Consider the following 101,361-nt stretch of genomic DNA (forward strand, 5'->3'; position numbering starts at 1 on the left):
TCCTTCAGTACTCTGGGGTGTAATTCATCTGGACCTGGAGACTTGAATACATTTAGGTTAGCTAAGTGTTTCCTCACTATCTTTCTGTTTATAGATATCCTGGATTCTTCTATTCCCTTAATAGGACAGTGAATAACAGTTGATGTTACATTTCCTTTCTGAGAGAAAACAGATGCAAAATAGGAATTTAAAAGTTCAGCCTTCTCAACATCCTGTCTTACCATCGTGTCGGTGCTCCTAGATGGAGGCTGCGTGTCGGTGATCTGAGCAGAAGATCTGGCTGGACCCCGAGGAGAAGAATTGGTGGCGGTGCTCCTTTGATGAGGAGTGCTGGCGGTGCTCCTTTGATGAGGAGTGCTGGCGGTGCTCCTTTGATGAGGAGTGCTGGCGGTGCTCCTTTGATGAGGAGTGCTGGCGGTGCTCCTTTGATGAGGAGTGCTGGCGGTGCTCCTTTGATGAGGAGTGCTGGCGGTGCTCCTTTGATGAGGAGTGCTGGCGGTGCCCTTTGATGTTGACTGGTGGTGTCGGTGGCCCAAGCAGGTTCTGTGGTGGTTTTGCTCCAAGCAGGTGGTGCTGTGGCGGTGCTCCATACAGGAGCAGCGCTTGCCATAGTGGTGGTGGCGGAGGAGTGTCCAGCAGCACTCAAACTTGGGGTGGTGTACTGGTGTCCGGCTTAGCTGGGAATGCAGGTGGCCGTGCTGTGGTATGCAGCAGAAGTCGGTAGGGAGGTGTAGCGAGTCAGTGGTGGAACTGTTGGAAATGACACCACTGACTGCTGCACATACCGACTCTGCTGCATAGCCTGCAAGTAAGCAGTGTTGCAGGCCTGTAACACACTCAGCCCTGTTCAATGTTACTGAAAAAATGGTGCGCTGGTCTGTTGAGGTCGGCCTCCAGACGGTCAAGGCGCTGGTCAACAGAGTGGAAGCGGTGTTCCATGTGGTTAAAACCACGTTCCATCAGGGAAAAACCGCTTTCCATTCTGGCGGACAGCGCCTTGAGGCTGGCCTGAAAGGCCTCGCTCAAGTACATGAACTCGAGCATGACAGGCCTGTCCGAGGCCCTCTGCCGCTGGCGGGTAGTGCCCGCATAACCAGTGACAGAGACCTGGGACAGGGGAACACCTGATGGACCAGCTTCCTGGTCACGAGCTGTCTGTATTGCTGACCTGCAAGATGCTTCCTGGCTGTCGGATGGCTGGGACGGGTCCAAGGTCGATCGATGAAGAACCGCTCCCGGGACAGGTTGCAGGGTGCTGCTCCAAGTCCTATGGAAAGAAAGGGAAAACATTATTATCATGCATTAACAAAAAGCATCAGCTGTGGAATAGAAAAGCACATAGTAATCAAAAAAAAATACTTACGCTCTGCTGGCAAGGACCGGTCTCAGGAAAGCCAACTCGCGATGATAGCGGTACTTTCTTCTGCGCCTTGCCGCTGAACCACTGCGAACCTGTCCCTCAGCACGAAAATCAGTGTTGAAGCGGTCCTTCATCGAGTGCCAACGGGTGCGGATTTTGTTCACTGTTGGGGAAAAAAAATAAAAAAAGATGAAAAAACGTTAGACAATGCACTGAAGGCAAGATATTTATCAGCACACACACCTGATAGAACTTTGCAAACAGTCAGTGCTGCAGCACAAAAAAGTTCTATACATAATGCAGTCACTGTTGAACCTGAGGACACTTATGTTTCGTGCTAGAATATATGTAGCAGCCAAAACAACAGTATCATCAGGAGCAAGAGTGAAAACAGGATCAAGACAGCAGTTGAATACACAAAGCAATCACTGTTTTCCAGAAGGCATTGGTGTGTTTGATGGAAGAATATATCTTGCCACAAACACACCAGCACCATCAGGACCATAAATCAATGCAGCTTCAAGACAGCAGTTCAATACACAAAGCAATCACTGTTTTCCAGAAGGCATTGGTGTGTTTGATGCAAGAATATATCTTGCCACAAACACACCAGCACCATCAGGACCATAAATCAATGCAGCTTCAAGACAGCAGTTCAATACACAAAGCAATCACTGTTTTCCAGAAGGCATTGGTGTGTTTGATGCAAGAATATATCTTGCCACAAACACACCAGCACCATCAGGACAAAAAATCAATGCAGTATCACAGAGCATCTTTATACTTACTGAACGCCCTTTTGGAAGCTGCAGAGGCACTGTCCCAGCCATCCATCATCGCTGCGGCCACCTCATTCCAGAGCTGCCGGGTCACCACTGTGTCTTTGTACTGCTGGTCACGGCTGTCCCACAACGGGATACGCTCCTCAACAAGGCAGATCAGGTGCTCGTTGTCGATGTACACTTCATCGTCATCCCGTTGTGGAGCCTAGAAAAAAAAAAAATTAGAATCTTTGTAATTTTGGAGAATGAAAAAGATAGAAAAATAAAACAGAGAAGAAGCAAGAATAAAGACAGAAAAAAAAAAAAAAAAAAAAAGACTATATACTAACATTGCGTCTCCTCGCCACGACTTGGATACGCTGCTCCCGCTCAGACCGCTCCCGCACTTCACCTTCACTGGTCGTGTCCGATGTCTGTACAAGAGAAAAAAAAAATTAAAACACATTTCTAGAGGCAGCTAAACTTACCCAAAGGCAGCAATATCCTCACCTCACGATCAGCTTGGGCCAGTTCTTGCCAAGATGGCGAATACACCAATCCAGAAGAAGACATGCTGAAATTTAAACAAAAAATACATTAGTACATAATAAAATCGTACAGGACACACAGACATTATGTTGAAGAATACTCACATTTTGGCTTCTGAAGCTTGAATCCACAGTTGGAAAGCTGTCTTGTCTCTTCAAGGCTGTCTGTAGAGTATTGGTCTGACCCTGAAGACACCTTCTTTTATCTGTTTAGGGGGAGGTTTAGACAAGTGTCTAGACATTGTTTACTGAAATTGCGTGCGCCCACAAAGCGCTGACGTGCGCGTCTAAGCGCATGTCAGCAACCCCATAGACTTTAATGCTATTTTTGGGCGCACACTGTGCGCGCAAAAATTTTTTAACGATGTAGGCGGAACAAAAAATGCAACATGTAGCGTACGGCGCGTCTGGGCGCACACCTGTAAAATGCGCAGCGCACACTAAACGCTGATGAGCGCGTGCAATCGCAAGACCCTGCGACCACCATGTTAAAGATAGGGGAACATTGTTCTTGAGCCCAATAGCGCACAATGCGCTGTGTGATAAAATGCTAGTCTGAAACCAGCCTAAGCATCAGCTCGAACGGTGAAAAGTAAGGTTTCTCAATTGCTCTTCTTCTGAGGTCTCATCAGGCAGACCAAAAAAAAAGGCCCGGACCTCACAAGACAGTCTAAGATGATGTTTGGACCTCACCATCTGTAGCAGAAGTCAATGAACGAATGCACCCAATAAAAGATTACAGTAAGTCTGAAATTGGTAAATTGAGTGGCCGAGCCAAGTATTGATGCAGCCATACAGTGTGTTCAAAAACACGAGTTAATCACAAAATCTTTATACTAGTTTTTATTTCCAGCATTGGGAACATTGCACACTGTTTTCTAATTCAAAACATGAAGAGAAATGTAGATAATTTGTAACCACTTTACAGAAAATATAAAAAAATGAACATTGGGATGTTCTAAAAAATAGCAGTGTCTGCATTTGTCTTTACAACCTCACAATATGTACTATTTTTCTGGATTTAGCATTCCTGTGAATCACAAACCTAGCATTCAGTTTTTTAGAACTGCTTCACATCTGTTGCATAGAGTCACCCAGCTTCTGGCCACATCACCTGTTATTCCAGCCCAGGATGTGTAGACTACATACCACAATTTTTTTTGCATTTGTTGGCTATGCCTCAGAAACGGGATTTTCTAAGTCACCCCACAAATGTTCCATCGGATTAAGGTCCGAGGATTGGGCTGGCTACTCCATAAACTCAATTTTGTTGGGTTGGAACCAAGATTTTGCTTGTTTACTGGTGTGTTTAGGGTTGCCTTGTTGAACCCCCCATTTCAAGGGCACATCTTCTTCAGCGTAAGGCAACTTGACCTCTTCAAGTATTTTAATATATGTAAACTGGTCCATGATCCCTGGTGTGTGATAAATAAGTCCGGCACCATAGTAAGAGAAACATGCCCATATCATGATGCTTGCACCACCATGCTTCACTGTCTTCAGAGTGTACTGTGGCTTGTATGCAGACTTTGGGGGTCGTCTGACGAACTTTCTGCAGCCCTTGGACCCAAAAAGAACAATTTTACTTTCATCAGTCCACAATTTTTTTTTTTTCAACAGTGGGACTTTGCATGGACTTAGATTAGCTTCACACAGGTGTCCTCTAACTGTCACAGTCCTAACAGGTACTGTAACTTGAGACTGTCTTTGATCACCCTGGAGCTGATCATTGGCTGAGCCTTTGCCATTCTGGCTATTCTTCCATTGCTAATTATGCAGAGCAGCCTAGACACACCCCAGAGAATCCTGTGAGTAACAGGAAAGGGGTGATTTGAACTTGCATTTTTTTTTTTTTTTTTACTGGTTTTAATAGTCTTCTTAGGAGACTTGAAGTTGCGATCATCCGATTGCTTGTGCTACATATAGCTGGTCTTCAGCACTGGTATGAATAGCAAAAATCACAATCTCCTATGAATGCCATTCACTGGTCAGCTTTCATAGGAGATTCACAATAACAGGCACGGTGGTCTTCTGCAAAAAAAAGTGGCACCAATGGGCGGGACTTGTTACATTTCCTCCTGATGCGCATTATATGCGTCTGTCAGTGATTGACAGCAGCATTCAATTCGAATCCACCCACGGCTTTTAGAGGTACATGACGACTGATCAGATCAGCTGTCATATGCAGGCTCAGCGTCTGAGTCAGCATCAAATGAAGAGACTACCTTGGACGTACCTATTCGTGAAAGTTCTTGAAGGGGTTAATGCCTAAACATCTGGCAACAAATGTGAGTACACCCCTAAGAGAAAATGGCCAAATTGTGCTCCTTTAGCAATTTTTCCTCCCTGGTGTCATTTGACTCATTAGTGTTAATAGTTCTCAGGTGTAAATGGGGTGGAGGTATGGTAAATTTGGTGTTATCGCTCTCACCCACTCACACTGGTCAATGGAGGTTCAACATGGCGCCTCATGGCAAAGAACGTTCTGAGGATCTGAAAAAAAGAATTGTTGCTCTACATAAAGTTGGCCAAGGCTGTAAGAACATTGCCAACACCCTGACACTGAGCTGCAGCATGGTGGACAAGGCCATACAGTGGTTTAACAAAGACAGGTTCCACTGAAAACAGGGCTCGCAATAGTCAAGCAAAGAAAGTGAGTGCACGTGCTCAGCACCATATCCAGAGGTTGTCTTTTCAAAAGAGAGATAGGAGTGCTGCCAGCATTGCTACAGAGGTTACAGGGGTGGGGATTCATCTCATCAGTGCTCAGACCACATGCCGCACACTGCATCAAATTGGTCTGCATGACCTTCGTGTCCCAGATAAAGATATAAACTGGAAAGATGATGCACAAGAAAGTCCGCCAACAGTTTGCAGAAGACAAGCAGATTAAGGACAGGGATTATTGAGACCAAGATAAACATATTTGGTTCAGATGGTGTCTAGCTTGTGAACAGCAACAAGGATAGGAATACAAAGACAATTACATCTTGCCTACAGTCAAGCATGGTGGTAAGGAGTGTCATGTTTGGGGCTGCATGAGTGCTGCTGGCTGTGAGGAGCTACAGTTCATTGAGGGAAGCATCAATTCCATCATGATCCTCTCCCTGTGGAAACTGGCCCGCAGGGCAGTATTCCAACATGATAAAGACCCCAAACACACCTCCTTGATTACCACTGCCTTGACAAAGAAACTGAGGGTAAAGGTGCAGGACTGGCCAAGCATGTCTCCAGAGATAAACCCTATTGAGCATCTGTGGGGCACCCCAAACCAGATGGTGGAGGGGCACAAGGTCTCTGACATCCCCCAGGTACGATGTGCCGCCATGGAGGCGTGGAAGAGGATTTCAGTGCCATCTTGTGACACTCTACTGATCTCCATGCCCTAGAGTTAAGGCAGTGCTTAAAAATAATTTTGGCTACACAATATTGGCACTTTGGGCACAATTTGGCCATTTTCACTTAAGGGTGTACGCCATTTTATTGCCAGTGGTTGAGGCATTAATGGCTGTGTGTTGAGTTATTTAGAGGGCACAACAAATTTACTTATACAAGCTGAACACTGAGTACTTTACATCGTATTAAAGTGTCAGATCTTCAGTGTTGTCCCATGAAAAGATAATAAAACATTTACAAAAATGTAAGGGGTGTACTCACTTTTGTGATAATCATATTATACACACAAACCCTACTGTTCACCTCACTTGAGACTTATTACGGTGGTCAATTGGTGTTCTGTTTCCCTCTTTTATTTGACCTTCCTTCAATGCCTATAGAAAATAAATTATTTTAATTTATATATACAGGGTGGGCCATTTATATGGATACACCTAAATAAAATGGGAATGGTTGGTGATATCAACTTCCTGTTTGTGGCACATTAGTATATGGGAGGGGGAAACTTTTCAAAATGGGTGGTGACCATGGCGGCCATTTTGAAGTCGGCCATTTTGGATCCAACTTTATTTTTTTCAATGGGAAGAGGGTCATGTGACACATCAAACTTATTGAGAATTTCACAATAAAAACAACGGTGTGCTTGGTTTTAACGTAACTTTATTATTTTATGAGTTATTTACAAGTTTATGACCACTTATAAAATGTGTTCAAAGTGCTGCCCATTGTGTTGAATTGTCAATGCAACTATGTTCTCCCACTCTTGACACACTGATAGCAATACCGCAGAAGAAATGCTAGCACAGGCTTCCAGTATCCAATGTTTCAGATGCTGCGCATCTCGTATCTTCACAGCATAGACAATTGCCTTCAGATGACCCTAAAGATAAAAGTCTAAGGGGGTCAGATCGGGAGACCTTGGTGGCCATTCAACTGGCCCATGATGACCAATCCACTTTCCAGGAAACTGTAAATGTAGGAATGCTCGGACCTGACAACCATATTTGACGGTATGGTGTGGTATATGGGGTACAAAGATAGTGGGGCCATTCTTCATCAATGGAAACCTCAATGCCTCTGGATATCTGAAATTGCTACATGATGATGTGTTGCCATCTTTATGCACTGAAGATGGCACGTTCCCTGAGTTTTTCCAGCAAGATGGTGCACTACCATATTATGGGTGTCAGGTCCGAGAATTCCTTCAAGGAATCTGACCCCCTTAGACTAGCATGTCTTCTGCAGTATTGCTATCAATGTGTCAAGAGTGGGAGAAGAGGGTTGCATTGACAATCCAACACAATGAGCAGCACTTTGAACACATTTTTTAAGTGGTCATAAACTTGTAAATAACTCATGAAAGATTAAAGTTACGTTAAAACCAAGCACACCATTGTTTTTCTTGTGAAATTCTCAATTAGTTTGAGGTATCACATGACCCTCTTATTGGAAAAAAGTTGGATCCAAAATGGCTGACTTCAAAATGGCCACCGTGGTCACCACCCATCTTGAAGTTTTCCCCCTCCCATATACTAATGTGCCACAAACATGAAGTTATCACCAACCATTCCCATTTTATTTAGGTGTATCCATATAAATGGCCCACCATGTATTTATGGGTGGTGTTTGGCAATAAATTGGTAATCATTTGTAGGCAATATATTATGCTGGAGTACTCCACCTTATTATCTTTTTTCATTGATGGGGGAAATTACACTGATGTTCTTAACCAGTAAAACCTATGTGTAACATGAAAATTGTGGTGCTAATCTGAGAGCAGCATGATGTAGGGGAAAGAGACACAAATTCCAGCACTCTGTCACTTACTGGGCTGCTTAGTGTAGCTTTTATATAATCATTGTTATCAGCAGGAGAATATAAGAGGAATACTTGGTCTGCTGCCTTGTAGTTCAACCCCATCCCCACCATTGATGGGTAGCTTTCTGCCTATGCACAGTGTACACAGAAAGCTTTTAAAATTGGTTGTGAGGGTGGAGTTATATGGAGCTCAGCATTCAGAGAACTGCTCGATCTACAGCAGATAGAATTGTATTTAAATTAAAACTTCAGCTAGAACACCTGTAAGTAACACATCACTGGAATCAGGGTCTCTGGCACCTGCATCATACGGATGTCAGATGGGGTAAAAAAAACAGGTGATTGATTCCCCTTTGTGAAATCAGTGTAAAACCAGATGGGCACAGGGTGGATCCCCTCTGACCTCTTCATGGCCAGCTTGACAGGCCTCTTCTTACACACACATAGGGAGAGTCCTGTCAATCAGGATGAGGAGCGGCCCCAGGAGCGTAACTAGAACTGATTGGGCCCCATAGCAAACTTTTAAATGGGGCCCCCTCAAAGACACACCCCCTCAAAGACACACCCCTCCAGGAACTACATTTCCCAGAGGTCCATGCGGCAGGCAGCTCTGCAGAGAGCTAATAGACAGCGAGGGCTCAGGGAAGGGGCGGGACTGAACTAGTCTGAAGTAATACACTCTGTGACTGGCTGCAGGCAGGGAGGCGGGCCCCATATGTGCTTCGCTCCGCACAGCAGGCACAGAAATGCAGCGTAGGCTGCGAAATCATAGTGTACATTTTTTTCCGCCGGGGCCTCGGATCCCCTACACCAGTGGTCCCCAACCTTTTTTGCACCAGGGACCGGCTTCAAGCAAGACCATTCTTCCGTGGCCTGGCAGGACGGGGATGGAGGTATGACAGGGGCGGGGCTTTGGTCATAAGGGGGCGGGGCTATGGACACGGTTGTAGTTTAGCAGTGCATACCTATTTAATTATAACATTTATAATGTGACTCAACTCACCATAGGTTTTGAATGAGTGGGAGCATTGGGCTACTTCTACTGATGACCGTCACTGCTAATAATGATTGGAACCTACAAGGAAAAGGAGCATTGAGCACTTAAGAAAAATTGTACTGGAGTACTGTACATGCTGATTATTTTCTAATCATCAGAAAATGTATGTGTGGTTCCCCCTGTCCTGTCCAGCTCTGTGTGGCTTCCCCTGTTGTATGCATGGCTCCCCTGTCCCATCCTGTATGCATGGCTCTGCTCCCACTCTCCCATCCTGTATACATGGCTCTGCTCCCATCCTTGTATACATGGCTCCCCTCCCATCCTGTATACATGGCTCTGCTCCCATTCCCCCATTCTGTATACATGGCCCTGCTCCCACTCTCCCATCCTGTATACATGGCTCCGCTCCCACCCTCCCATCCTGTATACATGGCTCCGCTCCCACCCGCCCATCCCGTATACATGGCTCCCCTGTCCCATCCTGTATGCATGGCTCCGCTTCCACTCTCCCTCCCTTGTATATATGGCTCCGCTTCCACTCTCCCTCCCTTGTATATATGGCTCTGCTTCCACTCTCCCTCCCTTGTATATATGGCTCCGCTTCCACTCTCCCTCCCTTGTATATATGGCTCCGCTTCCCCTCTCCCTCCCTTGTATATATGGCTCCGCTCCCACTCTCCCTCCCTTGTATATATGGCTCCGCTTCCCCTCTCCCTCCCTTGTATATATGGCTCCGCTTCCACTCTCCCTCCCTTGTATATATGGCTCCGCTTCCACTCTCCCTCCCTTGTATTTATGGCTCCGCTTCCACTCTCCCTCCCTCGTATATATGGCTCCGCTCCCACCCTCCCTCGTATATATGGCTCCGCTCCCACCCTCCCTCGTATATATGGCTCCGCTCCCACCCTCCCTCGTATATATGGCTCCGCTCCCACCCTCCCTCCCTTGTATATATGGCTCCTCTCCCACTCTCCCTCCCTTGTATATATGGCTCCTCTCCCACTCTCCCTCCCTTGTATATATGGTTCCGCTCCCCACTCTCCCTCCCTTGTATATATGGTTCCGCTCCCACTCTCCCTCCCTTGTATATATGGCTCCGCTCGGCTCCCCCATCATACTTACCCTCACGTCGCTGAACTTCCCTCCCTGCATCTTGCGGCACTTCAGCTTCTTCCTGTGCGGAGCGGTCACGTGCTACCGCTCATTAAGGTGCATGAATATGGACGCCACGCCTATGGGAGAGGAGTGGCGTCCATATTCATGACCTTACATGAGCGGTACACTTGACAGCTCAGCGCTGGATGAAGCCGCCGCGCCGACAGGGACCGCTATGCAGGGTAAGCATCAGCTGCTACACAGCCGCCGGCTCCCCTTGTGTCCGCGGACCGGCAAGAGCACTGCAACGGCCTGGTGCTGGGCCGCGGACCGGTGGTTGGGGTAATTAAATTGCACTACCGGGTAGCGCCGATCGGAGCCGGGGCCCCTATATGGGCCGGGCCCCAAAGCAACCGCTTTGGCTGCTACCCCGGTAGTTACGCCCCTGAGCGGTCCAGATGTTTGTTCTCGACTAATTTTTCAATTGTTTTCTCTAAAATGCTGCAAGTTAATAACTTTTCCATATAATAGTTGTTCTAGAGAAGAGAGAGGATTCAAAAAGATATAAATAAACTGGAGCAGTGGGCAGCAACTAACAGAATGGTTTTTAACAGGGAAAAATGAAAAGTACTACATCTGGGCAATAAAAATGAAAAAAGCATATACAGAATGGGAGGAATAGGGCTAAGCAACAGCACATGTGAAAAAGACTTGGGTATACTAATAGATCACAGACTGAATATGAGTCAACAGTGTGATGCAGCAAAAAGGCAAATGCAATTCTAGGATGTATTAACAGAAGCATACAGTCTAGATCACGTGAAGTCATTATTTCCCTCTACTCCTCTTTGGTCAGACCTCATCTGGAATATTGTGTCCAGTTTTGGGCACCACACTTTAAAAAAAACACATCAACAAACTGGAGCAAGTTCAGAAAAGAGCGACCAGAATGGTGACCGGTCTGCAAACCCTGTCTTATGAGGAAAGGTTGCAGGATTTGGGAATGTTTAGTTTGCAAAAGAGAAGACTGAGAGGAGACTTAATAGCTGTCTACAAATATATAAAGGGCTGTCACATTGTAGAAGGATCATCTTTATTCTCATTTGCACAAGGAAAGACTAGAAGCAATGGGATGAAACTGAATGGGAGGAGACACAGATTAGATATTAGAAAAAACTTTTTGACAGAGTGATCAATGAGTGGAACAGGCTGCCACGAAAAGTGGTGAGTTCTCCTTCAATGGAAGTCTTCAGAGGCTGGACAGACATCTGACTGGGATGATTTAGCGAATCCTGCTTTGAGCAGGGGGTTGGGGACCAGATGGCCCAGGAGGTCCCGTCCATCTCTACGATTCTATGATTCTTCATTAGAAACGTTCTTTACTTCCAGTAGATGAAGATCCATCTGCATCATGTGTTGGACAAGACTCCGTTATGGCCTGTAATGAGCTCTGCCTCTGTGCAACTAGCTGGTAACACCGTATTTGTCCCATTTAAATTGAAAATTTCCAGAATTAGCTGATGTAGCCCAAGGGTGAAGGGATGGATGCGAGTCTCTAAAGATAGTCTGAGTAATGCACTTGAATAAAAAGACACACGACAACAGGAACTTTCCCACAAACTAGGTTTATTATAATTTATATTAATTCAGTTCTGAACCACTGTACACATAAGCCCGAGTATATCTCATAAGGAGCGTAGATATGCCTAGGACACCCCACAGGGCGCAGCCTGCGTCACGGTGTATAATGGCATCCACTATGGAAAGCAAATTGGCATTAGCCAAACTAGAAAGCACAGGAAGAACCAAGTAGATCTGCCACCCCAAGGACTATACACTAAGCCACAAGATCACATGGAACAGAGTTCAGGCCAGCTGACCGATTCCACAGAAGAAGCACATGAATCAAAATATCCATACAAAATATATATAAATATAGAACTCTATCTCTATAAACTGGGAGTGTAAACGTATATCGGAAAGTGTAAACTGGCGTACAAAAATGTAATGTCTCTTTAAAAAGCACAGATTCAGAACCTGGCCAGCCAAGTCCATACCTCGGGTGACAGAAGGCTAACAGAACACACTGCTCTGCGAAACAACTCTCTGACATATGTACAAACCTCAGCGTTTTACAGCTTATGCTGTGAAATTCATTGGTTCCCACTCAGATGTCTCAAGTAGGTGGCAAACATGACAGACTGCTGAACTTACAAGCCCAACAGCTTGAATCCAAGCCTACCTTGGACCAACACCTTATTAAAGCTTGTCTGATTTTCGCGACTTGCTTGTTACAGTCGCAGCACCCTCAGGCGACCCCATTTATTTGAATTGCACTACGATACCTAGCGAACTTAGGTCACATGACATGTGTCATTACCAAAGTCGCCATGTAGCCCCAGCCTAAAGCAAGTGCACCATGGGCAAGCCTATAAGGCACCAAGTAATGCACAACATCAAATCAAGAAGGTGGCGAGAAAAGCTGCACAAAGTTATGGGTCTGGCAAAGATCTAACGATTTGCCCGTTAATTACCCTTAGCTTACTCAACGAGCTAAGCTGTCTCATAGCGAAAAGCCATGATTTATGGACCAAAAATGATTATGAGACCAAGAGTCCATGCATTAGTTATAATACAAAGTATCGAGACAAAATATAAGTGTGGTAGAGCCACCTGCCTGGAGAGCCACTAGACAGACTTCTTAAAAGGCAAACTGTGGGTTTACCAATAGGAAATACATTAAAAATATTCTACATAAAACATTAAATACCTAAGGACAATTGCTACAGCCAATCACTGGCCTCGGCAGTACAACCGCGGTGGTGAGTGATTGGCGGTAATAGTCACCTATGCTGCCACGCAATCAAAGACCATCGCTGCTGGCGGTTGGGGAATTAACAGGTAAATAGCGCTCTATGTATTATTCTATGGCATTTCCCAATCTCAGAACAACCCACCACATTATTCAGAATTACAGCCCGAGTTATAGCCCAGAGCTGCATTCATAATTGTGCAGGCTCCAGAGCCAAGTCTCCAAGCATTCTCTGCTGGCTCTATGTCTGTACAAAGTTTGAGCTGGCAACTGTACAGCTACTGTCCGATTGCATTACTTAAAGCCCATTAAAGTCGATGAGAATGTGTCTGTCAACATTCATGTTGACTGCGTCTAACAACCACCAGCAGAATTATAAATGAAGCTCTGGAGTATGATACATCCTATATCTTACGATCATTAGAAGAGAAGTAAAATATTTACAAAGATGCTGAATTTTTATGCAGATCATACTCTTAGTGTGAAATAGTCTTCAAAACTGGACATAAACTTTCAAATACCATAAATAGCTAATAAAAAGTTAGTATCCGAGATTACTGAAGCCTTACAAGGGGAACCTCCATTTTCAACTTCACAGGTCCCTAGGATTTTTTTTTTTTTTTTTTTTAGCTACTGCTGCGATACATATAAATCTATTCACATTGCCTTGTAGTTTCCATTAAATGTCCACCCGGTCTGCCACGTCAGTGCCCACCTTGCCAGTCTCTCATGCACATTCTTTCTTACACTTTCAGCATTAGTTCCATCTTGGACACGTGCTTGTCATTCTGCATATCCATCACTCAGGATATCTCACCTTTAACCATCTTTGTTTGATCACATCCTTGTTCCTTCGCAACCAACATTCCAGAAACCCTCTGAAAAAGCCAACGTTCATGTCCTCCCACATAACATCTCCCCCTCTCTTCATCCTGCTATATTCCTCTTATTACATACATTATCTTTCCATATCTTTACAGTATCTCGCACTTTCTAAGCAGAGTGTGTGTGTGTGTGTGTGTGTTTTATTTCCACCATTATTATTTGTTAATGTGGATTCTGGCTCCTGCAACAAGTTGGTTGTCCACTATCCCACCTACACGGACAAGAGATCAGCAGACAAGTTCTTGTCGCATGTGTATGATCTGTAGTAATGCATCCTGCACATCTGCATCCATATGACCCTGTAAAAAAAAAAAAAAAATGCTTTAGCATGAGAAACCCAACAGTAATATAATGCATGTGTGACACGAGGATAAGTATGATTTTCATATAATTGGACGTGGACATTCGAGGTCCATGGTTGTCTCTATTTTCTGCTTACCTGCACAGCATTCAGAAGATGAGCACGATAGATCGAAATAATCTCCTGGTGTCTCTGCTGCGTGTCCTGTGACAAAGACGTGTGATTAGATAAGGATTGCAGATTGAAGTCGTTGCCATACATAAGGATGATGTGAGCACAGACAATTAATGTATGATCTCTGGGAAATAGAAAGAAATACCTAGCTCACCAGAGATCAAGCGCAGAAACTCGGAGCTCCGTGTGGACCAACGTCATAGACCATAGAAGGAAAGTTCTGCTCCAGCTGCTACTAAAATCTTCTTTAATGAAAAACCATTAAAACATACAATGGTGAAGACTCTCCATATAACCTCACCACAACAGAGATGACAGGCTACGCGTTTCGACCAGACGGTCTTTGTCAAAGCCATGTTTGAAATTTGCCTTAGATTAGACATATATATGTAGCTTAACGAATAAAACATCATATAAAAATCACATGATCACATGAGCCAATCCAATTGGACACATGTAATTAAATACAAAAGCGACATAGAAAAAAAAAAAAAACAAAACCCAAAGTTTTTTTTCCTCTTTTGAGAAAAAAAAAAAAAAAAAAGGGGGAAATTCAACAATAGTGCAACAATAGATCATGTCTTTTATTGAGACCGTTTGGATGTCTAGTATTTAAATGGTATATCCAAAATGCTTCCCGAGTAAGGAGACATCGCCTGATGTCTCCCCCACGGGATGACAGGTTTACTTTTTCTATTCCCTGAACTTTAAGGTGTGATGTATTGCGGGCATGGCAATCAATAAAATGTTTGGAAACTGCTGAGACATTCCGTATAAAACTTGGTCATCCAAATATAGTTGGCTAACTTGTGATGTTATTTCATTATACACGTGCATTTTCCATGATATAGCCATACGAGCATTACAATTCCATTTTGTCAAATACAGCAATTTTTCATCTGAGCTGCAAAATTACATTCTACAAGTAGTTGCATTTCTTATGTCACATAATTTCTTCACGTTCAATGGAGAATTTTTTTTGCAACTTAGAGTAGTTGCAATGGGAGCTAAATTCTCACCCTCCCTTGCAAATCTTGTAATGTCTTTCTGGGAAATGGAATATATATATTCCACTGCCAACCCTTTTTCAAAGCAATTAATCTGGTATGGTAGATATATCGATGATACCCTCATCATTTGGGGTGGAGATATTTCTGCCATACCAGATTTCATAAAATATATTAATTCTAATAACTATAATATCAAATTCACGTATAACTACAGTTCTAACAATATTGCATTTCTGGATTTGTGTTTGAGTGGCACAGATGGTACGGTCATTCATACCAAAACGCACCATAAACCATACAGTGGGAACACGGTGCTACATGCAAGGAGCAGTCATTCAAAACATACAATCAGGTCAGTCCCTGTTGGTGAATACACCAGAGTTAAACGTAATTGCAGCTCAGAGGAATCCTTGCAAGAGGAATTTGCACATGTTACCAATAAATTGACAAATCGCAATTATCCAAAATGGACCCTAACTAGAGCACAAAAAATAGTGCAAACCAAAGATCGAAATGACTTGCTGGCATCAAGTACAGAAGGGAAAAAAAAAGGGGAAAAAAAAGGCAATAACTATGGGAAAAAAACCCTATATATGTTTCCAGTATAGCCCGCAATTCACATCTATAAAAAATATTGTTCACAAGTTTCTACCCATTCTGCACCAGGATAATGAATTGGTTAAAATTTTATCATCAGGAATTAATGTGGTGTCAAGAAAAGCACCGTCTTTAGGGAGTATACTATCCCCCAGCATGTTTTCACTAACACATCACAAGCCTAAAGAAAACTGGTTAACGGTGAAGGGCTTTTACAAATGTGGTGCTAACATTTGTAAAATATGCAAATATGCCCAAATTTCTCAGGAATTCACTAATAATGATCATACTTCATGTTTTAAAATAAAAAATTATATCAATTGCAATTCTAGCAACATAGTGTATAAAATTAATTGTGAACAATGTGATTTATCCTATGTTGGTTGCACCTCGAGGCAGCTAAAAATAAGAATAAGGGAACATTTAAATGATATTAGCAATACAAATAATTTTATACGGAATGTCTCAGCAGTTTCCAAACATTTTATTGATTGCCATGCCCGCAATACATCACACCTTAAAGTTCAGGGAATAGAAAAAGTAAACCTGTCATCAGGCGATGTCTCCTTACTCAGGAAGCATTTTGGATATACCATTTAAATACTAGACATCCAAACGGTCTCAATAAAAGACATGATCTATTGTTGCACTATTGCTGAATTTCCCCTTTTTTTTTTTTTTTTTTCTCAAAAGAGGAAAAAAAACTTTGGGTTTTTTTTTTTTTTTTTTTCTTCTATGTCGCTTTTGTATTTAATTACGTGTCCAATTGGATTGGCTCATGTGATTTTTATATGATGTTTTATTCGTTAAGCTACATATATATGTCTAATCTAAGGCAAATTTCAAACATGGCTTTGACAAAGACCGTCTGGTCGAAACGCGTAGCCTGTCATCTCTGTTGTGGTAAGGTTATATGGAGAGTCTTCACCATTGTATGTTTTAATGGTTTTTCATTAAAGGAGATTTTAATAGCAGCTGGAGCAGAACTTTCCTTCTATGATCTCTGGGACCCTGCCGATCACAAGACCATGGCTCCCATGCTCTCTGTGTGACTGACGCAGTGGTCACGTATGCTCATTACTGCTCAATGCGCAGTTTATGAGATTGACGGAGATGGTTGTAGTCGGTCAGTCCCATACAGTATGAATGGAGGGGTAGTGGACCACAGCTATAGTCAAACGTTTCCATAGAGAAGCCGGTTTGAAAGGTTAATAGATGGGGGATCTCCATTTCTTGGCTAAAGTGATTACTGGATACAAAGAGCCCTGTATTTCAGCCCTGTATAATCCATTCATTTGAACAGGCATTGTGTAGTGCAAAACGTCCCCTGTGGTGGCTCTGCAGGGACATTGAATAGGGTTCCTCAGTTCAGATTATTATTTCTTCCCAAAGGACCTTTCAAATAGATGGAATTTTTTTAGCGATACCTTAATTCTACGAGTTGGCACTTACATCTAATTGGCACTGTAGAGATTTGATCTGGCTTTGCAGGGGTTCCGTAGACTGGGTCTTCTCAGGGAGCAGGGACAAACTCTGCTTCAGCCTGTCCACATCATTGAGAAGGGACCGGATCTGGCCGTAGGAGGAGAAACATTACGTTAGATCCATGTAGTATATGATATCTATTAATAAGACATGCACGTAAAGATGCAATGACTCCATAATCTTCAGCCACCAGTTTAGACGCATTTCACGTCATTATCGCATGCTCCCGGTACATCATTCTACCTATGTTGTACTGTTCACCAAATGTCATTGGTATAATGGGAAATGTGTACACAGAACTCTACATAATTCACCTACAAACTTCCCGCCTCACCTGCTTGTCTTTGCTTTCCAGATCCCCTGCTGATCGCTGGATGGTTTCCTTCAGACCATCGATTGTAGACTGGGACTGTTTGTGCTTCTCAATGAGATTACCGATCTCTTGTTCTTGACTGCTGCTCTTTTGTCTTAGTTTCTCGCCGTGCCGCAGCGCCTGTTGCAGGTCTTGAGCCGCACGTTTGCTGTCCTCTCTGAAGCGATTGCCGGTTTCCTCAAGCTGAGCCACTCTCTGTTCTAGAGCGGTCTTAACCACACTAAAATCATATTTCTCTCTACTGCTGTCACGTTCCAGTTCTTCCAGATTTTGATGGGTCTTCTTTAATTCCTCGCGGAGCATGCTTGTTTCCTGCTCAGCCATGCGCCATTTCTCCTCCTTTTCCTTTACCTTCTGTTCTGCTGCTGCAGCACTTCTTTCCCAGGCCTCCTTTTCTTCCGCATGCTGTGAACTGGAGACAGAAGCAGCTTTTTGGCTCTTCAGCTCGTGATCTAAGTTCCGGACTTTCTCCTGAATCTTCTCACACAGGCTAACTTTGGCAGTAAGCTCAGCCTCTAGCGTCGCCTTCGTGTTCTTCAATGTGGTTTGCAATTCATTGTGTCGCTCTATAGGAATGTACTTACTGCTGAGACTTTCCTGCATTTCCTTGAGCTTCTTTCTGGCCTGCAGGTTCTCTTCCTGCAACTCATGTTGTTTCTGCTCAGAGTCCATCTGAGACTTCTGTAACCGCTCTAGGCAGCATCGTAGGTTCTCCAGTTCAGTAAGCATGGTGCTTTCTTCTTGCTTTCGAGACATACGTTCTTCAGCAAGGCTACGTTCTGCAATCTCCAGTTCTTTCCTAAGATTTAAAGTTGCCTGCTGCTGCTTGGTAAGCTCATCTTGTGACGTCTGGGTCATACGACGCTGATTCTGCAGTTCAGACTCTATCTCGCTTCTCATTGCCTGGAAGTTTTTCTCCTTCTCCTCAACACTGGTAAGAGGGGCGTATTTTTCAGTAATGCAGTGCTGCAATGTGTCCAACTCTGCTCTCTGTTCTCCGAGAGCCACCTGTAACTTCCTGACCTCCTCTTTTTCATGCTGGTAGCGGGCATGTGCCTGCAGATACTCCTGTTCAATCTGTTCTTTGCATTTCTGAAGCTCTGACACTTTCTTCTCATGTTCTTTTTGGGTCACGTAGTCAGAACCCAACTTTTTCTTCACATTGTGCAGCTGGGACTGCAGTTCTGCATGAGCAGCGGCCTCTATGGAAGCCTGTTCCCGCAGTTCTGCAGTCTTTGCAGTCTCACATTTCAGCTTTTCTTGCAATTCAGTTTGCCTTGTGGCCTCACTCTTCAGCTGTTTCTCCAAGTCAGAGTTCAGGGCAGACTCGCTGTCCAGCTTGGCTTGCAGAGCTGTTTGCGCGGTATCAAGTCTCTCTAGCTCTGCCCGTACCATTGTCATCTCTTTTCTCTCACTTTCCTGCTGTTTCCTGATCCGGACCAGCTCAGTTTTGGATTTGTCTAGCTCAGCAGTCAGTGAAGCAGAAGTCTGCAGATGTGTAGTCAGGGGAATGTGATTTTCCCGCAGATTAGCATTCTCTGACAGAAGAGAATTTGCTTTCTTTGCCTCCTCCTCACATTTCTTGGACACTTCTGCTAGTTGTTTCTCCAGTTCTTTGATCCTCAGCTGCATATCCTTCATATTTTTCTCATGTTCCTCCCGGGGAGTAGTGGATGATTGAAGAAGCATCATGCCCTCCTTTAATGTTTTGCTCTCACCCAGTAGCCGCTCTTGTTCCTGCTCTGCCTTCCTGTTACTAGTCTCCGACTCCACCAATTTCTGGCTTAGTACAGCGATGGTTTCCTCACATGCTCTCTTGGTCTCCGCGTGCAGTTGTGCTGGGACATGCTGACTTCTCATCTCTCCTTTTAAATCCTCAATTTGCCTCTGCAGAAGAATTTTCTCTGTTTGCAACTTTTCTCCTTCCCTTCCAAGTATACCATTCTTTACTTTAAGCTCATCGAACTCCTTCTTGAGCATGTCCCACTTTGCTCCTGACCTTTTCTTTTCTTTGTTGGCATTTTCAAGATCATCTCTAACCTTGGCCAGCTCCTGCTCAGTCCCTTCTAAGCTCCGCGACTTCTCATTTACTTCATTTGTCAGAAGACATCTCATGTTCTCAAACTTGTCTGTGGTGACAGCCAGAGCTAGCTGCTCTCTAGCCTCTTGGGTTCTTCGCTCCGAGCGTTCCTTTTCTTCCTCACACACGGCGAGTGCATCCTGTAAGCGGCGATTCTCCTTGCGCAAGCGTCCATCTTCCCTGCGCAGCTCCTGCACCAGGAGCTCGTTGTGCCGAAGTTGGTTGCGTAACTTTCCGACTTCGGCAGATGCACCTTCGTATTTGGTTTTTATCTCTCGAAGTTGCTCCTGCAGTTCCTCGGCACGAGAGCTGCCACTTAGCGCTTCTTGTGTTAGGTGATCTTTCAGTGCCAAGAAATGGGTTTGCATCTGCTTCACTTTGCTTTCGGAGTCCAACATGCGTTTCTGGACATCGCGGAGTGCTTCTTCTAGTTGACGAATCTGCTTGTCGGACTCAACTTTACTCCGATCCCGCTCGGATACTAGAGCTACACACTCGGATGACCTCCTTGAAAGCTCTTGCTGCAGCCTGAGTGTCTCATCCCTGGCCATTTCATAGTATCGGCGGATGGTTTCTAGTTCCTGGCGCTGGTCAGCATTTTCCCCAGGAAGTTCCAGAGGTCGCAGCTGTGACCTGGCCGGCAGGTGAGCTACAAGCTACACAGAAAAAAAAATAAATAAAAAGTTGTCAAACTACAGTCATTATTGTAACCATCACTAAACAGTTGTATGTCCTTTTACAGATAGTGCAGTTACATATTCCAAATAGGAAGGCTCAGGACTTTAAGGGTGATTTTTCCCCATTTTTTTAACCTAATTTTCGAGAAGTTGTGTTGGATATTGTGCAGGAAACACAGTTGGGCAACAACAAAGTAAACATTGCAGACAGTGTTCAATTTTTTCACACTCCTTACCTGTGGATCAGCGTTCAGAACAAGATTTTGTTTCATTACTATGTCTTCTTTACCTAGAACAAAAATCAAGAATTAGTGACTCAGAGGAGGAGAGATGAAATGTTAGGTATACAAGCTCATACTTACCATTGCTGAAAGGGCTGCTAGGGGCCGAGTGATTTTTCTGCTGAAAAATAGAAAAAAAAAGGGTTAATACTAAGTGTTTATAGGTCAAATATTATTGCCTAGCTCACTGAAAATCATAACCATCTGATCTAGCCAAAGTGATTCTCACAGATCAAAAGGTTGACTTGTCCGGTCTACCTGCCTATGGTTCCAAAATGATCAATTTCAAAGATCACCATTAATAGGTGAAGAGAACCTGTCATGTTAAAAATGGCATCTGATCTGCAGGCAGCATGTTCTGCAGCAGAAATGAGTGGACAGATTGATATACATTTTTCTAGGAAAACTTTCCGTTAATCTTACATGTTACTCGCAGAAAGCCCTGATCTTTATATGCATAGGAGTCCAGTGGGCGGTCCTACTTGTGATTGACAGTCTTTCCTGTATGACGGTGTATGCAGAGATCGTGGTCACACACTGACTGAGACAACTCACTGGACTCCTACATACAAATACTAGGGGTCTGAATGAATAAAACACAAGTTATGAATGAATTACTGAATGTTTACCTGTAAACCTACCATAATATATTATTCCCCATACTTTGATCCACAGATCGGACTGCATGTACAACATGACCGGGTCCCTTCAATAACACAAAGGCCCGGATTCATCATTTATGGGGTTGTTTTTTGTCTTTCTTTGTAGCACGAGCAGATTCTGCACCAAAAAGACTGCACAAAGTCTGATCAATTCTACAAATTAAAAAAATGCTTAGTTTTTCTCTTTTATGCCTTTTTAGAGTAAAAATGCACACAACCCTTTCAATAAGCATTAAAATGTTGCACTTTATTCTTTAAGTGTATAAATAAATCTAGAGGGATTGTGTACTCCACTGGGAGGCTGGAGTACAAGTGTGAAGAATCTTGCAACATTTCGAAAAGTCGTAACTGATGAATTATAATAGAAAGTCTGCAACTATTTCTCAACCATCGGCTCTGAAAACCACTTGCAATAGTTTGGATATCTGGATAATTAACTATGCAGCTATTGGGCTCTGCCATCCCATTGTGGCCTACATCAGAGGCAAACACCCGGAGCCTTTTACCTCTGTGAAGGCATACATTCGCCATTGCTACTCATTGTAAACAAAAATAGAAATAAATACGTTGTACACTATGCACTATAATTTTTTCTCTGCCCCTTAGCATGACAGAGCAGTAAATGATGTTTTACAATAAGTATAGCCAAGCAGACGGGCCTGGCGTATGACACAAGGACACCCTTTCTGGCATCAACTGGGTGCATGGCAGCCTATGGGCGAGTCAGAAGGGAATAGTCACAACATACAACACAGGCGCGGCCAAAACAGAGATGGGAGCAGATACTTAGCTTGACATATTACAATCAGCCCACACACTCACATACCGTGGCCCTCTCCTCAGAGACCAACTTGCAGATAGTGGAGAAAGTTTTCAGCGGCAATATCCCGAGAATCCCCATAACAATAACAGTTCTTCTCCCAGGTTTGATGCCCGTCCGCTCCAGTTTAACCATTAACACACATCACATCCAAGTTACTGAACTTCTGAAGCAGATTATAAGGCCACAGTCCGACGTTCAGTATTTGGTCAGTATTTTACCTCAGTATTTGTTGCCAAAACCAGGAGTGGCTGATAATACAGAAGTTGTGACGTGTTAGGATTATACTTTTTCTCTGATTGTTCCAATCCTGATTTTGGCTTACAAATACTGCACGTGTGAATGTGGCCTTAAAGTCTGTCTCCCGATTGTCCAGCCTTTATACTTTGTCACTTCTTGACACCAGCCTTGATAGTCACGCTCACCTCATAATATCTCAGTTTCCCTCGCAGGTTCTCCATAGTTCGCAGACTTTCCTCAAGTTCCTTTTCTTTTGTTTCCAACAGTGATTTCAGTTCCTCTTTCTGTGATTTTTTTTTTAATAAAAAAAAAAAAAAAAATATTGGGAAAAATAAAAAGTTTATTGAGGTGTAAATGTGTATTGTGACAATGTGTACACCCCATAATGCCATCTTACCTCATTTTCCAAGTCATCGGTCATCATCTGCTCCTGTAATATGAAGCCAATGTAAGTATTCTAGCTCGATACAATGGTCCAGTCCCTCGTCTCTATTACTCGCTGCTCTTGGACACACAGACCCTAACTGGAAACCCCACCTAGTTCCCTTCATAGAGGCCCGGCCACCCCCCAGCAGGCCCAGCTGCAGCCGCTTCCTGCCTCCGGGGCACTTGTTCATCACTTTTACTCCTGTTTTTTTTCCTATGTTACAGTGAGGACAGACACATTAATTCTTCACTTTCAGTGTTTAATAGACGCCCTGTGAAATACAAGTTATTGGGCTGGTGGTGATGACTCTCGCCGTAGACCTACACCCATGCCGCTGTATAAACAGACTATATGTGGTGCTATAAATACAGAATGATTAACACATGACAATAACTAATTATACACTGAAGACTTTTAGAGGCTATCCATTCACCAAAAATGGGGAGACCCTGAACAGGGTGGCTCAGTGGTCAGCACTGCGGTTTGTATGTTCTCTCTGTGTTTGCAGAGATTTCCTCCATAATGGTACGGAGGTTAGAGTTTGAGCCCCAATCTGAACTATAATTATTATTATGCATTTATACAGCGCTTTACATGTGAAAAGGGGAAATATAGACAAGTATAATAAACATGTGTAAGACAAGGGACACACAAGTACATAAGGAGAGGGGACCCTGCCCGCGAGGGCTCACGGTCTACAGGTATAATGATAATTTCCGTAAAGCTGCGGCATATGTTGGTGTCATATGTATATTTTTGAGTAAAATGTAAACTGCTCTTTCATTCTATAAACTACTACTGACAACATGTCTCCGAATTTACAAGCACTAAATTTGCCATGTATGCATAAAAAACAAATAAGTCCACCTGGCTGAGCTGGTGCTGTAGGCCTCCCACTTTATCCAGCAGCGTCCTCTGTTCATGCTGTATTTTCCGCAGTCTCTCCCGTAGATCCTCATTCTCTGCTTCCAAATCCTAAAGGGATGATCAGGAGAACCATGATGCAGCCATTATAACCCCTCACCTTAGCCATACATCGTTACTAAGAATATCATGCTCACACATACCTGAGAGGAGTCTTTTGACTTCGCTGGTGTCTCTTCTTTTGAATTATACTTTGCCCATTTCTGTGTGCATGTAAAACATATGGCGCCAGTTACCAGCTAAGTACATTAATACAATAATTTGCATCCGACGAGACTGGGCAGGAAAATGGGATGTAGAGGTTTGTGACAGACTGGGTGGGAATAAATGTCACTAACCAAAGGGCAATACTGTAAAGTGTTGAGAATGGAGATGATGGTCAGAGCCTGGCCACCACATATAGGAAGAGTAATGTCACACAATTTCCATCCTCGTCGCAATGAATAAGCTTAGCCAAACTTCACATGCCAATAAAGCCTTAATCACAACATCCAGCGCCTTATTAAAAGGGTGTATTGTATACATCACTCACAGAGATGTAGAGGTCTATTAAACCTTTCCTGAAGATGTGGGAATGAAGATCTGGTGATCATGCGGCTTTTATCAGAACATCCTAATTTCATTGAAATACACAATCAGCCTAAAATGGCCCATTATAATGAGCAATGGATTGTATTCAATGGTGGAAACAAATACAGGAAAACTGAATCCAACTAATTCTTGGGAAATCTCAGTGACAAATAGTGATGAGGGAGCATGCTCGGATAAGGTGTTATCCTATCACGCTTGCACATGCATTAGGCTATGTACCCACGTATGCAGAAAATTTTTTTTTTACGACTTGACGCTCTCACGTGAGGTTCTCCCAGCTCTGACAAAATGGGCTGAACTAAGGCGAGAAGGCCCGGCGAGGGTAGGACGCCACAGCTTATCTAATTCATGATGAGCTGTGGCGTTCGCTCTACCCCAAAAATCTTATTCCAGTTGATAACTGGAGAGAGATTTCGTAAGTAGCGCATGGAGGCCCATGTCAGTTGTCAGACAGCTTCATGAATCAGAAGCATCTGAATCCAGCAAGCCCCCTCATCAAGACTGTAAAACTCTGGCCTTGATAAATTGGGTCCCCAAGTCTTTTTGTTTGCTGGGGAAAATATTCTTCAATACATATTTTCCCTAAACCGTGCGCAACTATTTGTGCAGGGAACTGCAACAGACCTTATCCACCTGCACGGTAAGTGCCAGGGATACAAAGAAAAACCAGTAAAGGGGACCCAGCTCTACGCCATATTGCCCGGGTGGCGATATGGCATTACTTTACAAAACAAAAAGGTCTTATTAAAAGAAAATACTCACAGAGCGTAACGACACCATGCTCCTTACAGGTTCTGCCACTGTGAAGAATACAAGCCAAGATTATACTCCACAAGAAAATTAAAATCCTGGAATTTGAGTCACCATAATAAAATGCAGTCACCTCGCGGAGAGCTCTCCACCGCAGTCCTGACGAGGGACAAGATCTCAAGGTTATCTCCAATTCTGCTATAATAGGCGCAGTCATGTCCCAAAGTGTCAACCAGAGAAACATCAGCACCTGCTCTCAGAAGGACTTCCACGGCTTCTCGGCATCCATACTCACAGCCCAGCATGAGCGGGGTCCTGGGGATATGGTCCGCACCATCAGTGCATATACAGCTATATGGAATAGATCATAAATCTACACACACTGAATTATTCCACATCACTCACTTATTTTGCTTGTCCCGGGCATTGATTTCGGCTCCCTTTTCTACCAGAAGTTGGCAAATAGCTGGGCGACACATTTGTGTGGCCAAAGCCAACGGAGTCCTTCCGTCCTAGAGTGCACAAGATGGAAAAAAAAAAAAAGGAGGCAATTCATTTTTGACTTAAATCAAAGTTACAATTTTCTAAGTTTAACTTGGTGGAAAATATAGCGATGAAGGAGAAGAAATGATGTCCAAATTCTCACCAAGTCTGTAGCATTTACTGAAGCCCCATGGTCGCACAGAAGCTGCACGCTGGAACAGCAGTCAGACATGGCTGCACAACAGAAAATGGCATAGATTGAGAATTCAATAATGGACTGACCCTTGTAAAACGGAAGACACCGAGCAGACACTATACCGCGTTCTCTTACCCGCATCGTGCAGCGCCGTCCTGCCCTGCAGATCCACATTCTCTGTTGGACAGTTAAACTGCAGAGAAAATCCAAAGGTAAAATACAATTACTACATGGCCGACATACAATATGAATGAATGAATACATATATAAAATATTATGTACTGGAGAAAATGCAATGGTTTGGTGATCCATAGTGTAAAATATAACACATACTTGGGCACGTGTGACACATGGCACCCAACAAAAAGAAAAAAACATTTCTCCTTGCTGACAGAGGTTCAGTGCAAACACCAGTAAATTAGTCCTAATGTGCTAACCAACATGAAAACTTCCATACACAACACGCTGTATATGATTTGCATTGCAAATTTGTCTAATGTTAAAAGCCGACGTATTTTGATTCACAGTCATTAAAATCTTTCCATAACCAGGTCTGGCAAATGCACAAACCCGTCTATAATCCAGCGCAGTCCTGGGCCACCTACCTGGAGAAGCTTCTGCAGACAAAGGGAGTGTCCATACTTTGATGACAGGTGCAACGCATTTCGCCCTGAGCACAAGAAAGCAAAAACAGAAATTGCTTAAAACAATCTTGCGAGTGAAAATATGCAGAGAATTTACACAATTTCTTTCCAAAGCTACAACATAGTTTGGGTATAATAATTAGAAGTTCCAAAACTAATAAAAAGAAAAAAAATGTAATGAAAAAGAAAAACAGAAAAAAAAAGTTACTTATTCCGATAAGCAGTTTGCTATTTTGCAATAGAAAAGCGGCAAGCTGGGAAGTTTCTGTTTAAAGGAAATGTGTCATCAAAAAATTACCCAATTGATTAAACCAGTTTGGGTTAAAAAAAAAAATGTATTTTTTTTTTAATAGCACAAAAAAATAACTATTTCTATATCTATCTATCTTAAACGGAAATACAGCTCTTGAAATTTTCACACAGGCCGCTATTGTTAGATTAACGCTTCCTTTTGTTTTAGGAAATAACACATGTTCATTAGTCACATCTTTTGTATTGCAGCATCTAATGAGCGTGTGCGATGGTGATTGCTCCCCATGTCAGCTGTGTCATCACCTAAGGTAATTGGTGAATTCTGTGGCATCTGTGTATAGATAACGTCACTTGTCATTGTAATCCTGCCTCTGCTGATAAGATAACTTCTGTAAACTCTTCCTGAAAGGACAGGAAGCACTAAAAAAAAAGTCTAAAAAAAGCCCTAGTGGCCAATTTAAAAATTGCAAGACTTTTTTTTTTTCTAAGTAAAGATCAGAATATGAAAAAATAAACTATAGCTTAAGAGTTTTTAACAATACATGCAACACAAAAAACCTAATTTAAACAGTAGGTGATTATCCAATCATAGCTTCCCTTTAAGCAAACTGCCTCCCAGCTGGGGGGATAACTTCAGCCCCAACTTTTAGACAAGCAAAATATTTTTTCAAAAGTATTAGGAAGGGGGTAAATATTTTATTTCTACTAATGAAATTACCACCCCAGGTAACATACCTGCAGCATCGGGGGCTGTGAGATCGACCCCATGTAAGAGGATAGCGTTCAGACATTCCAGGTGACCCTTAGACGCAACCACATGGAATCTGATAGTAAGCAAAAAATACAATAGAATAAACCTGACGATGCAGATAAGTGCGCTCCACTCCAATGAGAGAATACTGGGTACACAGGATGTACGCTTCCTGCACGCCTTATACACGCATGAATGGAACTGTCCTGCCCAGGTTTATGGACTTGTCATTTACGGGTCATAATCACTGGTGTGTAGAGAGGCTCAGAACCAAATATTAAAAGAAAAACACCCATTAGTGAAGGGAATATTAATACAGGGCAGTTAAGCTGCAGATTTTCTGCCCTGATTTACCGGGAATTGGCCTACAGTGTGGGGTTGCATTACATACGGTAAAATCCACTTTTTGATAACTTCTGCTCAAATTCTGGCCGGGTTCAGATGCCATAGCTCATGGCCCGTTTATAGTTCACTGGATGACCATTTGTCTCCTGACCTGTAATCATAACCCCAAAGGCATCTATGGAGGATGTAAGTTCGGGTCGGGAGATCTATGGTCAGTCCAGGTAATGAGGTTTATAACCGGACCATGAAATACATTCATCTGAACAAGACCTAAAGGTGGCCACACGCACTGGATGAACACCTACTACTAAACTGATGTGTGTTATGTATCCCGTAAGCGGACATGAGGCGAAAGAATGGATTGGACATGTTGGATTTCAACATGCCTCATCCCTTGTGCTTATGGGAGATCTTGAGTAGTCAGATGCGTCTTGTAAGTGGTCCAGTTCCTTCTCCATATTAAGGAAGTATGTTCATCGTGTCTGATGACTTAAGTCATACACGCAGGATAGCCGTTTTGGTTAAGTGTTCAGTGAGCCACCATTTCCCCCACAAACATTTATTCTCAGCTAAGTGTACGTCTTTATTTCACATATAAACACCTAGCAGTGACTGGTCTCCCTGCAGGAACAAAAGGAATTCAGTGTACCCTAGCTAGCCATGACATATCTGATGGTGGTAATGTGTATAGGAGCTTTATGACGGTTTCTTGGCCAATCCTGATTAAATCAAAGTGTTTGCCAGCCAGGAGGATCATTACAGAACATAAAGGGAAATAACTCCAATGCTCGCTCTTCAGAGGACCCGTTAGGTGCTGTCCATAATGGAGAACGATTCCTGAATGTGCAGCACGTGCCTCCAGATGGGTCCTGTTTAGTATCTGCTCAGGGGTTAAATAATCAGGTTTCTGCCTTTCTGCTGCCACCGCCAGATACTCATGGCTCCATAAATGGCCAAGACATTCGTGCTGGCAGAGTAAAGGCAGGAGGACCAGACAATATTGGCTACTAGACTTCGATATGGTCATGAAGGTCACTATAAAATTTAAGCAGCACAAGGATACGAGTGTCACTTTTCCCTAATTTCACGTAATCCCCTTTAAGAAAAATTTCTAGCCTGAACATATAGGGTTTACTAAAGTAACTGCACCAGAGTTCTTCCTCAATATTAGTGCCAAAAACGACCCCCTGTACATGGCACCACATTAATGCCTTTCAGATACGCTTTTCCGTCTCGTTCAGATTTTGAGCCAGACTAGCGCATGCTATAAATTTTTTTCCCCAACGTGGACCATCAATGTAGAGAAATCACCCACGTGTAATGGCCCGATGGCCATTATGGATCCCTGTCCTATATGTGGAGCACACATGCCCAACATAGGCTTGTCTGAATGAGCCCCTACTGTGGTCATCTCTGCCTGTTGCTTGACCACCAGCCAAAATTAATCAGACACTGACAGCCTACTAAGATTTAGGCCTCATTCAGACGTTAGTTTTTCACGTACAGCTGCCATCGTTTTTTTTTCACGGATAGCACTCGCACCTATAGCAGTCTATGGGACTGTTCACGTCAGATTTTTTTTCTTCAGACTAAGTGGCCCATGCAAAATAGCGGAGACATGTTAGATATTGATCCGAGTGTTGGATTAAAATCTACAATACAAGTTTATGGGTCAGTTAAAAAAAATCTGACAGCACTCGAGTGCAATCCATGTGCTGGAGACAGGTTTTTTTCAGTGAAAAAAAAAAAAAAAAAAAAGAAATTTGGTCAATTTTTCACTTATGTAAAAAAAAAAAAAAAAAATCCCTGCATCTGAGTAAGGCCTTGGACTCATTCACACTTGCTAGTTTTTTGTGGGGTGTCTAAAATCACCACAATAAAAAAAAAAATCCAGCTTAGTCTCTTATGAGGTTTAGCTACTGGATCACTGTGGCCAGATATGTACGTCACAAGACCACCGATGTCAGCCATTGTCTGCAGTAGCCATTTAACTACACGGCATCACTAAAGGGGACTAAACAAACCGATGTGACGCCCCTGGAATGGTGGGGCGCTTAATCAGGCAAAATTCACTTTTTTTTTTTTCTTCTTTTATAACATTTTCTCTTTTTAGGCAAATCTGATGACATTTTGGACAATGATGTCAGACAAAAACGTATGTAATAGTTGTGAATGACCGAAGTGAAACTTACGCCGAGCGGCCTTCCAAATCTAGCTTGCTGGGATTGACACCCTTCTTGGAAAGGGTGGACGTAATTTTGTCTACATCTCCCCTCTCGGCCGATCTCATCAACCGCTCATCATACTTGTTCCAGTCAGCAGTTTGCTAAAAAAGAAGGAAAGGGAATATCAGATTTCTATTATCAGTCATTATGTGCTATATTTTACCAAGAAGATTAGCCACCAGCCATGTATGTTCTTGGCTAACGCCAATCTAAGGATGTCCATACACATTAGATAATTAACAGGATAATTACCTATTGGTGTATGTGGTGTCCGGAACATTAAGCAGGCTGACAGGCTAACACAAGTTATTATTTATTATTATAGCGCCATTTATTCCATGGCGCTTTACATATGAAAAGGCATATACATAATGAAGTTTTGATAAATCTGAAAAATTGTCCTTGCAACCCTACTTTCTGGTCTCTCATAGAAATATTCTTATACTTATTAAGTTGTGTTCACACTGAGTTTTTTTTTCCCCACAGGAGTTTTTGGAGCAGAGACTCTACAACCGTCCAATCAAAACTTGTGGTTTTTGACGTTTCTCTCCCAAAAGCTCCTGAAAAAAAAAATACTGTGTGAACAAATCCTTTGTGTTTGGCAGTTTCTGCAGCTTTCTGAACACACTATTAGGGTACGTGCACATGTAAGGTTTTTGTCAATAATTTGTGTGCGTGAAAAAGAAAATGCAGCTCTGTCTCAGAAAACTGACTGAGATTTCAGACACCTCACGCACATGTTCATGCGGGATGTCAATTCTCTCAGCGTTCTTTTTGCACAATTTTTCACCCATTATAATAATTAGGAAAAAAGCATAAAAATCACACACAAAAATGCATTTTAAATGCAGAGTTTTTCCTGTCAGGAGCCACGTTTTTTGATGCAGAAATGTCTGCCAATACTCGACGCGCACGTACCCTTCCTTCTGATTTTCTAGTGGCTCATTTCGAGGTCAGCGATCCGCCTGCCTGTCTCTGGTTTTTCTTTCCTCCTCCAATTATATCACCAGACACAGACAAGGTGACCCAGAAAAATCTAAAATATGTGACGATCTGTTCAAACATCTCTTGAAATGACTTCTAGTGTATTGGCAGCGCATCCATTGCTTCACACTATCTCGGTGAGCTGCCAAACTATGCAACATCAAATTATAGGATTACACCCAAAATCATATTGTTGTGGCAAAAGCAACATGGAGACTTGCGAAATACAGGTCACCAGTTACCCAGATAAGCTTCCAATGTAATGAATCATGTATAGTAATCGCCTCCTCATGACAGAAAAACAGCCGTGTCATACGTGAAGCCCCACAACATTCATCTGTTCATTTACAGAGTAACAAAGGCACATTATAAAAGCTGTATTACGGCCATAATCCCTTGAAATCCCATAGACCCACCTTATACTGATGAGGAGGGAGGCCCAGGTAATATGGCTGCACAATTGTATTTTTTTAAACTTATTTTAAACTGGCACTTAAAAGGGTTGTCTACCTTTGGGGGTAATATTGTTTTTTTGCAACTGTGTTTCATAAACTTTTTTTGCACAGTTTGTCGTCTTTAACCTCTGTGTTGCACTGTATACGCTTGGCTGCAGAATGGGTTAACTGAGAGGACATTAGTGAGCTCATTCTGAAAGGGCAGATCAGTGGTTAGCACTGTTACTTTGCCCTGCTGGGGTCCTGGGTTCAAATCCCACCAAGAACATCTGTAAAACATCTGTAAGGATTTTGAATGTTCTCCCCGTGTTTGCGTGGGTTTCCTCCGGGTTCTCCAGTTTCCTCCCACACTCCAAAGACATACTGATAGGGAATGTAGGTTGTGAGCCCAAATGGAGACAGTGATAATGTCTGTAATTGTGGAATTAATGGCATAATAAATTAAAGCGTAATAAATAAGTTTGTAACTTTATTTGGCTTGGTTTTTTCCCCATCTGATTTAATGACCACAGAAAACATGAAAGTTTAATGTGTTAAGAACCAAAAGAACTGCGACAAATCCAAACTGTGCCAATTCTTAACGAAACCCAATTGTAAAAACATTTTTTTAGCTCCAAATACATGCATTTATAAAAAATTTCCCAGAGGTGGACATCCCATTTTAAAAGACCTAATAAAGCAATATTTTAGGTGCTCACATGTATATTAGAAAGCCATCATTCCTATATTATTAACCCAATTGTGGCTGGATGTTTGTATCTATATGACCAGACCTAAATACAGTAAACCAAAAGCGATCACTTTACTTCGCAGAGTAATGCAAAACCGGCTTCACAAGGAGCATCTATAAAGAGTGGCAGAAAGACCTGACAGGGGATTTTTCTTGTCCCACCATCATAGTTTTCTAATTTTAGCATTGGTTATAGGATGTGTATACACACTGTCACTTATACACTTCAACACTAGAAATACATATTTTATTTTTCCCCATGCCCAAATGCTGTGTATGAATGAAATAAGTACAATCCCATTGGCTTTGATGAGATACTTTAAAGAACCAGTGATTGATGCAGAGGAGTCTCACAACTCTACAGCTACGACTGTAGTACCGAGGTCTGCACAGCAAGACCACAAGTCTTTACAGGTGGACCATCCCTTCACTGGACAGGTGCAATCATTCCATCCCGAATCTGCCTTCAAGACCTGCACAGACCATAAAGCTGTGTGCACACGCTGCGGATTATGTGCGGATTCATCCGCGCGGATTTTGTAAAATCCGCAGGTGAAACCGCAGGTCAAAAGACCTGCGGTTTTACCTGCGGATTGCTCTGCGGTTTTGCCCTGCGGTTTTTCATCTCCTCAATGGAGGAGATGGCAAACCGCAGGAGAATCCGCAGAAAGAATTGACATGTCAATTCTTTCTGCGGATTGAAAACCGCAGATAATCCGCGCGGAAAATTCCGCACCGTCTGCACTGCGGTTTTTGATTCCCATAGGGAATCATGGTACTGTACACCGCAGCAAAAACTGCTGCGGGTCCGCAGCGGCCAAAACCGCTGCGGAACCGCAGCAAAATCCACAGCGTGTGCACACAGCCTAACGCTGGGAAATGTGACCCATTTGCTTAGTGCATGCACCACAAGGATTAGTAGTCACACTATACCCGCGCGCCCACTCACAGTATATACAGATGTGTGTTGCAGAGGAATATTTCCACTATATACAATGAAGCAGTCCCTGATCTAAACAAGTGGTGAAATTAAACTACAGAAAGTCCTTGCACAATAACCAATTCACATAAAAGACAATGCTCAGATAAACAAAACAGAGTTGCTAAGTGCCTCTAGAATGGGACTATTAGTGTTAGTGACACGGTTGACATTTTGGACAACCTCGTACATCGGTTTTTGAGACCAAACTTACCTTGTGCTTAGAAGAACAGGTAAACCAGGGGGTCATCCTGGTCCTCCCCAGCTTCGGAGCACAATTACCAGGCTACACAAGGATTGCCGGTGGTCCGCCACACTGCCCTGAACACACTATGCCAACATCCATCTGCCCCAAATATAGGTGCCCCCCTTCCTGCCCAGAGACAGGGGAGCACAAGCGGTCATATCCCAATCATTGCTCGCCTGCTTCTTCGCCTTTGTAGGACTTGGAAGTTCTTTGTGATGTTGCGTCCCCACCTCCTCAGCAGTCCGCTGTGCCCCTCACTCTACTCACACAAATAGTGGCTTCTCCTAAATCGCTCCCCGGGTAAACACAGCGTCTCTGGCCTTTATCCCAGGGGGAGGGTTGCTCTATTTTTTGCCTTGGAGGAGGTGAACAGCTGAGATAGTGAGGAGGATCTGTACACACATGCCCTGCATTCCCATGTACTGAGCCATCCGGCCTGCCTCATAACTCAGGGCAGGGAGCATTACAATAACAATTACAGCATTGACACTGGGCTTTGTCCCCCTGTCACTGACAGATAATCACAGCTCCGCAACTTCCTCCAACATCACAAGGCAAAAAGTCTATTTCTAGGAAGCACAAAAGCAATTTTTCTTAGAAATATACAAATATAAAACTACTTCTACCATTTATGGTGAGACGCAATGGGTCATCCGACAGCAAGCAAATACCGGTATTTATAAGAAGCAAATAAGGTTTTTTTTTCCTGTTACTTATTCTGCTCATCTTTATTGGACATGTATGGAAGGTTACAACACATTCTGGGCTTATTCGTATTGATAAGTGTGGACAACATGGCCTACATGTGAACAGATCCAGAATTCACACATTAAGGAGCATCCAGCCCTACATAAACCATGACACAAAAAGAATGCATATAAAAAATATATTCCTTTTATTAATCACCACATAAAACTATAATAACCATAGTAATAATAGATGAAGTGGTCCGTTTTGGGAGACAAACAAAAATCTGTCCCAGAGCCACTCACAATCTAGACACAGTACAGTACACCATATAGGAAAATATTCAAGGAGAAAAGTAATACCATAGTAAGGAGAACCACAAGATCTGACAAAACTGAAATTCAGTATTAAAGCATCACCCTGCCACTAATAATACATTAAATCCACAAGGATCCCATATAAACAACAATTTGAACAAATTATTAAACAACATGTATGTCAATACCTGGATAAGAATGAAGTGATTAAACAGAGTCAGCATGGGTTTCTAACTAATAAGTCATGTCAGACTAACTTAATTTCCTTCTATGACGGTATCACTGATTGGGTGGATCAAGGAAATGCTGTAGATATAGTATATCTTGACTTCAGCAAAGCATTTGACAAAGTCTCTCATACAATCCTTATTGAAAAAATGACTAAGTATGGAATGGACAAGGCAACTGTTAGGTGGATTCATAACTGGCTTAGTGATCGGACCCAAAGAGTGGTCGTAAATGGCTGTACATCCAGTTGGAAGAATGTCTCAAGTGGGGTACCACAGGGCTCTGTCCTGGGCCCTGTATTGTTCAACATCTTTATCAACGATTTAGATGAAGGAATTGAGGGTAAACTGATTAAATTTGCTGATGACACAAAGCTAGGAGGGATAGCTAATACTAGAGAAGAGAGAGAGAGGATTCAAAAAGATTTAAATAAACTGGAGAAGTGGGCAGCAACTAACAGAATGGTTTTTAACAGGGAGAAATGCAAAGTACTACATCTGGGCAATAAAAATGAAAAAAGCATATATAGAATGGGAGGAATAGGGCTAAGTGACAGCACATGTGAAAAAGACTTGGGTATACTAATAGATCACAGACTGAATATGAGTCAACAGTGTGATGCAGCAGCAAAAAAGGCAAATGCAATTCTAGGATGTATTAACAGAAGCATACAGTCTAGATCACGTGAAGTCATTATTTCCCTCTACTCCTCTTTGGTCAGACCTCATCTGGAATATTGTGTCCAGTTTTGGGCACCACATTTTAAAAAAGACATCAACAAACTGGAGCAAGTTCAGAAAAGAGCGACCAGAATGGTGACCGGTCTGCAAACCCTGTCTTATGAGGAAAGGTTGCAGGATTTGGGAATGTTTAGTTTGCAAAAGAGAAGACTGAGAGGAGACTTAATAGCTGTCTACAAATATCTAAAGGGCTGTCACATTGTAGAAGGATCAACTTTATTCTCATTTGCACAAGGAAAGACTAGAAGCAATGGGATGAAACTGAATGGGAAGAGACACAGATTAGATATTAGAAAAAACTTTTTGACAGTTAGAGTGATCAATGAGTGGAACAGGCTGCCACGAGAAGTGGTGAGTTCTCCTTCAATGGAAGTCTTCAAACAGAGGCTGGACAGACATCTGACTGGGATGATTTAGCGAATCCTGCTTTGAGCAGGGGGTTGGACCAGATGGCCCAGGAGGTCCCTTCCAACTCTACGATTCTATGATTCTATGATTCTAAACAGGAGAAGAGAGTCCAATGCAGGGTGACAGAACTATAGGGAAAGAGTAAATGTGGTTGCCCTCAAGTAATTCTCCCTTAAAGTGGCGGTGCAGATTAAAGTGCCTTTTAGTGCTTACCCATGTGGGTGAGTGTCCGTCTCCAGGAACGTGCCTCGACGCAAGTTTCGCCGTATTGTCACCCTGCATTGGACTCTCTTCTCCTGTTTATATGGGATCCTTGTGGATTTAATGTATTATTAGTGGCAGGGTGATGCTTTAATACTGAATTTCAGTTTTGTTAGATCTTGTGGTTCTCCTTACTACGGTATTACTTTTCTCCTTGAATATTTTCCTATATGGTGTACAGTACTGTGTCTAGATTGTGAGTGGCGGTGGGTGTCGCGGTCCGGTCCAGCGCCTCCCATCTGCTAGCGATGAGGTCCTCCTCCTCACTTCTGCCTCGGCTCCTGCGCAGGCGTACTTTATCGGCCCTGTTGAGGGCAGAGTACTGCAGTGCGCAGGTGCCGGGAAACGTTAAAGAGGTCCAGCGCCTGCACAGGAGCCGCGGCAGAAGTAAGGAGGAGGATGTCATGCTAGAAGATGGGAGGGACCGGACCGCATCCGCGGGCGAGTATAATCCAACTCGTTTTTCTTATCTTTCAATTTACATCGGGTGCTTATCTACAGCATTACAGAATGCTGTAGATAAAACCCTGATGGCTGTGGCTGCATCTTATAAGCCAAAAATGGGGTGACAGATTCCCTTTAATGCCAGTCTTATCAAAGAAAAAAAAGGTAAGGATAAATTATTTGAGCCAAATCTATTAAATCGCACATACTTCCAAATAATTTTGGTATATTTTTACTGTCCTATAAGGTTCCAAAGAGTAATGTAACTCTCCAATGTGCAAATGCAAATTTGCAATATTTTCTGGACTAAGACATTGAAAAACTGGAGCAAGTTCAGAGAAGAGCGGCCAGGATGGTGAGCAGACTTCACACTATGTCCTACGAGGAACAGTTAAAGGATCTGGGAATGTTTAGCTTGCAAAAAAAAAAAAAAGACAGGAGACTTAATAACCACCTACAAATATCTGAAGGGATGTCACAATGTAGAGAGATCATCCTTATTCTCATGTGCACATGGAAACACCAGAAGCAATAGAATGAGACTGAAAGGGAGAAGATACAGATTACATATTAGAAAAAGCTTTTTAACAGTGAATGTGATCAATGTGGAACAGGCTGCCACGAGAGGTGGTGAGTTCTCCTTCAATGGACGTCTTCAAACAGAGGCTGGACAGACATCTGTCTGAGATGGTTTAGTGAATCCTGCATTGAGCAGGGGGTTGGAAACAATGATCCTGGAGGTCCCTTACAACTCTAGCATTCTATGATTTTAGGCGAGTATGGGGCAGAAATGGAAAACTTTGAAAAATTTGCAAATTCATATGTTTTGAACACTTTGAAACTTTCTGGTACTCCATTTACGGCCAAAACTGAACGGCTGGATACATGTTTGCTTCATATTGCACTGAAAGCCTAAGATCCCATCCTAGGTCACACACTCGATGCTAAATGTTACATGTCCCCTAGATGTCATCTTCATATAAACACACTTTTGCTCAAAAACTTAGGGGTGGGGGTAGAGGGGTCCAATATAAGGATTGCCAATGATTCCTATCAAATATGCTTATTGCCCTATTGCAAAGATATCTGTATACAACAGCAGTTTGTTGTCTTGGATCACAAGGCCATTCAATGTCTCAGAGATAGGCCCAATAAACAAACTGGTCAAGCTGAAGCCTCTTGGAGAGTGTCCATAACTCCCCTTCCAAATCATCTGCCATTCCAGTGCCAAGACTCTGGCAATTCCATTGCATCAATGACGTTGTGTACATCATTCACAGTCGATGCTGCAGGACTGGTTGAACCACTGGAGTCAAATGGTCATTTGGATCCAGCCAAGTGTCATGGCTTGACATGTTCTAAGCAGAAACCAAGTCAGCTTGAAGCTAGTCTTAGGCTGGGATCACATCTGCATCATCATTCCTTAAAAGTGAATCTGTTGCCAGGATTTTCCTATCTCATCAGAGAGCAGCATGATATAGGAGCAGAGACGTCAATTCTAGTGATGTATCACTTACTGGGCTGCTTGCTGTAGCTTTGATACAATTATTGCTGCAGATCTATCAGTTCTCTGAATTCTGAGCTGTGTGTAACTCTGCACACAGCAGTCTTTAGCGTCTTTCTGTGTGCACTGTGCATAGGTAGGAAGCTGCCAATCAGTAGCAGGCATGGCATTATACAGAGATCATAAATATGGAGGACTACCTGGCAGCAACTTTACTAGTCGTATAGTGATAATCTCCTGCTGATAAAACTACAGCAAGTGGCCCTGTAGATGATTTATAACTGGAAACAGGGTCTCTGCCCATCCCTACATTATGCTGCTCTCAGATTAGGTGGCATAAACCTGATGACAGATTTAATTTAAAAACATCCAAATATTGGGTCCTTCAAATCGCAGACACCAACCGCAGCTAACGGATGTCACTGATTTTCGGTAGGTTCCCTCTTCATGAGGTTTACCATTTTACTGCATACCACACAGTTTTTCCAGAACATATAAGAGAAGCTGGGACACCAATGATGCGGGTGTGACCAGATCAGCTATTTGTACTACAGAACAAAGCTCCATGACTGGAGGAGGTTTCCATGTCCAGTGATTCCCATGAGAAGTCGCTAGATCGGCCATTGTGATAAATAAAAAGAATTCCGTGTAGGAAAATCTCCCCCAACATTACAGCCTTATCTTACATACTGCATCGCCCCAAGTACTGGAAACAGTTATTTTTCTTTCCCAGAATTTCCCATTTGAAAAATAATTTCCTCCTCTAGATTTCTTGGGATTTGCAAGGTGAAGTCTTATTTATAGTGAAGTTCTGGAGGCCCATTGTACCTCCAAGAGAAAAAAAACACCTCAGAGGAGAAGTACAGCTCAGCCCTATGTAAGGAATATTGAGGGAGGATAACCAGAGGGACAGCCGAACAACCAGCGAATTGATAAGACGAGTATCTCGCAGAGATCTGTCTGGGGTCAACCTTCAACTGTGTGTAAATCTGACCGCCAATTACCTACTATTTTATTATTACTAGCTGAAGACCCCTGGCGCTGCCCAGGCATAGTAACTAACTACGGTTACGGTTAGTGTGCAAAGCTGAGAGTACAGCCCCACCCACGCCGCATAGCCACATTCACCATTATATCCCACATCGTCCCGTCAACCAGAGCTACCGGACTACTACCCCTAATATTCTATACCGTCCTGTCAGCCAGAGCCACCGGACTACTAATATCCCACATCATCCCGTCAGCCATAGCCACAAGACTACTACCCCTAATATCCCACATCATCCCGTCAGCCAGAGCCACCAGACTACTACCCCTAATATCCCACATCGTCCCATCAGTCAGAGCCACCGGACAACTACCCCCAATATCCCACATCATACCGTCACAGCCGCTAGACTACTACTAGTACCCCTAATATCCCACATCATCCCGTCAGCCATAGCCACTGGACAACTACCCCTAATATCTCACATCATCCCGTCACAGCCGCTGGACTACTACCCCTAATATTCCACATCATCCCGTCACAGCTGCCAGACTACTACCCCTAATATCCTACATCATCCCGTCAGCCAGAGCCACCGGACAACTACTCCTAATATCCCACATCATACCGTCACAGCCGCTAGACTACTACTAGTACCCCTAATATCCCACATCATCCCGTCAGCCATAGTCACCAGACAACTACCCCTAATATCCCACATCATCCCGTCACAGCCGCTGGACCACTACCCCTAATATCCCACATCATCCCATCAGCAAGAGCCACCGGACTACTACCCCTAATATCCCACATCGTTTTTATATATATATATATATATACACACACACACACACACACACACACACATATAGCAAAGCTGGGTGTAGAGCACCGCCCACTCCGCATAGCCACATTCACTATAATATCCCACATTATGCTGTCAGCCAGAGCTACCGGACTACTATCCCTAATATCCCACATCGTCCCGTCAAAGCCAGTAAAAGTAGAATAGTGAAATTGCACAGAAACATAGTTCACTTAGATCCCAGGTCAACTTGTAATTTGTCCAGCTGAGATGCTCATGGATGTACAGCATCTGTATGCAGTATAGTATCATATTTAATGGGTTATGGGAAAAGCATTACGTGTTATATGGGTATATTCAGGTGAATTATTGGAAAGTAGCACTTTAAAAAAACTCACAGCATCAGAGCACAGTAACACACAAATAATGCATAAAGGTTTCTGAGAAAATGTTAAATCCACATGACATTTACAAGGGAGGGGTGATTCATTTCTGTCATGCGCTCGCTGCTCCTTTCTGGGGGGCAGACAATGGCTGGAGCTTATGTTCCTGGGGATGCTAGATTTCTCCCACCATGTTAGTGTCTGCTGAGGTGTTGTCAAGTGGGAAAACTTGCGCATAGTAACCAATCACAGCTCAGCTACTTTTAAGGCTAAGTGCACACGTACCGGAACTCTCGCGGAAATTACCGCAAGAATTCCGGAATTCCAGTCCGCGGGAAAATCGCATTTTAAATTCCCGCGGAAAAACTAGCATTTTGCAAGCGTAATTAGCTTGCAAAATGCTAGCGTTTTCCAAGCGATCTGTAGCATCGCTTGGAGAACTGATTGACAGGTTGGTCACACTCATCAAACACAGTGTTTGACGGGTGTGACCAACTTTTTACTACTGAGGCCGCCTATGCAGCATCAGTAGTAAAAGATAGAATGTAAAAAAAAACAAAAAAAAAAAAAAACAAAAAAAAAACGGTGTTATTCTCACCCTCCGACGTCCCGCGCATCCGTTCCCAGTAATCCTTTGCGAAAATGCCCGCGATGACGTCAGTTCTCGCGGGATCGCGACGTCTCGCGGTAATTCGCGATGACGTCGTGCAAATGACCGCGAGACTTCGCGATCCCGCGAGAACGGACGTCATCGCGAGCATTTTCGCAAAGGACTACTGGGACCGGGAGCGTGGAGAGAAGCGGGAAGGCTGCGCGGGACGTCGGAGGGTGAGAATAACAATATTTTTTATTTTAAATTCTATTTTTTACAGGGATATGGAACCCAAAGCCCGGAGGACAGTCTCCTCTCCTCCGGACCATGGGTACCATCCGCAATTGTTCTGCTTACTTTCCGCATGTTGTGCACAGCCACATGCGGGAAGTAAGCGGAACAATGCATTCCTATGGGTGCGGGATCGCCGCGATTCCGCAAATTAATGAGCATGCTGCAGTTTTTACCGCGAAGCGATTCCGCCGCGGTAAAAACCGCAGCATTAGCACAGCATTGTGGAATCCCATAGGAATGCATGGGATGCTTATTTTTCGCGGCAAAATCGCGCGGTTAAAACCGCCACGGAAACGCGAAAAAACCGCCACGTGTGAACTCAGCCTAACCAGTTCTGGTGAAATGAGAGATGCTTAGTGATTGGTTGCAAGGAAAACTGTTGGTCATAGCAACCAATCACAGCTTAGCTTCTTTTGAACAGCTCTGGTGAAATGAAAGAGGCTTGGTGATTGGTTGGTGATACACTGATTTTTATATATATATATATATATATATATATATATATATATATATATATATATATATATATATATATTTTCATTTACCCCGTTACTCGGAATGAGACTGTTCTTTTCAAGTTATCACAAAGCTGCTCTGGAAAATTATTTGCAAAAGGATATTATACCAAGAGATGAACGGATCAAATTATTCCCACCCTAAATGTAGACGATACATCTTTTACTTCTAGATGAGAAGAAACCCTGACCAAATGTTCACAGACTCTGCTTTAGCACCTCATAGGCTCTGGCAACAAAACACATAGAGCTAGAGAAAGATATTGAACTGATACGTGATAAGATACAACATACTCCAACGGTGGAAGATTGTAAAATCTTTCATACCACCTTAGAAGAAGATCTTGGAAAGTGGGAGATAGAAATACAAAAAATGAAAAAGACATTTCAACACGATTTGAAATATTATCAATCAAACCGGATATATCGTTGGAATTTCAAGGTCAATAAATCAGGAGCACGTTGTGTATCTGAATCTAGTTTATCAACGGTATTAGATGGAGAATGTGGTGGACGCTTTTTAGGCAAATGTTCAGGGCCGGAAGAAGAGGAGTCTCACCAGAATGCTATGTCGGGACAACACTCCAGAACTCCAGTGACAAACAAGAAAAAAAAAAAATCATCACACTTACAATTTCAGAGACAAGAGACCAAAGAAAAATGGAAGGTAATCAATCTTTCAGATCACAAACTTACTAAGTCCTTTTCACAGGCTGAAAAATTTGGCTGTATTACAGACCTTAATTGCACAGAAATGTATTTACGAAAAACATTCTTGTCCCGATTTATTCCATTTTACCACAGATACAGAAAGACAGGCCCTTCTTGATCTAGAGCCTCTGGCCAGTGAGCATGAAGAGGATGACCTGCTGGGTCACCCTCCAATACACGTGCATCTCTATCAGCGATCGCGGGTCTTTCCGCCCTTGTCTGCCTGCCAACAAGCTAAAAATTTTATTTAAGTGGTTAAGGAAGAGTTCTCTTATATAGATAGCAAAGTATATAATGACAACTTGACATACCGGTATTCACAAAGGAGTGTCATCTAAAACTATTAAGGATATTTTGATCAAGCAGGCAGACAAGGGTGGCAACATTGTGCTTTGGCTATTGTTATGCTGTAATGTCTATTGTCTGTCCAAGTCCCCTCTATAATGTAAAGTGCTGCGCAATATGTTGGCGCTATAAAAATAAATTATTATTATTTGGCCAATACAGATGTACTTAATGGAGAGATTTACACAGCTAGATGTTCCTCTATGATATGAATGTCTTACATCAAACCCCCTACAGAGATATAAAGGTGAACTTATTGATATACGTAAAAGAGGTTAATGAAGAAGAAATTTCAATCAAATTCAAATAATGTCTCATCCATGAACATCCTATTACGCCTACTCTTTATCTTCTCCCTAAGGTTCACAAGGACCCCTAAACCCACCCAGAGGACCCATGGTGTTGGGGATGGGGTCTGTGTGGACATATATGCAGATAAATTGATCATTACATAAAAAAAAATTGTGTGGAAACGCTTTCATCATATGGTATATCATTCTCAGAAGATTAGATGGGCAGAATTTGGAAGAAGACATGTTGATGGTCACAGTCCCTATATATCATGACCACGGGATGAGAGCTGCTAATTTTTTTCTTAACATAACTAATCTCAACCAACATTTGATTGAATTTATCATGTCTCTGTTGCATTTTACATTAACTCATAACTTGTGTTCAAAGACTGCCCCTTCCTACATGCTCCAGGGAAAGGCGATGGGGGAGACTTGTGTGCCCTCGTACGCCAACCTTTGTCAGGAACTGTGAGGGACGTTGTCCTTGATACACCTGGCCAAGAAAGCCTCATCTCGTGGTCACGTTACAGTGCCTACAAGTAGTATTCAGCCCCCTGCAGATTTAGCAGGTTTGATAAGATGCAAATAAGTTAGAGCCTTCAAACTTCACACAAGAGCAGGATTTATTAACAGATGCATAAATCTTACAAACCAAAAAGTTATGTTGCTCAGTTAAATTTTACTAAATTTTAAACATACAAGTGTAGGTCAATTATTATTGAACCCCTAGGTTTAATATTTTGTGGAATAACCCTTGTTTGCAATTACAGCTAATAATCGTCTTTTATAAGACCTGATCAGCCCGGCACAGGTCTCTGGAGTTATCTTGGCCCAGTCCTCCATGCAGATCTTCTCCAAGTTATCTAGGTTCTTTGGGTGTCTCATGTGGACTTTAATCTTGAGCTCCTTCCACAAGTTTTCAATTGGGTTAAGGTCAGGAGACTGACTAGGCCACTCCAACACCTTGATTTTTTGCCTCTTGAACCAGGCCTTGGTTTTCTTGGCTGTGTGCTTTGGGTCGTTGTCTTGTTGGAAGATGAAATGACGACCCATCTTAAGATCCTTGATGGAGGAGCGGAGGTTCTTGGCCAAAATCTCCAGGTAGGCCGTGCTATCCATCTTCCCATGGATGCAGACCAGATGGCCAGGCCCCTTGGCTGAGAAACAGCCCCACAGCATGATGCTGCCACCACCATGCTTGACTGTAGGGATGGTATTCTTGGGGTCGTATGCAGTGCCATCCAGTCTCCAAACGTCACGTGTGTGGTTGGCACCAAAGATCTCGATCTTGGTCTCATCAGACCAGAGAACCTTGAACCAGTCTGTCTCAGAGTCCTCCAAGTGATCATGAGCAAACTGTAGACGAGCCTTGACATGACGCTTTGAAAGTAAAGGTACCTTACGGGCTCATCTGGAACGGAGACCATTGCGGTGGAGTACGTTACTTATGGTATTGACTGAAACCAATGTCCCCACTGCCATGAGATCTTCCCGGAGCTCCTTCCTTGTTGTCCTTGGGTTAGCCTTGACTCTTCAGACAAGCCTGGCCTCGGCACGGGAGGAAACTTTCAAAGGCTGTCCAGGCCGTGGAAGGCTAACAGTAGTTCCGTAAGCCTTCCACTTCCGGATGATGCTCCCAACAGTGGAGACAGGTAGGCCCAACTCCTTGGAAAGGGTTTTGTACCCCTTGCCAGCCTTGTGACCCTCCACGATCTTGTCTCTGATGGCCTTGGAATGCTCCTTTGTCTTTCCCATGTTGACCATGTATGAGTGCTGTTCACAAGTTTGGGGAGGGTCTTAAATAGTCAGAAAAGGCTGGAAAAAGAGATAATTAATCCAAACATGTGAAGCTCATTGTTCTTTGTGCCTGAAATACTTCTTAATACTTTAGGGGAACCAAACAGAATTCTGGTGGTTTGAGGGGTTGAATAATAAATGACCCTCTGAATAAACTTTTCACAATTTAAAAAAAAATTAAGCAAAGAAATAACATTCTTTTTTGCTGCAGTGCATTTCACACTTCCAGGCTGATCTACAGTCCAAATGTCACAATGCCAAGTTAATTCCGAATGTGTAAACCTGCTAAATCTGCAGGGGGTTGAATACTACTTGTAGGCACTGTATATAGATAATGTATTCTTCATCAGGCAGGGCTCCACATCACACTTGGAAGAATTAAACCACCTAAATAATAATAGACTTACCGGAACATTAATTTGACCTGGATATACAGAAGGTCACAAGCAGATTTCCATGATATTATTTAAAGGAATGATGATGGTACTTTAGGAACTGATATTTTTCGTAAGAGTACACCAACTAATGCTCTCTTGCATACCAGGTCCTCACACCTTCCAAAATTAAAAAAAATCTATATCCATTAACTTCAATTTCTTAGAACGCAAAGGATTTGTTCAAATGATACAACCTTTTGCAACAAGCAGAAGTCTTTGCCTTGAGTTTCAAACAAAGTGGATACAGGCATAATGATATCAAAAGGGGATTTGAAAGGGCAGCCAACTCTAACACACAATCCCTTTTGGTATACAAATCTAAAGATAAAGTGAACGATCCAATACGGATACTAAACCTCGCTTCATCACCTTTAACTCTAGGTGGACCCAGATGAAAAACACTGTCTAAACACTGGTCCATTCTCCTAACGGATAGAGATCTCAAGCAAAAACTCACTCAGGGCCCATTAATGACTTGGCGTAGATCATACAACTTGGGGTTGGGGAACATGTTCACTCAAAGTCACTATGTTCTACCATGAACAATTTTTATTTGGTAGTAAAGGTCCACCATGGGGTCTCCTTTCACTGTGGATCCTGCTCTGCATGTAAATATATTCCAAAGAATGTGAACTTTAACAACTCAGCAGGTAGTTAACCTTTTAAGATAGTCCATCATATTACCTGTAATACTGAGGTGGTTAAATATCACACCACGTGTCCGTGTAATTTGATATACATTAGGATGACCACCAGGACCCTAAAGGTAGGCACGTAAGAGCATGTCAGGGACATTAATGCAAAACTTAAGACCATTCCCAGGCAGTTTTGAGATCACCACAACTGTAAAGGCCCCGTCACACATAGCAATCTCGCTAGCGAGATCGCTGATTTTGTGACGTCACAGCGATCTCACCAGTGAAATCGCTGTGTGCGACGGGGGATTAGTGACTGCCCCTCCCCGCCGGGGATCGCTGATCGTGCACGGCCGTTTTTTGATCGCTGGTCAGCGCGCATCGCTGCACATGGCAGCGGGAGCCAACAATCAGCGACGCTCTCAGCAGGCGCTGGGAGCTGGTAACCAAGGTAAATATCGGGTTACTAAGCGGCGCACGTCACTTAGTTACCCGATGTGTACCTTAGAAACCTGCGTGCTCGCAGCTCCCGGCGCGAGCACGCAGGTTTCTAAGGTACACATCGGGTAACTAAGTGACGCGTGACGCTTAGTAACCCGATATTTACCTTAGAGACCAGCGTCCTCGCTGGTGCTGATCGCAGGTGAAGCTGCCTGTTTGGCAGCTCACCAGCGACCATGTAGCGATGCACCAGTGATCCCGACAAGGTCGTATCGTTGTTGGGATCGCTGGTGCATCGTTTAGTTTAATGGGGCCTTAATTCTAAGGTCCTAGTGGTAAGGGGGATAAGATCATGTGTACATGAGAATTAGATGTGGTGGTTTAAAGTGAAAACTCAGACAATGGTCCCCCGACATGAAATGTACAGTTAAGACCGCCTGGACATCAACATGATCTCATCATCCTTGGAGAGAAAGGATTTTTGATTCCTAGATTTGGACATTTTGATCTATTAATGCTGGTCTCTATGATATATTACTATAATGTATAGTGTGTGTTAGGCGTGGATGTCTACATGCCACATGTACCGTAAATTATTGTATTTTCGGATTTATCGTTTCTGGCATTAAGGATATATCCATGGAAACCCGGACAATAGGGCTTGGAACATAGATATAATGGATAACAATTTATAGCCAGTGTACAATATGTTAACCTTCTGTCTTTTTAGGCCTCACTTCTAGATTTATTGCTATGACCTAATATCTACCTACTCTTTAGTATAGATATACCCACTCTGTCTATTATCTTGCCCTAACGGAGATCCCTTTAAGAGGGAAGATATGCCTATGGGATGTAGGATGTGTGACGGGTATATGGGCACGGGAGGGGGCGATTCAATTCTGTCATGTGCTCTCTGCTCCTTTCTGGAGGGGCAGACAATGGCTGGGAGCTTATGTTCCCGGGGATGCTAGATTTCTCCCACCCGGTCAGTGTCTGCTGAGGTGTTGTCGTGGGGTGGGAAAACTGTTGCTCATAGCAACCAATCACAGGTCAGCTTCTCTTAAACAGATCTGGTGAAATGAAAGATGCTTCGTGATTGGTTGGTGATACACACATACATTCAGTTTTATATCTATCTATCTATCTATCTATCTATCTATCTATATATATATATATATATATATATATATATATCAATAATATGTCTTCTTATTGTTGCTCATCTTGATCTTTCCTTAGGGACAATAACTGCGGTGGATATTTCTCCATATGATACCCATATTATGGGATTTATCTCGGTTTTTGATTTCCATTTAATTTTCTTACTATGGGCCTAAGGACAAACCGGCAGGTAGTTGCTAACAAATTGGATGGTTCAGCTGACTTTTATCCCTTAACCCCTGGGCCATTTTCGCATTTTCAGTTTTTACTCCTATTCTTCAGAGAGACAATTTTTATTTTTTGGTTAATATGGCCATGTGAGGGCCTGATTCTTGCGAGACAAATTGTACTTTTGGACACCATTGGTTTTAACAAATCGTGTAGTGCAATTGCAAATAAAGTGCAATACCACATTTTTTTTACCATGTTTACTAAATGCTAAAACTGACCTGCCATTATGATTCTCCAGGTCATTACAAGTTCATAGACACCAAACATGTCTAGGTTCATTTTTTATCTATGTGGTGAAAAAAAAATCCAAAATTTGATAATGGTGCCATTTTCTGAGACCTGTAGGCGTTACCATTTTTCGTGATCTGGGGCTTTGTGAGGGCTTATGTTTTTATTGATACAATTTTGGTGTAGATACAATGTTTTGATCGCCTGTTATTGCAATGTCACAGCCACCAAAAAAAACGTAATTTTCGTGTTTTGAATTTTTTTCTTGCTACGCCGTCTAGCCATCAGGTTTGTTTTTATATTGATAGATCAGGCGATTCTGAACTTGGCGATAACAATTATGTGCATATTTTATATTTTTTTATCTTGAATGAGGTGAAAGGGGAGTGATTTGAACTTTTATATTTCTTTAATACTTTTACTTATTTTTTACACTTTTTGCATGCCTTAATAGTCTCCATGGGAAACTATAAGCTGCAACACTTTAATCGCATCTGCTACACACAGGAGATTTTCATATTGCCTGTGGCAGCCGAGTGGCTGTCGTTTAAAAGGTGTAAGAGCGTCCTTAGGCCAAATTCAGACATCTGAGTAACACAGTCAATGGTGTACGGACTTGGCCAGGGGCCTCTTTACCTAAACTTGACGGCCTCATGGGGTGGTCAAGTTCAGGTCAGGGAGACCTGTGGCCAGTCCGAGCACTATGGTCCACAACAGATTAACAGAACGTCTGAAATCAGCTTTATTCTGCTTTCCTCATCGAGTACACATTTACGCTTGGCCAAATATTCAGGCGTATGAGGAAATCAAGAGAGATTGGCTGTTTACTTTCGTACAGCCTGCCTCTGCATACATGTTGCAAAATGAAAGGTCATGATTCATTAAAAGGGGTCGTTCACTACTAGGAGCACCCATTCTTGATCTAAGTGTTTTTGCCCTGATAAAATAAAAAATAGCTTACACTCACCTCCCGTGCCAGTGCTGTTTCTACATGCAGTGTCAGCGCTTGCGGTCCCGGGACTCTCAAGCGATGCAACATGTGGTGCCCGGCGCCCAATCAGCGTTGGCGTCACTGTCGCCGACAAATTAAACAAGAAGAGTCAGTCCGGGCTGCAGATGATCTCTAACTTCCTCTTCATGTTCAATTTGACAGAAGGCAGAGATGGTGACGCCAGCACAGATATGGTGCTGATTGGGGTCATGTGTCACAACAACCACACGGAAGCCCCGCGAGAGCAAATACCGACTCATTGGGAACAGCTCCGGCACGGGAAAGGAGTAAAGGCTTTATTTTATTAGAGTCAAGAGTGGAGTATGAGGAGCTGTGCAAGTAGTGTACAACTTCTTTATGAATTACATCTTAAAAAAAAAAATCCAAAAGTCGCAAAATTTTGAAGCAAATTTGAGTTACAGAAACATTCAGCTTCATTTTTAAAGTTTTATGGCAGAACTCTGTTGAAAACTCCTTGATGAATCGGGGCCGTACCTTCTTTTTCATCAAAACTGTACAGACAAATTTTATCCACGTTACAAGTCAAAGTCGTTTTTACATTTCACTTTGCATCACTGAAACTTTCTATATCAGAGCCCCAGAAAGAAGCTAGAGAGCTTTTCACTAGCCCGATTTTGGCTTGCAGCAAGACACCAGAAAATCCTTTTCATGGGGTACAAGAAAGAAATGAAAGGATCTAGTGACAGGAACGAGCGACGAGCTGCGAATACCAAGTACATAATGTACATGAATATTAATGTTTTCCTTCCACCACTGCAATGTTTGACAATAACTTCACTTTTTTTGGTCACCAAAATATTATTTCCATTCAGAAAGCGTGAGAAAAATGGAAGCTGGGGCCTGACGCCTGGCTACGAGACCAGGCGGCCTCCGATGAATGGATATTGTGCAGCAAGGGAAGCGGACAAGTGAATAGAGACGAGCGGGAAAACTAGTCTGCCAATCACCCACCCCCCTCCCAAAAACTTCATGCTGGAACAATAGCTGTTACATGGTCTGATAAAAGAAAAAAAATCAGATTAAAAAGAGCCAGGAAACGGCAGAAGCATTTCCCATGGCCCCAGGAGGGGCTGTTCTATAGGTCTACACATAAATGAGCAGATGAAGGAACTTTTGTAATGGAAACATCACTTGGTAGATAAATACGGTATATTTTGCAAAAGTTTCTGAAATGGTATCACAGAGGAGCAAAGCAGGACCAGATCAACATTGGACATAATTTACACATTCGATTAGAACACATTCGCTGATCCAACAGGGACTGGGGGGGTGGCGAGCAGATATTAGAAGCTATTTCCCAACTTCCTTGAGCATTTCACCTACAAATGCTTAGTCTAGACTATAGTTTAGGTATATTAGTGCATCTCCAATAGCCCTATAAGGGTTGGATGGATTAGGAAAATCATCTTGACCTAAAGGGATAGGACAGTACAATTACTACAAGTTACAGCCTAGGTGATAAATCTAAAATTAATGCGGAGTAAGACTGTTTTGCCTGTCCCAGTGAGGAGGTTTAATCGCAGATGGCATTGCTGCTTCAATGAAACGGAGAGAGACACAGCTATTGGAAAATAAAATTCTTCTGGCAGCTGTTTATGTGGACCCGAGTCATCGCATACTACTTGATGATCAACAGCTTACTAAAGGAAAAGAAGCTCTGACTGAGGTAGCAGTTAGGATGAGTGGGCTACAGGGCGGCCAAGAGCAAGAGGACTCAGGTCCTACTGCTGCTATATCTTCAGTATTATCATATGAGGAGCTTAATCTTGTAGAGTATTTGAATGACATGGAGCAGGCAAAGCGTTGCTTTGGGGGGGGGGGGATTCCATTCCCATAGAAAACAGACTGACCATATTTCAGCAACATTTTTCACTCAGAAATTTAAAGGAACCGCAGCCTGGGGGAGAGAGAGGGGGGGGGGGGGGGGGAGAGAGATTCTTTTCCTGCCGCCAGAACGGGATTTAGGGTTAAATTTCTCGAAAGAAAATTCCTCCGGGCATGCTCAGTGTAAAAGAGCGGATCCGTGCAGACAAAAAACGTTTCATTGTCCGTCCACTCAAGTAAGCGGACACCAAAATTTTGGCGGATCCGTCAAAAAACGGATCCAATGGATGACCATCCGTCAAAATCCGCCGCTAATGCAAGTCAATGGGGAAAAAAACGGATCCGCCAAAAAAACGGCGGATCCGTTTTTTTGCAAAACGGCGGATTTTGACTGATGGAAACAAACGGAAGTGTGAAACAGGCCTTAGTGTATTGCATATGCATAATTTATTAGTTTGTGGTCTAAAGTTGTATTCCAATAAATGGATTTATTTTCTATCTAAACAGCTTTTCATCATTATCATACAATAATCAAGCTATTTTAAATATTTCATTACTGATCCTGTGCTGTATTCCTATAGGTGTAATTATGGTACTTTATATTTCCAGCTCATTTATTTACTAGCCCATAATTTGCGTGACTACCTTTTAATGTAGGTGGTTAGGAATAAGATAAAAGGTATGCTACCGTTTAGGCCTCACTTGGACGGTTTTTTTTTCGTGTATGAGTTACATAGGTTGAAAAAAAAACAAAAAAACTACTCAGGTCCATCACTCTCTATTTGTGGTTTTTCACGTATTAATTATATTCCTTGGTGCTGTTCACACATCCTTGTTGTTTTAGTGATGGATCAAAAACAGACTTGTCCCTGATTTTTTTTCCTATTTGTTTTTAATCCACAGATAAAAATTACCCATACAAGTCTATGGGTCAGTGAAAAATCATCGATGGCGCGCATCACTTTTTCTTAACAAAAGGAGAATCTTTGTAATTTTTTTTTTTTTAAAATAAGTGAAAAATCACTGATGGTAAAAACTGACCCACGGACCAAAAACTGATGGAACATCTGATGCAAAGCACGGATGGAAAATCAGTTTGTTCTTTGCATATGAGAAAGATTGCTCCTGTCTGAATGAGACTTTACAAGCAGGTCCTGTTCCCCATTCATAGTCATCAATATTACTGATCTGATGCAGAAGTAAGATTTGTGGAAGGAAAATTTGGCGATATTACCAATTCAGTAGAAGCAGAAATAGTAAGGGATCAGCCATGGCCGCCACATTTGTCTACGATGACGGACATAAATCAGGAGGTTCTTTAAAAAGACGATTATAAATAAAAATACGACGGGCGCACAACAACATCAACACGTCTGCCGGACAAACAGGCCCGTCCTGATTTATAACAGACGGTCTATAACGGCACCGGATTCCTGCCCAGCGGCACCCAACGTTTCGTCTGAGCACAGACTGTAAATATACTTTTTTTCTTGGGATCCTCAAGTCTCCTAATAAACTTCAAGAGCGCAGAGAGGTATAAAAAGGATGCGTAGTATTTGAAGGTCCCACAAGGTGACACAGAATTACCAGGGACACATCGCAAGCATGCCACAGGAATCTGCCCCTCGCTGTAAAGCTTTTTCTAGTCTGACCTCTCCTGCATCCAACCAACACGAGACCATCTAAACCTGTCTGTGCTCTAGGCCGGTGGTCTGAGGGGCTAGCTGCCGCCGCAGCGTGCCGTGGTCATTAAGTATCGGTCAATAAATATCATGGGCGGGATCTGTCCGCTGCAGACACTATTAAAGAGTCAGTCCGCTCCAAAATCAGTATCGAAGAAAGCACATGCACTTTTCGGGGGGCTTACAATATAAGGAGCCATACTTTTAATTTAATAGTTTTGCAGAAAATGTTATAATAACATTCAAATGAGGGCTTTGGCGCACTGTGGGTGGGGTCACGCATCCTAGGCACCCTTCCTCCCCACAGCTTTGACAGCTAGCTCAGCATTGACAATCAGTGCAGCCCCTCCCACTGTGCGCTAGGCTTCTCATTTGCATATGAAAATACAATTCTGTAATATTATCCAGCAGATTTTTAAACTATAAAGTTTAACTCTTTCTAGCACAAGGTCCTCTGACATGATTTTCATAGGGAAGGGTCTCCCTAAAACATGAGCCTAAAGTATGATATCTGGTGGTGGGTCCTCTTTAAAATTCAGATTGGTGGATTCAGAAATGATATTTTTTATTGAAGGGGTTTGCAAAGTCTAGCTATGGCACAATCTAAATTGTAGAAAAGGCCACAAACTGTGTCTTGGGTAACAAAAGATCATATGAAAACACATTCACACTAAATCTACGGAGTATATCTGCTGCAGAGAGAGGCACATGTACGTCATTGCGCTAGCGCAGACACAGGGGCAGTGGTCACCAGAGAAGCTCCATCACCAGGATCAGAGAGAACTCTTATCCAGGCAACTTAATGGCTTGATGCCATAGTGAATATAGACAAAATATAGTGAAGACAAGGGAAAGGCAAAAGGGATGGAGGAGGTGCCTCTGTCACTATGCTTTATTCCTTGCAATACGAATGCAGGATACAGATGGGTTGCTTTGGCAGCCAGAAGCACACAATGATTCGGAGGTGTGCTAGTACAGTACTTATACGGGAGCCAGCGATAAGTGCGCACTGACACCGAGCACAGCAGGGCTCCTGCAGATCTGTACACAGCTGCTGAAGTCGGGTGGGCCGACTAAGTACAGGCAGTGCTTACTTGAGCGTAATCAATCAAGGCATGACAATCTGCAGTATGCAAACTATAGGGAAACCTGCTCCAAAGATAGTGGGGGTATCAGGTCTCTGATCTGGATATCGGGCAATAAAACTCTCACACCACTAATCTGAGCTAATTAAGGGTTCATTCTCTGAGCTCAGTTTGTTTGTTGATCCAGTGTACATTTATTATGTCATGTCTCTGCTCTTTGTCATATACTTTGTGATACAATGCCTGATTATAAGACATAAGCAGTCTCCAAAGCTTGCTTTTGTAAAATCACTTGTTTTATTTTTGTTAGTTCTTGTAGTTCTGATACCTTTGTAATGGCTCAGATGTATGCAAACATTCTATATAAGATATTTGGACTGCATAGCTGCTGTGTAGAATATATATTTATAAATGTGAAGGTACTTGGCGCATAAATTGGCCAATTCATGAGAGCCCACCAGCCATGACAAGGTGACCTCTTTTTGATGGAACCTTAGCCTAATATTTTTCATTGCATAAATAAATTACAAAGCTTTCCCTATCTTTTGCGATAAGATACGGACAAGCACACAGGTGACATACGGTTAGTTTCCTACTCCAACATGATGGTGCGGTGGCGATTCTAGATCGGGCGTAAACCCTGCTCATGTCAGACTTCAGTGTCTTATGTAAAACAGAGGTCACAAGTCAGAAATTGCATTATAGGAGACTCAGGCGTATCTACAGTATGCATTTATCAGGCCGTAAGCTACAGCATTATCTCATAGGCTAAATATAAATATGGATGTAAGGTACAGATGTGTATAATTAAGGATGTAAGCAGTGATCAGATTCTGGAGAGAAAACGCACAATACATGGCAGGCATTCCACAGCGACTACGTCCTCTCTTCCGCCTCACTTATTACCACACCCTATACGACAGCTTCCTTTAATAAAAGGTTAAAGGGACAAAACAACACATTCTGACAGAAGATGGAGCGACACTTGTGATCTGGTTGCGTCTGCTACACAATGACTATACAGCATTTATACAAAAAGTGTTCAGAATAGCCGTCATATGGTGCCATCTAGTGGCCAGCTTGTAAATGACCGTCTAGTGAGAACATAAGAAACCCATCCAAAGGTGGAAGTGCACATGACGCACAGTTACTGCATGGTACAAAAAAGATAAAGGTGCATGTCACTTCATTGAAATGGATTCTTCCTACTTTTAGGGCTCGTGATGTTACTGCACCCGTTTCTGATGTAGTAGGCATTTCTCCTGTCTCCGTACATTCGTGCCCTGGTAGTCTGCAGCAGGGCTGTGGAGTCGGAGTCGTGGAGTCGGAGTTAGTTTTGGTTGGAGTCGGAGTCGGTAGAAATGTACCGACTCCAGCTTTAAAAAAAATGTATTAATATTTCATAATTGAACTTTCATATGAATTTTATAAATGTTATTCAAATATATATGTTCTATCAAACTATGAACAACAGTGATAAGCAGTTCTGCTGGAGATAGAGACATTTATTACTTCTTGTGTGTCACTGTTCTCCACTGCCCTTATCTAATCTTATACTTGGTTAACCTCATGCTGCCCCAACCCCCCTACTTACAATGTATGAAACTGAAAGTGAAAATGTGTTGCAAATTCTTAGTAGTAAAGCTCCTCCTCTAGGCTAGATCATACTAGGTGTGTGTCTTCCAAGCATCTCACAGCTGCCTGCTACTCAGAAGAGGAAGCCTGTAAGAAGTATTATCCTTTCAACAAACTTTGCATCAGTTAACTGTGAGTACATGAGGAATAATAACAGTATTACTGACCACTATATCAGTTGTACGACCTGGCAATAATTTTGTACAATTGTTTTTAGGAAAAACAATTGTCATTTGGATTGTGAATGCAAAATTAAAAACCTGAGAATGTCAAAGAAGCATCACATTAAATCAGCTGTATTTGAACATTTCACCATCACTCAAGATAGAAAACATTATGTCTGTCAGTGTATGACAAATGATCCAGACGAAAACAAATGCTGTGAAGCCAAGATGAGTGCATATTCAGGCAAAGATAAAAATGCTCCTACCAGAGCTTCTAATCTAAAGAGACATTTACAGCGCTTACATCCAGAAGTACTGAAAGCAGTGGATGAGAAAGACTGCATCCAAACCAATGAACCAGTGCCCAGCTCTTCTAGCCAAACAAAGGAGCAGAGAACTTTGCAGCCATCAGTTGCAAGATATTTTGTCAGTGACAAAGTTACTGTGACAATGACAGTAGATACATTTAAAAAACAGATCATAGAGCTTGTTGTAAAGGATAGTGTGCCTATTTCATTATTTTCACGACCAGCTTTTATGTGTCTGAATGGGGAAATGGCCCACAAGCTTGGTGTTTCTCTGGAGAGAGTATTAGAAAATTAGTAATCGAAGAAGCTTTTAAACAAAAGAAGAACTTAAAAAAACTCTCAAGGGACGCTTTCTGTTTCTTAAAATGGATGCCTGCACACGTCACAGAGTGAACTATTTTGCCATCAATGTCCGATTTGTTTGTGACAAAAATGAAATAGTTACCAAGACATTGGCAGTAAAAGACACCAAAGCTCATCACACCAGTGAGTTTCTCCAGGTCTTGGTGGAAAAGGTTCTGCAAGACTATGAACTTAAAAAAGAGCAAGTTCTTTCTGTCGTAACTGACAATGCTTCAAATATGATAAGTACTATTAAGCTAATGAATGAGAGTAATGATGGTGACCAGCAGCTAGAAGAACATTCTGGGTCCACAGACACAGAAATGTTTGAAATAGAGGAACACAGTATTGTAACTGAGGAGCAAACTGAAGTTGCTTCAGATGAACAGCAACATGATCGTTTAGATGATCTTGTTGAAACTGTGTCAATATGTTCTTTCATTCATCACATGCGCTGTGTTGTGCATACGCTACAGCTGGCTATAAGAGACAGTCTGCAAGAAGGACATGCTGCTGCACTGATTGGCAAGGTGAGAAAATTGGCTACTGTTGCCAGAACCCCTAAAGTTGACTCAATTTTGAAGAGACGTGCTGGAAAAGGGGCAATTATTGATCAAGCCACACGATGGGGCAGTACTTACTTAATGATTCAGCGCTTGGTTGAACTGAAAACCTTTCTTGTAGACATGGCTAACCCTCAACTGACGCTAAATGAAAGTCAGTGGAATCAGGTGACGGAGCTGGAAAAATTGCTAGAGCACCCATTTACAGTGACTAAAAAATTACAAGCAGAGGACTTAACTCCAGGTATTTTCTTAAAGGAGTGGAAGAACCTGATGTTTCGCCTGTCCCAAAGAGGAGGGTTAATTGCAAGTGGCATTGCTACATCAATGAAACGGAGAGAGGAGCTACTATTACAAAATAACATTCTTTTGGCAGCTGTTTATGTAGACCCAATGCATCGGATTCTTCTAGATGATCAACAGCTAAGTAAAGGAAAAGAAGCTCTGTTTGAAATAGCAGTAAGGATGAAAGGGTTGCAGAACAGTCAGGAGGAACAAGAAGAATTTGGTCGTCCTGCCACATCTTCACCCTCATCATCAACTGATGAAGAATTTAATTTCGAAAAATATTTGGATCACAAGGACCGTGCAAAGCGTTCCCGCATAGAAGAGTCATCCCCATCAAGGATCACAGCCAGTACATTTCAGCAGAATTTTTCATGTGCACTAAAAGAAATTGAGAAATTTGACCGTTCATCAAAAATAACAGTGCAACAAGCGATTCCTCTGTATCCTGACATTGTCAGAGATGTTGCCCGAGTGGTTACTGCTTTGCCACCAACACAAGTTAGTGTAGAGAGGTTGTTCTCTGCTCTCAAAATAATTAGATCAGATTTGAGGGCATCCATGAAGGAGGATCTGACAGAGGCAATACTTTTTCTGAGGACAAATTTATAGATTTCTTCTTATTAACGGCATAAAAGTGTTTATTGCATATTTACTTACAGTTTAAAAAAGTTTATAAAAGTTATTTGCTATATTCTAATTGTATTCTAATAAATGTAGTTTTTGCTCTAAGTGGTCTGATTACTTATATGATGGTGAGAAACTGAATAAGCACGATGTTTAATATTTTACAACAGTAAATTTGTTGTTATGAATTGGCCATTTATGAAGGAGCCGGAGCCGGAGTCGGAGCCTGATAAAATCCAGGAGTCGGAGTCGCAACTGTGGCTTACTGACTCCACAGCCCTGGTCTGCAGGTGAGGAATGTCACTTTCTTTAGCAATCACTTTTCAGCCTAAAATGACATTCTCTGCAGGATCCACGTCCAACTGTTTGCTGCAATTTCCCTATGTCCCCCATTACAGCTAGACACACGCTGGAGGAGACTGTCCGCATTCCTACCGGACATTGGCACAGCAGTCTCCACAGAAGTCTCTGCAGACTGGGGGACACGAGAGATAAGTGACCAGACACTTATCACATCCCATCATTCATAACTGGTGTAGGCCACTACGGGCCTGCAGAAGCCAGGTCAGATTCTAGACCTCTGCTAAAACCGAAGCCACCTGTAGATGCCAAGAGCCTGGCACAATGCATCAAGAAACCACAAATTCTAGGGACACATCACTTGTTGGGCTGCTTGCTGTCATTTTGATAAAATCCCTGTTTTATCTGCTGCAGATCTCTGTATAACCCCACCCACTAATTGGTAGCTTTCTGCCTATGCACAGTACACAGAGAGCTGCCAATCAGTGGCAGGGGGTATATAGAGACCATTGATATGCTTGACTAGCTGGCCACAGGTTTACTAGCCTCCAGTGAGTCTGCTGATAGCAATATAGTGAATTTTATCAAAACTACACTAATGACATTGCTGGAATCAGATTAGGTATCTCAGATTAGGTAGCAAAAACTTGTTGAGTCCCTTTAAATTCCTGCTGGACAGGCACATCACCTTATTCGAGCACTTTCGCTCATCACTAGTAAGGATTTATTCACACACTTTTTTTTTTTTGTATGTGCAAAAATTAAAACGGACTGATTACTCTCGGACTGACCAGTGTGGTCTGAATGTCATCCATTTTTCTTGAATGTGGAGGGAAAAAAAAAAAAAAAATGAAAAAAAAAGTTTCTCCATTCCGACAGTACATTTTCACAGACCAATAGCCTTGCATTTTCGACCCTTAGTTCAAAAATCAGACAGGTCTCCGATATTTTCTGTGAACCACTCAGTCCGAAGGAGAGAAAAAAAAAAAAAAAGTCAGACATTTGCGCTATAGAATATCACGGCTACGAGCACCATCCATGAAAGCCACAAGCCCCAACAATGAGAAACCCCAGGAATACTGCAGATAATATAAAAGACTGTAGAGGAATACGCTGGGCTTGTGTAACTACTTTATTGGGCTTACGGGAAAAGTTAGGGGGACAAAAACTAATTCATGTATTAGGAAAGACAAACTCCTTTCTATGAATATACCGGTGCTCTACATGTAGAGCCGGATTGTGGGAGATCAATAGCGCCAGATCCGCTGGGAATAACACTTATGCAAAACGGATCTCAATTCTAAGACAGGCGACAGCTCCTCTAGTGCCCCCTACTGGCAGCTACCATGTAAATCAAGGGACTAATCTCCTCTGAAATAGGATTCGAGATCACAAACCTGTAGGCAGAACTCATGTCTACACCTTACCTCACAGGCAGATACTAGAGACAACTCTGTAGAGGGTAATACTAGAGCCTTCTTTAGGCCTGTTTCACACATCAGTTTTTCCTGTCAGTTGTATTCCGCCAAAATGGCGGAAAACAGATCCGCCTGTGTACGGACATCAACGTGCGCCACCGGACCATTTTTTTGACAGGTCCGGCAAAGGAAGAAATTTAAAGGAACCGCTGTCTGGGGGGAGAGAGAATTTTTCAGCCGCCAGAACAGAGTTTAGGGTTAAATTTGCGGCCGAGGCAAGTCCTCCGGGCATGCGCAGTGAGAAATGCGGTTCTGGCCGCCCGAAAAAACGCTGCATGGTCTGTTCGGGCATGTCGGCGGACGCCAAAATTTTGGCAGATCTGCAAAAAATGGATCTAACGGATGGCCATCCGTCAAGATCCGCCGGTAATGCAACTCAATGGGGAAAAAAACGGATCCGCCAATCAAAATGGCGGAACTTTTTTTTGCAAAACGGCGGATTTTGACTGATGGTAACAGACGGATGTGTGAAACAAGCCTAAGGCTACTTTCACACATGCGTTTGTGTGCGTTTTTTTGTGGGTTTTGGTGCATTTTTTAAAAAAAATGCATGCTTTTTTTGCACATACGTGCGCATTACAATGCGCACCCATAGACTTTAATGGGTGTTTTGCTGTAAAAAAAACGCATTGCGTGTGCATGCGTTTTTTTGGGGCAAGTCGGACGCACAAAAAATGCAACAGGATGCATTTTGTGCGCCCAAGCGCACACTGCAAAAAGACGCATGCGCATACAAACGTGTACGTGCGCATATGTATACGCACATATGCGCACCCATGTTAAAGTATAGGGGAAAAAACACATGCTTTTTTTGCGCTAAAAAGCAGCGCAAAAAAACGCAAGTGTGAAACCAGCCTAAGAAAATGGTCAATATTTGGTCAGCACTTTACCTCAGTATTTGGTGAATTTTTTACCTCAGTATCTGTAAGCCAAAACCAGGAGAGGAGCAGTCAGAGGAAAAGTATAATAGAAACCTGTCACCATTTCTGGATTTATCACCCATTTTTTGCAAATATGGAGGTAAAAACTCATCATGTGAACATGGCCTAAAGGTACTGTCACACTTAGCGATGCACCAGCGATCCCAACCAGCGATATGACGCGGTCAGGATCGCTGGTGCATCGCTAAGTGGTCGCTAGTGAGCTGCCACACAGGCAGATCTCACCAGCGACATTGCTGGGATCGGGGGTCGCTACTTACCTGTCAGACTAGGCGATCCTGCGTCCTCCCGCCCGGCTCCACGCTTGTCTCTCCACAGGAAGCGCCGCAGGAAGCCGATGACGAGAAACAGTCCTGGACGTTCTCGCGCGATCAGCGATTACCAGCGGGGGAGCCGGTCGTAGGTATCAGACAAAGCGATATCGCTAGCAATATCGCTATAACGTCACAAGTTATAGCGATATTGCTAGCGATATCGCTTAGTGTGACAGGCCCTTTAGACTACATTCCCACGGTCAGCGTTTGTTGAGGTTTTGATGCTGCAGACTTTCCGTACTTTACTTTGTGTTTATCTGGTTGATGTGTCATGCGATAAATAAAGCCGCTTTGTTTTTAAAACTTCCCGGTATTGACATTCTTCGGGGCGGATTACATGCCTTTATGATGCATTTACGCCACGTTACTACAGCTGCATTTTTTACGTTTGGATTTTCCACATCCAATAATAATTTATTTCTATAGCGCCGACATATTCCGCAGCACTTTACATTTCAGAGGGGACTTGTACAGACAATAGACATTACAGCATAACAATAACCACATAGATCATAACAGATACCAAGAGGAAAGAGGGCCGTGCTCGCAAGCTTACAGTCTATGAGGATGCCAGTCTAGGGGGAAATAAGAGAAACGGACATGCTGCGGACAGTAAAAACCGCACTGCAGATCAGGTTACGCAGTGTAAAAAAAAAGCACAGTGGGCAGGAGAGTTCTATAAATCCCATCCACTTTGCTGCAGCGACAATACCCAGCGTCAAGAACGCGATAAAAGCTCATCGTGGACACGTAGCCTTATAGTCTAGCAAAAAAAATTTCCTTTTATAGAAGTCAGTTTTCCTCTGACATGAGGAAAAACTGAAAAGAAAAAAAAAGTTGAGAACTAAGATTTTTAACTATTTCTTTAATTAATGGATGATCAATAACCCCCAAAAAATCAAGAGTCCATATGGAAAAACTGTGGAAGCTTCGCACTACCGTTCTGTCTCGTGTTCTGCCTTCCACCCCTCCCAAGGCTTTTCCAGCACAAACTAGAATCTAATCTCCGATGTTTCCCATGTTGGCCTCCTCCACATGTGTGAAGAGACATTCTGCTTTCCCGTTGTGCTCCTTGAACTTCTTTCCAAAAAATACAAAGTCCAGTTTCTGTAAAGACACCCAACCAGCTCTTTATTAACCCTTCTCTTGCCTTCTCCTGTCCAGGCCTCAGAATTTCTGGGTCACAACTTTGAACCTATATCTTCATGATGGAGTCGGATGGCACAACTCGAGACTAAATGTCTTGGTGGTGGAGGATAACTATACACAGAGGCCATCAATCATTGATAAGCGGGCCGGGGCAGTATGGGGTTTACCGATGTACTCAGTCTTAGCAGCCATTATACAAACAGCACAGGACTTTTTTATGGTTTGATTTAATAATTTAGAGGGCCTGTCATAATGAAAAACCAACCTTATTTTGGATGCCATGTTGTGGTGACAGCTCCACGGTGATATGGAAAGTGATTACTAAAAATTTGAGTAACATTTACGTAAAGAGAATAACATTATTTTATATCTTAAATATATAATGTATGGTTTATGGACATCAACAACCTGTTCTTTTGTATTAACACCCATGCATAAAACACACACTTTTAGGGCGGGTGTCCAAGTCTTTTGCAATTGTCAAAACATGCTGGGAGTTAGTTTCCTAACAGCTGGTGATCCAGAGCTCGCTAGTCCGAAAATCAACATGTCATTATATATATATATATATATATATATATATATATATATATATATATATATATATATATATATATATATATATTCGCAGTACAAGAATCAATCGGGCCCAAAACACAAATTAACCACTGGTCAGTTTTCCTGACCATACAGGTGGGCTACCATCAACCACCCTGAAAAGACAAAAAATGTGTTACCTCGCACCAACTGGAGCCTAGGCACTAACTCCTAATATACCAGCCATCTCTCTCCAAACCACTGATTTCTGTAGAGCAGTTAGCTGCTCAAATTCCTCTCTCATCTACTGACAAGCTGCTGTTATCAATATTTTTGGGGCAAACCCCCCCCCCCCCGGGCTGAAGTACAAGTCCACACGTACCTGCAGGTCTGGTGACCTTTCAGTGACCCCGGTCACCTGACCCGCAGGAACGCGATCTCGCCATGATGCCACATAGGCGTTCAAAACAGGCACGTTTTCTATGAGAAAACATTCAAGGAGACATTTCTTCTTTGGGGAGTTTTTGGAGTGATATCACATTAGGAAAGCTATTTCAACACTTTCTTTTGCTTCCAGAATCAATTTTGAAAAGTTTTGGAAGTTTTTTTTTCAAAGTGTTTTTTGCAGCCTTTTGATTGGACATTGTCTAGTTTGGAGTAGATTCAGGAGAAACTATCTTTTCTTGTACTGACTGCTTTACATAGTTTTGTATCATCTGCAGATATCGACATTTTACTGTGTAAACCTTCTACCAGATTGTTATTAAATACATTGGAGAATAGGTCCCAAATGGACCTGTCACCAAATGTTTCATGTTAAACTGGATGCACGATGTAATAATGGCTGCGTAGCCGAATAAAAAAAATGTTTCTCTCACCTCTCCGGTGCAGAGATTTTAACAAACGTATTCAAGAATCCTAAGCAGTTACACTTAAAAATCATAATAATTATAATGTGTGGCTTACCAGGGAGATTTGAGGCAAATACTTCTTCCTCTTAATTTCGCTGACCATTCATAAGCAGGGAGCAACACATTGGAGAAAGAACAGGCCCCCAAAATAGCTAACTCTCCTCACTGCAAAATGATGGCATGCGCTGGGGTACAGCAGACCCGAGTGTGATTAACGGATACACTTTATCTTCAGCAGTCAGTGTGGTGGTTATGGCCAGTGCTGCAGAGTTGTGTCTCATTCCAAATATTTCTAGTAACTTTCCTCGCAAATTCAAATGAACTTTATTGGCAAGACCAAAAACACAATACCATTGCCAAAGCAAGTGTAGCGCTGCCAACTGCTGTACTGCTCTTCCCTCCCACCCCACGTCAACTGCTTGAGATAGAAGCTGAAAGCTGTAAGTCCCACTCAGGTCTGCTGTACTCCAGCACATGTAATCACTCTGCAGTAAGGAGAGCAGACTGTCATCGTGACTCACACTCAACCTACTCTAGGCTATAATGAGGGCATGTTTTGCCCTTTGTATGGGCATGCCTGCATAAGACTGGTAGAGCTAGTAGCATTATGACAAGACCTACTAAAAGTGTTTGTAATGAAATTCAACTCTGCAGCACTTCCCTCCCCCCCCCCCCCCCCCACACTGGTTGCTGGAGATGTGAGCTGAAAGCTGTTAATATAAAAAGCACTTCAATGAAGATTTATTTTTATTTTTTTAAAGTAAATCTTTGTATGTAATATAGAATGTGTTAATCCAATCATCTACCGCCGGATTCTTCAGGATCCAGCGCTGTTCTGCTCCTCTTTTCATTGATGACACCGCTCACTTTATGTGTGTGCTTGAAGTCTCTTTTACAACGTAAGCCTATGGAGTCTCGTTCTGACAACTCCATAAGCTAACAATGTAAAAGCTACTTCTGGGTTATGCAGCGTACAGTGTGACCCGGAGGAGTCTGAAGAGAGGGGACGTCACTGTAAAGAGGAGCAGAGCGGCATTCTATCCTGGAAAAAGTTCACAGTAGATGAATATACAGCTTGGGCAAAAATTAAGAGACCACTGCAAAATTTTCAGTTTGTCTGATTTTTCTCTTTATAGGTATATTTTTGAGTAAAATGTAAATTGCTCTTTTATTCTATAAACTACTGACATGTCTTCAAATTTCCAAGCACTAAGTTTTGTATTTGTTTACAGAAAATGAGGAAAGGTCAAATTAACAAAAAAGTGCAGCGCTTGCAGACCTCAAATAATGCTAAGAAAACAAGTTCATAATCATTTACAAACAATACTAATGTTTTAACTCAGGAAGAGTTCAGAAAGCAATATTTTGTGGAATAACCATGATTTTTATTCACAGCTTCCATGCGTCTTGGCATGCTTTCCACCAGTCTATCATACTGCTTTTGGATGACCTTATGCCACTCCTGCTACAAAAATGTAAGCAGTTCTTCTTTGTTTGATGGCTTGTGACTATCCATCTTCCTCTTGATTACATTCCAGAGGTTTTCAATGGGGTTCAGGTCTGGAGAATGGGCTGGCCATGACAGGAATTTGATGTGATGGTCCTTCATCCACACATTGATTGACCTAGCTGTGTGGCATGGTGCATTGTCCTGCTGGAAAAAACAGTCGTCAGAGTTGGGGAACATTGCCTGAGCAGAAGGAATCAACTGTTTTTCCAGGATAACTTTGTATGCGGCTTGATTCATACGTCATTCGTAAAGATTAACCTGCCCAATTCCAGCCTTGCTGGAGCATCCCCAGATCATGACCGATCCTCCACCAAATTTCACAATGGGTGCAAGACAGTGTGGCTTGTACGCCTCTTCAGGTCTCCGTCTAACCATTAGACGACCAGGTGTTGGACAAAGCTGAAAATTAGACTCATCAGAGAAGATTACCTTACTCCAGTCCTCTATGGTCCAATCCTTATGGTCTTTGGCAAACTTCAGCCTGGCTCTCCTTTGCTTCTCATTGATGGAAGGCTATTTTCTAACTTTACATGACATGTGCCCTCCTCTAGGAGCATATTACGAACTGTTCTTGCCGTGCACTTCACCTTAGCAACAATTTGCCATTTCTTTTGTAAGGTCACTTGGACTGCAGTCTTAGAAATTTTAAGGATTGAGGCAACATGACGCTCACTGTATCCCTCTGCTAGTTAAGCCAGAATTGAGCCCTTCTTTTCCTCACTCAAGACTTTTCTTTGCAACTCCTTTGGCATGGGTAAAAGTTATTTTTTCATTCCTATTACTTTTGGGATATTACTAGCACTTGTTTTGCCATCCAGCTTGTCCTGTTGCAAGAGGATTGAGAACACCACAGCAGGGTTTTTTATACTTTCCTTCGTTAAATAAGATTTGGTTCAGGTGATCACCTAATCAGAAGCACATTAAGTAGAATGAGGTGTACTCTGGTTGGAATTCAACTGACACTGGAATGGAATGGCTGTCAGACATGTAGAGAAGCTGATTTCTATAAAACTGTGCAGTGGTCTCTTAATTTTTGCCAGAGCTGTATTAACACACTCAGTCAATTACATACAAATATACCCAGATTTATAGATAAAAAAAAAAAATCTTCATGTGAGCGCTTCTTTAATTAAACTCAGGTCTGCTGTGTTTCAATAGGTCATCACTCTGCAGTGAGGAGAGCAAACCATTTGTCAAAACACACTGATCATGTTCTAAGCTATTTTGAGGCATGTTCTTCTTTCCCCCCTTGTAGCTGCCCACCTATGATTTGTCAGGATCACAAAGAGGAAGAAGTACACGTCCCACAAGTTTAATCTCTCTGGTACTGCCCACCTGCCTAAAAAAAAAAAAAAAAATATATATATATATATATATATATATATATATATATATATATATATATATATATATATATATATACACACACACACACACACATACACATATACACACATACATACACATGCACACACACAATTTATTAACAGTTTAGATCAATACTTTGATAACTGATATTCACAAAAGATAGGAAGAAAAAAAATTATAAAAAATTGCTCTGAACTGCCTAGTACATCACATGTCCAGTTCAATTTAGTGAAAGGACCGCAAAGCGTTTGACTTATTTTCAGAAATGTCTTTAACCACTTCCTGACATCAGACGTACTATCCCGTCCATGGGACCCGGGCCCCTATGCCCATGTACGGGATAGTACGTCTCAGCGATAAGCGCCGCTGATCGCGGCCAGGTGTCAGCTAATTATCACAGCTGACACCCGGCACAATGTGTCAGGGGCGGTCACGGACTGCCTCCGACACGTTAACCCCTTGCACACCGCGATCAAACATGATCGCGGTGTACCGGGGGTTAAAGGGAAGCATCGGCAGGGAGGGGGCTCCCTCCGTGCTTCCCTGAGCCCCCCACGGCAGCGCAATGTGCAGCGCTGCTGCCGGGGGCTCCTTCCCTGCAGGCCCCCGAATCCAAGATGGCGACGGGGACCTCCGGGGGCCTGCAGGGAGCCGGCTTCCTCTGTGCCTGCAAAGCGCAGGCATGAGGAAGTCTGCAGCAGTGCCTGTGACAGATCGCTGATCTGTCACAGTGATCTGTGATGGGATAGATCAGCGATCTGTCACAGGACAGTGATGACCCACCTGGGACTATGTAATAAAGTTAAAAAAAAAAAAAAAGTGTTAAAATAATTTTAACAAAAATCGCCAAATAAATTAGAAAAAAAAAATTCCCCCAATAAATCCATTTTTTGGAAATAAAAAAAAAACCAAAACAATAAAAGTACACATATTTGGTATCGCCGCGTCCGTAACGACCTGCCCTATAAAACTGTCCCATTAGTTAACCCCTTTAGCGAACCCCTTAAAAAATAAAAAACGAAGCAAAAAATAATGATTTATTATCATACTGCCAAACAAAAAGTGCAATAACGCGCGATCAAAAAGACGCATATAAATATCCATGGTACCGCTGAAAACATCATCTTGACCCGCAAAAAAAGAGCCACCATACAGCATCATCAGCAAAAAAATAAAAAAGTTATAGCTCGCAGAATAAAGCGATGCAAAAATAATTATTTTTTTATATAAAATAGTTTTCATTGCATGAAACCGACATAACATAAAAAAAGACCTAAATGAGGCACCGCTGTAACCGTACTGACCCGAAGAATAAAACCGCTTCATCAATTTTACCGCACGCGGAACGGTGTAAGCGCACCCCCCAAAAGAAATTCATGAAACGCTGTTTTTTGTTCATTCTGCGTCCCAAAAATCGGAATAAAAAGCGATCAAAAAATGTCACGTGTGCGAAAATGGTACCAATAACAACGTCAACTCGTCCCGCAAAAAATAAGACCTCACATGACTCGGTGGGTCAAAATACGGAAAAATTATAGCTCTCAATATGTGGTGATGCAAAAACTATTTTTACAATAAAAAGCGTCTTTTAGCGTGTGACAGCTGCCAAATATAAAAACCCGCCATAAAGAGTAAATCAAACCCCCCGTTATCACCCCCTTAGTAAGGGAAAAATAATAAAATTAAAAGAAAATGTATTTCCATTTTCCCATTAGGGTTAGGGCTAGGGTTGAGATTAGGGGTGTGTTGGGGTTAGGGTTGGAGTTATAATTGGGAGGTTTCCACTGTTTGGGCACATCAGGTGCTCTCCAAATGCAACATGGCGTCTGATCTCAATTCCAGCCAATTCTGAGTTGACAAAGTCAAACGGTGCTCCTTCCCTTCCAAGCTGTGCCATGCGCCCAAACAGTGTTTTACCCCCACATGTACGGTATCAGCCTACTCAGGACAAATTGCAAAACAACTTTTGGGGTCCAATTTCTCCTGTTAGGCCGGGGTCACACTGGCGAGGAATACGGACGAGTGAGAGGCGTTAAAAGCCCGCATTACACACGGACCAATGATTCTCTATGGGGCAGCTCTCAACAGCCGTATATTTCTCGGGCGTATTCTACGGTCCGTGTCAATCGCAGCATGCTGCGATTGTCAGCGTACTACGCCCGTAATACGCCAATGAAAGTCTATGGGTGCGCAAAAAATACGGATTACACACGGAGCACACATGTGACTTGCGAGAAATACGCACCCGGTGTCTTTTAGAAAAGCCGGCAATTCAGTGCACGATACAGTAAACTCACACTGACAGGTGTAATAAAGAAAGAAAGAATAGATATATACACATAGAATACACATATATTATATATATATATATATATATATATATATATATATATATATATATATATATATATATATACACACACACACACACACACACAGTACATACATACATACATGTCTTTGTGACAAACATGTATATATATATTCTTCATAGCAGAATAACCGCTAATTAAATTGACGGCTTCTATCAAATCATTCCCCAACCCGACATGAAATGACATATGGTTTACATTCAGTAAAGCATTTCATTTCATGTTTTTTTATATGTCCTTGACTAATAATTAGATGAGGGTTTGTGTGCAAAATTTGGGAGTTGTAGTTGTTATTTTAAGGGGTTAATTCGTTGTTAAAAAATGCGTGGGCTTCCCATTGCCCTATATTGTTGGCGAGTGGGTTAATCTAAGAAAGGGTTAATGTCACAATTCGATTGTAAGGTGACATTAACCCTTTGTTAGACTAACCCATTCGCCACCGCTACAGGGCAATGGGAAGCCCACGCATTTTTTAACAAGGAATTAACCCCTTGAAACAACAACTACAACTCCCAAATTTTCCACACAAACCCACATCTAATTATTAGTCAGTGACATATAAAAAAACATGAAATGAAATGGTTTACTGAATGTAAACCATGTGTCATTTCATGTCGGGTTGGGGAATGATTTGATAGAAGCCGGCAATTTAATTAGCGGCTATTCTGCTATGAAGACCTCTGTGAAATATATTTATCTCAATGACTTGTGTGTGTGTATATATATATATATATATAATATATATATATATATATATATATATATATATATACATACACACACACACACAGTATATAAATATGTATTCTATGTGTCTATATCTATTTCATTTCTGTTAGAAACCCTGTCATAGGGCTCCATTATATGTCCATTTTGCAAGGCGGTGAGAAAATCTCGCCATACGGATGCCATACGGATTACATACGGATGCTGACATGCGCAAAATATGCAACCACGCCTTGCTTACGGATGACATACGGAGCACTATTTAGGGGTCATTACGCCTGTTAACTACGGACCGTAGTTTGCGTCGGTTAGTGTGACCCCGGCCTTACCGTTAGGAAAATAAAATATTGGGGGCAAAAATATCATTTTTGTGGAAAAAATGATTTTTTTATTTTCACGCCCGGGCGTTATAAACTTCTGTGAAGCACTTGGGGGTTCAAAGTGCTCACCACACATCTAGATAAGTTCCATGGGGGGTCTAGTGTCCAAAATGGGGTCACTTGTGGGGAGTTTCAATAGTCTAGGTACATCAGGGGCTCTCCAAACGCACATGACACCCGCAGACCATTCCATCAAAGTCTGCATTCCAAAACGTCACTACTTCCCTTCCGAGCCACGACGTGTGCCCATACAATAGTTTTCTCCCACATATGGGGTATCAGTGTACTCAGGACAAATTGGACAACAACTTTTGGGGTCCAATTTCTCCTGTTACCCTTGGGAAAATAAAAAAATTGGGGACTAATTGATCATGCTTGTGGAAAAAATATGATTTTTTTAATTTTCATGCCCAGGCATTATAAACTTCTGTGAAGCCCTTGGGGGTTCAAAGTGCTCACCACACATCTAGATAAGTTCCTTAGGGGGTCTAGTTTCCAAAATGGGGTCATTTGTGGGGGCTTTCCACTGTTTTCGTACATCAGGGGTTTTCCAATCGCGACATGGTGTCAGATCTCAATTCCAGCCAAAAACGTCAAATGGCGCTGATTCCCTTCCGAGCTCTGCCATGCGCCCAAATAGTGGTTTACCCCCACATGTGGGGTATCAGCGTACTCAGGACAAATTACACAATAACTTTTAGGGTCCTGTTACCCTTGGGAAAATAAAAATGGGGGGTGAAAAGATCATTTTTGTGGAAAAAATGTGATTTTTTAATTGTACCGCTGTACGTTATAAACTTCTGTGAAGCCCTTGTGAATTCAAAGTTCTCACCACATATCTAGATAAGTTCCTTGGGGGGTCTAGTTTCCAAAATGGGGTCACTTGTGGGGGGTTTCCACTGTTTAGGTACATCAGGGGCTCTCCAAACGTGACATGGCGTCCGATCTGAATTTCAGCCAATTTTGCATTGAAAAAGTCAAACGGCGCTCCTTCCCTTCTGAGCTCTGCCATGCGCCGAAACAGTGGTTCCCCCCCACATATCAGGTATCAGCGTACTCAGAACAAATTGCAAAGTAACTTTTGCAGTCCAATTTCTCCGGTTACCCTTGGTAAAATAAAAAAAAAAAATGAACCTGAAGTGTTTTTTTTGTGAAAAAAAGTTAGATGTTCATTTTTTTTTTAAAATAGTCAAAAAATTCCTGTGACGCACCTAAAGGGTTAATAAACTTCTTGAATGTGGTTTTGAGCACCTTAAGGGGTGCAGTTTTTAGAATGATGTCACTTTTGGGTATTTTCTATCATATATCATTGCGAAATTTTCAAAATTTTCACCAAATTTCCGTTTTTTTCACAAATAAACGCAAGTTATTTGAATTAAATTTTACCACTAACATGAAGTACAATATGTCACGAGAAAACAATGTCAGAATCACCGGGATCCATGGAAGCGTTTCAGAGTTATGACCTCATAAAGGGACAGTGGTCAGAATTGTAAAAATTGGCCCGGTCATGAACGTGCAAACCACCCTTGGGGGTGAAGGGGTTAAAGTGGATCAACTCCAAAAAAAAAAAATCCTCAAAAGTCACTTCATCCACATACTGTCAGCATTTCCTGGATGAGATAAATATTTCCTGGAACCTAGTATGCATACGAGAGGAATCCTGGGGAAATATGGAAATGTCCTGTCGTTATCTCTCTCTCTTTTTTTTTTTTTTTTAAGAAAATTAGCACTTTTTCTCAATGCAAAATTTGGATGGCCATAATAGGATTCACTGTAATAAAGTGAAATAAATATATATATATATTTTTTTTTAAACACACACACTAATACATGTATTTTGCTGAATCTCCAGTGACTGTATTTGTGGCACACGGCGCTCATGTGTAGAGTTACATGGGCTCTAATAATAGCCAGAAGGCAGGCAGGATGGTGACTTGCTGGGGGTTACTATTACACATGTATATCTCCATGTCCCAGTGTGAGCTGACATTTTACTGTAGTGATTCATATTCCCTAGATCAAAGTCTCTGTTCCGCAAGTGGCAGTGCAGCAGAACAGTTTACCTGTGCATGCGAACATTTAGGAGTATGTTCCGGTCTGGCCAGTATAACTGGAACTTTTTGAGAAGTGATTAACAGCAAAGCGATAAACTGGGATTTTAGTGCAGAATAGTGATGAGTGAACGTGCTCAGATAAGGTGTTATCTGAGCATGCTCCGAAGCATGCACACATAGGAGATGAAGCTGGGAAGTACACCCCAATTCAGTGCGCATGCCTGGAAAGCTGAGCGTCATTGCGCAGGTACGGGATCTGCTGGGAGAATGCATTGACATAACTTTCCTTACCGTCACTGCTGCCTAATACGATGGACGTCGAGAATTTCAAAACTTATTTGATTGACTGTGACTAAAAAGCTAGAGCTGCCCACTCCTGAAACAAAATATGTGATACAATCAAAGTATAAAAACTGATGAACGGGCCGGTGTACATAGGAGATCTGTAAGGACAATGCAGACCCCCCATCTATCATGCCAACCGTGATCATGTGACAAGGGTGCTGATGGGCGTGATTTGTGATGAACTTCCAGTAAGCGCACGTTAAATGCCACTGTCAGACTGACAGCGTTATTTAACATGTTAACAGCTGCAGGTGGATTGCAATTCCACCTGTGGATGTTGGGGGCACATGACAGCTGATCAAATCATCTGCCTGAAAAGATGAGGGCTCAACCCTTGGACCTCGGAGGTATATAAAAAAAAATGGAACTAAATTTTAAGAAGATTAGTTTTAGAAAGTTCTGTGACTTTGCTTGTAAAAAATTCCATGCAAAAGTTGCAGAAACAACAACATTCACACGTATGCAACACATTTTAAATTTTGCAACAAAAGTTCGAGATGTAAAAATACTCTGATAAAGCCTCGCAATGCAATACTATGTAGAACGAGAATAGAAGGTCATATGATGTTCTCAAACGTCCTCGTCAATTGGAAATTAGAGCCATCTATTTCAGGCTGTCACCGAAGTGAAGGCATCATTACATACCTGCCTATCTGCTAACAATGGACTGTACGTACCGGCATTCTGCACAAATCCATCAGTAGAATTAGTGGCTGTTCCTCTCCCTTCTACCCCAGACTTGTCAACTGGCCTGCTATAAGAGATATCACCTAAGATTTCCCAGACTAGATTATAACACTCTAAAAATATCTCCCTGGAGCTGAAGACAGATGATCTGGCAAGAGCCACTTCACAGGGACTTCGTGGTGGATTTGTAGAGGATGTTCATTGCTAATTCCACACCCCAAAAAAAAGAAAAAAAATCAATCAAGTAAAATGTTATGGAATTGGGGGGCAATAAACTCCATTCAAATGTAGTGGTAAGAAAGGAAATGTGTGAATTTATAATCATACTGGAGATTTTCACTTTCTGGCTGTGTGCACATGTAGCGTTTTCGCGGCGTTTTTTAACGCACGATTTTGCCAAGAAAAACGCAAAAAAAAAAAAAAAGCATCCCATGCAAACCTATGGCATTCCGCACATGCTGTGCTAATGCTGCGTATTTTTCCGCAGTGGAATCCCATCACGGAAAAATACACAGCAGGCTCAATCTTTGTGCGGAATCGCGGCGATTCCGCACACTTAGGAATTCATTCTTCCGCTTACTTTCCGCATGTGGCTATGCCCACCATGCGCAATGTAAGCAGATCATGTGCTGATGATATCCAGGGTCTGGAGGAGAGGAGATTCTCCTCCAGGCTCTAGGTACCATATACCTGCAAAAAATAGAAAATAATTAAAAAAAAAATAGTGATATTCTCACCTTCCGGCGGCCCCCAGAGTCCTTCCCGCTTCTCACCATGCTCCCGGCACCTTCCGGTCCCAGTAATACTTTGCGCGAATGACCACAATGATGTCGCGATCTCGCGAGCGTGACGTCATCTCCAGTCCTTTGCACAAAGCATTATTGAGACAAGAAGATGCTGGGAGCGTGGCGGACAGGCAGGAAGGCTCCGGCGGCCGTCGGAAGGTGAGAATATCACTTTTTTTTAAATATTTTTAACATTCTATCTTTTACTATTGGTGCTGCATAGGCAGCATCAGTAGTAAAAAGTTGGTCACACTTGTCAAGCGCTATGCTTGTGTGTGATCAACCTGTCAATCACATTTCTAAGCGATGCTTCAAATCGCTTGGAATGCGCAAGCATTCTGCAAGCGAAAAACGTTTGCAAAACTTTTGTTTTTCGCAAGAAAAACGCATGCGAATTCGCATGCGTTTTACCCGCGGCGGGAGTTGCGGAAATGTTGCGGAAATTTCTACAGCATTTCTGCAACGTGGGTACATAACCTCACAAGTTTTTACCTTTTGCTAACCTCTCTCGGATTTATACCACACTGTTCTTCCTTTACACTAGTCAGTCCTTATGTAACATAACAGACTGAACATTAACATTTATTACATCGTCCTTCATGGCTGCTCTGGGCTTCAGAAAACTCAGATTTTAGCACATTGTTAACATCATAAATAAGAGAAAACTGACAAAAATAATCCCGCAGTAACGCATATGTGTAACCTGAAGCAAACAGTAAAGGCTGTATGTAAAATAATATGAAACGGGAGCTTGTACGTCTCACACTGGAGGACACAGATCCAACAACAATTCCTAATCCGCAAGATCATGTTCTGTGTGATGGACAAGGAATGTCCGGTCCATGATGTCACCCGGGGAACAGAATGCCAACACTCAGCAAGTGCATGGCAGAAATGGCCAACCTGCCATAAGGACATCCGTCAAGGTCTGCAAGGAATGATCTGCCGTAAGGGCTTGAATACATCAAGTGCAATTACAAAGTTCATATGCAAGACAAAAGGAAAAAAAAAAGGTGGTGGGGGTTGGGGGTGTATATAAATATATACTTTAGTGCTATATTAGTGCTCACAGGATACAAGACTGGAGTTTCATAGTACAATTTTTAACCCATACCATGAAAAGTTACTTCCATTATAAAATCTTCAGTTTTACAAAGTTAGTTGAATCAAAAGTGAACACACCCCACATCAGAAACTGCTACATCTAGTATTCTGCAGGACCTTCGTGATTTTCAAGGTCAACAACAAGTCTTCTAGGCTTGAAATAAGCAAGTTTGTGACATATTCCAACATTTATATTTTTCCATTGCTCTTTTAGGCTATGTGCACACGTAGCGTTTTAAAATGCTTACTAAAAACCGGACTCCTTCCCAGAAATCGCGCGTTTTTTTCCACGCGATTTTACCGCGATTATGATCGCGATTTTGCCGAGATTTTCACGTGCGATATTCAAGCACTTTCCAAGCGATTTGAAGCATCGCTTGGAAAGTGATTGACAGGTTGGTCACACTCGTCAAACATAGTGTTTGACAAGTGTGACCAGGTTTTTACTATTGAGGCCGCCTATGCGGCATCAATAGTAAAAGATAGGATGTTAAAATGCTAAAAAAAAAAAAAAATTAAAAAAATCGGGGTATATTTACCTTCCGGCGTCCCGCGATGCATTCCCGGGCCTCAGCGTTCCCAGTAATGCCTTGCGAGACCTGTGATGACGTTGGTCTCGCGTTGCTATAGCGATCTCGCGAGACCGCTAGAGTCACGCGAGACTACGTCATTACAGGGCCTTGCCGCAAGGCATTACTGGGAACGCTTAGGCCAGGAATGCATCGCGGGACGCCGGAAGGTAAATATACCCCGATTTTTTATTTTTTTACAGGGGTATGGTACCCAGGGCCTGGAGGACAGTCTCCTCTCCTCCACACCGTGGGTACCAACCGCACATGAGACGCTTAACTTCCCGCATGGTGGGCATAGCCACATGCGGGAAGTAAGCGATTCTCATGCATTCCTATGGGTGCGGAATCACGGCAATTCTTTGCAATTCCGCACAAAGAATGAGCATGCTGCGATTTTTTCCGCGATGCGATTCCGCCGCGGAAAAAAGCGCAGCATTAGCACAGCATGTGCGGAATGCCATAGGAATGCATGGGGTGCGTCATGTACACGATTTTTAAGCGTTTTCGCGCCGAAAATCGCGGCAAAAACGCTTAAAAATCGCTACGTGTGCACACAGCCTTAGAGTCTGGATGGAGACTGATGACAACTTGTCTCTTAAGAATTTCCCTCAGGCGTTCCGGTTGGGTTCAAAACGTGATACACATAGAAAAATGCCTGGTGCCCACAGCAACATACGGTGGTGGCAGTGTGCTTACGCGGGGCTGCATGAGCGCTGCTGGTGTCGGGGAGCTACATTTCATTGATGGGGTCATGAATTCACAGATGTGCTGCTCTATACTGAAATAGAAGATGCTGCCATCACTCCGTGCCCATGGGAGATGTGCACTTTTCCAACATGACAATGATCCAAAACACAGAGCTAAGGCCACTGTTGTATTACTGAAGAAAAACATGGAGAAAGTAATTCAGTGGCCAAGTATGTCTCCCGATCTGAACCCAATAAAACACAATGTGGCATTCTGAAGAGACAAGCTGAGCATCGATCTCCATCCAGTATTCAAGAACAACCTCTTTTAGAGCCTGAACAAAAAAGGAGATGTGGCAATGTGTCCCCCACTTGCTCATTCCATGCCTGGAAAACTTGGTGCTGTTCTTGAAAATCATGGAATACAAAATACTAGATGTAGTAGTTTTTGGTGTGGGGTGTATTCATTTCTGCATCAACTAATTTGAGTAAGACTAAAAAGATTTTGCAGAGAAAGCTATATTAACTCCTTCACGACCCATGAAGTATAGGTATGTCATAGTTCGCCACCCTCCCTTTGATGCGAGCTCAGGCGCTGAGCCCTTATCTTTCCAGGCACATGACAGCGGATTTGATCCACTGTCATGTGCCCCTAGCAGCCATGGGTACATCGCGATTCCATGTTAGAATGTTAAATGCCGCTGTCAATATCTGTCAAACTTGAGGTAACAGGAAGAGCATCACAAACCCTGTTCATGGGCACCCATCACATGATCATGGGGCTCCGATGGGTTGGCATGACAGTCGGGGTCTGCAGAAGATTCTCCTGCCTGTCATTGCAGATCTCCAATGGATGCCAGCTCAGCTATGTGTAGCACAATATATTTTAATTTTACACACACACACACACACACACACACACACACACACATTTGGTATTGACCAAGTTCAGAAACACACCAATAAAAATGGAAAGTAAATTAATCTGGTCAACGGTGTAACGATGGGGGGGAAAAAAAAAAATAAAAAAAAATTGAAGAGCCAAAATTGTTATTTTGGTGTCCGAAACATTTCAACAACAAAGTGATCAAAACATCGTATCTACCCCAAAATGGAATCAATAAAAAAGTCAGCTTGGCGTGCAAAAAAAAGCCCTCATCCAGATCCCAAAAAATGAAGACGCTGCGGGTCTCGGAAAATTACATTTTTTTTCTTTCAATCAGTGAAAAAAAAAAAAATTGATCTGGCTTTTCAACTGCATGGAAGCGAGGCTGCGCCCTCTGGTCGGGAGTATGTATAACCCAAACATATCCTCCGATCCCGGGTCAGAAACCGCCAAGTCCTCGAAACGCACAGTGCACACTGGGGGGGATTGCAAAACTCTGCAGTCTCAGAGGGTCACTGCAGACTTATTGGTTTGGACCGGACAACCCACTAGTTACAAAGCTGCACCAATGGCCCAATTTCAAACCACATCTCGTGGTCCAAGAAGCTCCACTCTCTGTGATAAGTTTATGGGGGGCTTGCCGTCTGACAGTTTATGAGCTAAACTAACCCCATTCTCTGCTTCTGCATCAGATGTGATGGAGAAGGGGGCTGGCATGGCTAATGCAGTTTGCAGGACAGCCATTCCCCCCTGACAAGCATATCACCCACAGCAGACGTATGAAATTGTGCCGTCATTAAACGGAGTTTGTCAGCGCAAAATGAATATTCAAACCAAACAGGCACTTGGCGCAATTATAATCATATAAACATGCAAGTGTGGCTCAGCTGAGCATGCAGATTTACTTTTATGGTGTTTCGTTACTTTTATTTACGAAAAACAACATATCTTCCGTAGGAAAAATAGATATGGGAAATATCAGACAAGCCTGATCCTTAACAACCCCCATGTCGACAGGAGAATGCCGAATGCTGATCATGTAAATTAAATTGGCGAGTTTGGCCACCTCTGATGACTGTAGGATTAGCCCTATGTACACAAATTCTGAGTCAGAGTCTCTATGTAATACAACAGTAACAAAGAAAAAAGCCTGTAGGGCAGGGATGGAGAGAGAGTGCTTACTTGCTTACTTTTGAAGGCAAGAAAAGATCAGGTAGGAACGAAAAATTCCTTAAAAAGTCATGCTTCGGCAGCAGATCTGAAAGCACAATAATTACCCATGTTCTGGACTTTTCCCATCCCTGATGTAAGGTCAGGATGTGGGTACACCAAGAAAGAGGAACCAAAAAGCCCTCCACTAAATTCTTTACAAGGAGGTCACTGTGCTTCCCACACCCCCCCCATTCAGTCTCAGTCGGACTCTTGTGAGATCAGAGGCTCTTATAAAAAGAATGCCGCATAAGGTGGTTTAACATCTGGATTCAATCAGCTCATCATGGGGAATTTAATCTTGTATAAAATAAGATCCTCCAGGAAAGAAAAAAAGTGAAAAAGAAAAGATAGCACCCACCCCAGATACACACACCCCGAGGCTGGAATTTAAGGAACGCAAAAGGTCCTCGGATGTATGTGGGAGACGGGACCCAGAAAGTGGGCTGAGATTCTGGAATAAACACAGCAAATGCCTCAAGGCAGATAAAGAATAGCGGTCAGGGTGGATTTATTTTATTTCGTAGTCACATATAGGATTGCAGAGTCCTCTGCGTCACCAGGACGGGATTAGGCTAGATTCACACTAGCGGTTTTTAGCGCTGCGCTTTGTGCGCAATAGAAACGCATGCAAAAAACGCATCATGCATTTGCATGCGTTTGCTTTTTTAGGCGCATGCGTTTTAACCAGTATCTAGCCATGTTAACTCTTAAAACGCATGCGATTTGAAACGCAGACGTGCGCATGTCCATGCACACTCCTGCGTTCCTATAGACTTTAATGTGATTTTTTTGCGCATTCTGTGCACAAGCATTTTTTTGACACAGGCTGGACTGGTTGCGTCCGGCGCGCACTACACAAAAAAAAAAAAAAAAAAAAAAGCATGTGCACGAAAACGCATGCAAACACTAGACCATGCGCCCCCCCATGTTAAACACAGGGGCTCATGGCGGATGCATATGGATGCGCATGATGCGCTGCGCTAAAAAACACTAATGTGAAACCAGCCTTAGATCCAATTTTTACTCTGTAAATTCTGCCATCCGCATTAGTACAATGCTGGAAGCAGTCATGCAGGGAAACGTAAAACCTAAGGGGTCAATTCATCAGCTTTAAATTTAATTTGTGTTTAGAGTTTGAAAAGCTTTGAGTTGTGCAAAAACGTAGACTTTTTTTTGGTTAAAAGTTCTTAGGGAATCCCCCACGACCCTCCAGGCTTCATTAACACACTAGTGATTCTACTCTTGCACAAAAAAAAAGACCAATTTTCATTAATGTTTTGGATCAGATTTTCGTCACTGTCACGTTTCGCCTATAGTGCCGAATCTGGTTTTCACATACAAAACAAATAAAAGATGTCCAAGCTTCTCTACTCATGAAACAGAAAAAATACAAAAACAAAAAGACACCCACGTGCTGCCAGTTTATTATTTTTATGGACCTATTGGTTTCAATGGTTAAGTTTGAATCATGACTTGGATCAAAAATCAAAATATCTTTTTTGGCCTTTGACACTTGTTCCACAAAAAGACACGGCACGTGTCGTGAAGGGGTTAAAAATAAAAGTAAAAGCCATCCCATCACGTCAAGGTGACCCTATTCGGGATGACGGTGCTAACCGCTAGTACTAACCTTACCATTTGTCAAGTGACGTAAAATGTGAATAAGGGCTGTGTAGGACTGAGGACTACAGCATTCTCGAATGCTAAAGATAAGTCCCCGATGCGCTCTGCATAACACAAGAAATTGCTTATACTCGCCTATGACACGGTCCAGCCCGATGGGCGTCTCTCATCTTGATCCGGCGCCTCCTCTCTTCTTACAATCACCGTCCTCCTTCATGTGGATGATGCATCCTGCGTCACCCACATAGTGTTCGCCATCGCGCACCTGCATATTGACCTCTTAACGGTCTTCAGTAATATGTCTGAGCCGGGATATAAATCGGCACCATTTTCCTGAAGCACACTGTGAGCTGAACCTGCACATGCACCGCCCGTGACTAGGATGCTGCCGGCTACAATTTTTAAACCGTATGAAGATGCAAACACCAGAAGAAGCTGAGAGGCCATGGCAGAGCCAAAGACCCTACCTACAGTCCCACCTCACCTGCCCGACCCGATGTATTCGCTTATTGCACCCAAAGTTCTAATGATGATTAAAGAACAACCAGGCGGTGGACTCCTACATGGAAGGTACCTAGAACAGCGCCTTTATGCCCATAACTTTAGTTTAACATGCCTGATCTTGTTTGGGGCCAACGTAATTTTTTTTTTATCCAAAAGATTTTAAAAGATTCATTATTTCCTTCCACATTGCTTTAATTCCTGTGAGGGGTAATAAACTTCTTGAATGTGGTTTTGAGCACCTTGAGGGGTGAAGTTCTTAGAATGGTGTCACTTCTGGATATTTTCTGTCCTATAGGCCCCCAAAGTCACTTCAAATGTGAGGTGGTTCCCAAGGAAAAAAAAAAATGGTTTTGTACATTTTGTTGGTAAAATTAGGAATCGCTGGTCAACTTTTAACTCTTACAACTTCGGAACAAAAAAATGTGTTTTAAAAACGATGCAGATGTAAAGTAGACATGTGGGAAATGTTATTTATTAACTATTTTGTGTGACATGACTGATTTAAGGGCACAAAACTTAAAGGGAATCTGTCACCAGAAGTTGGTGCCTTTGTAAACGGCCGCCAGTAAATCATTACTGCGCATGCGCCAGTACACTATGTACCGGAAGTATTTTGCTGTGTTCTGGGACATAGTGTACCGGCGCATGCGCAGTAATGATTTTCGGCTTTGCTCGCAGTTGGGCAAAGCATACTGAGCGTGTGCGAAGCAAGATGGTTTGCGCACGCGCAAACTATGGAGTAGAACTACTAGAATTCCCAAAAAGATAGCGGACAGGTTCCCAAGGATGGGGTGGAGAAAAAAAAAGAAGAAATACCGCCCATTGGACCGGACACAGGCCATTTACATAGGCCGCCAACCAGGGCTGTGGAGTCGGAGCCGGTATAAAATAGACTGACTCAGACTCCTAAAATATATAATAAATTGGGTACAGTAGTTCAATGCAGAACGTTCTGAATATTTTTTCATAGGAATTTGGGAAAGTTATGAAATGTCCTATAAATGGCTGTTCTATTCCTGATCTAAGGCTACATTCACACACAGCGTTTTTCCTGCGTCTTTTGAGGATACATTTTTCAGCTGCAAAAGCAGATCAGCTTTTTAAAAAAACCGCATCACCTGAAAGGTTTTTGAGCTCATAGATAATGTATTTAATAGCAAAAGCAGATTATAAATCTGCTATATCCATCCATCCATCCATCTCTTATCTGTACCAAAAAGAATGAAAGCCGGATAGCACACAGACTAACACTCCTTTTTTTGTTTTAGCACCAGTCAGGTACACCTCATAGCTGCCCAAAAGGACGCCCAGGACAGGCATTGCTCGTCTTCTGTAACACATCAACATCAATTGATAGTTGGAATAAATAGACTGCATTCATCACATCTTCTTAAGGTGCAGGCTTTATTTTCAAATGTAGGAGTGTACAGTATGAGGTTCTGCGGAACAGTAGTCATAGTGAGATAGATTATATATATATACACACACACACACACATACTGTACAGACCAAATGTTTGGGCACACCTCATTCATAGAGTTTTATTTTCATGACTATGAAAATTGTAGATTCACTCTGGAGGCATCAAACCTATGAATTAACACATGTGGAATTATATAATTAACAAAAAAGTGTGAAACAACTGAAAATATGTCTTATATTCTAGGTTGTTTTTCTTTACTTAGAATTTGTATTATGGCAATAAAAAAACAGCTAACAGTCTATTCAGTAGGACTATCAGCTGTGTATCCACCAGACTTCTGCACAACACAACTGATGGTCCCAACCCCATTTATAAGGCAAGAAATCCCAATTATTAAACCTGACAGGGCACACCTGTGAAGTGAAGACCATTTCTGGTGACTACCTCTTGAAGCTCATCAAGAGAATGCCAAGAGTGTGCAAAGCAGAAATCAAAGCAAAAGGTGGCTACTTTGAAGAACCTAGAATATAAGACATACTTTCAGTTGTTTCACACTTTTTTGTTAATTATATAATTCCACATGTGTTAATTCATAGTTTTGATGCCTTCAGAGTGAATCTACAATTTTCGTAGTCATGAAAATAAAGAAAACTCTTTGAATGAGAAGGTGTGTCCAAACATTTGGTCTGTACTGTATATATGTAATCGATATTACATAGTGTATGACATATTTACATTTTATTACAGTTTGTGTTCTAAAGTTGTATTCCAATAAATAGATATTATGTTCTATCTAAATATCTTGATTATTGTATCATAAAAATGATTAAATGTCTGATGTTCACACTGTACTACAATAAATTTTTCACTTAAATATAACCAATATATGTGGGAGTCGGAGTCGGTGCAAGGGAAATTGAGGAGTCGCAGGTTTGGCTTAGCGACTCCACAGCCCTGCCGACAACTTCCGGTGACAGATTCCCTTTGAGGCTATGTGCACACGCTGCGGAATGGGGTGCGGATTTGGCCGCGCGGATTTTGTAAAATCCGCATGTCAAAAGACCTGCGGTTTATCTGCGGATTATCCTGCGGTTTGGCCCTGCGGTTTCACCATCTCCACAATGGTGGAGATGGTAAACCGCTGCGGATTCCACAGAAAGAACTGACATGTCAATTCTTTCTGCGGTTTCAAAACCGCGGAAAAATCCGCACCGTCTGCACTGCGTTTTTTTATTCCCATAGGGAATAATGGTACTGTACACCTTTTGCTGCGGATCCGCAGCGGCGAAATCCGCTGCGGAACCGCAGCAGAATCCGCAGAGTGTGCACACACCCTAAAAGTTTGAAAATTGCGAAAGTTTAAACATTTTTGCCAAATTTCCGATATTTTCACAAAAACCCAAGTGGCATCAAACAAATTTTCCTACTATCACAAAGTGCAATATGTCACAGAAAAAAAAAAAATCTCCGTTGAAGCATTTCATAGTTATTACCTCAAAGGGACACTGGTCAGATTTAAAAAATTTGGTCTGGTCATGAAGGTCAAAACTGGCTCAGTCACTAAGGGGTTAAATAAAGCCGCGTTGTCTTGGATACTTCCTGATATTTGGCTTGGGCAAAAATTTATCGATACAGTAATGTATGGATTACATGCATTTTACCTCCAATTTTTCACAATTCTAGCGAGGAAATCTGCACATAAAACTCTGCGTACTTGCAAGACAAATTAACCTGATGAAAATTTTAAACGCACACCGCAAGGCAGTATTATATAAAAAATAATAAAAAAAAGCCACAATGTGCTGGAGATTTCTGTGAATGACATCTACTAAAACTATAAGACACTGTTTCTTGAGCAGCAAAAATACCCAATGTAAAAAAAAAAAAAAAAAATCATGGTCAAAACGTAAAGCAGCCTGCATTCTGTGACAGGTGACCAACACCACCTGCAGGAAGAAGTGCACGGACTTACAGTGGGGTCCACTAGGTCTTTCTGAGCTTTCCATAGTTTTGTAAAGAAATATAAAACCTCAAGCACAGCAGTTTTTCCCCATCAAACAGCTGAATCTGCTAAGGCGCAACTGTGGAATCAGGAGAAAGCCAAGACAAACACGAAGCGAAGATGTAAAATCCAGAGCTGGAAGATAACAACGCCAAACACAGACCCTTCATGCCAATCAATAACGTATCCCAACGGCACAGTGTGATTACAGAGCCCCTGAGGAAGCCACATCCAGTTGGCGACACGCTTTGGGCACCTTAGACCTGTCTTGTGCTCTGACCTTTCTTGATCCAGGCCACTGTGCTGTACCTTTGACCAACATCACTGGCATCTTAGGGTACGTGCACACGCTGCGGATTGATCCGCGCGGATTTAGCAAAATCCACAGGTCAAAAGACCTGCGGTTTATCTGCGGATTAGCCTGCGGTTTTGCCCTGTGGTTTATCAACTCTACAATGGAGGAGATGGCAAACCGCAGCGGAATCCGCAGAAAAGAATGACATGTCAATTCTTTCTGCTGATTAGAAACTGCAGCAAATCCAAGCGGAAAAATCTGCACCGTCTGCACTGCGGTTTCCAATTCCCATAGGATATAATGGTACCGTACACCGCAGCAGAAACTGCTGCGGATCTGCAGGGCCAAAACCATTGCGGATCCGCAGCGTGTGCACACACGCTTAGCTATTCATGCGCAGGTGTTATCAGGGTTGTGGAGTCGGTAAGCCAAACCTCAGACTCCTCAAATTCCATGACACCGACTCCACAGCCCTGGGTATTATCCCATCTCCTCTCACAGTAGAAGCTCTCTAGCACCGTCAGCGCCTTGCTTGTTATAACATGCTTATAGTCTAAATGTTTTTTCAGGTGACTGCCATTTTGTCACCTGTTATCAGCAAACACACATTACTTATTTCATGTGTCATCAAGGTTCTGTGGTTCTACTGTGGCATTAGGTCACTCTTGGTTGGTATCCACACTGACAATGTGGCCTTCTTGGGGGCATTACAGTGCATGGTGCCAAGTACGGCTAGCAGATATATATACTTTGCGATATCACAGTGCTATCCATCTTTATATTAAGGTCATATTCATTATTTACACGCCGTTGGACAGGGCTCATCCCATTCTGGGCGACTGTTTGTATAGTCATGTCTTTTTTGAATATTTGTTTGTTGCAGCTTGCATTAATAAAGAAGTTTTGCATATTTCATTCATTTTTTTGTTTTTTATGGGGGGGTTTTTTTGTACAAATTTTGCATACATTGTTCTTGCTTGCTACAGGTGATCCCGATTTATTTTCAATTGTGCCCTCGGACTTCTTTTATATACCTACTTTATGTGACTTCACTTTAAGACTTAGGGTGTTAGTTCAGGCTTGCATCGCGCCAAAAGCAAAGATTATAGCCAAGCTTCTTGTACATGAGTCAGCTATTCTACAATGTCTGAAAAGCTGTTTCAGATCTGAGGTATTATATCGCAAGCAGGTACATTTATCTTGGGTTCTTAAAGGGTTAAGCCAAGCCCTTACATACATTTTGCTAACCACTGAAAGTTGTATAAAATGCAAACGATAATAGATTACCAATACTTCCCTGGCCTCACCTCCCCCCGGCACCAGTGAGGCGATCACTGAGGCCAGTACTTCGCTACAACGAGGGCGGTAACCTGCACGATCATTGGGAACGATCGCTGGGTGAATGGATTTGATGCATTGACATTCGATGACTAGTGGCCACGAACGACTGCTGATCAACTACACGTTTGCCGATAAACGGCCATGTAATAGCCTGTCCAGATCGTTTTGTGCACATAGACCGATATTGTACTTGGCAGCTCGTGTCCAGTTTACAAAAGGCTATCTGGTGGAAAGATGGAGGATTTTTAAGCACTATCATCTCATCCGACAAATGAACGTATTGCTCATTCCTTGAATCCTTGTACAGTAGCCATTTATTAGGAAACAAGCGTTCCTAGGAACACTCCTTCCCAATATTGGTGCACTGTTAGGCTGTGTTCACACGTTGCATTTATTTTCGCGTTTTACCAAATAAAACGCTTAAAAAATGCTTAAAAGAAGCTTCCCATTCATTTTAATGAATTCTGCTCTTTCTGTGCATATTTTTTGCCGAAAAAAAACGCAGCATGCTCATTAATTTCGTGGAAAATTCTGCATTTCTAGCTATTTTCTATGTGACTGGGACCTCTCCGTAAAAAACAGCATTAAAAATGCGCGTTTTTTTGCACAAAAGCCGCGCAGAAAATGCGCGGAAAACTTGCAGAAAAAAAAAAAAACACGCGTTTTCTGGGAAGGAGTCTGGTTTTCATGCAGAAATTTTCTGCATACGTGTGCACATAGCCTTAATGTGTCACGACTTATCAGGCGTCCGGGGACCAGGGGCTCCTTTCCTGTCCCTAACACTAGGGTCGCCCTAGCTTGCCCTGATGGTGAAGATACCAGGGCCATGTACCTTGCCTTAGCTCCTGAATCCAAACTCAGTCTGTACACTTCCCACACCCAGGGAAGAGGGGAGTAGTAGTGTACAGGGATAACGAAAAAATACTAAACATACAAATATACTCACACATGCAACAGAGGAATGCACTGGGGAGTGGAGGATGGGGTTAAACCAAAGTATGATGAGCTCCATCAGGGACAGTGCCAATAATGTCTGTAAAGCACTGTGAAATTAATGGCGCTATATAAATGAGTAAAATAAATAAAGGGAATTATCACAAACTCAAAACCTAGCAACAGTCACAGATAAATCCACCAAACGCCGTTCTCCAATAACAACCATCAACAATCTCCAACCATGCAGCATAAACTATCTCTGACAATGAGTGCTAGCCAGGACCTTAAAGGTACTGTCACACTTAGTGATGCACCAGTGATCCTGACCAGCGATATGACACAGCTGCCACACAGGCAGATCTCACCAGCAACATCACAGGGGTCGGGGGTCGTTACTTACCTGTCAGATGCAGCGATGATGACATCCTCCCACCCGCGTCCACGCGTCGCTGCCACAGGAAGCCCAGCAGGAAGCCGACGACGAGAAACGGCCCAGGACGTTCTCGAGCGATCAGCAATAACCAACGGGGGAGCCGGTCGGAGGTATCAGACATAGCGATATCACTAGCAATATCGCTGCTACGTCACAAAAACCAGTGACGTTATAGCGATATTGCTAGTGATATCGCTTAGTGTGACAGGCCCTTAACACAGGAAAGCTTACAGGAGCTCTCATCTGAGCAGATTAACCCCTGCACTGCTAAAAGAAATTTACACCGTTTAATATGAAGGTGAAGTGCTTCTAATAATAAGTACAGAAGTAGGAGAAGTCGGACGTTGCGGTCTCTTCTGCCTCCTCTCTGTCGTGATAAACCCGTGACATAATGACCCCTCAAGTTGGCTTAATCATCATCATGTATCAGCAGCACATCGTCCTGCATCAACAGGACATTACCTTACATACGGCAAAGTGTGAAATTCACGGTGAACATCCACACTGTATACTGACAAATGGCGAATCATAGCTCAATCCACGCCGCAGATTTTCTTCTCTAGCGTATTATGTTGGGGACATCTGGAAAAATATTACCACTTTGGTTCTACTGTAGAATAAGCTGTGGATTTTCTGTCCACAGAGCCAGATGAAACATTCACAGCATTTCAGCAATGTGTTAACAGGCCATAAAAGATAAGGTCTGCATGGATGATGTTGTGGTGGATTCACTGCCAGCAAATCTGTGCCAGACAAAAACAGCTTGTGCAAATCCATCTTAAAAAAAAAAAAAAAATGTATATGCAATTTTGGACAATCAAAAATGGACTAGCCTTATAGGGAACCTGGCAGCAGGATTTCACACCCCAAACTATGTATAAGCCAATGCAGCTCTTCCAAACACAAGTCCAGCGATACCTGGACATAGCGAATCCATTCCTTTACTACTAAGAAATCAGCATTTTAATGCACATGAAAATGAAGCTGTAGATGTGACGCCTCGGTCACTCCAGCTCTATTCTCCACCCAACGCCACCTCCTCCTTACTGACTGTCAGACTTTATGCTGTGTAACTTCACACAAAGGAGCCATCAGTCAAGTATGAGGAGGCAACTCTGAGCTGAGAATAGAGCTGGAGTGACAGAGGCTTCAGATCTTCAGCCTAATTTGCATATCTATTCAAACACTGATTTGTCAGAGAGGGCATGTCCAGACTAGCATATTTCTAGTCTTAGTGCGATCTGACAAAACATTGGACTGCTCTTGGACCAATGTTATGCTATGGGGCAGTGCACATCATTTTTTTTTTGTTCTCTGCATACCCAAGTTTGATCCGATATTCAGCTTGCACTCGGCCATAAAGGTCAATGAGTGCGTGAAAACCATAGGACTGCACTCGGAAGACATCTGAGTGGAGTTCGATTTGCATGGACAAAGTAAATGAAGAAACGAACACATTTTCTCCATCATCTCATCCGAGAGAATCAGATCAGAGTCTGATTTGCATAATGACTCCAATTCTCTCGGAAAGATTACATAGTCGCTGGCACCTGCCCCAACAGAGGAACAAACTGGCCATGTAAAGGTATTGCTGGACTTGCGGTGGAGTTTCCAAGACAAAAAGTCCTTTTGTTCTAATTCTGGACTAGCTCATCTGTGATCCTTCACCTGGATGTGCAGACGCAGTGTTCATAGGGAAGGACCTTTGTACAACAGGGGAAATTAAAAAAAAAAACGCTACACATGATGCCAGGACTACAAAACTGACCACCTCACTGCTCCACAACCTTACAGTAAACTTTGTGTTTTCATTTCTGAACATTTTCAAAGTCTCTGATTACTTCATTAAAGGGGTTGTCTGACATCGCATTTTTTTTATTGTCTTAGGAACGAGTTGTCATAAGAACAAAACGCATATTCATCTCCCGTCACGCCGTGGATCCTGTGCAGGCTGCTCCAGGGGTGTGCAGCAGAAGAGGACTGTGCCGTACAGATGTTGAAACCGGTGATTAATTGTAGCAGTCAAGTGACTGGAATAGCACGCCATCAGAGAAACATCCAATTCCACAGTATTCCTATCTTCTAAAGGCTGCAGCCAATCCCAAGCTCGTACAGCCTTGTGACTCCCGGATGTCACAGTCATGGCTTCTGGAGCAGACAACTATGCTATGTCCCTGGGGATGAAAGAAGAGGGGCATGCCACAATTTGTTATTTTATGATGAAAAAGTGTTAACGCCAGACAAACCCTTTAATATTTTATAGGTTGAACTCAATGGCCTGTCATCTTCAGGGTTGCTACACTACTTTTATACTGGATAGGTCATCAATATTAGATCAGTGGGAGTCCGACACCCAGCACCTCCACCACGCCAGCAGATCTCGGCGCTGCAGCACCTCCACCACGCCAGCAGATCTCGGCGCTGCAGCACCTCCACCACGCCAGCAGATCTCGGCGCTGCAGCACCTCCACCACGCCAGCAGATCTCGGCGCTGCAGCACCTCCACCACGCCAGCAGATCTCGGCGCTGCAGCACCTCCACCACGCCAGCAGATCTCGGCAATGCAACACCTCCACCACGCCAGCAGATCTCAGCGCTGCAGCACCTCCACCACGCCAGCAGATCTCAGCGCTGCAGCACCTCCACCACGCCAGCAGATCTCAGCGCTGCAGCACCTCCACCACGCCAGCAGATCTCAGCGCTGCAGCACCTCCACCACGCCAGCAGATCTCAGCGCTGCAGCACCTCCACCACGCCAGCAGATCTCAGCGCTGCTGCAGGCATCATGTTCGCGATCGCAGAGCTGAACAGCGCAGCTCCGCCATCTGTGTAGAAGCTGCTGGCAGCACTCCAGACCCAGTCCTATTCATTGCAGTATCTGGAAGCGGCCACTAAACAGTTGATGGCGCTGTGTATCTCTGCAGCGAGATCAGTGGGGTGACCGCACTTGACAGTTTGCTACTGTATCCGATCTAGGCAATATTCCATGAGCCAAACATATCAGCAACACAAATCTCTCTCCTGTCCTCAGGGTTTGCTCCCATATATCAGCATATGACGCATCATTCTGGAGTCCGGGCTGTTTATTAACCATACGACTTGTGTCTGGCCTGGATACTACTAAATTGTCAGAATTACGTCTGCAGAGATCATCACCTACCGGACGGTGACAACGTATTCCATAGCAACAGAGATTACACATGACCACTTATCTATAAAGATGCAGAGAGGGATCCATTCTGATGGCTCCTTCTCGCCCCAAGGTCTGCACCGACGGTATATTCAGGTGAGCACATGTACAGGAGGCTCTGCCAACATCCTATGGCTACTGATACTATTCTGCGCCATGAATGGAGATCTGTTCAATATATTGATATTTGTCGACATGACTGTGTAGAAAACAATTAGGGCAGGCGTTGTCACTGGGACCTGACGCACCTAAAGCTCACAAACAATAACCACACACCCACATGATCATGAATGGCCGCACAGTAAAAGCTATGCGATGCATGCGCCATGTCACACTGCCCAGGCTCGTAAAAGCACATTACAAGCAGGATGGTCAAAGCAAAAAGGAAACTGATGCCCCAACTCCACCCGCAGCATCAGAACCCCGGGCTGCAGGCGATGTCCTGACTCGAGCAGAACAGGCTGTAATGTGCCTATAATCACTACAAATAGGAGGAGGAGGAGCACGCAACCATCGCATGCCCACACCCTACACCAGGCAGGAATGGGACACGTTAGGAAAATTACCAGATTCAACGCCTAAGGGGTTAAAACCCTGCAACAGCACACTATAAATCCCATCATTCCATGCAACACTGGGAGTGGTGTTTTTTTTTTTTTTTTTAACAATGCAGTCTGAGGTTGATACACTCCTCACTGTGATGGTCACCTCCTGAGCCCCCATGTTTCCCACCCAGCCTGCATTCACTGTGATGGTCACCTCCTGAGCCCCCATGTGTCCCACCCAGCCTGCATTCACTGTGATGGTCACCTCCTGAGCCCCCATGTGTCCCACCCAGCCTGCACTCACTGTGATGATCATCTCCTGAGCCCCCATGTGTCCCACCCAGCCTGCACTCACTGTGATGGTCTCCTCCTGAGCCCCCATGTGTCCCACCCAGCCTGCACTCACTGTGATGGTCACCTCCTGAGCCCCCATGTGTCCCACCCAGCCTGCGCTCATTGTGATGGTCACCTCCTGAGCCCCCATGTGTCCCACCCAGCCTGCGCTCATTGTGATGTCTCCTCCTGAGCCCCCATGTGTCCCACCCAGCCTGCGCTCACTGTGATGGTCACCTCCTGAACCCCCATTTGTCCCACACTGCCTGCACTCACTGTGATGGTCACCTCCTGAGCCCCCATGTGTCCCACCCAGCCTGCACTCACTGTGATGGTCACCTCCTGAGCCCCCATGTGTCCCACCCAGCCTGCACTCACTGTGATGGTCACCTCCTGAGCCCCCATGTGTCCCACCCTGCCTGCACTCACTGTGATGGTCACCTCCTGAGCCCTCATGTGTCCCACCCAGCCTCCACTCACTGTGATGGTCACCTCCTGAGCCCCCATGTGTCCCACCCAGCCTCCACTCACTGTGATGGTCACCTCCTGAGCCCTCATGTGTCCCACCCAGCCTCCACTCACTTTGATGGTCACCTCCTGAGCCCCCATGTGTCCCACCCAGCCTGCACTCACTTTGATGGTCACCTCCTGAGCCCTCATGTGTCCCACCCAGCCTGCACTCACTGTGATGGTCACCTCCTGAGCCCTCATGTGTCCCACCCAGCCTCCACTCACTGTGATGGTCACCTCCTGAGCCCCCATGTGTCCCACCCAGCCTCCACTCACTGTGATGGTCACCTCCTGAGCCCTCATGTGTCCCACCCAGCCTCCACTCACTTTGATGGTCACCTCCTGAGCCCCCATGTGTCCCACCCAGCCTCCACTCACTTTGATGGTCACCTCCTGAGCCCCCATGTGTCCCACCCAGCCTGCACTCACTGTGATGGTCACCTCCTGAGCCCCCATGTGTCCCACCCAGCCTCCACTCACTGTGATTGTCACCTCCTGAGCCCTCATGTGTCCCACCCAGCCTGCACTCACTGTGATGGTCACCTCCTGAGCCCTCATGTGTCCCACCCAGCCTCCACTCACTGTGATGGTCACCTCCTGAGCCCCCATGTGTCCCACCCAGCCTCCACTCACTGTGATGGTCACCTCCTGAGCCCTCATGTGTCCCACCCAGCCTCCACTCACTTTGATGGTCACCTCCTGAGCCCCCATGTGTCCCACCCAGCCTGCACTCACTTTGATGGTCACCTCCTGAGCCCTCATGTGTCCCACCCAGCCTGCACTCACTGTGATGGTCACCTCCTGAGCCCTCATGTGTCCCACCCAGCCTCCACTCACTGTGATGGTCACCTCCTGAGCCCCCATGTGTCCCACCCAGCCTCCACTCACTGTGATGGTCACCTCCTGAGCCCTCATGTGTCCCACCCAGCCTCCACTCACTTTGATGGTCACCTCCTGAGCCCCCATGTGTCCCACCCAGCCTGCACTCACTGTGATGGTCACCTCCTGAGCCCCCATGTGTCCCACCCAGCCTGCACTCACTGTGATGGTCACCTCCTGAGCCCCCATGTGTCCCACCCAGCCTCCACTCACTGTGATTGTCACCTCCTGAGCCCTCATGTGTCCCACCCAGCCTGCACTCACTGTGATGGTCACTTCGTGCTTTTTCAGCCGGGACTTTAAACTCTTCATCTCGCGGTTCTCGGCGGGTCCTGGTACGTAAGTCGCACAGTGGCCCCCGGTCCTCAGATCATTCTAGTCCGCCGCCTTTCGTCCCTGACTCGCTCCCAGTCCCTTCACTTTCCCTGTAGTCTCCCCTTGACTCTCCAGCGCCCCTCTGTAGACGACCAATCAGATTCTAGCCTTGGTGGAGACGGATTTCTTGGCGACCAATCAACATCTTGGAAAAGTTTGCGGGCGGGACTTCCTCTGAGAAGTTTTTCCTAGATTTTGGACACACCTTTCGGCGGGAGAGTGACGTCACGCAGGTGGACTCATGAGCCGCGCACATGGTGTGTACGGGACTCCTTACGGGGAAGGTCTCAGACGTGAGGAATGTGGTTATTGTGCGGTCACCAATGGCTGCAGCTACTCACATGGACTCAGCCACTTTACCTCCAGTAAATATTAATCAATGAATGTTTTATATCAGCAGCCGCCCCACCATGTGTCAACCTGTCATACAACAAGGCGCACAGTGGAGTGGTGTCGTGGGGGCAATGTGGCGCTGGATTCATGTGTACGCTGTACAGTTGTGGCACAGAAAGGGTATGGGCACAGCACATGTCCGCAGCATCCAAAGTGCTGCCGTCTATTGAACGCTGATAATTCCGCATGTGATCACTGAACCGTGTGGATTCACCTCGTCCAATACCTTGTACGGGTGAGATTTATTTTGCGGAGACTCGCGTCTCCACAAGAGAAATAGACATGCTGCAATCTGGAGAGACGCGCCTCATGTCCGTCTCCATGGGTGTTTGGACGCATAGTGCGCATTGGGTTTCTTGAGATCCCATCCACTAAGCTGTAACATCTGGACGCTGCACAAGTACACAGCGTCCAACCCGCACATACCATAATAGTGATACATTGTCTGAATTCTACAGAAACACACTGTTTTCCTGAGCGGGGGCGCTATTTGGACTCCCCGAATCCACCCGGAAAAATATTCTGTCACGTCTCCCAACTGTAAGGAGGAGGCCATGGATGTAACACATGCTCAGTAATGATCTCATACTGAAGCTCCTTAGTCTTCTCACCCCTGCCTTGGCCAATATAGAGTATAATTTTTCAAAAATGCCCCTATCCTGACAAAATATGATATCCTCACGCGCTGGCAGACACAGACCGAAGAGGGCCCCTGAGCAGAACAATATATGGGCCCTTTGCAGTCCAATTGCTTCTCATAATGCAAAGTTCCATTTGCTCTAGAGGTGGTGGCCGCTGTTCTTCTTGGGCCCTTGTATGGTTGCACCAATGAGATGTCCACCTTTATCCCCATAGTGAAGCCCCCCCAATGAACAAACCAGCTGCACAATATAATACCCTCACAACATGTCACCATAGTATGACAGCCTGTCAGTATGATACTACTACAGACATCCATACAGTATCATGACCCCCAATCAGTGTTCTTCCGAAAGCCCTATTTCAGTGCAATCGACCCCACAGAATATAATGCCCCCACATATACTAACATATAAAGAATATTAATCCCTTAACCCCACCCCTGGAGCTTTTTTTGGTTTTGCGTTTCTGTTTTTCGCTCCCCGTCTTCCGAGAGCCATAACTTTTTTTTTATTTTTCCATCAATATGGCCATGTGAGGGCTTATTTTTTGTGGGTTGAGGTGTACTTTTGAAAGACACCATTAGGTTTACCATAGTTGTAGAAGGATAGGGAAAATAAAGGGAGGTCAGCTCACCAGTCTCAGTTGCGATCCATAATCCACCTGCGCACGGAGTCACCTTGATCAGGGGCGTTGACTGAAGCAAAATAAAGGATGGAATCTCCAGCGCTGGACTTCAGTTAAAAATTCATCATTTATTATAAATTATTAAAATCGGACAGAAAAAAGTATGAATAAGGACATACAGGCAGATGGGGTCTCTGGTGGTCTCCAACCAACGCGTTTCGACCTAGAAGGTCTTACTCATGGTTCACACTAGACCAATACTGACGACTACAAATAGTACAAAGACTGGTAAATCACAGGTGTTGGACAAAAGAATGAAAATAGGGAGTATCCCTACCAGTTAACTCTTGCAAAACACTCAGCCTAATGTGGAACTGAAATATACATTAACCCTTTTACCATTAGTAAATGAAATAATGTAAACAAAGACTTGTCGGAAAAACAGAAAAAAAAAGCTAATGAAAAGATATCATAAGAATATAATGAATGGCAAGAAAATAAAATAAAAATTAAAAAAAACCTTCATTAATTAATAAACAAAGTAACAATCACAAAAATTATCAGAATAACCAGAATTAAATAGGACTAAATAAATGTAAATATACAGAAGAAAATATCAATCTAATTGCAATATTAAATCAAGTCGTTTGTTCAGACCTAATGGTACTCTTGTATTTAATTTAAAAATCCAAAAGGATTCACGATTTAATAATTTTCTCCTAAAATCACCTCCCCTAGTAGATCTATAGACTTTCTCTATTGCTATAATTTTGAGACTATCAGTTTTACCTCCATGAACAGTTTTACAATGATAAGAAACTGCTGAGATATTATAATTGTTGCTAGTAGCTTCTGACAAATGTTTCCTAATTCTCTTTTTAAGAGGTCCTATTGTACAGCCTACATATTGTAGGTTGCAAAAAACGCATTCAACAACATATATTACTCCTTCTGAATTACAATTTATGTGAGACTGAATAGGGTATGATATGCCAGTAACACTAGAAGTGAATCTGCTGGTTTTGACCACATAATTGCAGACTTTACAGGGATGATGTCCACATTTGGAAAAGCCTTTATATGACAACCAAGTATTATTTTTAGTTCTCCTATTGCTGATAAAAAGACTGGGGGATAAGATATCGCTCAAAGCAGGAGCTTTCCTGGCTATGTATCGTATCTGGGTATTGTCCAGAATTTGACCAAGTTTATTATCATTGTATAAAATAGGTAAATATTTTTTGACAATGTCCGTTATCTTATTGAATTGTGGACTGTACATGGTAGAGAAACTAACTATAGGACGGTCATGATTATTGCAGGAGGCCCGTGTGCGATTCTTTTTCTTGTTACCAGCAATAGGAGAACTAAAAATAATACTTGGTTGTCATATAAAGGCTTTTCCAAATGTGGACATCATCCCTGTAAAGTCTGCAATTATGTGGTCAAAACCAGCAGATTCACTTCTAGTGTTACTGGCATATCATACCCTATTCAGTCTCACATAAATTGTAATTCAGAAGGAGTAATATATGTTGTTGAATGCGTTTTTTGTAACCTACAATATGTAGGCTGTACAATAGGACCTCTTAAAAAGAGAATTAGGAAACATTTGTCAGAAGCTACTAGCAACAATTATAATATCTCAGCAGTTTCTTATCATTGTAAAACTGTTCATGGAGGTAAAACTGATAGTCTCAAAATTATAGCAATAGAGAAAGTCTATAGATCTACTAGGGGAGGTGATTTCAGGAGAAAATTATTAAATTGTGAATCCTTTTGGATTTTTAAATTAAATACAAGAGTACCATTAGGTCTGAACAAACGACTTGATTTAATATTGCAATTAGATTGATATTTTCTTCTGTATATTTACATTTATTTAGTCCTATTTAATTCTGGTTATTCTGATACTTTTTGTGATTGTTACTTTGTTTATTAATTAATGAAGGTTTTTTTTGTTTTTTTTTAATTTTTATTTTATTTTCTTGCCATTCATTATATTCTTATGATATCTTTTCATTAGCTTTTATTTTTTTCTGTTTTTCCGACAAGTCTTTGTTTACATTATTTCATTTACTAATGGTAAAAGGGTTAATGTATATTTCAGTTCCACATTAGGCTGAGTGTTTTGCAAGAGTTAACTGGTAGGGATACTCCCTATTTTCATTGATTCTTTTGTCCAACACCTGTGATTTACCAGTCTTTGTACTATTTGTAGTCGTCAGTATTGGTCTAGTGTGAACCATGAGTAAGACCTTCTAGGTCGAAACGCGTTGGTTGGAGACCACCAGAGACCCCATCTGCCTGTATGTCCTTATTCATACTTTTTTCTGTCCGATTTTAATAATTTATAATAAATGATGAATTTTTAACTGAAGTCCAGCGCTGGAGACTCTATCCATTAGGTTTACCATGTCGTGTGCTAGAAAACAGAAAAAAAAAAAATTCCAAGTGCGGTGACATTGCAAAAAAAAGTGCATACCACGCTTGTATTTTGTTTGGCTTTTTTACTAGCTTCACTCAATGCTAAATCTAACCTGCCATTATGATTCTCTGGGTCATTATGAGTTCATAGGCACCAAACATGTCTAGGTTCTTTTTTATCTAAGTGGTGAAAAAAAAATTCCAAACTTAGCTAAAAAAAAGAAATGTAAAAATTCCGCCATTTTCCAAGACCCGTAGCGTCTTCATTTTTCGTGATCTTGGGTCGGATGAGGGCGTATTTTTTGCGCTCTGAGCTGATGTTTTTATTGATACCATTTTGGTGCAGATACGATGTTTTGATTGCCCGTTATTGCATTTTAATGCAATGTCGCGGCGACCAAAAAACTGTAAGTCTAGGGTTTTGAATTTATTTCTCGCTACGCCGTTTATTGATCAGATTAATCTTTTTTTTATTGATAGATCGGGCGATTCTGAACGCGGCGATACCAAATATGTGTATGTTTGATTTTATTGTTTTATTTTGAATGGGGCAAAAGGGGGGTGATTTGAACTTTTATTTTTTTTTTATATTTTTAAACACTTTTTTTTTAACTTTTGGCATGCCTCTATAGTCTCCATAGGAGACTAGAAGCTGCCACAACTCAATCGGCTCTGCTACATAGAGGCAATGAGCAGATCGCCTCTATGTAGCTGAATTGCTCACTTGCTATGAGCGCCGACCACTGGGTGGCGCTCAAAGCAATTCAGCACTGACAACCATAGAGGTCTCCAGGAGACCTCGGGTTGTCATGCCAGCACACCAGTGACCCGCGATCACGTGACGTGGGTCACCGGTGTGCGTATTTCCGGCCTGTTGGCCGGAAGCACCATTTAAATGCCGCTATCAACGGCATTTAAGTAGTTAATAGTCGCGGGTGGATCGTGATTCCACCCGTGGCTATTGTGAGCACATGTTAGCTGTTCGATCAAGACACAAAAAACTGAGGGCACTACCAATGAGTAAATATGTGGGTCTTCCACCACACGCCAAAAAGTAATCGAGACAAAAAAAGAAAAAGTAGTGAGTAATGGCAAGGATCACCACAAACGGTATGACAAATAACAATATTTTTCATTGAGACAATTAAAGTTAGACAAGCAACAGACAAATTTAAAAACAATTAGGCTAAGTTCACACGTAGCGGAACTCTCCCGGAAATTACTGCGAGAGCTCCGGAATTCCATTCCGCGGGAAAATCGCATTTTAAATTCACGCGATTTTCCCGCCGAAAAACTAGCATTTTGCAAGCGTAATTAGCTTGCAAAATGCTAGCGTTTTCCAAGCGATCTGTAGCATCGCTTGGAGAACTGATTGATAGGTTGGTCACACTCGTCAAACATAGTGTTTGACGAGTGTGACCAACTTTTTACTACTGAGGCCGCCTATGCAGCATCAGTAGTAAAAGATAAAATGTAAAAAATAATAAAAAAATGGTGTTATTCTTACCTTCCGACGTCCCGCGCAGCCGTTCCCAGTAATCCTTTGCGAAAATGCCCGCGTTGACGTAAATTCTCGTGGGATCGCGACGTCTCACGGATGACCGCGAGACTTCGCGATCCCGCGAGAACGGACGCCATTGCGGGCATTTTCGCAAAGGCTTACTGGGAACGGGAGCGTGGAGAGAGGCGGGAAGGCTGTGCGGGACGTCAGAGGGTGAGAATAACAATATTTTTTATTTTAAATTTTATTTTTTACAGGGATATGGTACCCAAAACCCGGAGGACAGTCTCCTCTCCTCCGGACTGTGGGTACCATCCGCAAATGTTCTGCTTACTTTTCGCATGGTGTGCACAGCCACATGCGGGAAGTAAGCGGAACAATACATTCCTATGGGTGCGGGATCGCCGCGATTCCGCAAAATTAATGAGCATGCTGCGTTTTTTACCGCAAAGCGATTCCGCATTAGCACAGCATTGTGGAATCCCATAGGAATGCATGGGATGCTTATTTTTCGCGTTTTCACGGCAAAATCGCGCGGTTAAAACCGCCACGGAAACGCGAAAAAAACGCCACGTGTGAACTCAGCCTTAAAAGATCAAAAAAGGTCATCAAATTTACAACAGCATGAAGGGCCTTATACATGCCCCACACGCAGAAAGAACCCCTCCTCCACTATGTGGATCGGGAGTGTGTTATTATGAAACACACATAGAGCCACTGACAATAATGACAAAAATTTATCAAAACACACCAGAAAAACCTGGAAATTTGTAAAAAAAAAAAAAAAAAAATTACAATAGTAATATCAGTGGCAAACAATAATTATCCAGGTAAGACCAACAGAGTCACAGTGAAATATAATACAGTACAATAATCAATAGTTGCTGCCTAAAACCTCCTAAAAACACATAAATGGAATCCTGAAAAGGGATAGATGAAAACAAAAACCCTCTGAGAAATAACCAGAGGGTGGGGGAGAGAAGGTAATTAAGGCTGAATAAGACCTGTTGCAACCTGGAGAAGAAGAGTGACCGGTCACAAGGGGGAGAGGGGGAAAGACCCCACGCGTATCACCACACCGCGTGGCTTCCTCACTCTACTTTAGGGAGGGAGTCCGACATCGGCGTAATAATACGTCCGATGTCGGTAAGGGGTTAAACACTACTGTGCTAACCAACCCTTGCTTCCTGATTACGCTGCGCGGATCTGTCCAGTGTGAGGACTGAGGGGCAACACGCAGGCTCGATGTAGTGGCGTCACTGTGCCTGCAGTGTGCAGAGCCTCAGGGTCAGTCACTGCCTGGCTGGGGCATCACCAATGGCTGATCCACCACTCTATTCATCAGCTGCGGATACCGCTGAAACTGTGACAATGAATTAAAGGATATGCGGGGGATCTGGTGCTGAGTGCCACTGGGCCCCCCAGCTGTGTAATGTGTGAGGTTTATTGTAGAATGTTAGCCACTTAACAACTTTTTTCCCCTCTGCGATTCAGCAGCTACAAGGGTTGCGTAAAAAAAACAAACCTGCCACTATACGGACACCAGCCATATTGCATCTGGTTTATACGGATCCATTGCAATTCATAATATAGGAAACTGGATTTGGCCTTTTTCTATTTCTTATATTGCTAATGTAAAACCCGGATAACGTGTGGGTGGAAAAAATCTTGCATATGGATGACAATATAAATGAAAAAAATTTGTGTTTTTCTGGTTGAAAAGCTGACGCTTTTGCATATGCTGGTCTACACCTGGTCAAAAATAGGAGTGGAACCAAAATATGGAGAATCTGCAAATCTTACCATGTAAGATGATTGTCTCAGTGCCGGCTTTGTCCTGCAAATGCTCATGTAAATTCTGCTGTGTGAGTTTTGATCCGAGACATAAAAACGTTTTTGTTTTATGGACACAAAATACAAAAGTGAAAAGTCCCATAGACTATAAAGGGTACATGTTCTATCCGTGAAAACAGATGGCTGGATAAGGCCTGTTTTATATTTTCACTGGGGAGGCCTTATACAATGAAATGTATGATATGTTTAAGCCTTCTTTTGAGTACATCTAAATTACTTTATAATTTATATATATTTTTTGTGGAATGTGAATATAAAAAAACTTTTCCCTTCATACCGTCTGTACATGTTTCACAATATATTACTTGAATTAATTCTTCAAGTTATTTCACTTGTGTGGATATTGAAGGTGTGTAGCTGTATAGTTTGTATAAAAAGATGTATTAATTGTTTTTGTGTTTAATATATCTTTTTATATCTCTTAGGGACATTTTTTTTCATAACTGAAGAGCCGATTTAAAAAAAAGTATTTTATTCACATGAACATTATAGTTTCTTAGGCTGTTCAAGTGTCCGTTTTTTTCTTTTGCAAACAAAGGGTCTTTAACCCACTTTGCTTTTTTTTAGCACATATTTTGTAAAAGTTGTGCAAAGATTTCAGCCATACAAAAAACTTTTGCAACTAAAAAGTCACAATTGATAAAATAGCAGGATACATCTGGAAACCCCACCCAGAATGACGAACATTATAAAAAAAGAAAACAACCAAAACACATAGAATAGATTCTGACAAAAGGCAAAAATTATAAAATAAACATAACCGATTGACACAGCATTGGCCGCTCCGTGATTTACATTTACCCCGGAAGGTAGAGGTCACCATTCCTGCTGCAGGGTGATTGCTGCAGACTGTGACTGGCTGCTGCGGTAAGGTGACTTCTTCACCAGATGCGCAGCTGAAGTCACCTGACCACAGCAGCCAATCACAAGCGCAGAGTCCTGCTGCTGCAGGAAAAGTGACGTCTCCCTTCCTTTAACACCGTTTTTGAAGACTTTTTAAGGTGCGGTTCACTACTCTGTAGGTTCCTCTTTTGATGGTAACTTATTACAACTGGTTTATAACTAGTCATAAAAATCACCAATGCAGATGATCCACAGCAAATCTAAACCCATAGTATTGTAACAATTGCAAACAGACATCTTGAAAAATAAGTGATTATTTAGAAGAGTAAATTAGGGATCCACAAAGCTTCCTTATACTTTACTGCTAGAAAGTGTGTTTTGCAGGTCAACAGAGTGTTTCGCTCAGGACCATATGGCTGCCTCTGCGACATCTCACATGCACCTGACAGGGTATTCAAGTTACAGGAGTCTGTTCCCCTGCCAGGGGCATACATAAAAATCCCATTGCAAAAGTCAGAATTACGTTCACCACCAAAAAAAAAAAAATATTCAGTGGAGGAAAGTGAGGACATGGCACAAACAGTAGGTGAAGTCAAACAATGGCATACTTCCCAACTTTTAAATACAGGGAGATGTTCATCTCTGCTGGCATGCACACAGACATAGTATCCCTACTGAAGCCACTTATTGTTAGTACACATAATAATACACCATTCACGACGATCACCCTGAGAAAACAACAACCTAGCTCGGTTACCCCAATTACCTCTGATCTGTTCCATGTGTGACTCCATGCAGTAGGCGTGATCGAGCGAGGTCATTGTGTGACTGCTGCACCCCGCTTCATGCACTCTGCCGGATGCTATTGTTTACAGAGGAACGGATAACATGTTATATGTAATGTTTACTTACACAAGGGATTATCATTATGGGAAGGTTAGGATGTGGTAACTAAGTGAGTGGTACGTTTAGGCGACATGATAGACTAGATCAACCTAACCTAAGAATACTCATTACATGCTACAACACCAACAAATG

General features: G+C 42.9%; 1 protein-coding gene across 3 annotated transcripts; it reads right to left on the reverse strand.

The window, feature by feature from the left end:
• Positions 1-11,581: 11,581 nt before the first annotated feature.
• Positions 11,582-92,156, reverse strand: UACA (uveal autoantigen with coiled-coil domains and ankyrin repeats). Of its 3 annotated transcripts, none has more exons than XM_073568974.1 (19): positions 91,929-92,156; positions 29,928-30,061; positions 27,375-27,463; positions 26,349-26,413; positions 25,879-25,936; positions 25,711-25,781; positions 25,470-25,576; positions 25,198-25,379; positions 25,077-25,114; positions 23,867-23,926; positions 23,667-23,774; positions 22,770-22,802; positions 22,558-22,656; positions 20,732-20,768; positions 20,606-20,658; positions 17,574-20,348; positions 17,207-17,326; positions 14,112-14,177; positions 11,582-13,971 (listed from the first exon to the last, which is right to left on the reverse strand). In XM_073568974.1, the coding sequence occupies exons 1-19, from the start codon at positions 91,974-91,976 to the stop codon at positions 13,900-13,902; spliced, it is 4,215 nt and encodes a 1,404-aa protein (XP_073425075.1). In that variant the 5' UTR covers positions 91,977-92,156; the 3' UTR covers positions 11,582-13,899. The 3 variants fall into 3 exon arrangements, with proteins under 3 accessions (XP_073425075.1, XP_073425073.1, XP_073425076.1); XM_073568972.1 differs by having other exon boundaries at positions 20,732-20,771; positions 91,929-92,155; XM_073568975.1 differs by lacking the exon at positions 91,929-92,156 and adding an exon at positions 33,323-33,659 and having other exon boundaries at positions 20,732-20,771.
• Between the last annotated feature and the right edge of the window lie 9,205 nt (positions 92,157-101,361).

This window comes from Dendrobates tinctorius, unplaced genomic scaffold, assembly GCF_039654945.1.
Source record: "Dendrobates tinctorius isolate UK_male_01 unplaced genomic scaffold, ASM3965494v1 ptg000022l, whole genome shotgun sequence".
In the NCBI taxonomy this organism is placed as follows: Eukaryota; Metazoa; Chordata; class Amphibia; order Anura; family Dendrobatidae; genus Dendrobates; species Dendrobates tinctorius.

Excerpts from the sequence above, each read along its gene's own strand:
- UACA (XM_073568972.1), bottom strand. The coding sequence starts at position 91,976 with ATGAAGAGTTTAAAGTCCCGGCTGAAAAAGCACGAAGTGACCATCACA. Across the intron at positions 30,062-91,928 it reads AGCACGAAGTGACCATCACA|CAAACTGCTGACTGGAACAA; the intron begins GTGAGTGCAGGC and ends CTTCTTTTTTAG. Across the intron at positions 26,414-27,374 it reads CACAGCCCCCGATGCTGCAG|GGCGAAATGCGTTGCACCTG; the intron begins GTATGTTACCTG and ends TCTTGTGCTCAG.